The sequence below is a fragment of the Talpa europaea genome (assembly GCF_964194135.1).
Source record: "Talpa europaea genome assembly, chromosome: 8".
Taxonomy (NCBI): Eukaryota; Metazoa; Chordata; class Mammalia; order Eulipotyphla; family Talpidae; genus Talpa; species Talpa europaea.
In genome coordinates this window covers 101,503,528-101,625,423 of record NC_140075.1, presented here as the reverse complement: position 1 = coordinate 101,625,423, position 121,896 = coordinate 101,503,528, and the positions used below count along the sequence as shown (strand labels likewise).

At 40.4% G+C, this 121,896-nt stretch overlaps 1 protein-coding gene across 1 annotated transcript; it reads left to right on the top strand.

Moving 5' to 3' along the window:
- Positions 1–8,835: 8,835 nt before the first annotated feature.
- On the top strand, positions 8,836–68,706 carry TTC8 (tetratricopeptide repeat domain 8; the record flags this gene model as incomplete). The annotated part of the gene is made up of 15 exons (XM_084240302.1): positions 8,836–8,991; positions 17,676–17,705; positions 29,625–29,745; positions 31,111–31,174; positions 31,282–31,441; positions 31,920–32,009; positions 33,917–33,961; positions 49,014–49,099; positions 52,404–52,491; positions 53,704–53,814; positions 61,144–61,283; positions 63,103–63,277; positions 63,604–63,726; positions 66,332–66,415; positions 68,590–68,706. The coding sequence occupies exons 1-15, from the start codon at positions 8,878–8,880 to the stop codon at positions 68,704–68,706; spliced, it is 1,548 nt and encodes a 515-aa protein (XP_084096428.1). The 5' UTR covers positions 8,836–8,877.
- Positions 68,707–121,896: the final 53,190 nt, after the last annotated feature.

Here is a 121,896-nt window from a genome sequence, read left to right as displayed (position 1 = left end):
CAGGACAGCAGAATGAACAGATGTGCCATTTTCTGAGGTTAGAGAAAAATTTCCGAAAAACAGGTTGGATAGCTTAGGGAGGAAATCAAGGGCTCATCTAGAATTTTTCAAACTTAAAATGCCAATTTTTCTGACAGTGCAGATGTCCACTGACCATTATACCTGTATTCAGAGTACAGGAGAAATGTTTTGGGTGATGAGGACAGAATAAAATAAACAAATAGATAATATTTAAGCCAAGAGACTGGATCAGAGCCCCCCTATGGGTTAAACCTCTGTAGGTTAAATATTGATAGAGACCCAAGAACTGAGTCTCTGTACTGTAATTTTATACCCGAGTGATGGAGACAACCCAATGAGGGAACCTGAGAAATAGCCAGTGAATGAGTCTCAGAACAGAGTTTAAGTAACAGGGCATGTTCAACAGGGTCAAGTTCTACTGATAGATCAACTGTGATTCCTCGTTGGGTTTATAGCAAAGCGGAAGAGTACAGTCCTTTTTATTGAATAATTAGTGTGCTCATTGTTAACCTGCCACATTAAAATCATTTGAGAATGGTTAAAATTATGAAGGCCAAGGACTCATTTTCAGAGATTCAGACTTAATTGGGTTTGAGTGAGGTTTGAGCATCTGTATTTTGTGAAAGCTCCCCAGATGATTCTAATGGGTGACCAGGGATGAGAAACTCAGGTTGAGGTATATGCAGCTGTCTCTATTAATAGACAACTCTTGACCATTAAAAAGAAAAGATAATGCAAAATAATAAAATGAGAGTATTAATGTAGGGTAAAGAAAATATCAGGCTTTTCTGCCCTTCCGCCATCAGGATAGATGATGGATCCTTGTCCTGAATGCATGCCTGATGGCGGGCACCTGAAATAGGGTGTGGGCATAGGTAGATGGGATTCAGCTGAGCTAAGACTGTGCTTTTAAGGGCGGCATCATGGGGACGCCAGCTGCCGAAAGAGAAGCCGAAGAGAAGACGAGAGAAGGCCGGAGAAGGCCCAGATAGTGAAGACTTGCTGGGGGCTGGGAGGACTGCCAGCCTCCCAGCCTCCCAGCCCCCCAGCACCCCTGCCTGTCACGTACCCGTTGAACCCCAATAAAAACCTGCAAAATCACTGAGGACTCTGACTACTCCTTTACCCGGTCTGCATGGGATCAGAAAACCTGCACTGTGTCCATTCCTGCCCCTACAATTAAAAAATGCTGTATAAGGCAAGACCATAAGTGTATTTTGCATGAATAAGGATCAAAATAGAGTAGAAATAAATGGTTGAATTTTTCATCAATGGGTGCTGAATTAAATGCTTGCTCTGCAGTCTGATATAATTTTTCACATTTTTTTGTTGATGTAATTTATTACATGGATTGATTTCTGTATATTAAACCACCCTTGCACCTCTGGTATAAATCCTACTTCATCATGATATGTAATTGTATTGTTGAATTTGATTTGCTAAATATTTTGTTGAAGAAATTTGCATCAATACTCACCAGAGATATTGATCTATAATACTTTTTTCTGTATTCTCCATCTGGTCCTGTATGTTGGCATCATGAAATGTATTAAGGGGCATTCTCTCTTCTTGGATTTTTAGAAATAATTTCAGCAAGATGGGCTTAAGTTCTTATTTAAAGTTTGATAAAATTTGCTTGTAAAGCCAATTGGTTCTGGGCTTTGGTTTTGGGAAAGAATTTTTTTAAAGATTTATTTATTTATTTATGTATTTATGCATATAAGAACTGGGGTAGAGGCCAGAGGTGTGAGAGGATTCACCAGAGATAGAGAGGGATGGAGAACAGGGGGATCTACAGAAATACACTGCTGAGGGGAGCAGTGAGCAAGACAGGAGAGGTCTGCTGTGCCATGGGGGTCAGCTCCGTGGCCCAGGGATTGAACTCATGCTGCAGTGGCTTCTGATAGCTTCATAGTGCTGAGACTTCACCTCTTATGCCACCAGGGAGGCCCCCTTGGGGAAGAATTTTTATTACTGTTTCAATTCACATGATTGTTACTGGTTTACATTTTCAGTTTCTTCCTGGAAGCAGACCTCTTAAATGATCTTTCAGTGGGGACCTTTATGAAGTGATAAAGAGTAGCAAATAGTTAAGTGGGGGGAAAGATGTGGCTGTCAGTGAATAGCAAGTGGAAAATTACCGTGCTAAGCCCAGTCAAGTACCAGCAAGGAGGCCAGTGTCCCTTCAGTAGTGAGAACAAGTTCTAGGTGGTAGGAAATGGTCATAGAAGTCTCCAGGAGCTACAACCTTAGTACTCTTAGGCCTTGGTAGGGAGTTTGGATGGTGGTATTAAAATATTCTGGAACTTATTTTTTTTTAAAAGAGCAGTACTTTAGCCAAGTCAAAGACATTTCTTACTCATTGCTCTCTTCTTATACATATATGTATAAGTGTCCTTGTGGCAGATCAGAATACAAGGCAAGAATGGCAAATACAGTATATATTGCATTTTAAAAACCAGTACTTTATTATCGTGTTAAGTATTTATACTAAGAGTCCCTGTATGTAAATGCCATGTGATAGGTAGATTTTTAGTTTGTTCTTTGCCATTGGTTTAACTAAAAAATATTTGGCTTATTTTTATTTTTAAAAATCTTTAAAAGAAACTGAATGACTTTTTTTTTTTTTTACAAATAAACAGAAATAAGGTACTCTTTCATATCATATTCAATCACATGAAGATAAGCTGGAGCCAGAAGTGGTTGTCACATAAATGGAATTTATACCGAGTTCTAAGCTTCCTTCAATTGTTGAAAATAATTCATTTGAAGACTTCAGAACCTGATTGTTTTAGAATACAACAAACTTGATGGAAAAAGCAATTGAATGCCATCAGCCTCTCTTTATGGGCTTGGTTTAAAAGTGTTCAGTCTGTCCTAGGTGATATGAATCAGAGGGACTTGACAAATATTCCTAAGAACACTGAGATGGCTTACCTTAGTGAATGTGTAATTGCCTGTGAAATGCAGATGGAAACAAACAAATTTAGAATCAAAGGGCATGCTTAATAATTATATTTTCACTGTTTAAAGACCTTTGCCAAAATAACAGGTGATAACTTAATTGGACAGCCACAAGAGGAAAATGGAACTTGGCAGATGGTCAGCAATTTGAGGTTAATGGAGCGCTGCTGGTGTACAGAAACTGAGAAGCATTTTATTTTCAGGGAAGTGGCTACTTTTATTGTGTTTTTTTGATCTGGAGTTGATGATGGGAGCAGCAGAGATTAAAAGATGACTTCCCACTGGATTAGGAAAAAAATATTCAAGTGTTTAAAGTATTAGTAATAATGGATTATGACTAACTATAGTATGAAATCATTCTTCTCTGAATAAAGAGTTACATCAATTTGAAAACTTGAGAAAATGTGAAAAATTTTAAATAGAGCTACAGTAATTACAACTATGTTATTCTTCCAGATTTTTTTTTTAAACAATACATCCTTTTTATTGTTAAGTCATAAAGAGGTGTCAAAATTAAAAGCAAAAATTACAGGGTGAGACTTAACATAACTACTAGGAGCGTCAAAGGAAGTGAAAATGGGACTAGGTACAGGGCAATATGAATTCATGAACATGTGGAGGACAAGGGTGGAGAGAACAGTGAGCATGTGCTGAAGGTACTAGGGGAGAGGACCTGGGGAAATTTTGATTTTCGATAAGCACCTAGGAAAAGAAATTATGGGACAAGATTTCTAAACCTGATTGTGTGCTTAAGAGTCACCCTTGCTATTCTCACTGTCTTTTTCATCCTCTCCTTCCTTAGCCTCTTTTTAATCATTCTTCTTCAACTCCAGCTGGTCCTTCCCTGGACCTTCCATGTACCCAGTAGGTCCTCAGCAGAGCCAGTGCCTTTATAAACTGAACATATCCATCTGGCTGTCCTTGAGACACTTAAAGATCATTATGCCTCAAACTGAAATGAATCTCTTTTTTCCCAACTTATTCCTTCTCTCAGAATTCCTTCTCATTCTGACCTTGGTGACTTCCTCCACCATTCCCCTCCTTATCCCCATATTGTCACTACCTGGAATCCTGGGCATTCTCCTAGCTTCCCTTCTCTCCTTAGTCAAACGGTACCTTCTCTCCTCCCACCCACCATGAACAGCCAAGTCCTATTGATTACATTCCTTTCACTTTTTGGGGGGGAGAGGGCTCTTCTGTTCATTCCCATTACCCCCAGCATCTTGCACCTTGACTACCATAATAGAATCTTAAATGGTCTCTTTGTTTCACTCTAAGTCAATCAACTTATTTTTATCCCCTGGTAAAACTTCTTTGGTAGATTTTCATTAAATATGAAAACTTCACTGCATGATATTCCACATTCTAGATGATCTGGCTTTAGTTCACCTGTGTGTCTCTGTCCACACCTCCTTTCCTGGTCACATGATTTCATGCTTGTGAAGCTCCACCTGAGCAAAAGATAGAACTACCTGGCCCTGTGTCTTAACTGCCCAGGTACCCTCATAGGTTTCCATCATGGCCTCCATCTGCTTCTATCGAATTCATTTTTTCACAAGCTTTACTCACTCCTGTCAACCTGAGAGAAATAATCAGTCTGTATGATAATCAGGAAGGCAATTATTTGAGAATAGCAATCACGATTTGGGTGCGTGACCAAGAGGTCATCCCAAAGTGCATACCATCAGAGTCGGGACATAGGGGAGTTTTAAATCAAGGGTCAGGCAGGAAAATGGTCTGATTTTAAGCCATTTTGATGAAACTTAGTGCATTGGTTCTTGAGTTCAAATGTCTGTACCTTATTGGTGGGCAAAAGCCTCCAAACACACCTGCGATGTGAGGCAGATGTCTCTTGTGTCTCTGCAGTCACCAAGTTGCGGAGTCAAGTGGTTTAATTTTCACTAGAAGTCTCAACATGGCAGTTTGAGACAAGTTGTTCCTGGTAAAGGGGTTGCTAAGGGGGTCTGTTTGACTGAAAACAGGTTCTATACTTGGTGTCTGTGGCATCTCATAATATGTATTTAAAAATATGTTCGCATCAATATCAGTGGATAATTATCACGCATTTCCTCAAGGAACTGGGAAAAGAGAACAACCTCTGATTTCTTTGGTTTGTCTCAAAGAGCTCTATTTCTAGCAGGCAATGAATGTCATCTGAGTAGGAATTGAGGCAATCCCTGGTTGCATGCATTGTTAGTTTCCACCCCAATGTGTTTCTATGTTCTTTGAAAAGACACTTATGTCTTATTTGAATCAAATTGAATTGATCCCCACAAACATTTGATAATATAGTCACAATCACCATCACCACCATCATCATGAAATCATCTCCATTTTATATGCAGTGAGGAAATGCTATAGTGACCTCTAAGCATAGCACTGGAAGGCTTTCGCAAAGGTCCTGAGACTGAAAGTTTCATAGACCAAATCAGCTAGTTTTTAAATCCACTTAAGACTTGCAGTAATAAACAAGAGGAAAGAGACTGGGTAGGTTATGTCATTTAGTGGAAGGACCACAGCATCTGTGGGTTGCTCCATGTTCCTCTGTCCTGTGGTCTCTTAGCCTCATCTCCCTTTATTGCAGATAGATTTTAATTACAAGGACTAGAGTTGAGCGCAGTCAAGAAAGTTCTGAGATGGAAATTCCATGGTGCTTGTTCTATTGGAGAGGTGAAGAGGCAGGTCTACATGGTCACAGTGGTAGCTTAATGATGATCTGATGAGCAGCAGTATATGTTTTAGGCATAAGTAGTATAGAATGAGTGCTACCAACGGGTGGCCAATTTAAGGTAGACAAAGCTAATCCATGTGTTAGGAATATTTTAGGTTCATTTTCTTTTCCATTTCCTTCTCAATAAAACTTGTCTTATGCTTCCAATCTATGTTTAACACATAAATACCTTCTTATCCTATGTTTAACATATTCTGTAGGTTAATGATGTATTTACTATCCATTCTTAACATTGTTTCATCGATACCCATGCCCTTTAAAGTAGAATAAAAAAATTCTTATATAATAGAGTAAACACACATTACTTTATGGATGCACTACATATCTGAGGCATAGGGCCATTAAACCATTTGCTCAAGGTCCCCACCTTTAGTGCATGACACAGTCAAAGTTTCAGATATAGAAATCTGGCTCCAGAACCCACTTTGAAATCACCATCCCATATTGATTCCTAATTTGCCTGAGAAAACACAGTCATAAGCTTGACCTCTGGTCCAATGCTCTTTCCACTAACTACTCTTTATGTACCTGTGCCCTCTGGGCAGGACATCTGTCTTGATACCTCCATGTTCTTATCAGCAAGCACATGGACTGTACAAATGCTTGCCCAAGAGATTATCTCCTTTTATACTTTGCTTTTTTAGGGGGTTAAGTTTAAATGGTCTGAAAACGTGCGATTTCACATTTAAGAAAATTTAACCTTTGCTATTCAAAGTTACATTATGTTTGGTATTTGATTTTAAACCCAATTAACCTAAAGAGCTATCTAGTTGCTAGAGAGCAAAAGATAAGGATTCAGCAACTGATATCAAGCTCTGATTGTGAAATTGACCCTTTCAAAGGGATTAAGTTGTTTCTCTATGCTTCATTTCTCCAGAAGTAACTCGTATCTATCCCCTTCACCAGGAATTATTATATTTATGATTTTTCCTATTACTACCTTGCTGTAAAAAAATAATGGTTTGTGTATGATGCATAAGAAATTATAAAAATGTTACAAAGTTTATCTATGCATTCATAAATATGTCTGTATGTAAGTATCTCTTTTATGAAACTCTTGTTTCTTTCTAGGAAATTTGCAAATATCTCAATATAAATAGGGCTATTTAGCACCAAACACAATGGTTGTTCAACCTTAGCTGCCCATTGGAATTACCTGGAAAACTTAAAATTACTAATGCTCCAGTCCTACCTCAAGACATTTAAGTCCAAATCTCTAGGGATGAAATATGGGCATCTATTTTTAAAAGATCCCTAGACATTCTACAAAATGCTTGATGAGCACTCTTCAAAATTGTCAAGATTATCAACATGGAAATTATGAGAAACTGTCATAGACCAGAGAAGGCAAAGGAAACAAGATGACTGAATCTAACATGATAGTCAAAGTGGGATCTTGGTATAGAAAAACTACTGAAATCCCAATAAACTGTGGGGCTAAAGCAATAGTTCTTGAGTTGTGACATATATATACCATGATAATATAAGATGTTAAAAATAGGGGGTATTGATAAGGAGAGTATGGGAATGCTCTGGACAACTTTTGTAATGTTTCATAAATTTGAATCTATTTTAAAATAAAATAATAACTTAAAAATATGTCAAATATGGCCCCAAACTTAGACTTAGAATCTGCTTACATTGTACCAGAAGACAAATGGACCCTGTGAAATATTGAGCCAATTGCCAATCGCGAGCATGTGTAGTATTAAAAATCTCATTTCTAGAACAATGAGCTGCTGTATTAGAGCAGATTACATTTCTAGAGGCACTTCCAGGAAACACAAATGGACCAACTGCAATACACATAACTGTAATAACCATAATTATGATAATTACTGGTTTCCAAGATGCAAAAGTTCAAGAAAGGTTGCTTAGCAAAGGAGAAAAAACTACTCACAAATCATTTCTTAGTTCAGAAATGTAAATTTCATTTTGCTATCTATGAAACACAGAAATTTCTGGATTAAAACATGGTATCCTAGTGGTTTTAAAAAATTATCTTTGCTAGGGGCTATTGTCAGTTTATTTCTTATCTATATAGGAAGTTTGGATCTGATCAAAAAGTTCTTCAGTATTCCTTTTCCCCCTCTTCTTTCTTCAGTATTAATTTTTCTCTCTCCTCTCTTCCTTAGTAGAAGGAAACAAGGAAAAAAAGATATCCTAGTCTTCCATAATGAATAAACCCTGACTAGCTGGAATTAGCCTAGTTACAATTCTCTTTACACAACCATTAAAGTTATTTGTCCTCTGTATAAGCCTCTAGAGGAATGTCAGAATCATGCCTGAAGAAATCACTCTGTACAAGTAAACATTTGACAAAGAGCAAGGGCTTGGAGATGCTGTTTCACAAAGGTCCTTTAAAATTTTTTTTTGCATAAAATAATCGTGTTTGGTGAAAATGTCAACTATTTGTGAACTAGGATCCCGGTGTATGGTCGAATTAACAAACAGTATTGGTCTGCAGTCAGATTGCAATACAGTTGCCTGACTCCATGAGACCTTAAATAAACAATTTTTCCTCTTTGAGCCTATCCGTTTCTTGTCTGTGAAATGAACGGATTGGACTAAGCAATCTCCAGTGTTCATTTCAATCAGGTCATTGAGATTCCGTGAGAAAGATGTCAAGAAACAGAATGGGGAGTTCTAGGCCTTAGGGTCTTGACGCGTGGGATGGCATTGAAGGAACTGTTCTCATGTTTGTGTTTCTAGAGTCAGAAGGGTAAGTGAAGGGGGTAAGGACGCGTGAAGGGGAAGAGAAATACCAGTGACCTGCTGGAGGGTCAACTCCGGGGACTGATCTCCCATTTGCGGAGTAAGCTGAGCGTTCGGCTGCTAGGCAACCGTACCTCCTGGGGGGGGTGCAAGTCCCCAGTTGGAGGTGTCTAAGTTATTGCCTGTAAATTTAGCCACAGTGCCTTCTCAAAGTTAACAAAATAGGTAGCCTCTAAAAGTGTAATTTTTTTTTGTACCAAGTCTTGGTAAGCCCTGAAGTTGGCCTCTTCCTCGGTGGGTTTCTTCTTCCTGTTCTCAGGCACGACGCGGCCACCTCTCAGGAAAGGCCCCCGCCGCCGCGCGTTGCCGGGCAGACCTGGACGCCTCTGCGCCCCGCTCCCCGCCCTGTCTGGGCCCGGGCCCTTCGCGGGCCGCCTGGGGCAGCCATGGGCTCGGAGATGGAGCCGCTGCTCCTGGCCTGGAGCTATTTTAGGCGCAGGAAGTTCCAGCTCTGCGCCGATCTGTGCACGCAGATGCTGGAGAAGTCCCCTTACGACCAGGTACCGGCCGCACCCCGTCAGCCCCGGGGGTCCCGGCGACGAGGCTCAGGGCCTCGAGGGGACCCCAGGCTCCGGGTGGGGGCCCTGGGACGGAATTTCAGGCCCAAGTGGGCCGCACGGCCCACACAGGCACCTGCAGCGAGACCCTTTGGAGCCGGGCCCGGCGGACGGCTGCCTTGGGCGGCCCCGAGGGCCGCGTCCTCCGCCCGAGCCCTGCCTTGACCGCCCCTCCGCGAGCTTCGGTAGCCCCTTTCCTGCGAGGGCCCCTTAAACGAACGCTCAAAGCCCTTAATGTTACGTTGGTGAGAACTTTGGTGATTCGCTTACACCTGCGTATGTGTGGGCTCTCGAGCTCGTTCGTTTTCTGGGCGTTCTTAAATTACAAAACAATTATGTATAAATGTAAAGCTCTGTAGCTTCGCATCCTTTGAAACAGCTGCCTTTCCCCTCTGGATGGGTTGATCCTTACACTTCATCTTTAGACTGTTAACCAAGAATGAGGAGCCTTTGATTCCGGCGCTTGAGTGCAACTTGAGGCAAATAATGCAAGTTGGAGGAATGAGAATCTAGGAGGGGAAAAGATACATTATACGTTAGGAGGGTGTCCCTAAAAGAAGGAACGGTGACATTCAAAGCCGACGTAAACTACATCAATAGTTTAAATTCTCTCAAAGGATGAAATTATGTAACAGAAAAAGATGATGTACTTTGTGTGTAAGAAGTGCAACTCTGGTGGGCAGGTAACTGCTGCAAGAGACAAAATGAGAAAAAGGGTGATAGGGGTAGAGCTGTGGCAGTTTGTCAGTGCTTCTAGTAAACATAGAAGGTGCCTATATAAGTCTCGTTTCCCAGCTTTTCTGCTAGTGGTGTTGCCTTGGAGATGCTAGGGGAGGAAAGGAAAATTGAGAGGAGTTACATAAGCCCAGCTGAGTGTGAACGCTTCCTCACTTCCTAGGCTTTGCTTTAGCTCCCAGCAAATGGGTGGAGGGTAGTCAACCAGGTGAGGTTAACATTATGACCTTCAGGTCAACAGTAAGTACCTCTGGCTAGAACATTGCTTGGGAATGGTAGTGCTTTGTTAGATTCTGTTCCTGTTTAGTTCATGTTAGTTAGTGAGGATGACATTTCTGTAAGCATGCATTTCTCCAAGTGTGTTTCTTGGCATAGTAACCCCACAGACACTGCTTAACAACTGAATGGTGTTCCACGATTAAATGTTTGGGGGCTATGATAAAATATTGCCCCCTTTTGTACAGTAAAAGTTTGTTGCAAACCTGTTCTGTACCCCATTGTAAGACACAATGGTTTGCAAGAACTTTACATGCTTTTTCCATTGAGTTAGGAAAGTTTCCATTCTGTGTTCCAAGAACACTAGTCCCAAGAGCTGCTTAGTGAAAAAGTTTCCTAATTAAACACATTTGGGAAATGTTTATTCCCTTCTTAGACATTAAAGATTTATCCTACATGCTCTGAAAAATTCCGAAGGAAGAAAACTAATTTTGCTCAATCTAATAGTTTTGAAACTTATCTGGCCCCTGTAATCTTTTCTTGACCAACTGAGCAAGGGTCAGATATCATTATAGTTACCATCCCAGGAAATGTCATTGTGAATTGTTGTAGGCAGAACCACAGTGTTATAATGAAATGTTAAGATGCTGTAAACTTCCGTACATATAATCATTGTGGCATTTTGTATTGCTTTTCTGAATTCAGGTTGAGTTTGTGCTAGGCCCTGTGATTAGGACTTTATACATACTCGATTCAATGATCTCTGTCAAGTGTTTAGTACTTGCCAGGCAAAAGTTCTATAACTTATATATATATCGATGCTTAAAATAACCTTGCAGAGTGGGTAACAAAAAATAAAAGCTAACATTTATTATTTACTCTGTGTCAGGTTTGCATGTTATCTTATATAATTAACTATCTCAGGAAGTTGGTATATTTCCTCCATTTTATAGCTTGAGCACAAGGTCGCAAAGGTGAAGTATTGGTCCACAGTTATCAACACAAAGCTGGCGACCCTGTTTCCTTTTCGGGCCTCTTTGGCACTTCTGTGGCAGTGTCAGTGCTGTGTGTTTCTGGACTTTTCCCCCTATATTTTCCGATCTACTGTGCCTTTTTCAAGATTTCATCAAAGTGGTAAAGAATTTTGACATGTTTGTGTATTTGCTTTTTTTTTTTTTTTTTTTTAAAGATTTATTTATTTATGCATACAAGAACTGTGGTACAGGGGTTCAGGGGGTGAGAGGATTCACCAGAGACAGGGAGGGGAACAGAACAGGCAGATGGATTGAAATACACTGCTGAGGGGAGCAGTGGGTGAGCCCGGAGAGGTCTGCCGCACCATGTGGGTTTCTCCTTGGCCAGGGATTGAACTTGTGCTGCAGTGGCTGCGGATTGCTTCATAGGTTGCATCTCAACCCCTTGCGCTACCAGGGAGGCCCTGTTTGTGTATTTGGATGAAAGGCTCTGAGAAGTCCTGACTAAGGAAGCATGCCCAGTTTTAAGCCTTATTCTGAAACTTACTTGACCACTGCTTCCTTTTTTGGGGAACAGAGGGACAGACACCTCCCTTGCTATCCTGGGGGGAATGTTATCACTCTGGGAATTACATAGACAATGCAACAATGTTTTTATCACCCTTTAAAAAGGGGCTTAAAGGAGATCTTATTGACTCCTTTCATTTTACCTAGAAGAACAGGAAAAACACATTCAGTATTTTGTTTAAAATCTCCCAAATTAACAGGTAAACATGATAAGAGCTTAGGTATTTTTTCCTTTCCTTTTTTACATTTCCCATTAGGCCTTACTGGTGCTCTTGGAAGATTAAGACTTGTTGAAAGTTATGTTTAGTGGAACTATGATTTTGATAATCATCGTGAAAAACACACATAGGACACTACTAGGAAATACTTGGGTGACCAGTTGACATGGTAAAGATCTTTATGGCCACAGGTCTTGTTAGGTCCTGGCCTCTTCCATTGTATTCTGTGTTTTGGAGTTGATATAGTACTTCACAATGTGATACAGAATTTCTAATTGCAAGAAATATTTTTAAAGAGGTTATTTTATTTTGTGTTTAGATTTGGGCTTGATTTGTTCTGTTCTTATGAATGTCAGAGTTGGTAGGAGAATCAGTATCAGAAATTTATATCTTTTCTTTTCCCATCCTTTTGAAATGTTTTGCTGGGGTAGTTTACTGAAGGAGAAGCTGTATATATTGCCAGAACAGTAAGTAGCATAGAAGTTTAAGGTGATGTTACCTTACCCTGCTGAGCTTTTGAGACCAGGAAAGGGTGCTGGAAAGTCGACAGCACTCCCTCAGCTTTGTTTTTCTTTCTTTCTTCTTATTTTTTTTTTAAGATTTATTTATTTATTTATACAAGCACTGGGTACAGTCAGAAGTGCGGGAGGGTGAGAGAATTCACCAGAGCCAGAGCAGGAACAGAACAGGCAGAAGGACCGAAGTACACTGCTGAGGGGAGCAGCGGGCTGCAGGAGAGGTCTGCGCGCCATGCGGGGCCCTCCTCTGGTGGCCGGGGATCGAACCGGCGCTGCAGAGGCTGGGGGCAGCTTCGCAACCCAGCGTTCAACCGCTGTGCCACTGGGGAGGCCCTCTTTCTTATTTTTTTTTAAAGATTTTTATTTATGCATACAAGAAATGGTGTGTAGGCCAGAGACACGGGGGAGGGAGGGTGAGATTTACCAGAGACAGGGTGAGGAGCAGAACAGGTGGATCTACTGAAATACATTGCTGAGGGGAGCAGCGGGCGAGACAGGAAAAGTCTGCTGCACCATGTGGGTAGCTCCCTGGCTGGGGGTCGAACACATACCTTAGTGGCTGGCACAGTGGTTGGTGCAGTGGCTGGAGATCGTGCAGAGACTTTAACCTTTGTGCCACCAGGGAGGCCCTGCTTCTGCATTTTAAAGTGAAAGACTTCTCTGCAGCACTTTGCATTACATTCCTGAGCCACCAAGCTGAGTCACTTTGAAGCAGTGCCTCCACACATGGGAGAGAGCAAGAAAACTAAGATATTTCTTTGAGTACCAAATGAATTCATTTTCTCTTGTTTATTTTTTCCAAAACAAAAATAGTGTTTGCTTTTCTTTATGTTATTTTTTCACTTTTGGTTTTGCTCCAAGATTAAGGAGAATCTCTCTAAAGTGATTCTTTTTTTCTTTTTGATCCTTTTTTTTTTTTTTTTTTTTTATAAACTGGTCCAGGGGACTTAAAAAGATAGTATTTTGGTTGTAATGCATCAGTGATTTGGGATGAAGCCCACCTTTAAGACTTTCCTTCTACATTTTCACGTTAAGGAGTACCATGTTGGTATCGTATTATCAAAATATTTGAGTAGTGCCTTGTACCTTCCAATAGGAGGAGTAGATTTTATTTACTTCTGAGTCCTACATCAGCCTGGCCAGAGTTCATGATACAGTGTGGAATGGCATGTTTCCTTGGAGTCATACATATTTTATTGGCTGCAAAGGGCTGAAGGGTAAGTCGACTGATGACATGGTGTGTGCCTCGGGGAAGGATTCTTGAAGAAGTTGGATATCTTTTCCCAGATGCAGGATGGGGAGAAGCAGAGAGGCAAGGATTTATAAGCATAAAGGATATTAAGGTTCTGACCTGTTAAGAGTTCATTTATCATACTCTCCTTGTTTGATAAAAATACAATAAGAAAAGCAATTCACAGAAAGCAGTTTCCCTCTTATTCTCCCAAAGTATTCTTTCAGTCATGGCTGGAAAAGTGGTTCAAAGTTAGTAGATAGGGAAGGGAGACGTGTGAACTGGTGGCACACTCAGCAGCCTGATCTAGAGAAGATCTTCTGTCCTTGTGTGGGTCATCCTGATTAGTCGCTTAATCTGATTACTATTCTTCATGTTCCATATGTCAGACCCATGGTTTTAAAAGCATCCCTGATTTTTAGCTCCATTATAATTAAATGCTTCGTAAAATATGGAGGTTTTACAGGCAGTGGGGATTTTAAAAGACAGTATGCTTGTATTAATGGGGTGGATTTCTGATAGATTTTCCAGTGATTTAAATCAGTGATTCCGGGGTGGGAGTGCTGTTTACTAGGGGGTGAGAGCTTTTTCTAATTCACATTCTCCTCTCTGACTCCCAATCTCTGATTATAATAAGAGATGTTCAGGAGAGGAGGAAATTATTATTGTAAAGGGTTGGAAGTGAGAGAGAAGCCTGAAAACCACTGGTTTGAGTGAAAGACATGGAGCCAGTGTTGCCCAGTCAGTTGCTGTGTTAATGGCTGCTTGAGACAAATATCTGGTGATCCAAGCCAAAAAACATATAATTTATTTCCTCTCTGGGGCCATGGAGATTCAGCTGGGTTTAATCTTTTGATTTTACACTCTGTGGAACAGTTCTTTTATGAATTTGTACACCTGCTGATATGTGGATTCCACATCCACCTGGCCACTTGGTCCCTGGATCATCCTCACCTTCTGAAACACCCATTTCTCTGTTCCCTTACAGTCATCTTCCTTTCTGTTATTCAAAATTCTAAATAATGACATGGTAGTTTAAGGGTGGAGCTGGGTAAACTCATTAGCCAGAATAAGTACTGGTGGTAATTATGAAGTCACATTCTGAAATGCATTCTGAATTATCAGGAGAGCTAATTCCCTAAAGCAACAGCAACAACCTAAGAGAAAGCCTGACTCCAGGGAGGAAGGAGGCGACAAACCCATGTGAACTGATGTTGATGCTAATGAGAATCAGCTTGTTCTAGGCAGGGCCCCTCGACTTTCTACATCCTCAGACTCGCTCACTTGGAAGGAGACTGAAAGGGAAGTTTCAGTCTGATGGGCTCCTACTGGGAGTCAGTTTTGAGTTCTGAAAGTGGAAGTAGAAGAGGATTTGGTGCTTTTCTGTTCATTGTTTAAATGTTTTCCCAGAGAAATTCTGAGTGTGTGATATTCCTCATTGAAGGTGCTGCCACCTTATGTGTTATTAGTGATAAGCACATCTGTGAAAGGCCTCTGATGATTATCAAATAGTCTTAAAAATGCAATTTTATAAATCAAAAGACGCCTTCCCTATAAAGTAGGCACTATAGCTACAATCCAAGAGGGCTGGCTAATGGCGGTTGCATGCCTTGTTCAAGGTCACACAGCTAAGTGGCTCCCGGAGGTTCAAGCGCAGGTCTCCTGACTTGGCGGAGGCCTGGTGCCATGTCCTCATGGATATTCATGGATAAATTTGGTAGATGGAGTGAACCTAGTTTGTGGTTCATTATGTGGGTGGAATCGTTTAAAGCACAGACATGTAACTGAGACTCCTAAAGATGAAGGTCTCAGTCATTTTTTAAAAAAAGTTTTGCCCTTTCTCTAAATTAACACATCTTGTCTCTTTCCCTTCATACTCCTGCTGTTCCTGCAGGCTCTCCAGATCAGCCCACTCTGGCCTTCCCCACTCTGTGTAGTAGCCACTTCCCAACCTTGCTCTGATCTCACATACTCAGCAGGGTGCATGCTCTTGACCCAGAGTGTCCAGGTTCAACTCTGGCCTCTATACCTTGACCTCAGAGTTTTCTCATCTGTAAAATAGGGCTAAGAGTATACGTACGTTAAAGGGCTCTTGTGAAGGTTTAGTTTATTAATACATGGTAAGTGATCAGAAATGTTAGCTGCCATTGCTTCTCCACGACTAGGAAGATGTGCGTGGAGGATTCTAGTGCTTCTGCTCTTCTGACAGGATTGCTGGTGACCTGGAAGCATCTGTGAGGAAAGTGTCCAGTGTTTGATGACAAAATGCTGTTGACTATAGATCATAGATTGTTGGCTCTCAATAATTCTCAGAAGAATCTCCCTCCCTTTGACTCCCTTCTCACAGTTCTCGTGTTCTGCTTTTCTGCACGCCATCTAAGTGATCTATAATTTGTCCATAGCTTGACCAGAGCATTTAGTACATTGGACTGTAATTTATCCAGTTATGTGCTTCCCCCATGCAATGTATTCAGGGCTACCAGGGTGCCAGGAGAATGTCGAAGAATGAATGTGGCTTCTGCCTCCCACTATTTAGGCCTGTCTCTATTTTCCATTCCCACAACCACACCTGTCTCTACACCTCTGATTTTCTTCTCTGACCTTTTCATTTCCCGGGCGCTCGCTGCCTGCATGGTAAGTCCTAACTGTGTGCTGCAAGGGCAGGAGAAGGAGACAGAGAGCATGAAGGCTTACTTCAGCGAACAGAGGTCTCCACGGCTGAATTTTGCCATTTCAGTTTGGGCCACTGGCGGAATCTTTCTGCCTTTGGCAGCATAACAATCATCCAGAAATCTGTGATTTCTGCCTCCTTACAGCACTCTTATCCTTTTTTAAGCACTGTTACATCCCCTCTGCTAAACTTATTTTCCCCCTTCTGTGGGGAACTTATCTTGTATCTCTCCTGTACTTTACCCTTCAATCCTGTCTTATTTCTTGCTCATTTATTTATTTTTTTTAATCTCTAAGATGCACTGGCAAGAAAGAGCTCTGTTTTCTCTCAACCATTTATGTGACCTTGAGCAAATTACTTGACATCTCTGAGTTTGTTTCCTTATCTGCAAAATGGGTAATAATACCTGCCTGGTCCCTCAGATGGTTGATAGCAGACTCAAATGAAATAATGGGTCATATAGACCCATGTACACAGAAGTGAAAGAATAGAAGATACTTCTGTTGTCTTATTCCCTGAATCAGTGTCTTTCTCTAAATGTAGACTATGGGATCTGGGCTAACTGTACTTTTTCCAGAATTTTCTTATGCATAGTGGACTTTAAAACCCCTGATTGCTATGTGCTGATTACTGTCTACTCTAAATCTCACCCTGAGGATTCTTACGGTCTAGCCTAGTATATTCTTTCCTCTCTGTTGCTGCCATGTGTCATGCTAAAGAAATTGCTTCCCCTTGCACGTGCCCAGATGGTCTGCACATTGCTTGCCCACATACACTTAGAAAAAATAGTTAGAATTTTTGGATTTTAGACCTGTAGAAAGCAAGGATTTCCTTTTTCTGTTTCCTAGTAGCTTCCCCAATAAAACAGGTTGCAGAGTAAGTATTCAATAGAGCCTGCTAGCTGTGGACATCTAACTGTAGATGTTTTTATAAATAAATGTGTTATAAGCCTGATTTTTTCCCAATGGATTTCTATGTAATTTGGCAAAACAAAAGAAAAAACATTGAGTTTATCACCACCCGGCAGAATTTATATTGCATAGTCTTTATAAAAATTTCTCAGAGGACATTATAGGCAGAATTAACTTATCTTTAGCCACTAATGCCATAATATTTATGTGGAATAGTGGAGTTTACATTTTTCTCCTCCCCAATTATATTTGAATATAAAGAAATGCTTCCTTGGTATAGTTGTAAAATTGTTTTTAATTTAGAGATATTGTGTCTTCATTAAACAGGTAGTTAAGATATATTTTCTGTGCTCTCAATGAGGTTAGAGCAATCAGATTGTCTGATCATAGGTAATTTTGCACTATTCAATATAAGTTGTGCAGAACTCTTGAGAACACTTGTGAAGAAAAGTTAAAGTTGATATTTGGATTTTTTAGTGAATGAGTTTGCATCTGCCTACACATACTTGGTTAGTCATTAAGACTTTTATTGTCTTAAGAAACTGCATTTCTTAAAAATATTTACTACCTTCTTAATGCTTTCCAGGAGCCAGATCCTGAATTGCCAGTGTCACAGGTAAACATTTAGCTGCAACCTTTAGTTTTAGAGACTCCTTTAGTTACTGCTGTTGCTTAGTTGTTGCTGTAGTTTAGGAGATCTGCTGCTTATCGACCTGCGGAATTATAAAGGTAGCCATATCTTCCGGACATCCTGTACTTTTTTTTTTTTTTAATATTAAATTTTATTTTTATATTCCCCCATACAATTGCAAACGCCCCATTCTGACCCCAATCCTTCCCCTCCCGCCCCTCACCCCCCAAAAAGTGTCTCTGGTTCATAGTTTTTTGTTGATTTTGATTTTCACTTTCTTATATTCATTTTCCTGGTCCCTTATTTAAGTTTTCTAGATTCCTGCTATGAGTGAGACCATCCGGTATTTTTCTTTTTCTTTTTGGCTTATTTCGCTGAGCATGATCCCTTCCAGCGCCATCCATGTTGCAGCAAATTGCATGTGTTTATCTTTTTTGAATGCTGAGTAATATTCCATGGTATATATGTACCACATCTTCTTGATCCAGTCATCTATTTTTGGGCATTTGGGTTGTTTCCAAAGCTTAGCTATTGTAAACAGTGCTGCTATAAACATAGGGGTGCAGGTGCTCTTTGGAATTGATGTTTCTGTGTCCTTTGGGTAAATACCTAGGAGTGGAATTGCTGGATCATATGGAAGCTCTATGTTTAGTAGGTCCAGAAATCTCCACACAGCTCTCCATAGTGGTTGGACCAGTTTGCACTCCCACCAACAGTGCAGAAGAGTTCCTTTTTCTCCACACCCTCGCCAACATTTGTTGTTGCTAGTTTTTTTAATATGTGCCATTCTCACTGGTGTGAGATGGTATCTCATGGTAGTTTTGATTTGCATTTCCCTGATGACAAGTGATATTGAACATTTTTTCATATGTCTGTTGGCCATTTGCATTTCCTCTTCAGAGAAGTTTCTTTTTAGCTCTTCTGCCCATTTTTTGACTGGATTATTTTCTTTGTTGTTGCTGAGTCTCATCAGCTCTTTGCAGATTTTTGTGATCAGTCCTTTATCATTAGTGTTGGGTGCAAAAATGTTCTCCCAGTTGGTGGGGTTTCTCTTTGTTTTTGTTATTGTCTCTTTTGCTGTGCAGAAGCTCTTTAATTTGATGTAGTCCCAGCTGCTTATCTTTGTCTTCACTATCACTGCTTTGGGTAATGTGTCTGTAAAGATGTCTTTGATGTGCAAATCCCGTAGTGTTTCGCCTATATTTCCTTCTATGTATTTTATGGTTTCAGGTCTTATGTCTAGTTCTTTAATCCATTTTGAGTTGATTTTTGTGTATGGTGTGAGGTAGTGGTCAAGCTTCATTCTTTTGCATGTAGCGACCCAGTTTTCCCAGCACCATTTATTGAACAAACTTTCTTTGCTCCAATGCATAGTCTTTGCTCCTTTGTCAAAGATTAGTTGACCATAAATCTGTGGGTTTATTTCTGGATTTTCTATTCGATTCCATTGGTCTGTATGTCTGTTCTTGTTCCAATACCATGCAGTTTTGATGATTATGGCTTTGTAGTATAGTTTGAAGTCTGGGAGTCTGATGCCTCCATTTCCTTCTTTTTTTTTTTCAGTAGAGCTTTGGCTATTCGGGGTTTTTGGTGATTCCATATGAATTTCATCAATAATTGTTCTATTTCTTTGAAGAATGCCATTGAGATTTTGATTGGAATAGCATTGAATCTGTATATTGCTTTTGGTAGGATGGCCATTTTAATAATGTTTATTTTTCCAATCCATGAGCAGGGGATGTCTTTCCATTTCTTTGTGTCTTCTTCTATTTCTTTTAACAGTGTTTTATAGTTTTCTTTGTATAGGTCCTTTACCTCTTTTGTTAGATTTATTCCCAAATATTTGATTTTTTTTTTGTTTCGATAATAAAAGGGGTGGTTTTTTTGATTTCTTCTTCTTCAGATTTATTGTTTGTGTATAGGAAGGCTACTGACTTTTGCGTGTTGATTTTGTATCCTGCCACTTTACTGAATTGATTGATGAGTTGAATTAGTTTTTCTGTGGAGATTTTGGGGTTCTCTATGTATATTATCATATCATCTGCAAATAGTGATAGTTTGACTTCTTCTTTTCCTATTTGGATTCCTTGGATGTCTTTCTCTTGTCTTATTGCTCTGGCTAGGACTTCCAGTATTATATTGAAAAGCAGCGGTGAGAGTGGACATCCTTGTCTTGTTCCAGATCTTAATGGAATTGCTTTCAGCTTTTCACCATTGAGAATGATACTGGCTGTTGGCTTGTCATAGATGGCCTTTATGATGTTGAGGTATGTTCCTTGTATCCCAAGAATTTCAAGGGCTTTTATCATGAATGGGTGTTGCACTTTGTCGAAAGCTTTCTCAGCATCTATTGATATTATCATATGGTTTTTATATTTCTTTTTGTTGATGTGTTGGATAACGTTGATTGATTTTCGGATGTTAAACCATCCTTGTGCCCCTGGAATGAATCCAACTTGGTCGTGGTGAATTATCTTATGGATACATTGTTGGATTCTGATAGCTAAAATTTTATTGAGGATTTTTGCATCAGTGTTCATTAGGGAGATTGGCCTATAGTTTTCCTTTTTTGTGTTGTCCTTATTCGGTTTTGGTATTAGTGTAATATTGGCTTCATAGAACATGTTTGGTATTGTCCCTTCCTTCTCAATTTTTTGGAAGAGTTTGTGAAGGATAGGCACTAATTCGTCTCTGAATGTTTGGTAGAATTCATTTGTAAATCCATCAGGTCCTGGGCTTTTGTTTTTGGGGAGGTTTTTGATTACCATTTCAATTTCGCTGCTTGTAATTGGTCTGTTTAGGTGTTCTATTTCTTCTTTATCTAGCTTTGGGTGATTGTAGAATTGTAGGAATTTGTCCATCTCCTCTAGATTGTTGAACTTGTTTCCATATAACTGTTCATAGTAGTTACTGATTATTCTTTTGATTTCTGCTGTGTCCGTTGTGATTTCTCCTCTTTCATTGATGATCCTGTGTATTTGTGCTTTCTCCCTTTTTTCCTTTGTGAGCCTGGCTCGGGGTTTGTCTATTTTATTGATTTTTTCAAAGAACCAGCTCTTGGTTTCATTGATCTTTTGGATTGTTTTTTTAGTTTCAATTTCATTTATTTCTGCTTTGGTTTTTATTATTTCTTTTCTTCTACTGGTTTTGGGGTTTTTTTGTTGTTCTTTTTCTAGATCTTTGAGCTTCGAGATTAGGTTGTTTCTTTGAGTTCTTTCTTGTTTTTTGATGTGAGCTTCTATTGCTATATATTTTCCTCTTATTACTGCTTTTGCTGCATCCCATACATTTAGGATATTGGTGTCCTCCTTGTCATTCAATTCAAAGAATTTTTTAATTTCTTCTTTGATCTCCTCGTTAGTCCAGTGGTCTTCCAGTAGTGTGGCTTTTAATCTCCATGAGGTAGGATAGTTCCTTGCCTTCTTTTTATGATTTATTTCTAGTTTGATGCCTCCGTGGTCAAAAAAGATGGTTGGTATGATTTCAATCTTGGTGTATCTGTTGATGTTTGTCTTGTGCCCCAGTATGTGATCGATCCTGGAGAATGATCCGTGTGCGCTTGAGAAAAATGTGTACTCCGTTTTTTTTGGGTTTAGTGTTCTATAGATATCTGTTAAGCCCAAATGCTCTAGGTCCTTATTTAGAGCTTTAGTTTCTTTACTTATTTTTTGTCTTGTTGCTCTATCCATTGTTGATAGTGGTGTGTTGAAGTCTCCTACTACGTATGTGTTTTCTCTGATGTCTGTTTTCAGAGAGGACAACAGTTGTCTGATATATTTTGGTGCTCTTTCGTTGGGTGAGTATATGTTAATGAGTGTTATTTCTTCTTGAAGTATTGTCCCCTTGATCATAATGTAGTGACCATTGGGGTCTCTTTTTATTTTTTTGAGTTTGAAGTCTGTTTTATCTGATATAAGTATAGCTGTTCCTGCTTTCTTTTTTGGCCCATTTGCTTGTAGGATTGTTTTCCATCCTTTGACTTTGAGCCTATTTTTATCTTTTGTAGCTAAATGTGTTTCCTGGAGACAGCAAAAGGTTGGGTTTTGTTTCTTAATCCAGGCTGCAACTCTGTGTCTTTTTATTGAAGAGTTTAGTCCATTTACATTTAGAGTTAATATTGATATGTTAGCATCTGTATTTGCCATTGTGTTTGTCTTTCCTTTGATTTTATTTATTTATTCTTTTAATAACTTTTTTTTTTTTTTTTTTTGGTCTTCTTTCGTTGTTATTCGTCCCTCTGAGGTTCTGGCTTTAGGATTCCTTGTAGTATTTTTTGGAGTGGGGGTTTATTCGTAATGAAATTCCGGAGTTTCTCTTTGTCTGGGAAGGTCCATATTCTTTCTTCATGGAGGAAAGAGAGCTTTGCGGGATAGAGTATTCTTGGTTGGCATCTGTTTTCTTGGAGTCTGTTGACTATGTCCCTCCACTCTCTCCTTGCCCGTAGTGTTTCTTCAGAGAAGTCTGATGTCAGCCTGATTGGTTTTCCTTTGAATGTTATCTGTTTCTTCCCTCTTGTCAGCTTCATTATTTTTTCCTTGTCCTGGATTCTTGGGAGCTTTACTATTATGTGTCTTGCTGTGTTTTTCCTTTCGTTGTGGAAGTTTGGTGTTCTTCTTGCTTCTTGTATATCAATTTTCAGCTCCTTCTTCGCATTTGGGAAGTTCTCTTCAATTATCTCCTGGAATATTTTCTCTGTTCCTACATCTCTCTCCTCTCCTTCTGGAATTCCTATAACTCTTATATTTCCTTTCCTCATGGAGTCAGATAGTTCCCGAAGTCTTTCTTCATTCTTTTTCCTTTGTACTTGTCTTTCCTTTTCTGTTTTGGTTCTTTTTATTTCTGTGTCTTCAAGAGAACTTATTCGTTCTTCCATTTCATCTATTCTGCTTTCCTTGCTTTTCCCGGAGTTCTTTAGTTCCTCCATTAATTCTTTGATCTCCTGCATTTCTTTTACTTCCCTCTTTAGGGACTCAATTTCCTTCTTCTGATCTATCACTTTTTTAATCATGGCAATTTTAAATTCTCTTTCTGGAAGGCTCAGAAGTTCTTCCAAGTTGCTGTCGTTGCAATCTGGGGAGTGGTTTTCTTTTTGTGGTGTGCTTCTTTCCTGAGGAGTTGTTAGGTTGCGTGTGGTTCTTCTACTCCCTACTGTCTGTTTTCTAATTTGTCGTATGCGTTGGGACACTGTGTTGCTCGGACTGACTGACATCTTGGGTGAACTTCTCCGCTCCCCTCTGGCTCTTCCAGGAGCCATCTCTGTCTTCTGGGGGAGCTTTCTGCTGGTTTTAGGCAGTTTTTACTGAAGAAATGTCCCTGTTCTCAAATGGCGAAGCGGGATGCAGTCCCTGCGCCTCCGGTTTCAGGCACACTCTTCTGCGCACCCGGTCTGCCCCGGACGTGGGTGCCTGCTCCCTCTGTGGGCTCAGACTGCTGGTCGGAAGGGGCCTGGCGTGGAATAACTTCCCGGCTGGCCACTGGGTCCTCCAGAAGCCTTCTGCCCTTTTCAAGCAGTCTTAAGAAATTTCCTGTTCTATGGGGTGTTAGTGACTTTTTTTTCCTGGTCGCTAGGTGGCGCCAGAGATCTCTCCTATTGTCCTTGGGGGGCTGTTTTTCGCCTTCCCCCACCCCGTGGGACAGGGAACAGAGCGGGAATGGTAGGGTACACCTCAACAGCTTTGGGGTGCTGTGTCTGCCTTGTGCCCCACCGTCGTGGAGAACCCACGCCCCGAATTTTCGTGCCCTGGGTCTCAGTTCAAAGCCCTCAGTTCCAGGACGCGGGCTGTAGCCCAGTTCAGTGGCGCGGGAATGGCGCCTTTTGCACCGCTCCCGTGCCTGGGCGCCTGGTTCCTGCTTACTCAGGGAGGGACCTTCACGTCAGTGAGGACCTCCGCGAGTCTCCCCGCAAGCCTAGGTCGTCTCCCCGCAAGCCTAGGTTCAGGCGTGGGGACCTGGGCAGCCGAGATCCCGGTCTGCACTTGCTTTTCAAGCGCGCCGAGTGCGCCACTTTTCGGCGCAAGCTTACCGGCAGCCCGGGCTGTGTGAGCGTCTCCCGGGGTCTTTGTTCCTCTAATGGCGCCCTGAGCCATTCGCTCACCGCCGCGGCGAATCCTGCAGGGTTCGCCTCAGCTCCCGTTCACGGGGTGTGGTGGCTGCAATAGTTCCTTTCCACTCACAGTCCCGCTTGCTGCGTCCTTTGTTCTTGTTGGCCGTTTAGGTTTGTTGTTTCCCTCCTCTCTGCCGGTCGGAGAGTGCCGCCTCTGTGGGCGGGGGAGGGGAGCAGGGTTCTGCGCTTCCCTCCCTTCTAGTCCTCTTTTATGGCCACTTTCTTCTTCGGGTAGTTTGCTGGAGTCACCCGTTTATCTTCCGTGTCCCAGTTCTCACTGGGACCTGCCGCTTTTCCTCCCTATTAACTTTTTTTAATGGGAGATCTTACTCGCAGAGTCTCCTGGCCGCCATGTTGCTCCGCCCCCCCATCCTGTACTTTCTTATTAAATGATTATATTTCTAGTACTTTTGTGTCTTTGGATGGGTGGAGAGCTAGCACATTCTACTTATTAAGACTTGGAGTTTAAATGGAAATGACCTAAATCGACCAGCAACATAAGAAAAATAAAGAAGGTAGCAACAGGAGCTAGGGGCTTAGAAAGGAAGCCGAAGATTCAGGAGGCTCATGTGTCTAAAAAGATTGTGATGGATAGGACAGCGTGTTACTAGTTGGCCACCTCTGCTTGGGAAGGTTTTGTTTTTACAAAGGGGAGTCTGCCAGGGTAAGGAAGAAAGGAAGGGGCGCTGGCCAGACAGCCAGGACCACTAAATCAACTAAGAGGTGGGAGGCAGCCACAGGGACTTGCTAACTGCATAAGACACAAGCAGATGAATCCAGATGGTGCTTGAAAGAGAGAAGTTCTGATGAGGGCCTGGAGGGGATGTCCTCTCTGGCCAGGAAGCTTTCAGTCTATAAAGTTTCCCGGTAAGTCTCGGAAGAAGGAAAAGAGATGGCAGAGCTGTAGACCAGAGACCTTAAATATTGCCAGGTGTTCCCTCCCAAGCAGAGAGAATTTTGAGAGTGTTTTTTAGGCAAATAAACGATTTCAGCCATGTATGAATTCGTCATGTATGATCATCAAATCTTTAGAAGAAAACAAAATTCAAATACCCTTATAGAGCCCTGTGTGGTAGTAAACAAACACTATGCATGGGTTAAAATGTGTAGGGATACAGTTGAATAAAGTAAAAAAAAAAAAAAAAAAGCCCCACTCCTGACCCAGCAGGCAGGTTTGGGAGGCTGGACTATATAGGGGAATGGATAAGGCTGCCTTGGGAACAAGGCCATATTACTGACCCCCAGGACCAAAAAACCAGTCCCGCTTCAGGACTGCAGAAGCAGAGGCCAGGACATGTTTCTGGGTTAAACACCAGTCCAGAGACCAGATGTCCCAGCAGGTAACTGGTGCAAACTGGCGCCCCAAGTTAGGAAGCCCGCTAAAACAGAGTATAAAAGAGCCTCAAATCCTTCTTCGTGGGCAGACCTCTCCTGTTTAACCTGCTCTTCTCTTAGCTGTGTGTTTCTATAAATCTGCCTGTTCTGTTCTCCACTCTGTCTCTGGTGAGTTCTTTCACCCCTGTGCCTCCAGCCTCACCCTGATCTCCCCACAACAAAATGTGTCACTCTGTTCTTTAAAAGAATGCCATTTGCTTTTGGAATGTTCCTAATTGTGATTTCCAAATTGATAGATGATACAAAACTCTTGTTTGCATAATACATGTCCTAGTCATCTAAGAAGGACCTAAATTATAAAAAGAAAATAATGTACTTTTAGTTTACAGTGATTAGGGAAGATTTGATTAAAATTAAAATTCAATTGAAACAGCAGAAATTTGAATTGTTGGTAGATTTTAAAACTGTAAGTGGCATTTGAAAATTCCTGTCTAGCACAGGTCTTTATGAGAGACCTATTTTTCTTATTACTTTTTGTTCTGTTACTGTAGACTTAATTATCCACTGAATAAATACAAGAGAATAAAAAGGGAACAAGGCTAATTGGATCCTTCTGAGTTCACTATTCACACTTTTTGCCTTTCTTCTTGTGCGCATTTTTACAACTTCACAGTAGTTAAGGCTTTATAATAACAATTGAATGTTTTGTGCCCATTTTCATCAATGAGGCAGAGATGTTAAATGTTTCTTACAACTTTTCAATCAGGTTTGATGGCGTTATTCTAGTAATAACCTTGCCAAATTGTTAAATGCCTTAAATTTCTGGCCTTGCTTTCTGTATTAAAAAGAGAACAATTTAAACATGTTATGCTCAGTCAGTAGAGTTTTTACCTTTATATGTGCTTATTTTCATAACAAAAGTTGGATTAACCTCACAGAAGGGAGAACAAATTAGTCAATATTTTCCTGATGTTAACTGTCAGATATTTGCCTCAAGAGTAATGTCTTATAGATTTACTCAGTAGGCAGATGAGATGGGATTATGTCTCATAGATTAAAAGGGAAGTAACTGATATAATGATTACTCATTTTCATTGGAAAAATCTATGCTTTTCCCTAAGAAAGAGTTACTAAACATCTGTTATTACTTTTATCAATTTTATAGCAATTCCAGTCCATAGGCATTCATGTGTGTTTATATAAACAACAGCTTTGAAAAACTAGAATGCTGTCATTTATTAACAAGTTAAATATATCTGATAAAGGCAATTTATGTTTTTATTCAAAGGCAGTTTGGAATTGCCAGAGGTGCTGTTACACATTTTATTTTAACCATTGGTTTTGATTTTTTAAAAAAAAAAAACACATAGAGGATTTTAGGATTGTAGAGCATAACTTGACTTGTTTCCAAAATAAATTTAAATATTTTTTTAAAAGCCAAAGCCCCATCTGCTGTTTTCATTAAAATCTCTAGAATTGTTCACATTGCCAAGAGTGGTTCTCTGAATATAATCGGATGTTTAATCAAGCAATGGTGTGTGATTTTCAAGGTCAGTTTTTGCTAGGACAGAAGAAAAGTCAATAAAATTAATATTCTTAAATACTGATGAAATTTAAATGATAGTTTCAGTAGATTTTATTACAGATATGTAAATATCAGAAGTTCACATCACTGTTTTTACTTAAGAATTAGGATTAAGAAACTGAAAAATGTAGCTATATTTATCTTTTTGAAAAAGTAAATTCTTATAGAATAAAATTGAAAAAAAGCTGTTTCTATTTGACTTCTGAAACATTTATTCATTTAGTGAGAATAGTGGATTTATTTTCCTGTGTTTTGCTTAGCCTAATATAAAAAAAAATTGCATCTCAGTATTTGGGAGGTTAGTAGGAAAAGCATGATGAGTTGGTTTGTGAGGTAGATTGGGCTATAACAGTGTTGACTTGAAAATGCTTGAAAAAATGTGTGTGGATAATTAATTGCCAATTAAATTTTACTATAATAACAAAAACTTGACTTTTAGAAGGTCAGTTTAACTAGATCTCCAAATGCAGTCCTGAAGCTTCATTAGCTCCTCCTCCTCAGAATAAAAATCCAGATACCTCACTCTGGCATAACAGGACTGGTCACCTGTCCTGTCCTTTTTCTCCAGGATCTTCTTTTACTGTTTCCTCAACTAATGTCAACTCCTTTGTTTCCAAACATGCCACACACCCTTTAGTTAACCTGCCATGTCCCCCGTATTCCCCTTGCTGGGCACACACTCTCCTGTCTGGGCCACTAGATTAAATTCTTCTCTTCTACCCTCTCTTCACCCCCAGGCAGCTGAGTACCTTTCTTGTCCTACCATGACACATTCCAGAATTTTTAGTTATTACACTTTCCCCATAACTGTGAAATTCTTAAGAGATAGAACTAGTCTGATGAGCTAGGGCTGGGAAATTCTTGTGGGCCAGAGCTGTGGCTTATTCAGGCCTCTTCGCAGGCCCTGGCCTTGAGTAGGGCACTCCATAGGAATGTGGGACTCATCCAGCACAGCCTGCATCCTGCTTTACTGTTCAACAGAAGATGCTGCTGTTGTCCTCGCTGTCCACCAGATGTGCTGAGCAAAGAATGCCCTTTTTGAAAAATTAGAGCTATCAGATACTTTAAGGGGAGTATATGATCTGTGGGTATGTAAGTTAAATCAGGATTAGTTTTTTCCACCTTTGTGGTTAAACCATTAGTCCATCCAGTGATGAACTTTCCTGACCCTTGAAAATAGCTATATAGTTTTGGCAACTTTCCTGATCTTTTATGAGTGAAAACCTTAAATTGTTTCTACACTTTGGTGGTTTCCTCAGTTGGATGCAGTTCCAATTGGAATTGATTTTTTTGCTGTTTTTACAAACAAATTAGTTCTTTGAGTTCATACTCTGCTCATTCAGTTGTGTTAAATTTACACGACATTTGAAATATTTTATTCTAAATAAACTGATAAGAATCCAATAAACCTCAACCAGAAATGTAGAAGCCAAAAAACCCGATCATTTAACCAAATGGAATTTCTCTTTAGGAACCTAAATCTTTTGTGAAGAAAGCCTTCTTCATTCCCACTAAAATGAAAGCTGGAAGATATTATTTTTCTTTTCTTTTAAAACAGATTTTTATCTATGCATTTTGGTTACTTCAGCCCACAAATACATCTCTACCTCCTAATTCCCATACAGTTGTTTTCTGCACCACACACTTGTCACCTGTCAGGCACGCCTTTGCCTTGTCATTTACTCCAGTAGGTGATGTGTTCAGGGAATTTAGGGTTTGATCCTCTCATGTGTCCTCAGAAGCTAGTACAATGCTGCATAATTAGAAGGCGCTCAATAAATGGACTGACAGAGTGAATGCACCCCAGGTTAATTTATGTGAGAACTTGGACCTCTGGCCTCTCCTGTTCCTGTTTTAGTCCCTTTGCCTTCATTCAGCTGCTTCATATCCAGACCCCAGGATGGTGAATCCAACCCTCTCTATGTTTCCCTGGCTGCTGCTTCCTCTCTACCATGAGTCAGTGCTATGTTTCTGCTTTAGGAGTTGCCTTTTCTCCAAATTGTCCACAGGACACCAAGCTTTATTGTTTTCTGTGTCTGTTCTTTTGTGAATCATAGAAAGATAAACTTTCTAATAAAGTAGGTTTAAATGTTTAACAAGATACTTAAATGTGTACACATTTCCACTTAATTTCTCAAGGTAAAGCATATTAAATATGTTTACCAGATGTTTATAAGATGTTTTCCAGATTCCTTATTATCCTTTCCAATTTTCCCCCAGTTTCTAGCAGGCTTTCAACTGGCTAGATCACAAAGCAACCGAGATTATGTTGATTACTTATTGGGACAAATTGTTCATATTTCAGTTCAACATTTTTGGAATATCTGTTGGGTACTAACTCCATAAGTATTATGGAAAATTCAAAAAATGAGCCAGGTAAAAACTGCATTTTCTGGAGTAGAGTGGGCTAATGTTAAAATGTTTGTCAAATATGTGAGTACATGGTAATGGAAACGTGAAGTCAGCGCTCTTTGAGAAATGCTCTGTGAAAAAGACAAGGGCGAAGGAGGTTTAGAGTTAAGTTATCAGGAAAATCTTCATGAAGGATTTGGCTCTGAAGAAGGAAGGCAGGGAGAGGCTGTTGTAGCTTTGTTTGTTTTCCAATGGTTATTCTAGTAAAATTTTCTCTCTAAAGATCTTTTACTTATAAAACACATGTTAAAAATCTACCAGGTAATCACTACACTTGTATTTGCTAGATAATTGATATACTGGTTGTTTCAGGATTAGTAACTTTCCTGTATCATTTTCATGACATAGCTCTTAAAGTTAGTATAATGCATTAAGTGGTAAACATTTAATATACAATCAGATAATAAAAGATGATTATGCAGTACTTCTAATGCTCTTTAATGTGTTTTATTTTATCCTTGCTTTTTAGGCAGTTTGGATCTTAAAAGCACGAGCCCTAACTGAAATGGTATATGTAGATGAAATTGATGTCCATCAGGAAGGGATTGCAGAAATGATGCTGGATGAAAATGCTATTGCTCAAGTACCACGTAAGCACTGGGTTTTCAGTTAACTAATAAAATGCCATTAGAAAGAGGAATAGTTTATTGAAGATATTAGATATGTACACCTACACATTTGTATATTATATATATGATTCAAGATTTATACATTATACATGTCTCCCTGGTGACGTAAGGGGCTAAGACGCAACCTGTGAAGCTATCTGCAGCCACTGCAGCACGAGTTCAATACCCACATGGTGCAGCAGACCTCTCCTGACTCACCTGCTGCTCCCCTCAGCAGTGTATTTCAGTCCATCTGCCTGTTCTGTTCCCCACTCTGTCTCTGTTGAAACTTCTCACCTCCGACATCTCTGGCCTGTACCCCAGTTCTTGTGTGCATAAATAAATAAATCTTATTAAAAAAAGCTATATACATGAAGCAAGAAAAAACATTAATTGAAGCAAATGGGCTCTATTCTGCTTTACAGTACAGAGTCTCCATGATTCAATTATATTCAGTTATGTTAGATTTGTGGGATTGATGTATTGAAAAACTTTTCCCATAAAAGTTGTATTATGCATTTTTAAATATTTTATAAAAATGCATTCTTTCTAAACCATTTGTCTAATATATCAGAAGATTGTTTATCTGGGAGGTTAGACATAGGAGACAGCCAAAGAACAGACATGTTCTAACGGGGACTGAAAAAAATAGTAATGCCAAACTTTCACTTCATGGACATAATTGAAGATGATTGGCTCTGGTGCATGAGGTGAGATGATGGTGTGCTATTCTGGGCTGTGAATGCATGTCATTATTGTCACAGAAGCCCTGTCCCAGCTTGCAGGTGTGTTGGTGCAAATGGCATAGGATGATTACTGTGACATAGGTCTTGCTTGAAATAATGAGTTGTGACACCCACCATTTGTATATATTAAAGCTTCAGTAGAAATGGAGGGAAAAATACACATGTTCTATGTTAAAATGTCTTGTTTTGTTCCTTTGAATTTAAAATATCTAAATTCTAAATATTGTGGGCAAATGACCTTATTATGGGAAAAGTTTGTATGAGAAACGAAGTGTATAGAACCCATCATTTTGATGCTTTGGGGCTTTAGAGCTTGCTAGTCTTGTGTTCAAATCTCAGCCTATTAACAGGTTGACCTGTTTACTTAATTCTCTCAGCCTATGCTAAACGTGTTAATGCTACCTTAGTGTGAATATTAAATGTGATATTTTAAGTAACATGGTAGGTTCTCAACATCAGTCTCAACACATTTCCCTTAAAATATTTCCTGTTGCTAATGTCTGTTTTACCAGGCCAGCATATTTCAGAAAATTACATTAGCTGACAGTTTTTACAGATTAATAAGTGATACATAGATTGAATTTGCCATTTGACCTCATAGGCCCTGGAACCTCTTTGAAGCTCCCTGGAACTAATCAGACGGGAGGGCCCAGTCCAGCTGTCAGGTGTGTACTTCTATTTCATACCTTCTGTCCCTAAGTACTGACCAGAGTGCAGGAGAATATTCCCTTATTGATCTTCCCTGTGTTTGAACAATTTATACTCTTCATAGACCAATCACTCAAGCCGGAAGACCCATAACAGGTTTCCTTAGACCCAGCACGCAGAGTGGAAGGCCAGGCACCATGGAGCAGGCCATCAGGACCCCCAGAACTGCCTATACAGCTCGCCCTATCACCAATTCTTCTGGAAGATTTGTCAGGCTGGGAACAGTAAGTTGAGTCAACTTTACTGTAGCCCTGTGTTACCAATGTAGGTTTATGTTATGTTACATTGTTGTTCACTATTGTTATAGTGGAGAGCTGTATGGAAGGTTTTTTTTTTTCCCCAAAGATTTATTCATTTGTACAAGAAGTAGGGTACACACCAGAGGTGCGGGAGGGTAAGACGATTCACCAGAGACAGAGCAGGGAGCAGAATAGGCAGACAGACCAAAAATACTGCTGAGGGGAGCAGCAGGTGAGACAGGAGAGGTCTGCCGCGCCATGTGGGTATCTCCCTGGCCTGCCGGGAATTGAACCCGTGCTGCAGAGGCCTGGACAGCTTCACAGCGCTGCTGTGCCACCAGGGAGGCCCATGGAAGGCTTTTTGAAATTGATTCTTTTTATGTTGTCTTTATTATATTTATGCACTTGATTTATATTTCAAGAGAAAGTTTGAGATTTCTTCTTTTATCATTTTTACCCATAGGCTTCCATGCTTACCAGTCCTGATGGACCTTTTATAAATTTATCGAGACTGAATTTAACAAAATATGCCCAGAAACCTAAATTGGCAAAGGTAGGTGCTTAACATTATTTTACATCATGAATTAATGTTAGAAGTGTGCAGGGAGGGTCTTGTCTTGATTGAAACGTACATGCTTATTTCCTCTAATATGCAAATGTCTCAGTCTTGAGTTAAGGAAAATCAATCAGAAAAAGTGTATATACCATTATTATGGGAAATTCTTTTTCTTTTGACAATGAACAGTGATTTTTAGTAGAGAAAGCAGATATGTAGCATTATTTTGGTGAAGCTTGGTAGGTCGTCTATGTGTGTGTATTTTTTTTTTCTTTTTCATTTTGGACTATTCTCAGAAATTAATTTTCTATCCTTGTAGGATTTTAGGACTGTCAATAAAAAAATTGTGCTCCTGCTAATTAGTGATTAATCAGGCATCTCAATAAGAACTACTCAAGGCAGATAGTGGCAAGCCAACTACATTAGTAATTCTAGCTACTCAAAAATTAAATGCTTTTTAAAATTGAAGAGAGAGAGAGAGATTGAGAATGAATACCTTGGAATTATTCAGAGCCAGGAGCATGTATCTTCTGAAAATTCGTTGTGCTTAGTTCAGCCTTTAACTGTAATCTCTGAATTGTGTGCATGAGTGCCTAGTTCATTCCTAATCTCTGTTTTGTTGGCACTTGACATATTTATTAAATATCAAACACCCAGGGAAAATAAAAATGGACACTAACCATAGTAGACTAACTGTAGATCAGAAAAAGAAATGCTAGTTGGTAGATAGGAAATCAGCTTATAAAGATGCTGTTGGAAGTTTTTCTTTGACAGCAGTCCTGTCAACTTCTTTTAGCAGGATTTTAAAGCTTATTAAAAGCAATGCATATGGAACAGCTGGTGCCCTCCCTCTTTAGGCCATTTACTCGAGGTGACTGGACGACTGGTTGGTACCATTGCTGCCAGTGGTAACTGGGAGTGCAGTTAATGGAAGCATTTCCCTCAATTAGATGCTCGGGAACAGACCTGTTGTATGTTACAAGATTTAGACTGAACTAGATTTTGTATATTGTTATGTTGTAGAAATAATACCAGGGTTTCTATCTTTGGTCCCCATTTTGCCTTGACTTATTAGACTCATATTGCTGAGAGTGTCCGTGGTGATTCCCTGACACTGTCTCAGGTGTTGTAACATCCTCTTCATGGCGATGGTAGCACCAACTGCACGCTTAACAGAGGGAGAGTTAGGCCCCTCTTCTCATCAAAGGGCCTTGTCTTGACTACCTTTTCTTTTTTTGGTTGCTTCCAAGCCTTCTCTGTTAATAGCCTTGATAGCTTCCAGGGGTTTGCCTCTTTGCAAGTGTAAAATAATGGTATTGTGGATAAACATAGTACCACCAAGAGGTAATCCAGTACTTGCTTGTTTATTCCGAAGTGTTGGGTGACTGCATCACAGTGACAATTCTCAGCTCAGCTGTACATAGCAGCCTCTGCTCATTAAGCAGAAAGCACCCCATTTTACACTGAAATTATGCTTTGTTTCTAAAGGAACTTCCACATTTCCCAATGTCTAAATTGTCATCAGAATCTTCATTACTGTATAACATATGTAATATGTAGAAAATTGGCTCAGTCTCCTATGGCAACCCTTTAGTTGGTCTTTTCATTTGTTTCTTTCTAATTAAATAGTATATAATATGAAAAAATTATTCAATTATTTGATGTTTTTTCAGTTTATATTCTGCAAAAACAGGAATCAATTGTGAATAGCCATATTTTAAAATAGCTGGTTATAACAAATAATGGTTAGAACTGTTCCCTATAAATCTGAGGCACTTTTGAGTGAGTACCTATTATTTTGATTTCAGCTGCTGTCAAAATGACCTTTGAGTTTTGATATAACAATAGAGTGCTTTTGTTAAAATAAAATCTAATGTATTTTTGGCATTCTTTTTCCTTCATAGGCCTTGTTTGAATATATTTTTCATCATGAAAATGATGTGAAGACTGTAAGTTCTAAATTCATAATACTTTCTTTTACCATAACTTTTTGACTTTGGGAATTTAGATTCTGAAATGTTCTATCCTTTATCTTATAAACAGATGGAATTATAGAGTTTGGAAAGTTACCAACACTTGTAAATCCACTGTCAATTTCAGTAGGAAAAATTGTATAAATAAAGAAGTGAGAAGACCTGTGCCTGGGCCACAGAATACACAGATCTTTATTAAAGAACAAGATATTAAAATGGCATCTTAGGTTAAATGGTCTTTTGAGTCTAATAAATCCACATTAAAAATTACTTCACTTCCGGTGCCAGCTGTCCATCAGTATACACTCCATGGCAGTGTTTCTTAACCTTTTAGGGACTCAGAAAAAAACCCTGAAAACTAGGAGAGAATATTTGTAATATAATATGTCCCAGATAATAGGTTTATATCCGTAATGCATGAAATATTCTTACAATTGAAAAGCAAAGCAATCATACATCCAAAAGAAAAGTGGGACTGAAACTACGGCTAGACAATTCTGGCAAAAAGAATTCATAAACTGTCCTTTTAAAAAAGGATAAAATGTAGAGACTTGAGCATACTGGAGAATATGCTTATGTTAAAATTTATTTTTTATACTTACAGTTATCATTATTGATCCATTTTTTTCCCTTTAGTCTACACATGTGTGTCTGATTTCTTTGTAATGAACCTCCTCTTGGCCCTTTAATATTTTATGACAGAAAATTTCAGATAAACAAAATAGAAAGAATAGTATAGTAACCTCCTGTTACCCATCACACAGCTCTGACAATAGTTATCATCTAGGTAGCTTCTTAACAGATAATTTTACAATTATAGGCATATAACCATAAAACCATTTGTTTCATTTTTTACATGCTAATATACAAATGAACAGTAATCTGACAAATTTTGTCAAATTGAATGTAGTTAATTCACAGTATCTATATTATTTTTCCTTATTTTCAATTAGGTTAGGGAAAAGCTTTATATCCATATATTAAGTTTCAAAAAAATAAAAGATTTTTCACAATTATGTTTTCTGTGTCTCAACCACTATGCTATGTACTAGAAAAAAACTAATAAAAATATGATATATTTTCCTGCCTCTCCAAGCCAATCTATCTGAGGAAATAAAGTTGACAATGAAATAACTAAAGAGGTTAATTGTCAAACTTTGAATTTATTACTGAGTAACAAAGAGAAAAAAAGTCAGAAGGGGTAATATTAGTACAGATTCACAAAGTAAGTAGAATTTTTGGGGAAGAGGGAAAATAATGTAAAGAAAGGGCAAAATATGAGCAGAATATGGAATGAGAAATAAATAGGCCATAGAGTCAAAAATGAGAATTGAAGAGATGTTTCAAAGAAAGGTGTCAGAACTTGGTGACTGATTTGATATGGAAGAAAGACAGACAGGACAAATCTGCTTCTTACAGGTGTCATGAGATGAGGGGTGGTTTTACTAACACTAATAAGGTAGTTGGGGAAGGAAGTCATTTGTAAAGAAGCTGAATAATTCACTTGAATGTGTTTTGAGTTTGAAATTATGAAATATTCACACTTGAAATAGTCAAGTGGAGATACTACTGCATGCACTGGAAGCTGTGGCAGTGAAAGGAGTGTCTCATGTAAATGTGCAGACGTGGGCATGAGTGAAGTGAGAGCCAGGGCAGATCAGCGGAATATAAGAATGAACTATAGTGATCCATAGTGTTGCTGGGTGTGATGTTTAGGAAAAAGAGGAAACTAAGATTGGGGCTCTTGAGAAACATGCACATTTCTGTAAATAAAAGTCAGTGCAGGCCATTTTCATTAATACTAAGCTGGCTCACGCTTCATTGAGTCACACTGTCATTAAAGGAACTACCCAAGTACCATTCCATTCCATAAATGAGCAAATCTCTATAATTAGCCTATCATAAAGCTACATAAATCTACATAAATCATAAATCTCTAGCCTATCATAAAGCTACATCTTGACTCCTTGGAGATTAATTCTTTGACTGAAGAGATTTATTCTTTCATTCACTGTTTTTTGAGTTGCTGCAGAATGTCAGCACTGTTCTAGGCCCTGAAGTTGTAGAGCGAAGCAAGCAGACAGAAGTTCTGTCTTTGGGAGAGTCTGTTCTGGTTGGGAAAGGACTACAGACATTTAGCAAATTCAAAAATATGTGCACTGTCATGGGTTAACATGTACTATAAAAACAAAAAGGTTTTCATGGGAAGCAGGTGTGGGAATAAATAATGACATGAGAGATGGTGCTACTTTGGATGGGGTAGGTGATGGCCAGTGAAGTCTACTCGGGAAATGGATGCGAATGAAGGGGACGAGCTGTGCAGTCATGGAGAGTGAGTCGGGGACCCTTAGCCACACAGCCCTGCCTAGGAGCCTGTGTGCATCGTTTGAGGGACAGTGGGGAGGCCAGCAGGACTGCAGTGCGCTTGGAGAGGGGAAGAGTTGTAGTGAAGGCTTCAGAAAGTAGCTCTGTCTGCTGTTTGTAGGTCATGGTGACACCTTTATTAATAGACTCACCTTGAGAATGTTGTTCTACATCTTGGCATTTACAGAAGGTTGAGGGATAGCAGCTACATTGAAAACAAACAGGATTTATGCTCTGCACTAACGGAGCTTATATTTGAAAGATTTGAAGGAGAGCAGACTTTAACCTTTACGTAATATGTATTATAAATGCTTTTGGAGTTTTTCACGTACCTTGATTTTACAGAGTTTGATCTTAAACAAACAGTACAGTGAGTTTCAATGTTTTTGTTTAAGCAGCAAAGCTATTTTCTTCAAATGAAACACCTTACCTCCATCCTAATACATAAGACAGTCCAAAATGGAGCTGCTTGATGAAGCAGAAGTGGCAGAGTAAAAACACACACCACTGTGCCTTCTCCTTGCTCTCTGCACCTCCACCTCCTGCATGCCTGTCTCCCAAATTCCAGGACTGCTGTGTACCTCCTAAATCAGAATGATGTGAATTACTAGGAGAATTTTAAAGTAATGAATTACTGAATCTATGCTAACTTCCTGAATCAGAATCCCCAAAAGTATATCCAGTAAATCTATTGTTAATAAAAGTTCCGCAGAATATTTTCAGCCAGGATTGGGAACTACTATATAGAATATAATTTGAAGACCAATGGTTCACAGCAGACTTTAGTGCTAGGTGTTCTAATGTAGGAAAATACAACTGGGAGTATTAATAGGGCTTAAGAGATAGAACTCTACTTAAACTAACAAGAAGGGTTGGGGGTGTGTGTCCTCTGGCTTGATGAAGGAAATCAACAAATTGAGAGAAAAGAGACGATAAAAATAATTCAAATATATCAGGAATAGGAAAGCAATACAAAATACTGTTGAGAACCGTTTATAAATTTTATGTTTTTATTTATAGAAACAGTGAAAAACTCAATATACTAGAAACAATCAACTTTGGGCACAATTTTCACTCTTTTTGAAACATCTTTGCTTCAAGTCATTCTTTTGAATTTTTGACCAGTGAACAATAAAACAAATTTAAGTTAGCTAACAATAGGATATTTTATAGATTTGGTTGGACTTATGAAGCAGTCACAAAGGAAAAGAATTACTGTTTTAAATATGACTCTATAGAGTGAAGAGAAACAAAACCTATATAGGGCAAAAGAAGGGTGACATAGATACATTAAGTGTGCTTTTAAAGTTAGTGTTTACAGCAAAAGTGACTCTTAGACTCTGAAAAATATGGTGGTTATCAGAGGGAAGGGGGAGAAGGATGGGAGGAAAGGGCAGAGGGCATCAGTTGGCTGGTGGGAATGGCAGTAGAACTTTGGTGGTAGTTGTGGTGAGACTTATACACATATTGGGGGTGTGAAGCTTTAATCCTAAAAATTAAATAGTTTTGTAAACCAATGGTAAATCAATACAATTTTATTGATTGTATAAATTCAATAAATTAAAATGTGAAGATAAACACTGCCTTTATAAAGCCCCCCCCCAAAAAAATAGCATTTGTCAAATATAAAGAAAACTCTGTCTGAATTTGTTAGAAAAATTCTTGTGGAAATGATCAAAAGAAAGTTTACATTAGAGGGCCTCCCCGGTGGCGCAGCGGTTGAGTGCTGGGTTGCCAAGCTCCCTGCGGCCTCTGCGGCGCCGGTTCTATCCCCGGCTGCTCCCCAGCCACCGGAGGAGGGTCCCACATGGCGCGCAGACCTCTCCTGCTGCCCGCTGCTCCCCTCAGCAGTGTACCTCGGTCCTTCTGCCTGCTCTGCTCCCCGCTCTGGCTCTGGTGAATTCTCTCACCCTCCCGCACTTCTGATTGTACCCAGTGCTTGTATAAACAAAACAAACAAACAAATAAATAAATAAAACATGCCTCTATTAAAAAAAAAAAAAAGAAAGTTTACATTAGGGAAAATGCTAGTTAAACATATTGGAGATACATTTTTTTTTACTAATAACAAAAATGTAAAATAAAGAAACTTTGGACCTACAATTTTACATACATGAAATTTGAAAAAAATAATGGAATAGATTTTGAATGGTACAGTAATAGGAAAACACTACTATATGATAGGTAGCTATAAAGATACTTATTCATTTTGTTTCTGTAATTTTACTTCTCAAGAAATCATGAAAAAGTAAAGTGCTATATTGGCAAAAATATTTATTGTAGCATTAGTTGATATAACAAAACAACCTGAAAAGTAACCTAAGTGATAGAAGATGAGTTTGTAAGTTATAATAAAATTGCACGCTGGAATTTTATATAACCTTTAAAAATCATCATTATAAAAATAAGGTAGAAACAGGAGGGGCGGAGCAACATGGCGGCGAGGAGACGCTGCGAGTAAGATCTCCCATTAAAAAAAGTTAATAGGGAGGAAAAGCGGCAGGTCCCAGTGAGAACTGGGACACGGAAGATAAACGGACGACTCCAGCAAACTGCCCGAAGAAGAAAGTTGCCATAAAAGAGGACGAGAAGGGAGGGAAGCGCAGAACCCTGCTCCCCTCCCCCGCCCACAGAGGCGGCACTCTCCGACCGGCAGAGACAAGGGAAACAACAAACCAAAACGCCCAACAAGAAAAACGGATGCAGCAAGCGGGACTGTGAGTGGAAAGGAACTATTTCTGCCACCACACCCCGTGAACGGGAGCTGAGGCGAACCCTGCAGGATCCACCGCGGAGGTGAGCTCCACGCGCCATTAAAGAGAGCCCCGCCCCCAGGAGGAGACCAGCACCAGCACACAGCCCCGGCCGCCCGGTAAGCTTGCGCGAAAGCGGCGCTCGGATTGCAGCTGCCCAGGTCCCCGCGCCTGCGACCTAGGCTTGCGGGGAGACGGCGGAGGCCCTCCCTGAGTGAGCAGGAACAAGGTGCCCAGGCAGGGGAGCGGGATTCAAAAGGCGCCATTCCCGCGCCACTGATCTGGGCTACAGCCCGCGTCCTGGAACTGAGGGCTTTGGAACTGAGACCCGGGGCACGAAATTAGGGTCGTGGGTTCCCCACGACGGTGGGGCACAAGGCAGACACAGCACCCCAAAGCCGTTGAGGTGTACCCTACCATCCCCGCTCTGCTCCCTGTCCCACGGGGTGGAAAATCAGCTCCCCAAGGGCTCTAGGAGAGATCTCTGGTGCCACCTAGCGACTTGACCCCAGCACAGGCTACTGAAGGAGCTAGTGGCCAGCTGGGGAGTTAGCCCACACCGGGCCCCTTCTGAACAAGTAGTCTGAGCCCACAGGGAGAGCGAGCACCCACAGCCGGGGCAGACCAGGCGCGCAGAAGAGTGTGCCTGAGACCAGAAGCGCAGGGAGTGTGTCCCACATCACCATTTTAGAACAGGGACATTTCTTCAGTAAAGACTACCTGCAGAAGGCTTCCTCAGGAGCCAGAGGTGAGCGGGGGAAGTTCGCCCACGCCAGACCCCCTCTGGCCTGCAGTCCAAGCCCAGAGGGGAGCAGGAACCCACCGCTGGGGCAGACCAGGCGCACAGGGGAGTGTGTCCCCACATCGGCATTTTAGAACAGGGACCTTTCTCCAGTAAAGGCTGCTTGAAACTGACAGATGACTCCTGGAAGAACCAGAGGGGAACAGAGAAGCCCACCCAAGATGCCGGCAAGTCCCAACAACACAGTGTCCCAACGCATACGGCAAATTAGAAAACAGACAGTAGGGAGGAGAAGAACCACACGCAACCTAGCAACTCTCCAGAGAAAAAGCACACCACAAAAAGAAAGCCAGCCCCCAGATTGCAACGACAATAACTTGGAAGAATTTCTGAGCCTTCCAGAAAGAGAATTTAAAATTGCCGTGATTAAAAAACTGACAGAAGTCATAAAGGAAAACAATGATAAGGGAAAAATAATCAACGATCAGAAGAATGCAATTGAGTCCCTAGAGAGGGAAAACAATGGTCAGAAGAAAGAAATTGAGTCCCTAAAGAGGGAAGTAAAAGAAATGCAGGAGATCAAAGAATTAATGGAAGAACTAAAGAATTCTGGGAAAAGCAATGAAAGCAGAATAGATGAAATGGAAGAACGAATAAGTAATCTTGAAGACACAGAAATAAAAAGAACCAAAACAGAAAAGGAAAGAGAAGTACGAAGGAAAAAGAACGAAGAAAGACTTCGGGAACTATCTGACTCCATGAGGAAAGGAAATATAAGAGTTATAGGAATACCAGAAGGAGAGGAGAGAGATGTAGGAACAGAGAAAATATTCAAAGAGATAATTGAAGAGAACTTCCCAAATGTGAAGAAGGAGCTGAAAATTGATATACAAGAAGCAAGAAGAACACCAAACTTCCACGACGAAAGGAAAAATACAGCAAGACACATAATAGTAAAGCTCCCAAGAATCCAGGACAAGGAAAAAATAATGAAGCTGGCAAGAGGGAAGAAACAGATAACATTCAAAGGAAAACCAATCAGGCTGACATCAGACTTCTCCGAAGAAACACTACGGGCAAGGAGAGAGTGGAGGGACATAGTCAACAGACTCCAAGAAAACAGATGCCAACCAAGAATACTCTATCCCGCAAAGCTCTCCTTCCTCTTTGAAGAAAGAATATGGACCTTCCCAGACAAACAGAAACTCCGGAATTTCATTGCAACTAAACCTCCACTCCAAAAAATACTACAAGGAGTCCTAAAGCCAGAACCTCAGAGCAACGAATAACAATGAAAGAAGGCCAAAAAAAAAAAAAAAGTTATTAAAAGAATAAATAAATAAAATCAAAGGAAAGACAAACACAATGGCAAATACAGATGTTAACATATCAATATTAACTCTAAATGTAAATGGACTAAACTCTTCAATAAAAAGACACAGAGTTGCAGCCTGGATTAAGAAACAAAACCCAACCTTTTGCTGTCTCCAGGAAACACATTTAGCTACAAAAGATAAAAATAGGCTCAAAGTTAAAGGATGGAAAACAATCCTACAAGCAAATGGACCAAAAAAGAAAGCAGGAACAGCTATACTTATATCAGATAAAACAGATTTCAAACTCAAAAAGATAAAAAGAGACCCCAATGGTCACTACATTATGATCAAGGGGACAATACTTCAAGAAGAAATAACACTCATTAACATATACTCACCAAACGAAGGAGCACCAAAATATATCAGACAACTGTTGTCCTCTCTGAAAACAGACATCAGAGAAAACACATACGTAGTGGGAGACTTCAACACACCACTATCAACAATGGATAGATCAACAAGACAAAAAATAAGTAAAGAAACCAAAGCTCTAAATAAAGACCTAGAGCAATTGGGCTTAACAGACATCTATAGAACACTAAACCCCAAAAAAATGGAGTACACATTTTTCTCAAGCGCACACGGATCATTCTGCAGGATCGATCACATACTGGGGCACAAGACAAACATCAACAGATACACCAAGATTGAAATCATATCAACCATCTTTTCTGACCATGAAGGCATCAAACTAGAAATAAACCATAAAAAGAAGGCAAGGAACTTTCCTACCTCATGGAGATTAAAAACCACACTACTGGAAGACCATTGGACTAATGAGGAGATCAAAGAAGAAATTAAAAAATTTTTTGAATTGAACGACAAGGAGGACACCAATATCCTAAATGTATGGGATGCAGCAAAAGCAGTAATAAGAGGAAAATATATAGCAATAGAAGCTCACATCAAGAAACAAGAAAGAACGCAAAGAAACAACCTAATCTCGAAGCTCAAAGATCTAGAAAAAGAACAACAAAAAAACCCCAAAACAAGTAGAAGAAAAGAAATAATAAAAACCAAAGCAGAAATAAATGAAATTGAAACTAAAAAAACAATCCAAAAGATCAATGAAACCAAGAGCTGGTTCTTTGAAAAAATCAATAAAATAGACAAACCCCTAGCCAGGCTCACAAAGGAAAAAAGGGAGAAAGCACAAATAAACAGGATCATCAATGAAAGAGGAGAAATCACAACGGACACAGCAGAAATCAAAAGAATAATCAGTAACTACTATGAACAGTTATATGGAAACAAGTTTAACAATCTAGAGGAGATGGACAAATTCCTACAACTCTACAATCACCCAAAGCTAGATAAAGAAGAAATAGAACACCTAAACAGACCAATTACAATTAGCGAAATTGAAATGGTAATCAAAAACCTCCCCAAAAACAAAAGCCCAGGACCTGATGGATTTACAAATGAATTCTACCAAACATTCAGAGACGAATTAGTGCCTATCCTTCACAAACTATTCCAAAAAATTGAGAAGGAAGGGACAATACCAAACACGTTTTATGAAGCCAACATTACACTAATACCAAAACCGAACAAGGACAACACAAAAAAGGAAAACTACAGGCCAATCTCCCTAATGAACACTGATGCAAAAATCCTCAATAAAATTTTAGCTATCAGAATCCAACAATGTATCCATAAGATAATTCACCACGACCAAGTTGGATTCATTCCAGGGGCACAAGGATGGTTTAACATCCGAAAATCAATCAACGTTATCCAACACATCAACAAAAAGAAATATAAAAACCATATGATAATATCAATAGATGCTGAGAAAGCTTTTGACAAAGTGCAACACCCATTCATGATAAAAGCCCTTGAAATTCTTGGGATACAAGGAACATACCTCAACATCATAAAGGCCATCTATGACAAGCCAACAGCCAGTATCATTCTCAATGGTGAAAAGCTGAAAGCAATTCCATTAAGATCTGGAACAAGACAAGGATGTCCACTCTCACCGCTGCTTTTCAATATAATACTGGAAGTCCTAGCCAGAGCAATAAGACAAGAGAAAGACATCCAAGGAATCCAAATAGGAAAAGAAGAAGTCAAACTATCACTATTTGCAGACGATATGATATTATACATAGAGAACCCCAAAAACTCCACAGAAAAGCTAATTCAACTCATCAATCAGTTCAGTAAAGTGGCAGGATACAAAATCAACACGCAAAAGTCAGTAGCCTTCCTATACACAAACAATAAATCTGAAGAAGAAGAAATCAAAAAGACCATCCCTTTTGTTATTGAAACAAAAAAAATCAAATATTTGGGAATAAATCTAACAAAAGAGGTAAAGGACCTATACAAAGAAAACTATAAAACACTGTTAAAAGAAATAGAAGAAGACACAAAGAAATGGAGAGACATCCCCTGCTCATGGATTGGAAGAATAAACATTATTAAAATGGCCATCCTTCCAAAAGCAATATACAGATTCAATGCTATTCCAATCAAAATTTCAATGTCATTCTTCAAAGAAATAGAACAATTATTGATGAAATTCATATGGAATCACAAAAAACCCCGAATAGCCAAAGCTCTCCTGAAAAAAAAAGAAGGGAATGGAGGCATCAGACTCCCAGACTTCAAACTATACTACAAAGCCATAATCATCAAAACCGCATGGTATTGGAACAAGAACAGACATACAGACCAATGGAATCGAATAGAAAATCCAGAAATAAACCCACAGGTTTATGGTCAACTAATCTTTGACAAAGGAGCAAAGACTATGCATTGGAGCAAAGAAAGTTTGTTCAATAAATGGTGCTGGGAAAACTGGGTCGCTACATGCAAAAGAATGAAGCTTGACCACCACCTCACACCATACACAAAAATCAACTCAAAATGGATTAAAGAACTAGACATAAGACCTGAAACCATAAAATATATAGAAGGAAATATAGGCGAAACACTACGTGATTTGCACATCAAAGACATCTTTACAGACACATCACCCAAAGCAGTGATAGTGAAGGCAAAGATAAACAGCTGGGACTATATCAAATTAAAGAGCTTTTGCACAGCAAAAGAGACAATAACAAAAACAAAGAGAAACCCCACCAACTGGGAGAACATTTTTGCACCCAACACTAATGATAAAGGACTGATCACAAAAATCTGCAAAGAGCTGATGAGTCTCAACAACAACAAAGAAAATAATCCAGTCAAAAAATGGGCAGAAGAGCTTAAAAGAAACTTCTCTGAAGTGGAAATGCAAATGGCCAACAGGCATATGAAAAAATGTTCAACATCACTTGTCATCAGGGAAATGCAAATCAAAACTACCATGAGATACCATCTTACACCAGTGAGAATGGCACATATTAAAAAAACTAGCAACAACAAATGTTGGCGAGGGTGTGGAGAAAAAGGAACTCTTCTGCACTGTTGGTGGGAGTGCAAACTGGTCCAACCACTGTGGAAAGCTGTGTGGAGATTTCTGGACCTACTAAACATAGAGCTTCCATATGACCCAGCAATTCCACTCCTAGGTATTTACCCAAAGGACACAGAAACATCAATTCCAAAGAACACCTGCACCCCTATGTTTATAGCAGCACTGTTTACAATAGCTAAGCTTTGGAAACAACCCAAATGCCCAAAAATAGATGACTGGATCAAGAAGATGTGGTACATATATACCATGGAATATTACTCAGCATTCAAAAAAGATAAACACATGCAATTTGCAGCAACATGGATGGCGCTGGAAGGGATCATGCTCAGCGAAATAAGCCAAAAAGTAAAAGAAAAATACCGGATGGTCTCACTCATAGCAGGAATCTAGAAAACTTAAATAAGGGACCAGGAAAATGAATAACTATAAGAAAGTGAAAATCAAAATCAACAAAAAACTATGAACCAGAGACACTTTTAGGGGGGCGGGGGCGGGAGGGGAGGGATTGGGGTCAGAATGGGGGGCTGCAATTGTATGGGGAATATAACAATAAAATTTATAAAAAAAAAAATAAGGTAGAAACATAAATAGAATGTTGAGTCAACAATATTATTCAGTATGTAAGTAGAATTCTAACTTAAAAAAATATACTTATGACATGTTAAAAGATACTACTTAACAATGAAAATAATATGAGGTTCAATGTATTAATTCTACAAATATTTGTTGAATGTGCTCGTTGTGCCACTAGCATGGATTGCAACAGAAAATAAAATAGCTACACCTCCTAGCACTAATGGAGATTAATTCTAACTTTGCTGTTTTTCCCCCAAAATTTTAATAATGTTTTAACAACTTTTCATTTATTAATTTAGTTATAAATCAGGATCAAAAATGTATTAAAATGCTTATAATTCTATCTCTTGCTATTTTCGTGTTTGTTACTAATACATAGACATTTTTGTATAGAACACAAAATTAAGCAATTTGTTTTTATTTAGTGAAATGTGCTAACTGTTAGTTCATGGTTTTCTTCTCATTCATTAATTTATTGATTGGGTTATTTTTTATTTTATTTATTTTTTATAAGGGTACAGAAGCTATTCAATGGAGAAAGGAGAGTTTTTAACAAATATTTGTTTTTATTAGAATAACTGGGTTATAGGCCAGAGGTACAGGGGGATGAGAGGATTCACCAGAGACAGAGTGGGGAGCAGAACAGGCAGACCTACTGAAATACACAAATAAGGGGAGCAGCGGGAGAGGCAGGAAAGGTCTGCTGTGCCATATGTGGATTAGCTCCCTGGCTGGGTTAGAACTCAGGCTGTCCAGGTGATAGTGCTGAGACTTAACCCCTACACTACCAGGGAGACTCCAATTGGGTTATTTTTTTAAAATAACTACTGAGTGCTGACATATTGGCACTGTGGTGGGTGCTGGGACTACTGAGTAGACAGATGTGCCTGTTTTCTTGCTCTGTTTTGGGCTTGCCACATTATAGTTCTCTGATAGATCATATTATTCCATTAAAATGTCATTTAGAATTTACCACAGATGTTATTTTCTGAACGGAAAGAGGATTTATATTATGAACACAAGCATGCATTTTTATGCCTTTTGTATATTTTTTAGCTTTAGCTGAAAAAAGAGAAAAGCAAGTCATTTTTAGCATGTTTAGGAGATCAGAGGTACATTTATACTAGTTATTTTGGGCTTCCTCCAAATTTCTTTGTAAGTAACTTTCACACGAAGATGGAGAATACTGTAGAGAAGTGTAGAGAATACTGTGAGTGGTATTTAAATGTTAAGAAAGAATTGCTTTTCCATGAAAAACTATAGTTCTGCCTTTGAGTTAACACTTTTCCCATTTCTGGGGGTCAATATTGATAAAACTAAAGTGGCATATGGGCTGGTGATTCTATATTTGTCTAAAGATAAATACTGTAGATAAACATAGAGGGTATTATAAAGAAGTATTTAAATGTTAGGAAAAAGTAAATTTGCTCTATGGAAAACTGAACTTCTGCATTTGTGTTCTTAATAACTCCTCTTCCACCCTCCCATTTTTGGGGTGACATTGGCAGTATTGACAAAATGAGAGTGGCATGTGGGTTGGTGATTCTGGAATCTTTATTTCCATATGCTCTTTAATTTCATCATCCTGAATTTGTTGCAACTGTACCAATAGTGAAAGGATGACTTATTTGTTTTAAATATTACTGGTTGGAGTACTAATACACATGAAATTCACTGGGACACCCAGTTGGTCATATTTATAAACATTATATTGTCTAAATGTCAAGCTCCCCTCTACTTATGAACTTTTATAAACTTATATCTTTTATTTATGAAATTCTAGACGTTTATTAATATTTAGATACTGGGTTAATTAAATTATTCAAAGATCCTTAAATTTAAGTAGATGGTCTTTTATTTTAAAAAAGTGGGAAAGACTTTGAAGAACTTTTATCACCATTTAAAAATGTTAATAGTGTTTACTAAGGAATCTTACTACTGTGATAGTTTTGTTTGGTTCTTATTTTCAATGTAAATCAGAAACAATGAAAAGAATTATTTCAACCAATAAATAATTCTTGAGTGCATCTTTGGAGTGTAGTAACATGCCATACAAATGGGTAAGAGGGATTCCCGTCCTCAGGGAACTTAAGGTTCATTTGAAATTGTTACCAATGGTTTTGTCTAATGCAGCCTCAGTTCTCACGTGAGAATGTTCATAAAATGTAATTTCTTTACCATTTTTATTCTATATCAAAATTCATATTTGTTTAATGGGCTTAGCACAAATATGGTTCCTACATAGAAGACTTGTTTTCAATACCATATCTAATAGCAAAATCAGCAAGATTGTGCTGTACTAAAAAGTACTAAGTCCAACTTTCAGAAATTAGTATATGTAAAAAAAGGCATATTTTTCCAAAAAATATAAGGTCAGTTATATGGAATGAATATGATCTATTTGCTGGAAAAGGTCTTTATAAAAATAAAGTTAGAAATTAACATATTCAGATATTTACCATGTACTGAATTGAATTGACTGAAAATACATTTTCAGGTGTTTCCAGAGATAATAATAATTGAAATTATACTCTTTTCCTTATTTTTTGCATCCATTTTTATTTTTGGCTTGGGGAAAAAATGAAAAATAAGCATATGAAAATAGTATGTGGCTTGTTTTTAATTTCCATAGTTTGCAAGTAGATGTGTTGATTTTTCAAGTCCATTAGAACCCCAGCATGGTGACACCATTCCTTTGTAAGTAGTATGCATATTTAGAAATCTCCCCTGGAGCAAGAGAAGATGAGCAACACGAGAGAAGTTATGAATTTTACAGTAAAGATGCAAAGAACTCTTCTGGGATTCATTTCAGAAAAGCATTAATATTAAGAAATGGACAATAATGGCATGCAGTCTGAGATAACTGAAAACATAATACTTATTGTAACTGAGCTTTGGATATCATGGTCATACTGATACTGAAGAAAGAATAAACGCTTTTAAACCTTGAGAGAAAGAATAAATATTATAAAGAATCAGAAGTCTCTTCTAATAACTAAATTTTAATTCACCAAATCTTTACATGAGCTTCAATTTGTGTAAGATTGACTTACACTTTGCTCTTTGTCCAGATGTTTCCCACTTCCTCTGTGCAAAACCCTAGTTCCTATTTAGTCATCTCTTGTCTGATCCTGAATGACCACTGGGAGGAACAAACTAGAAGACATTAGAAAGGGATCAATCACTGATGGAAAATATGAAAGCAATGAAGATCTTTTTCAACTTGCAGCTGAGGAAAGCCTGACCCTTAGATTTTTTTAAATGTAAGGTGATGTCTGAATAATGCAACAATGGTGACCAAGAAGGGCCGCTACTCAGCGACCTTGGCTCCTGTCACTCTTTGTGATCCTGTTAAACCTTTGTCTGTCTGCTTGCTTATCTTTTTCTATTTCCCTACATCTGTCTTTAAAGTGTGGCCTGCAATGAACCTGGATAACCCACCAAAGGCTTGCCCACCTCTGTTCGGAGGCATTTTGGTGGGGAGAAGGTGAAAACTTAATGGATTTTTTAAATAGGAAATTTTTATTTGATGATTAAAATTGTATTAAAATATATTGTACATTTGCTTCCCTTGATCAGTGTTTACTTCTCATCTGCTGTCAGCCCTCTGGTCTGGAACTGATTATTTAGGGAAAATTGGTGGGGCCATCTGGAAACACGAGCAACCCTGAGCTTCTGATTTCTAGTGCATGTTTTGATCGATGCTAATTACATGGCTTATTTCATTATTTATGGTTTCTGTTTATTGTTAGAAAAGAAAATCCTAATCGAAAATGAATTGTTTTCAAAGGCTTTGGATTTGGCTGCCCTTTCTACAGAGCATTCTCAGTACAAGGACTGGTGGTGGAAAGTGCAGATTGGAAAATGTTACTACAGGTAAAATTTTGATTACTTGAAGGTTTAGAAGTGGCAGCATATTTTAGAATCTCAAATCTGTTAACTTTTGTCTGTGTATGATAGTTTTTCTCAAGAAAAATGAATTGTGTCTTTGGCTTGAGAAAGCATTTATTTAATAATCACTTGGTAGCCTTAAGAACACCTTGAGAATAGTGAAATTTTTGAGGTAGAAGGAGAAACACTGAGATGATTGGGTCCAATAGACCTTTTCAGATGAAGGAGCTGAGGCCAGATAGTGGCTGTAATTTGCATCAGGAATTAGTAACAGACCTGGGCCTAGAATAGGGTTTGTTGATTTCCAGTCAGCTCCTCTTGGCTCTCAAGTCTTTTTTTTTTTTTTTTTTATTTCCAAGGATGCCTTATTCCATAAAGAATGTTGTAGTTAAAACATACCCTGTCCATGCATTGCATTATCTCACTTGGATCTCACAGCACCTTGGAGGTAGTTGCTATTTTAGCCCTTTCTCTGGTGAGAAAAATTGAGCCTCAGAAGGTTCCTTTCTTCAAATATTTACAGTCAAATATAGGTAAGAGGACAGAAAACACTTCTAAGCATGACTCCTGTTATGGCAGAGCAAGTGAAGGATACACTGGGGACACAGAGATAGTGCTCTAGTTTCAACTGGAGAGGTCAAGGATAAATCGCCAGAGATGTAGCCCCAGATTGACTCTGCCTCTTTGTTCCAGATCATTAGGGCTCAGTTCTTCCTCTGCAATAGCTCTTACCGTTTTTCTGTTACTATCCATTCCTACTCCAGTACCTTAACTTTGGCTTCTCGTGTCATTTGTTAGAATTGTTCCATTAGTTTCTTATCTGGTGTTTTTGCTGCTGTGTTTTTGCTGCCGTATTCTTGCCTGTCAATGCTTCCTGCACACTACTGTTAGAGTTCCTGTTGCAAACAAACAACCTTTTGTTGGATTCTTTAGTTAATCTCCATTACCTTAAGAATGAAGTTCAGTTTTAAGTGTGGCATTCATGGTCTTGTCCCATCTACAGGTTTGCCTATATCTCTTACTTCTCTCATCCCTTACTATGACCTCTTTTTCAGTTAGACCTAACAGCTCAGCATTGCCCTCACATGCTCTGAACATTGTTTTCTTCGTGCTTATGCTCATAGATTGCTTCTATCTAAAATGGCTCCGGGCCTCCCCTGGTGGCGCAGCAGTTGAGCTCTGGACTGCGAAGCTGCCCGCAGCCTCTGCAGCGCTGGGTCGATCCCCAGCCACAGGCAAGGGTCCCACATGGCGCGACACACCTCTCCTGTCTCACCCACTGCTCCCCTCAGCAGTGTGTTTCTTCAGTCTGCCTGTTCTGTTCCCCGCTCTGACTCTGGTGAATTCTCTCACCCTCCCGCGCTTCTGACTGTACCCAGTGCTTATGTAAATAAATAGACAAATCTTAAAAAAATAAAATAAAATAAAATGGCTCCTATTCCCACACCATCCTATCTAGCTGTCAAAATCTTGGCTGTCCCTTCCTCCTTGAAACTATCTTGATTTGCTTCTTCTCTTTCTGTGCTCTCAAGGCAATTTTTCCTCCTCCTTTAGCCATAATGCAATTAAATTTATTTGTGAACATGTTTTGTCTCCATCTTTATTAGTGCCTTCAGGATATGGTTTTTATTTTCACTTTTGCATCTCCTTACCATCATGAAATGTGCATCATGAAATGAAGCATAAAGTTTATTGAATTAAATTGGAAAGAAAAAGTTGGCAGTTGCTGGCCTTTCTCTCTGGACTCTGACTCTGTTGACATGTTATGAATTTGGCTGCTATTCTCATTACTCCTAGACTTTCTTCACATGTGGCCTACCCCATTTCCTTGCACAAGAACCTTTGTGGTAAATTCCATTTCTGATAGTACTGGAAATTATAACTTGACAATTCAGTAATACAAAGCATATGACCGGTCTTTCTTCCTTTGGTTTCCAGTTAGCGCAGTAGCTCTGATTGGTTTTTTCTTATCCTTTAAAATTTCTTATACTTCCATCTCCATTGGTTTTCTAAAAAAAAAAACTATTCTATTTTTGTTTTCTTAGAGGTGTCTTTATTATAATCTCTTAAATCATTGAAGAGACAACTTAGTAGGTAAAATTATACAGACTGTCATGGATAATTAGGTGTTCATGGGCTTCAGTGACTAAACTTCAGCCTGTGCTTAAGACTTGCATGCTCAGTGGAAGTAATGTATACAAGTTTGCTGTTTTCCAGAACATTTTAGCATTCTTTGATAAAATTTTATGAGTACTCCTTGTGAAAGTTATATTCCTTGTGAAAGTTATATGGCTTTTTGAAGAGGTAGAGGCTTCTGCCATATCACTTATCATCTAACTTAAGCCAGTTTTTGTGTTTGTGTCAAGTTTAACCCCTTTCATGCCTAGTGTTCCAACAGCTGTTTGGGCATATCCACACCAGTGCTTGAGACTTAGGTCAGAAAAGGTCAAAGTTATTCTTTCAGGTCTTTATGAAGGTAGCAAAATAAACATAATGTGTATTTTTCTGACTTTAGGTCACAAAATAAAGGCATGATCATAAAGTACCTAAATAGCTCTTAGATGGCAAGGGATGAGTAGGTATGAGTAAGCCTGACAGGCTGCAGTGTGCTCTTGTGATTGATTTAGTACTGACAGCATGTTCCCCCAGCAAAGGAGATGGTTGCTGACATTAGGACAGTTATAGTTAATCTAGGAACAAGTCTCAAATTCATAGACCAGAACAATCAGTATCTAGAACAAAAAAAGGAAAGGAAAATATTTCTAAATTGTAAAATGGTATAACTCCATTACTCGAGTAGCAATTACTACTTACATCAAAATTGTTTAAATATTGCTTTTAAAAATAGGCTTTTGTCTCAGAGCAGAAGATGTTTTCAAAGGAATGTCATCCTTCAGTTCTTCAGATGAAAATGGAGACTAAGCATTTATTCAGGTCCCTTGTCCTATGTCCAGCTGCTCAGAGCTCTTTGGGTGTGAACTGGTCTTACCTGACTGACTGACAGCTCTTAGTCCTGCTGTGACTGGGCTTCCAACAGACTCCCTGTACAGCATTTGAGCATTATATAGACAGTGGATATGGGAAATAGGCAACTTTTGCTAAACTGTATAAACATACGTGTTAATATGTGTGTGTGTGTGTGTGTGTGTGTGTGTGTGTGAGATAGCACCTTCTTTGGTACATGCTTGCTTTTATAGATGTAATTTGTTTCTATTCATATTCCTACTAATTAATACTGCAGTATTTATTTTTAAGTTGAATGTCTAATTTTTCAAATGGCTCATCTTAGGTTAGGAATGTATCGTGAAGCAGAAAAACAATTCAAATCAGCCCTGAAACAGCAGGAAATGATAGATACATTTCTCTACTTGGCAAAAGTAAGTAAGGATTCTTAATTTGAGTGAAATCCCTCTTCTTAGAATAAATGTTTAAATTCTGCATGGGGAGAGTTGCCAGTTTCTTCAGGAATATTTGGCAAGTTAATATGTTCCAACTTACTTTTCTTTGTAGCAAGGGAAAAATGAGAACATATGGAGAGGAACCATCTCAGGAGAAACTGATTGCCATGAAAATAAGAACACCCATTTGAAGAATTGCACATTAGGAAAATGTCTCAGGCTAACTTTGCATCCCCAAGGGTGACAGGCCCCAGAGAGAACCTCTTGTCTGCGACACACTTGTCTCTCACCAAGGCAGATGCAGAGATTCTTTTCATGCATTGCTAAGCACTGCCATGCCAACAAAACAACATGTCTCCTGCATCAAGGACCCATTTAGTGTAAGGTATATCAGGTTCATTCCAAATGCAGTTTAATTTAACCTTCACGGTGACCCTGCTAGGTAGGTTTTACCATTTCATTTGTAGTCTTAAGGAAAAGGAGATTTATAGAGGATAAATTTTTTTCAGGGTCACTTGGATGTTAAAAGCCAGTATTCCAACCTAGGTCTTTCTGATTCTAGAACTTATCATTGCCCCATAGTGCTACCCACAATCTTAGTACAAGTGAAAGGCCACCTTGAATTTTCATTTTGGGATGAAGTTACTACCTGTCTCCTCCACCACTGCTTTAAAAGTTGTTCTTGATGACATGGTAGTTATGACATCTGATTGTATCTTTAGATTATTTTTAAATAAAAAAGTGTGGTAAAGGAGGTTCAAAAGAAGACAAGATATAAAAGCAAGCGCCCCTGTTGGCTAAATGTGGTATAAAATTAAAAATTAGTATGTTACAGAGGAATAAAATGAAAGTTACACAGTATAAATTTACTGTGCTAGTTTTAGTATATTGTCTTAAAAAGATGATTTTTCTCTTGATTCTTGTCTAGTTACTGTTTCTTCTTGGTGACACAAGTAAGCCCACAATAAGCATTTGATGAAGGGATGAATGAATGTATGTTTCATATAAAACATGTGGAAATAAAACTATAGCATAATTATTAGAAATTATACACATTTCTGAAAAATGTTTACAATATTTTACTAAGCAATAATTTATAAATAACCTTTTACTAAGCAATAATTTATAAATTCTTTATAGCAAATACTATCATTTTAGGAACCAGTAATTTTATTGAAATGTTGATTTTAGGTATACATCTCACTGGATCAACCTGTGACTGCTTTAAGTCTTTTCAAACAAGGTTTAGAAAAATTTCCAGGAGAAGTAACTCTACTTTGTGGAATTGCCAGAATCTATGAGGTAAGACTCATCTTACTTAAGAAGTTCACGTAAAATTGAAACCTCAATTTTATAGAAATAAAATTGTATTTTCAAAGTATGTAAGGTAAAAATTGAAAAGTTATCATGCATACTTGCCCTGTGATCTCATACTTCAGTAACAAACAAAGCAAAACAATTCTTTTTTAAGTAATATGTTTATAGTCCCTTGGGGTCCTTGAAAATGAAATTATGATGACTTGTGATTTACCAACAGAGTAAGAGATTTTAATGTATATACTTAGTCAAATAAAGTTTGTGTTATGAAGTATGTTTTATTTTTAATCTAGTATGTTTTATTTTTTATATTTTATTTTATTTTATATTTATTATGACGTATTTCAAATACACAGAAGAGTATAGAGAATGGCAGGTGATCAAGATAAAGCTAGTTTCCATTAATATATAGCTAGTTGTCCCACCATATTTATTGATCCTTATCTCAACATCTAGGATGTCAAATATCATTTTTTCCCCTATATATGGTAGATATATTTTGGGGTTGTTTTCTGTTCTGTTTTATTGGGATGTCTATCCTTGTACCAATATTATACTGCATATTAGAGATTTATAAAATTTTTTGGTAAGTCATTTTGATCATCTGTATCAGAAATGTCTTGGCAAAATTCCACAAAAAGCCCCATTGAGATATTTTCCCTGCTGCCTAATTACTATAGCTTTACAGTAATTTCTGATACTGGGTTGGGCACATTTTACCACCTGTTGACCTTCACAGTTGGTTATTCTTAACCCTTTGCTTTTTCATATTGATTATCGGATTGACTTATGAAAAACTATTAAAAAGATAACCACGTGGGTATATTGGTTGGAGTTGCATTGAATCTGAATGATGAGGTGTGGAATAGACAATCTTTCTTCTCATTCTCTCATGATACAACTCTCCATTTACTTAGGCCTTCTTTCCTTTCCTTGGACAAATATTATCTCCATAAAGATGTTTCAGTGGGGGTCCCTAAAGCTACCTTGAAGTTTGATGATTTACTAGAAGAATCCAATGGATATAGGCAAAATTAAGAAGAAACCAGATGTAAGTTTCCAAGAGTCCTCTTTCAGTGGAATCACACAGAGCACATTTAATTCTTCCAGCAAAGAGTTATGACAACATGTATACAGTGTTGTCTATCAGGGAAGCTCACTAGAATCTTGATATACAAAGTTATCACTGGCATTCTGCCTATCAGGTGCCAAATCCCAGACTCTGCCTATCAGGTACCAAATCCCAGACTCTTAAAAAGTAAAGCAGTGTTCAGCATAAGCCACATTATACTAATAGTTTGAATATAGTGCATCACCCATTTGGGGAAAGTTTTATATTAATGTAGGGAAGTTCTCAGATGTCACCCAAGGGCCAACCTTGTAAACTGGCCTTTCAAAGAATAACATCTCAGACCTGCTGTGTTAATTCTTTTTTGCATAGATGTATTCCTAGGTATAACTATGGATAAAATATTTCTTATTTTTCTATGTGATTCTTTCTTTAAAGTTGGTTTGATACTTGCAACCTGGGTAAATATTCCTTTTAAATTTTAGTACCTTATCCATAGGTTCTCTTAAATGTTTAAGTGATAAAATAATCACAATCTGTATGGTTTTACCTCTTCATTTAAATTATTTTACTTTTTTCATATCCTATTGTTTCGAACTTATAGTATAATATTGAACAGAAGCATCTCTGTTCTCTTTTAAATTTCTTGAAATGCTAGGATGATTTTTTAAAATTTTGTTAGAAATAGAATGGGAAGGTATTTATTATTATAGTTGGGTAGTAGACTATGAATGCTTTTATTTTCTTTTTTTAACTATATTTTCCACATTTTCTATAATGAACATGTTATTACTTTTAAAATGAAACACATACACACATACAAAAATAAAATGAAAACCAAAAATATTTTGAATTGGCTTGAAATACTGTTTCCCCTTTTGAAATATAATTTTGGTAAACATGTAAATGGAATACTTGATCATTCAATGGAAATACTACATCAATTTCTCTGTAGCTTTATTTGTGTTGCTAAATGTGGTTGTGCTGCCTGATGTACTCAGAATCCAATAACTATGCCACTGGCTTTTTGAGAAAAGAAAGTTTATTGCAAAGTCCACCAGCAAGGATATTAGAGGCAAGGTTCAAATTATTTCCTTGATGGTGAGGGCTTGGGCAATCTTTATAGGGCTGGGGAACAAAGAGAGATATAGAGAAAAACAAGTTGGCAGGTCTGATGGTCATTTTTTTATGTGTCCATATATGGTCAGTTGCATGACAGGCCACCAGAACTTGCTTATTAGTGGACCTCCCCTTTGAATCAGCTCCTGGCAGTTCTTCCAGCAGTGATGAACTTCTTGCTTTGAAATGCTGTCCCCTAGATTATGAGCTGAGTGTTATGGTCCTGCTTTCAGCAACAGTTTTCATCCTGGACATGAAAGAGAGAACTTGAGTTCAGTTTACACTCCTCTGTGCTTGTGTGCTCTGGAACACAACTTGGTAAAAGACCTGTTAATTTTGTTCCAACTGTTTTTTCTCTGGTTAAGCTCTGCTGCTTTTGCAAACTAATCAGAAGATTAAAATAAACAGGAGATGGGAGGAGTTGTGAGAAACAAGAAATGAGGCATTATGAGACATGTATTTTATAGAACAAATTTTGACCACCTTTTGCGAAAACAAGCCCTGACCCTGATTTCAGTGTGACCCTATATTGGGCTGTTATATAATAAAAAGAGCACTTATTTGAGAATAGATATCATGATCTGGTCTATGACCAAGGGGCAGTCTCGCAAGGTGTGTTCCAGCAGGGCCCAGGCACAGGGGAGACTTAAGGCAGTGAAGTGGTCTGAGCTTAAGTGATTTGTTTTGAAACTTTTTGGATTGGTGGTTAAGTCCATTTGCCTGTCCATGCTTGGCTTAGAAGAGTCTTCAGACAAAAAAAAACTGCTGTGTGTTGCCACTGTGGTCTCTTGTTTTTTCATGGTCATTAAATTGCTGAGTCAGGCTGTTAAATTTTCACCTAGAAGTCTCAACATGGCAGAGTCTCGATTGACACAACAGGCTTGAGTCAAAATAGATTCCACAACATGAACAAAATTTTGACCAAGCAGTTTAGAAAGGAAGAAAAATAGAGTCAGTTTTTGAAAGCAGTGGAATTTATGCATAGTGATGAGTATCCTATTGTTATTGGAGCTCTTTAAGCTTTAAGCTCCACCTTTGGTACAGTTAGTCCTTCTTTTCTCTTCTTAGGTAGAAAGTGCTGGCAGAAAAAGCTAGAGTGTCTTTTCTTTAATGTGTGGTTGCTTGTTGGAAGAATTACTTTCAACCTTCTGTTCTAGTCACTGTTGCTATGACTGGGACAGGAAGTGCCTCTGGAGTGGATTCCATGGTCAGCTGCCTTCCTCCCTTCCGGGCTTTGGATTTGGCCAGGAGTTGGAGGAACCTGGCAATTTATAAAGGTGCAGGGGAGAAAATGAGAATCTGAGTTTGCTTGGAAGAAATAAATGGAGACGAAAATATCCAAGTTGTGAGGAGAATTTGACATGTACAAATAGGGTGGTCAAGAATAAGCGTAGACTTGAAATAGTAATATACTGTGTTCCCTCTTGAATTTACATGGTTCATTTCCCCGTTGACCATGTTTACTGTGCAAAGAGAGATTTCCAGTGTGCTTTTTTTCTTTTTATGTGGCAGAGAATTTAGCGTTAATTAGTAAACTTTATTCTTTAGTTTTATAGCTTACACTATACATACCTTTAGGGGTGCTTGTGTACCCATCATGCTTTTCTCTGGAAGGATCGCTTTCTTTATGTGCTTTTCTTTTTATAACTTTCATTTTGGTCTTGTATCTTTTAAATGTTTTCTATTTTATTTATTTATTTATTTCTAAAGGTTTATTTATTTATACAAGCACTAGGGTATAGTCAGAAGCGCGGGAGGGTGAGAGGATTCACCAGAGACAGAGCGGGGAGCAGAACAGGCAGACTGACAAAGTACACTGCTGAGGGGAGCAGCGGGCACGGCAGGGGAGGTCTGCGTGCCATGTGGGACCCTAGCTGGCGGCCGGGGATCGAACTAGTGCTGCAGAGGCTGCAGGCAGTTTTCGCAGCCCAGCGCTCAACCGCTGCGCCACCAGGGAGGCCCATGTTTTCTATTTTAAAGTGAATAAATAAAGTGAATACTTTGGGTGTTACCTATTGTTTGTTTCTTGTTTTGTACAGAAATGATTTCTCCTTGCTAAATTTATTTGATGGTTGTTTTAGTTTTTCTTGAGGCATTTTATTTATCCATTCAAAAGACAAGTCATTATTTGAAATTTTCTTTGTTACAAGGTGTTTGACATTAGAAACATTATCCTAGAAAACATTATTCTAGTGGTTCTTGAATTTTACAGTGTATAAAAATGACTTTGAGAGTGTCTGAGAAGTGAAGCCCATTTTCCACTGAATGAAGTGTCCTGTGGGGCATTTGTATGTTTAGCAGGCTAATGAGGTGATTCTGATGTATTGTGGGCTTTGAGAAGCATACTACAACATTTATTTTCTTAAGATATTTTCAATTACATATTAATAATTGAAAGCATAATTATAGTTAGTGTTTTGTAAATTGGTTCAAAAATAACCATCATAAAGATCACTTAAGTGATGCCACAGTTTATATATTTGGCATTTATCCAATTGAAAATATTATATTAAATTTTCTTAATGAAATTTATTTTAGTGCTACTATAATTTCAACAGTTCTGATACAGGAATAGATTAAAAGACCAAAATAGAGTCCACATAGATTCATGAAAATTTGTGATGTTATAAAGATGCCTATTAATCCAGTTAGATGATTGGATTATTTATGAATATTTAGATAAAAATAAACTTGGATGAGTAATGACTCCTTTAACTGAAAGAACTCATTACTATCAGGTGACTAGAAGATTTATGAACTATGAAGTTCCAGAAGAAAACACAAATGAATTTTTTGTATAAAACTTGGGATGGTAAAGACCTGTATAAGGTTGATACAGTCTGAAAACTATAATAGAAAATATTGATACATTTTCTATATAGTAAAAACAAAAATACAAGTAAGAGCAAATGAAAACAAAGCAACAGAAGGTAAAAATATCAAATGAGGAAAATGCTTGCCAATACCTGGGATAGACAAAAGGTTGCTTTTAATTTCCTAGGTCTGCATGTAGTTTAAAAATTGCTGGATTTTAGAAGGTTTACATATTGGTGGTAAAATTACCCCCCCCAAAAAAAAAAATACACTTGCACATCCATTTATGAATGTGGAGAAACTAGGTGTTTCCTCAGAGCACTTGTGGATCAATATATCGTGGTGTGGCTTTTATGTAGGCCCTTGTTTTCTTACCAGCCAACACAGTGGCCATTGACCCCTCTCCATGCAAGTAAAATCACAAATGAATTTTTTGTGAGTCTCAGAAATGAGACAACAGCCAAATGCTAGCAGCATTTTGGTCACACCGGCACCCCTTCTGAAGAGCTAACCAAGCTCTCTTGCTTTTCCTTTGAAGGGAATGTTTACAACACTGGGCCATGCTGGTTTTTGAACTGAAGTTAGCACAGGTTCATTTCATCTGGAAGGAGAAAGCAGTAAGTGCCTGGGTATCCCTGAACCATACCTCTGCCTCCAGCTCTCCTCTGTCCAGGAGGACAGTTTCCCACCAAGCCCCTGCATACACACAAATCAATAATAAAATGACAAAAGATAGGATAGAAAAATGGGCAAAGGTCATGAGTTGGAAATTCACAGAAAAAGAAATAAAAGTATGTAATGTGTTGAATGTTTAACCTAAGTCACAGTTAAAGCAGTAATAACTAAGACAGTAATGACTTCATCAGGTTGATAAAGATGAATGAGCTCCACAGCATCTAGGGTTGTGCATGGCATGAAGGACAAACACCACATGTGGACATTGTTGCGGGGAGTACATACTGATACAGCCCATTTGGAGGCTCTTTGCAGTTGCTGATGAGACCTTTAAATGTGCATGTACTTCAGTTCAAAATATTACTTCTAGAAATTTTCCTTAAGGATATTTTCATATAGTATACAAAGATATATATAAGGATAATCTTGTAGTATTTTTACATGGTAAACAAAATGGAAAGAAATGCTTCATTAAAAAGAGTCTGGTTAATATGGTCATTGGGAATTAGAACTTGAATATGAATTTTGGGGTACACAAACATTTCCATCCTAGCCAGGAAGGATTTGATGAATGAGTATAGATGAGGTGATAGGGGCTGAGTTAAGATGCTTCTTTGTTCTTCCTTGTAAATTTCTCAAGGCTTTTGTACCATCAAAATATTGAAAGTACATTTCTATTGAAATTCACAATTTTTATATACTTTTAAGTGGGTTTTTATGTTAAAATATTAATATTTGGAGCAGTTGCAAATAAAAACAGTGTAAAATTCAGAAGGATATGAACTCACAATTCACCAACAATTGTGTCATCAGTCTTATGTTTTGAAAAATCTTTAAAATATTTTTCAGCTATAAGCAATGAATGTTACTGTGCATGGACAAGTGAGACTTAACCTTCATTAATAACAAATGCATAGTTCATGATGATGAAGGAGACTCTGGTCTCCCTGCTACCAGTCTTCCCCACTGGCATGCTCTGTGTGTGATTACCATGACCCTGTGTGTGGTCATTCTTTAAAATGTAAACACAAGCCACATTATTCCTCTGCTTCTGACTCTAATGGCTTTCCTTCAACCTAAAAATAAATCTGAAGTTCCTACCAGGCCACCAAGGCCGCCTAAAAATAAATCTGAAGTTCCTACCAGGCCATCTGTGCCACTCACCTGCTCTGCAGCCTCACTGCCCTATGTGTGGCTCTTTGCACGTGGCAAGGGTGTTCCCACCTTGGGCTCCAGCAGCTGCTCTTTCCCCTGCCAGTGTCATCAGGTCATGACTTCTTGATTCATTCAGGCTGCGGTTCATGCAGTGCCTCCTCCCCATGACTCCTTGGGCAACCCTTGTTGAAGCAGCCTCTCCATACTCCCTCTCCTCACCCTGTCCTGCGTCTCTTCATGTGATGCCACCAAGCTGACAGTGTGTCTCATATTTGTTCACGTGTTTATCTTTCCTATCTGAAGGAAACTCCTTGTTATAGTAATTTTATATTTTAGTTTGTATTGTGTTTCCAGGGCCTAGAACAGAATCTAGCACATCATACTCTCTCAATAATTGTTGAATGAATGAACATAAACCCATCAAAAAATAACTTCTTGGAAATATTAATCAAGGATTGTCCTTTTGTCTTGCCGGGGAATAGGAAATGAACAATATTTCATCAGCAGCCGAATACTACAAAGAAGTTTTGAAGCAAGACAATACTCACGTGGAAGCCATCGCATGCATTGGAAGCAACCACTTTTATTCGGACCAACCAGAAATAGCTCTCCGGTTTTACAGGTGCGCTTCATCTTCAACTTGGAGAATTGCTTTCCTGTGAAAATTAATAACAATAATAGCAATAATAGAGATGGGATGAGAAAGTAGAGAAATAAAGGATAGGCCGTGTCTATGTGAGAAACACTTAAAATACTCTGTATTGGTGTTAAAGTGACATCAATCATTTAGAAATGTGTAGATCTTTGGCATCTGACGGGAGCACCTGGATAGCAGAGTTTTAAACACCACATCGCTTTTTGAGTTAGTCACTTTGTCATCAACCCTTAACAGTTTGTTACTGGAAATTCTTACCATCACTGCCTCCATTAACACCACTAAACATAATCTGAAAACCTTCAAACTGAAATAGTGTCCAGATTTGCAAGGAACAGTGCACCCCAGATTCTGACCCTGGTGAGGACCTGAAACAATCACCTGTTTTGTGAAGTATTGTCAAGTCTTGCCCAAACGTAGTTTTCTTTTTTTTTTTTAAATAAATTTTATTTTTATATTCCCCATACAATTGCAACCCCCTTATTTTGACCCCAATCCCTTCCCTCCCCACCCACCACCCCCTATAAAGTGTCTCTGGTTCATAGTTTTTTGTTGATTTTGATTTTCACTTTCTTATAGTTATTCATTTTCCTGGTCCCTTATTTAAGTTTTCTAGATTCCTGCTATGAGTGAGACCATCCGGTATTTTTCTTTTTCTTTTTGGCTTATTTCGCTGAGCATGATCCCTTCCAGCACCATCCATGTTGCTGCAAATTGCATGTGTTTATCTTTTTTGAATGCTGAGTAATATTCCATGGTATATATGTACCACATCTTCTTGATCCAGTCATCTATTTTTGGGCATTTGGGTTGTTTCCAAAGCTTAGCTATTGTAAACAGTGCTGCTATAAACATAGGGGTGCAAGTGCTCTTTGGAATTGATGCCAAACGTAGTTTTCAAAGTCAAAATAAATTCTGTTCACTGGCTCTCTTTTGAGTGCATGCTTATTTTATACTTAGGTTTTCAAATTTAATTTTTAAATTATGAGTTCCTCCTCAGCCCATGGGTAATATGCCAGGAGATAACTGACGACTGACAAGATTTCTTTCCAAATAGACGTTAAAGCATAAAACACAATAGTATGACCAGTCCTGTGCATATACAGCTGATTCTACTCCCCAACTCTCAGAGTGGGTCTCGGGGTGCTCAGCCGACCTGGGCTGCATTTTCATTTGCTTATTTCAACTCTCTCATCTGTGGTCCTTTGAAATGAATGATGCCTAGAAGAAAAATAGGGTTCTTGAGCTGCACCTGAAAGCTAAGTGGATAACGTAGTAATTACCGGTAGGCTTGTCTTCCTTAGTAGAAGCTCATGGGAGGTCAGTAGACACAGCTGAATCATGCAATACAGGTAAACCAAAATATGGGTTCCAAATCAGCTGAGAGCTCGGAGGTGATATGTGAATAAACACAGTCCTCAAATTAGGTTAAGTTAGGAATTTGCCTATGGGCACCAAAGCTTTAATGAAGCAGAAATATGTGGGTCTTACTGTATGCGACTCTTTCTTATTTTGGTTTTCTATCAAAGCTTTTGTGGAAAGAACTTACATAATTGGTTTCTGACCTTGCCTCTGGACACTTTTCCCATGACTAGTACCATCATAGAAGACATGCCTTTGCATTTGCTTTAAAATATTTTCATGTAACGTTACTTTCTTGTCTTAGGGAATATTAAAAATTATAAAATGAGTTTATTCCTAGCGGTTAACATATCTATGTATATAAGATGTTTTAATGTTTATAAAGTTGGTCTGACATCAGAATTTGTGTGCTCTTTTCAAAAAGGCGACTCCTGCAGATGGGTGTTTATAACTGCCAGCTTTTTAACAATCTGGGGCTCTGCTGCTTCTATGCCCAGCAGTATGATATGACTCTGACCTCGTTTGAACGTGCCCTTTCTCTGGCCGAAAACGAGGAAGAGGCAGCTGACGTCTGGTACAACTTGGGCCATGTTGCTGTGGTATGTTGTTTCCCTAATTTAATTTCTGTTGTAGAAAAGGCAGCACAATGTAGTTAATATGACGAAAACCTTGAGTATTAGTGAAGATAGTCTTAGGTATTATGAATATAGGTTTGGTTAATGTCTTATATAGCAATTTAGAGATTTCTAGGAGTCCCATTAAGCCATTGTATCTTCCCAGGTGAAGGCCCCTTGCCTTCACACTTGACTCCTCTGAACAGGACTTATTCCTTTCTCTGTGCTAGCCAGAAGGATTTATATGTAAAAAGAAAGGAGGAGGAAGTGTATGGGCTTGTGTGTGTGAGAACACGTGCTTTCTTTTGCAGGGAATAGGGGACATGGCTTTGGCACACCAGTGCTTCAGGCTGGCGCTGGTGAACAACAACAGCCACGCTGAGGCCTACAACAACCTGGCAGTGCTGGAGATGCGCAAGGGCCACGTTGAGCAGGTTGGTGAACTACCGGGGGCATGGTGGACCACCCGCTTTACTCAAGAAAAGCTGTCATCATGCCTGTTGTCATTTGTTAGCTTAAAAATAAGCTCTAGAGCCTGACAGGCCTGGGTGTGAATCCCAGCTCTGTACCTGTTACTGAAGTGACCCTGGACAAGTTACTGAGCTTCTCTGAGTCCAAACTAGAAGACGTGGCTCTATGAGGACACATTGGGGCTGCCTCTTGTGAACTGTTCCCCCTCTCACACTCCCCCATCTCCCATCCAGGTGCTCAGGTCAGAGTCTTAGGAGCCATCTGAGGGAGAGGAAAACATTCCTGGCCTTTTTAGGTCCCCAGCTAGGTCTGAAAATCAACCTGACAAAGATTAACAGAGGAAAAGCTCACAGTGTGAGTTGAATGTTTACATGAACACAAGAGAATGAAAATTTGAGAAGAGACCAGAACAGGATGCTCATATTCCTTTAGACAAAGAAACAAGTTTGTGAAGAATTGACAAGACAAAGGGTTTTGGGTGACAGGTAGCTTAAAAAGAAGGAACTAGGACCAAGGGTTACTTTAACAAGTTTCCTTTAACCTCCTCAGCACCAAATTCTCAGTCTTGGAGGGGACCTTTCTCAAGGGCGTTTTATGACCTGTTTTAGGGCAGAAGGATGAGGAGGAAATCAGAGCGGCCTTCCTGCTTCTGCTGTTTTTTTTCTTTTCCTCCAGCTTTTGATGTTGAATAGGCCACGGTTTCATTTTTTGGTGTATCATGTCCTGAACACATCACGCCCTTAAAGCCTCTTTTCTCACCTTTCTCTGCCACCCTATGCCCCCAAAATGCACAGCAAGTCCTGTCAGTTGTACCTCCAAGCCACATCCTTCACCTGGACACTCCACTCCTGTCCACCCTCCTCCCTCTCCAAACTGTTCCCACCTCTTGCCAGGACTCCTCCAGGTCTCCTTGCTGGTCTTTTTATTTTCATTTTCATCAGCAAGAGCTATCATTTTCAAAGCACTCTGCTTTACATCCTCAGAATAGCCAAAGGGATTTTTAAAAAACAAGATTGTTTTAGTACTGCTTCTCCTTTCACTTGGGATACAATCTGGACTTGCAACCTTGGCCTGCAGGCTGCACATAATCTGGCCTCTGGCTCTGTCCCAGACCACATTTGCCACCCTTGCTCCTTCCTTTCCGTCTGACTTCTGGACACTTGAACTGCCTTTTGGCTCTGCAGAAGCACAGTGCTGCTCGTACTTCAGGGCCTCTAGCATGTTCTTTCAGATCCTGCAGAGCCTCTTTTCTTTTTGTCATTCAGATCTTAGCTTAATTGCTACCTCCTTAGAAAGGCCTTCTCAAACTCCATTCTTCAGTTGCTCTGAGGACTATCACATCTACTTTTATCATTTTATCAGCTATTTTCATATTAAAGTACAGAATGTGGAATCCTAGCTCCATGAAAGCAGGCGCTTTCTCTGTCTTCTAACTGCCATATTTTCAGCAGCAAAACCAGCGCCAGGTCCATGGTCAGTGCTCAGTCAATATTTGTGGAATAAATGGGCAATATATGAAGTAGGGAAACAGCGATACTGACCTGCAGGTATTTTTGTGAGGATTAACAGAAGATACATATTATGCTACCTTTAGCCCCCCCATAGAAATGTAATATTGAGCCATGGTGGATGTATTATTGTTGTTGTTATTTGTATACAAAAGGTTTAAAATGCCAAATATGCTCATATAGTCTTACTAACAATCAAGGGTTGACACTATTATATTCTTACTTTAGAGATAAAGAAATAGAATCCAGTGGGGTGAGTAACTGTCCAAGGTCACAGACACAGTGAGCTGCATGCCAGGACTTTGACCTCCAGCCTGCTCTCTTAGGCACAGTGATTAACTTTTCACAAAACAAGACACTTCATTGTGGATGTTGCTTTTACTTAATCAATTCTCCCAAAGTAAATAAGATGAATTTGCATTTTACAAACAAGAACTACTCTAAGACTGGACCTTGTTCTGCCATGGAATTTTGCAATTTATGATCATTTGAGCCTATAGCAGACAAGAAATGATGTGGATTTTTTTTTCCTTGAGTGCTTTAGAGAACAGAAAGCTTGTCATTTTCAGGTGAGCAGTATAACGAGAAATGCTGGCTCCTTCTCATCCAAGCACAGAATTTGGGGCTTTGAAGTTTATTTACTATGGTTTTTTGGTTGTTTCATTACAGAACAGTTAATTGGAAGCCTACTAAGTCAATCAATCAACAGACTAACCCTAGACTAAAGAGACTTTTTTTGTTTTGTTTTGTATTCTAACTATGTCATGAAATACTAACTACAAGCACAGTGGTTCTCAAATGACTTTAAGTTTTTGTTCTCTTATTTTCTCTGTATTTTGAGACATTTTATTATTCATATCATTTGGTAAGAGAGAAGTAGTTAATTGTATATCAATAAGTCATTGTATATCACTAGAAATATAATCTGTGTTTGTTACAGGATCATGTTTAAGGATACATGTTTAAGTATCCTAAAAGGATACTTTTACAAAAAAAAAATCACAGAGGTTATGCTGCTCATGCTCAGATATCTTTTGTTTCCCCCCTTTTTCCCACACAGGCAAGGGCACTTTTGCAGACTGCATCATCTTTAGCTCCCCATATGTATGAGCCACACTTCAACTTTGCAACAGTCTCTGATAAGGTATTCTCTTTATCAACTTATCGTCTGAACTATTTCTTTCCCTTTCTTCTTCTTTTTTTTTAAAGTACAGATCGATAAGGAAATTCTAACCTTACCTGATTGATAGAAATGATTTTTAAACACTGCTACATAATATGCCTTTACTTCAAGTCTAATAAACGAAAGAAATTTGTCACTGAGGATTGGCAAAACTTAACACCATTGTAGATTGCAGAAGAATTATTTTTTATTTTAAAAGATGAAATTTAGTCACTGGAAAAATACTAAGTGACTCCTGGTTTGGGATGGATTTAGTCACTGGCTTTTACAGTAAGGAAATCTTGTAGATCATATTGTTACCAAGTCTCTGGCATGATTACTATAAAATTAGGTATATTAGTGAAACCTATTTTAACTATGAACAATATGAGGAAAATGCAGCAGTTCTTACTATATAGCAAGTTAGTTACTCTCCCAAAGCTAAAGGAGTGGTGCTGAGTGGGGAGCAGAACAGGCGGATCTACTGAAATACACTGCTAAGGGGAGCATCAGGCAAGACTGGAGAGGTCTGCTGTGCCATGTGGCCTAGCTCCCTGGCCAGGGATGGAACTCAGGCCCTAGCAGTGATACTGCTGAGACTTAAGCCCTACGCCACTAGGGAGGCCCCCGTAAGTCTTTATAGACCAAAAGACATAAAAATAGCATTTGTCATATCATGAACATGAAGCCCTCCACACTCAATTCTGTTTTGAAATAAAAGAGGTTATAATTTGTGGGTGCTAGGTGGTAGCTACTGTTCCAGAAACTCTATACCCCTTCTCTAACTCTCCCAGTGACCCTACTACAGAGGTACCTTCCTCTCTCTCTCTCTCTCTTTTTTTTTTTTTGCAGCTGCTGTTTCATTTACTGAGCCTCTGCTATGTATCAGGCACTGTTGTAGGCACAGAGGTGTTAGCAATGAGTAAAGCAAACAAGCCTTTACCTCTTGCAGTTCACCTTCTACTGAAACCCACAGTTTACAGAGCTTAAAGACTCCCTAGAGTTCACGAGGTGCAGCAGGTCCAGAACTCACACCCCGCTCCCAACAATGCCCATATGCAGGTCCAGAACTCACACCCCGCATCCAATAATGCCCATATTCATTCCACTTAGACCACAAAGGAGGCTTGATTACTTCCAGGAATGTCATCTCATTTTATGAGTTATAACTCAAATGAGATATTTCTTTATACAGAAGGCTACACTTCCAAAAGAGATAGTAGTGTGTTAAAAAGAAATGCTGACTCAGAACAGGGCACATACATACCCATCTTATATTTTATATATATTTGTGAGTTGACTTTATTTGCCAGGGGGAAATGCAGAGTAAGCCTAATATTTTAGATTATATTAGTAATAGGTTATCTCACTACCTGCAAACCAATATCACTCACATATGATGCCCTATAATTTAATTGAAAATTAAAATTATACCTTTCAGCTAAAAAAAAGTAACTTATGTTTTTGATATTTATACATTACAAAATAATTACCAGGATTATCTAGTTTCTTCGTGTGTGCACACACTAAAAAGCTTTCTTTTTGAAGAAATGTATACACCAATCAAGGTACATTCAGGTAGATGCAGATAATGTGAGTGTTTTTCTTTGGACACAAAATTTGTTGAAAATCAGAGGCACCCTTTATAAACTTTTAAACCCAGATATCTTCCTAACATTACTGTGACAGCACCATTTAAAACCACCCGGAGCATGTTATTGTATTTTAAATACAATAGTTTCTGCTTGAATTTTCTGTCCAAAAGATAACATTCTAATCAAAATATGTCTTTGTCTATGGTACATTGCAAATAGTTTCCCTAAAATTGCACTTTTATGCAGAGAGCTGTCTGCTTTAGCATGCAAATGTCATTTTATTTTTATAATACTATCAGTGACAGGAAAAGAAAACCCAGGTTTATGAATTCATAACTAGACAGCTGTAATGGAGCAGAAATTATTTATATAATTGGCTATTTTATTTTTCAAGAGTGAATTATAATCTACGTGAAAGGATTCTAAAATCAAAGTAGCAGAACCAAGCAATTTATCCTTAAGAACTCTTTGAGTCCCTACTGCATGCAGATAGTATATCTTCTTTTGACTTCCTTACTCATCTTTTCTCATTCCATGACCTTATCCTGGCATTTCCTCCAGATTGGAGATCTTCAGAGAAGCTACGTTGCTGCCCAGAAATCTGAAGCAGCGTTTCCAGATCACGTGGATACCCAGCACTTAATCAAGCAGTTAAAGCAGCATTTTGCTATGATCTGATTGTTCTTTGGACCATATATGTTTCTCTGAAGGAGTATTAAGGGGAAAAGTTATGTGTGTGTATATATATATATATATATATATAATAATACGAACCTGTGATTGGTAGTAAAGGAGATGTGTGGGAGTGTAAATAAGAATGTATAGTGAAAACTTTGTAATAATTATTTTATGATATTGTAAAAAACAAGATTTAAGTTTTTAAGGTAAATCATGAAACCTTTCACATGACATGGTAGATGTTTATAATGTCTATAACCATTCATGGATTTCCTCAAATTTTTATAAGTGTACATTTTTAATGTTCTTAAGCTGGCCATTAGCTATTGTGTAGCTTAAGAGGTCTGAAATCCACTTTAAAATTGCACTTTTATGGCCAGAAGTATGTATATTTATCCTAAATAGAGACTTTAGAGTTTGAAAATTGTCTTTACAACTTTTTTTAAATCAAATGCTTTGTGAGAAACTCTGCATTTTCTTATATATTGTGCTTTAAAATAAATCAGTATGTAAAACACCGTCATTCTGTTATTTTTCATAAGTTTCTGGTCATCTCAGATAAGACAGGTGTTTTAGAAGTCTAATAACTTTAGAAATCAAGTCATGGTTTTAATATTATTTGTAATGATGTACTCCTAAGAGTACAACTTTTGTTTTCTCCTAAGAAGCTATTAATAGGCTACCCACCTGTTAACAGAAGAAAATGAGGGTGGTACTGGAGTCACAGGCTAGGGGTCCACACTGTGGTCAGCCGGGAAGGCTAGGTAGATCCTCACACCTGGCCTGCCAGGTCAGGAGAAGCCGCAGTCTCCTGCTTTCAGTGGGGCTCTCATTAATGTGCTCATACAAGGAGCGTGTTGTTGGAGCAGCCCTTCAGACTCCTGTTTGGGACTTTGTGGACCTGTGTTCTTTTTCATTTTTTAACTTCATGGAAACTATTTTATAGATACTTGTTTGTTTCTGCTTAGAGGCCGTAAATAGTACCACTTAGCGGACAGATCCCGAAAATGTGAATTCAGGAATTACAGGTTGTTAGAACCTGGGAGTCCCTCCCGAGCGTGGATGGTGTCTGCAGCACACTGTGGAGAGATTGGCTCAGAGTCCCCGGTGGGCATAACCAGAGCCCAAGCTCTTCTCCAGGCCCTTTAGGCTTTGCCTTTGTTGGTTCTCCTGCCTGTGCTCATGCTTGTTAAATTCATGAGAATTTCCTGAAGCACTATCAAATTTCCTAATACTGTATTCAATATTTAGATTCAGATCTTACAATGTAAACCATTTTCCTATTTAAGAGCTAAGGCAGCTCTCCTGCCCACCTGTGACTATGCAGGTGCTTCTCTGTCTCCTTTTCCTAATAAACCTGTCCTTTTAAAATGTCAAGAAAATAAAAGCTACTAGCAGTGCCAACAGAGGACATTATATGTACCCAGCACTGTTCTAAGCACTTGATGTGGATTAATTCACTTAATTTCCACTGCAAGTCCTATGTGATCTTGCTATTATGGGATCCTGTTACTTATGAGAAAAATGAAGCACAGAGAGGTTAAGTGATTTGTCCAAGGTTATAAAGCTAATAAGTGCCCAAGTGGGGGTTCAAATACAGGCAATGTGACCCTGAGTATGTGCTCTTAACCACCACATTAAATCATCTTTCAGTGTTCCCCTATAAATAAAGTTATTATCATTTAAAATGAATGTTATATGCCTGAGTAAAATTGAATAAGGGAATGTTGACAGCAAAAGTAAATGAGTCAGTATTCCTAAGATGATACCAGAGATTTTTTTGTCTTGAATTTATGTTAATTCAATGTGAATACCAATGCAGAGAATGAGTCAGGGTGGCTAAGGGCAGGAGAATGACATAACACTGGCATCGGGAACGACATATATCTTTGTAACCGAATTATTTTTGGGTTGCATAACTTCTGCTCCAGCATCCTTATAGAAGAAAGGTTAATTGTCTTCGACCATGGCTAAAAGATGTTCAATTCATATACAAATTGTCCAACCAAAATTAATGTCAAAACTTGCAACTGATAAACATAAGATCTGGCAAGAAGGCTGTCTCTACTGAGTAATTGTTGAGGCTGGACATTCTTCCTGATTTAAAGAGGAATGTGTCTCGCCTGAACCAGTCCTCTGTGGTATTGATTGTTCTGTGTTATTTCTGAGTGGCATTTCCCAAGATCAGAGCACCTGCCAAAATATCATATAAAGTCAAGAGATGGGAGAATTGATAAGGTTAACATTACGCTTTCAATGTAGTTCCTAACACCAACTCTATTAATGTGAGGGATCTCTCTTAAGAACGTTCAAGGTATTGAGCTTAAGCACTGAGAAAAACAAGGATTGTAGAAATACTATATAATAGGACTCAACCTTGGAAAATAACTCAGAAATTGAGTTTAGGTAAAAGGCCATTACTGTATAGTTTTATAATGTATAAACGAGGTAAGTTGGGATTATCCGTGGATTTGTGCCAGAGTTCCTGAATGATTATCTAGATTTAGAAATTGGGTTGGGGGGATACTTAGCAATTTGAAAAATGACTGTTCTTTTATATCCTTTTATACAAATGGTATTAATCTTATTTCTGCTGACTAAAAACTTAGCTTTTTGAGAGATGCTGTCAGTTGTCTCAATATTAAAGTCAATTACTTGAGCTATGGAAGAGGATTAAAAACATTAAATTATAATCATTGGGGACTATAATATTTCTTGCAATGTGATCCTTTTCCTATCTGAGTCCTGACGACTCAGATAATTGGCAAAATGTAAATGATGGGAACTCTTGGAGAATGCAATCTGGTTATCTTAGGGAAGAAAAGGCCTGACCTAGCCAGAGTTCAGGAAGAAAGATTTTTTTTCCTCTTTAAATCAGAGAAAAATTAAGACTTTCAGTGTCTGAAACACAAGTTCCTATGTGCTCTAACACTTTACAGTGGTCACTGACCCCAGCTCCGGGTTCCTATTAGCTTCAATTTCTTTCTCAACTGGACTGTTTATCTCTTGAAAAAAAAATCACCCCCTTTTTGTTACTACCCAGTCTCCTTTGTCACAACATCTTGAAAGTGCAGATGATATTTGTTGCCTACTTCTTTATCTCTCATTCATTCCTCCACCCTCTTCAATCTGGCTTCAACTCCCACCACTAGTGAAACTGCTCCTATTAAGGTCATCAATAGCTCCCAAGTAGCAAATGAAGTGGTTTCTTTTATAAAAACATAATAATGTTAAGATAGCATTTACATACCATGTAAATGCTGTTAAAGTGTATCACACAATTGTTTTCAGTATGTTTGCATTTGAGCAATCATCACTCAATTTAAAAACATTTTCACTGTCCCCCAAAGAACCATTATGTCCATTAACAGATTATGTTGAATCAGTGGATTGCTTTAGGGGAATGTTGCCATTTTAATATACTAAGTGATCTATGAGCATGGAATGACTCAGTGACTAACTTTGGGGGCTTCCTATCACTTGACCTTTCTGAGCGTTCATGCTGATCACTCTCTCAAAACTGCTCCTTTGATTTCTTCAGTGCCTTTACTGTGGTTTCTCTTCATACTCTTTAGAGCACTCCTTCTCGGTATCATGGAAGACTCCAAATTACTCAATAGTTTACTTCTCTTTCTTGCCCTTTAAATCTCATTGCTGTTCAGGGTTCCCTTCTGAGTTCTTACTCTCTTTGTTCTTCTTCAGTGTTCTCTTCTCAGAGAACATTCAACCACAGCCCCAAGCCAGTGGTCCCCAATCTGTCCCAGGGTCCATTCTCTCCTGACTCAGGTGCTGATTCTCAACTTTGCGCTGAACTCTCCATTTAGGTATCTCAGTCAGCTCAAGTTCAAAATGAAAAAGTACTTGTCAGTAGCCTCTCCAAGTCGGTTCTATTTCTTTATTTCTCATCTCCAGGTAAGGATTTTTTGGTCCCTGAGGAGCTCAGAGTCTAGATGAGATATAAAATATAGAAACTCTTCAAAACAAAACACAGAAGACAGTTAAAGAAATGAAAAAATGCATAAATAAAAAAAATGAAAAATGCATCAGCGAATGGTGGGACAACTTTGGGCAACCGACTGTCCATGCAATTGTCCGCAAGCAGAGAGGATGGGGAAAATATTTCAAGAAATAATGAGTAAAATGTTTCCAAATTTAATGAAAACTGAAACCCATAGATCCAAGAAATGGAATGAACCCTCCACACAAGAAACATGAAGAGAAGGACACTGAGGCATATGATAAGGCATCTCAACATCAAATTGTTCAATGCAGGTGATCAAGAATATGTCTTAAAGGCTATTGTAACAGACTAGGTCCCTGAAACAGCAGAAATTTTTTTTCTCACAATTCTGGAGGGTGAAAGTCTAAGATCAAGGTGCCAGCCAATTCAATTTTTGATGCAAAATCTCTCTTCCTGAGCAGCAGATGGCTGCCTTCTCACTGTGTCCTCACATGGCAGAGAGGGAGGGAAGGAGAGAAAGAGAATTGTCATTCTGGGTAAGTCTTCCTGTTATAAAGACACCAGTCTTATTAAGGCCCCACCCTTATGACCTCACTTAACCTTATTTATATCTTCAAATACTGAGGTTGAAATTGAGAGTTAGGGCTTCGCACATGAACTTTGGGGGGTACACAATTCAGTCCATAACCAGGTCTCTATGACATGCAAGTATCCCCAGTTGAAAAGTAGAGATTTTGAAATTGAGTGAAAAGGAAAGACCCAGGTACATGCTACCTACAAAAATGCACGTGAAATATTAAGACATGAATAGGTTAAAAGAATAGGAAATGATACTCCTGCTAACACAAATGAATGTGGAAATGCTAAGTTAATACCAGGTAAGATAGATTTGAAGGCAAAGAGCATTACCAGGGCTAGGAAAAGGCTGTTTTCTAATGATCAGGACATTCAGTTCATTAAGAGGACATAACTGGAAATGCAAAGAGAAATAGATACAGTGAAAAATTTGAATAGCTCTCTTTCTATTAATCGATAGATCAAAGTAGACAGAACATCAGTAAGGATATAGAAAGCTTGACAACAGTATCAAACTGACATTTCTAGAACCCACCACCAAGCTATAAATGTTTAAAAAAATCTTACAGGCATTATTTACTTACTGAACTGAAGTGCCATTGTTTTTGCATCCTTGTTAATATTTTGACAGTATAGGATTTCTCCCCTCGGGTGTCAGAAGCTCTCCCATTACCAAAGTACCCTTAGTCCTCCACCACAGTCCCTTGTGCTCTCCCGACCCACCCCATTCACCCGCACCGCCCTCCCCTTGCCCCCGCCCCCTGGATCCCTCAGACCTGTGGTCAGCTTTCAAGGGTTGGTTTAAATGCAAAACAACTTAAAAGTGCATGGCAGACGTTGATCAAATTTGACTGAATCTGAGCCATCAAGTCAAAATCAACAAACTTAAAAAGATTTGTCATGTGAAGTATGCTCTATGACCAAATTAGAATTAAATTAGAAATCAATAACAGAAAGATACCTGAAAACGCCCCCCAAATATCTGGAAACTAAATAAAGCTTTAAAAAAAAAATACAGGTTCAAAAAAAGAATTGAGTGGGAAATGAGAAATGATTTTGTTCTGAATGAAAATGAAAACAACAACAAAAAAATTTGTGGGAATCTGTTTAAGTAATATTTAGGGAAAAACTTATAGCACTGAGCTGTATTAGAAAGGCAAGCTAGTTGAAATATTCAAGTCAGTCAATATAATTCATATTAACAAACAAACAAAATATATGGTCATTTCAATAGACCAGGAAAAAACATTTGACAAACCCTTATTTTTTATTTAAAAAAGAAAGCAGGGCCTCCTCTGGTGGCTCAGGCTGTTGAGCGCCGTGCTGTGAAGCTGTTTGCAGCCTCTGCAGCCCCAGTTTGATCCTGGCCAGCTGGTGAGGGTCCCACATGGTGTGGTAGACCTCTCCTGTCTTGCCCGCTACTTCCCTCAGGAGTATATTTTGTCAGGCTGCCTGTTCTGCTCCCCACTCTGTCTCTGGTGAATCCTCTCACCCTCCCGTGCATCTGGACTGTACCCCGGTTCTTGTATAAATAAATAAATAAACCTTTAAAAAAAATAAAGCACTGTTCAATTTGATAACAACACCTATAAAAAGCCCGTAGTTAACATCATACTCAACGATGAAAGACTAATAATACAGCTTATGCTTTTTCCAATCATCATGAACAAAGCAAACTTGCCGGCTTTCCACACTCCTATTCACATTGTGTTGGATTTTCTAACTAGTGTGACAAAGCAAGAACACTCAATAAAGGGCATTCAGATGGGAAAGGAAGAAGTAAAGCAATATTTATTAACAGATGAAATGATTATATCTATATCGAAAACCCCATGTAATCTGCAAAAAACTACTGGGGTTAAAAAGTGAGTTTCTCAACATAGCAGGATAGAAATAACAATATACAAAGTCACTTGTATTTCCAAATATTTGCACTTAACAGTTGGAACTGAAATTACAAGGCAATTTCACTTATAATGGCATCAAAAACATGATATGTACTTTGGGGATAAATTTGATAAAATATATTCAAGACTTCCACAAAATATTGCCAACAGAAATTAAAGAAACCCTAAATAAATGGAGACAGACATTATGTTTTTGAGTTGTTAGACTCAATATTGCTAAGATACTATTTCTTCCCTAACTGATGTATAGATTAGACATATTCCCAATCAAAATCCCAGAATTTTTTTTTTTTTGGCAGAAATTGACAGGCTGCTTCTAAAATTAATATGGAATTGCAAAGAACCAAGAAGTGTTAAAACTATTGAAAAAGAACAAATTTGGGAATAATGCTACCTAATTTCAGTGCTTATTTTAAAGCTACCATAATAAATACAGTGTGATTTTAGTATCTAAACTGATGTGGTTTAGATCAATGGGATAGAATATAGAGAAAGACAGCCACAGGCATATGGAAAATTATTTATTTTATTTTTTTTTTAAAGAATTATTTATTTATTTATTTATACAAGCACGGGTACAGTCATAATTCAATGGTGAAAATATAGCTTCAGTATGAGGAAATTGATGTCAAAAAGAACTTTGATTATATTTCAAACTATATAAAAAATTGAAATGGATGATAAGTCTAAAAGTATAACCTATATGTAGAAAATGTTTGGAAGAAACATAAGAGAAGATCTTTATGAATTTGGATTATATAAAGGTTTCACAGATACAGCACCAAAAGCACATGCCAAGAAAGAAAAAAAAAGTTGATAATAGGACTTTTTGAAAATTAAAAACTTGCACTTCGAAGACATTGTTAAGAGAGTGGAAGACAAGTCATAGGCTGAGGAAAATATTTGCAAATCCTATAGCTAATAAAAGATTTGCATCCAGAGTATCCAGAATATGCAAAGAACTCTCAAAGCTCAATACTAAGAAAATAACACAATTAAAATATAGGAAAAATTCCGATAGACACTTCACTGAAGAAGATATATGGATGGCAATAAAAGCACATGAAAAGTTATGTTTAACATAACTCCTCATTAAGGAAATGCAAATTGAAATCAAATTAGAATGACTAAAATTGAAAAGCTAGACCAAACCAGTGTCGGTTAGCACGTGGAGCAACTGGAACTATTACAGGTGGTGGTGATGTAAATTGGCACAACCAGATGGGAAAACAATTTGACAGCTTCTTAAAAAGTTAAACGTATTCCTCCCAAAGGATGCAGTCATTCCAATTTCTTGGCATTTACAAGAGAGAAATGAAAGTGTACATTCAAGAGAAGACGTGGACATGAATGTTTATAGTAACTTTATTTGTAATAACCACAAACTGGAACCAACACAACTGTCCATCAGCAAGTGCATGGATAACTGCACATGGAATACTAGTCAGCAACCCAAGGGCATGAGCAAGGGCATGAACTATTGCTATACACACAGCACGGATAACGAGCAGATTAGTTCCCTGAGTAGAAGTCAAACAAAAAGAAGTACGCAATTGTATTATTCCATTTATTTTACTTTTTATTTTTATTTTTTTAAAGATTTATTCATTGGGCCTCCCCGGTGGCGCAGCGATTGAGCGCTGTGTTGCGAAGCTGCCCACAGCCTTTGCAGCACCAGTTCGATCCTCGGCTGCTCCCCAGCCACTGGAGGAGGGTCCCACATGGTGCACAGACCTCTCCTGCCGCCCGCTGCTCCCCTCAGCAGTGTACTTCGGTCCTTCTGCCTGCTCTGCTCCCCGCTCTGGCTCTGGTGAATTCTCTCACCTTCCCGTGCTTCTGACTGTACCCAGTGCTTGCATAAATAAATAAATAAATAGATAGATAAATAAATAAATAAATCTTAAAAAAAAAGATTTATTCATTTATGCATACAAGAACTGGGGAACAGGTCAGAGATGCAGGGAGTGAGAGGATTCACCAGAGACAGAGTGGGGAGCAGAACAGGTGGATCTACTGAAATATACTACTGAGGAGAGCAGCAGGTGAGTCAGGAGAGTTCTGCTGCGCCATGTGAGTCAGCTCCCCGACCAGGGATTGAACTTGGAACTTGTGCTGCAGTGGCTGCTGATAGCATCATAGTACTGAGACTCAACCCCTTGTGCCACCAGGGAGGCCCCCTGTATTACTCCATTTATATAAAATCCTAGAAAATGCAAGTTAATCTACGTTGACAGAAAGCAGATCATTGGTTATACAGGAACAGGAGTGGGGTGGGCGTGCGGTGGGGGGGAGGTAGAAAATGAAGCAGGCAGGAAGGGTTTACAAAGATCTATGAAGACACTTTGGGGGTGACTGATATATTCATTATCTTAATGGTGGTAACAGTCTCATCACTGCATGCATATGTCAGTCATCACAAATTTACAGCTTATTAAATGTCAGTTATATCTCAGTGATAATGTTTGCTTTAAAAAAACTCATAGAACTTGACACCCTTACAAAAGGTCAATTTTACTGTAGGTAGATTATACTGTTAAAAAAATAACCAATATCATAGTTAACTGAAGTGCCTGCTATTTTAATAGACACTGTAAGTTCTATGAGATTTTAGGAGTCCTGGAAACATGTTTCGAAGAACACACATTGAAAGTGGGAGAAATCACTGGGTGAAGTGTCTTGCCTTGAAAGACCAGGAAGATTTGGACAACCCGAGGAGAGGATTGGCCATGTCAGACTTTCCAGGCATGGCTAGTGGGTGACATGTTTGTGACCTGAGCTGGGTGGGGTTGAGCAGTAGCAACGCTAGTGCCTGGGTCCTAAGAGCTAAGATTGGAAGCTCGGAAAGACGGGAACATAGAAGATTTTGAATCCCAAGTAAAGGAGTTTACATTTTACCTGAGGGTTGAAGAGGAAGCAAGTATTTTGCAAGACTCAATCTAGCGGTCAAGTTTCAAATCAGTCAGACAATGAAACATTGAATATAGATTTTAAATCAAGGTTTCTATGAACAGTGTGAAAGTGAATATATTTATATTGGAGATCGTAAGGGACATTTGCTGAACAGCACAGCAGAGGCTGCTGATCAGATAGTTGACATGCACTTCTGCTTGGTGACACCCTTATCTCTTCCCCATCTGTGCTAAAAAGCACAGAAATGTGCCTAGATAGTCATAGCTCATGCAAAGAACACAAAATGTCACAGATGGTGCTTCATTAGCAACAAATCGATTTGCAACAAATAGATTTCTTAACAAGATTGCTGTCTTTTTACAAATGCAGGGCTTCTAGTTGTATGATAATTTTGTATTTCATGAAATAGGAATTTGAGGGAAAGAGAAACAGGCTGCAGTTTCCTCCATTATAATATTTGCTACAACACGAGAATGAATGTCGAGGGGAAGGTTGTGGTGATTCTGTTGTGCTCTGAAGTTTGAGAACCACTTTACTAGCTGATTTATGAGAGTACTTTCTCCTCAAAATTCCTGAAAAGACACCAATTATCAAAGCTCCTTCAAGGTGAATTAAATAACCTAAACAGCCCTGTATCTATGAAAGAATCCCCCTATCAATACAATAGGAATAAAGGATGTCCCAGCCTCCTGAGACAGTTCTAACTTGACAGCTAGGTTGAGTCTTTTTATTTTAAAAAATTAATTGGGCCTCCCTAGTGGCACAGAAATTGAGAGTCTCAGCGCTATCAAGCTATTGGCAGCCGCTGCAGCATGAGTCCGATCCCTGGCCAGGGAGATACCCACATGGTGCAGCAGACCTCTCCTGTCTCACCCGCTGCTCCCCTCAGCAGTGTATTTCGTCAGTCTGCCTGTTCTGTTCCCCACTCTGTCTCTGGTGAATCCTCTCATCCTCCACACTTCTGGCCTACACTCCAGTTCTTATATGCTTAAGTAAATAAAAATAAATCTTTTTAAAAATATATTAAAAATTAATTGATTAGTTTTTAATTGAGATAATATTTGTAGACCCCCATCAGATATTTCCACCATAGTGCACCCACCACCAAATCACCCAGAGTCCATTTTTCTTCCTTCCCTCCTCCTCCCCTCGTGGATGCTTCAATGTGAGGGAGGACTTTAAATTGAACAATCCAGAAAACACTTTGAGACCCTCATGAAATACTTGTGAACAGATGTGGGAAGAGAGAACATCATATTGACAAATAATTATAGTGTATTATGTGGCTACTCCTTGTAACCTTTCAAATGTACCAGTTAACTTTTTTTTTTTTTTTTTTGTGGGACCCTCGCCGGTGGCCGGGGATGGAACTGGCACTGTAGAGGCCGCGCGCGGGCAGCCTCGTAGCCCAGCGCTCAACCTCTGCACCACCAGGGGAGGCCCTGTACCAGTTAACTATCATGATTCATTGTTCTTCCTGGTGATGCCCTTGGAATGATTCCAGAACTCGCCCCAGGTTACCTGGAGAGCAGAAGGCATAGCTGGGAATCAGCCTCTCGATGGCATTTCTTTTAGTCAAGAACAGATATACTGGCAAAAGTAGAAAATGAGGTGGTAGCTGCCGACAAATTTAAAAACCGTGGAGATGTGACAGAGGACAAATGGTTCACAGGCTTTGAGATGTCTCCTATCACAGGGACTCCTGATCTTTCCATGAATTCTACAGTCACAAAGTGCTTTCATCTTCTTGGCTGGGCCTCTCAGCAAATCCATGGGGCTGAGTAAGTATCTCCACCTTACAGATGAGAACAACAAAATTCAGAGAGATTAAATGATCCACCCTCGCTCACACGGCTGTAAAGAAACAGATTGGGGACTTAAATACAGGTCTTCTATTCCCCCACTATGTCCACCCCCCACCACGCAGCCAGTTAATGACATAGAGACAAACTGAAACGCGAAGCTAAATGTTTAAACTTTCCAAACAAGGGAAACCAGATTGGACCCACGGGCACCTCAAATAGCATTGAGCTAGTCTTGGGTACATTGTGCTGAGTTAGCCAGAGGCTGAGTTGCATTCCTTGCCCGCTGGCCTTAACTTTCAGTGGCTTTTCAGTTTGGCTTTATACTCCCTTTTCAACCAGAATTTTTTTTTTCTTAAGAGCTTTGAAAAGAACATATGTTCTTAGTCCCAAACTCTTCTTGCTACTGATTTCTCAGAACAGGGCTATTTAGTTTCCTAGCCTTGAAACGCATCAGCCAGCAGCTTTTACAGGTGTAAAGTGAAATAGGTGAGAAGACTGAACTGAGGAAATCTGAGTTCTGGTCGCTGTCCAAGAGGTCCATGCTACGCATCCCCTTTGAAATGGCGCCTCCTGTTTTTTTCTCTTTAAAATAGGAGGATCTTGCAATAGAAAACAAATATTTGTTTTAACATAAAACTAATATATTCCTTATATCTTTATTAAGTCCTGTCTTAGGACAAGTTCTGTATTTCAGCCTGTGCTTTCCCTACTGTGCCCACCTTCTATCCTGTCTCCTTAGTTCTGGGAAGGCAAATTAGGAGGGTACCGCTTGCCTTGTTAAGTGCCTTCCTCTCTTCACCTCCCCTTCTGGGGAGACTCACCAGTCTCCTTTCTGGGTTCTCTGTGCTCAGGTCTGGCCATACTCTGATTAGCAATGTCTCCTATTCTGAGCTCCAAGTCTCCTTCACTGAAATTTGCTGGTTCAGTGTCTTCTCCCTCAAGAGGATGCCAGATGCTTGTGGACAGCTTCTCCCTTCCAAGCAGAATACTTGTGTGTTCACATGGGATTTCAGGCATCATGGCAGACCTATGCAGGAACTATTTGGGGGTGAGAGGCACTCCAGGGCATCTCTCAGTGCATGCCTGAAGACACCTACCCTGGCAGGACACCTCCCTTGCCAACCCTAAAGCCAAGAGAGCAGCTGGTGAAGTTCTCATTCCAGAAAGCCAGAAAGTTTTAGGTCCTGTCTATTCAAAGTGCTTTCTGGGCTTTTACCATGGTGCTGCTTAAGTTGTACTTGGTCAGGCTTAATTTTCCAATCGGATGGAAGGATACACAACAGTGACATTGGGATTTAAAGAAAGGTTGGTCTAAATCCATGTTGGTCTCCAGGTTTCTAGAAGGTGAGAAAATAATGGCTATACTTGGTTTATCCTCTGTAAACCATTGCTCACTGAGATGTGAATCCGTTTCTAGTATGTCCTGTTAAAATTCTCGGGACCTACTCTCCCATGAGTAAAAGTGTTAATTACATTTTCAAAGCTGTAAGTGCAACACAATGTTTTTGGAAAGTGGTGGGAGGATGAATAAGTGTTTGGAGACACTTTCTGTGCTGGCTCTGCTCACATATCCATTTCTGCCCACATGGTGCCACACAGATTGCACCTTTGGCATTCTGTGGGGTGTTCCCTTTGTGCATCCATGTGTGTGTGTGTGTGTGTGTGTGTGTGTCCCTGTGTAGGTGTGTATGTGGTAGAGAGGATCATATTCTTTTTTTCTTCTATTTTTTTGGTTGCAAGTTGACTTGGAGATGCTGAAAGTTCCTATGTAGATACAATTTGGGAGATAAAAACACTTCCATTTGCTTTTAATACAGAGACTATCTTTTATAGTCCTGGGACTCATATGAATTACATCAATTGACTAAGGGGAATAGATGTATTTTTATGGCAACAAAAGAGCCCACAATATCTTTTGAAAGACTCTCCAAGCCACAGATATTATTTAAACATGTCCCTGCCCCTAACCCACCCACCAGAGTTAATGGGACCAGGAACATGAAATTCATTGACTGGGCACAATCAGTGTGGTTTATGTCATATGGCAGTGGGCATTGTTGCCCTGGAAAGGGTTGGGAAATATTCTTTTAAGTTTCTCTCTAGTGATTTGGAAGTTGTACTCTCTCCTGTCTTTTTGATAGCTGTTCTCAAGATGAAGAGGCATAGTCAACTTAAGTCTCTATTTAACTTAATATTTCCACCCTTTCCTGAAACTCAGGAGTCTTACATGTTAACTTGTACTTCAATTTTACCTTGTTTCTCTTAAAATAGTCATGTGTTATTTTTATTGCTAATGTATGGTTAGATTTATCTATGTGATTATCAATTTCTTTGTTCACTGTCTTTTTTTTGAGAATTGTAGCATCTGCTTATAAATCTCAGGGTGACTTACCTTGCATTTTGTATATGTTCCCTGGACATAAAAATGTACATTTTGTATGAAAGATATTAGATTTTTATGACTCTAATATACGTATCTCTTTATCTACTTTATTATCCAACATATCTACCTTGCTGCCTTTCTTTATTAAATTGGACAGACTAGGAAAGCATACTAACTGATATACTGTTTCACAGGACTTTGATTTGAGTATTAATTAAAATAATGGATGTGTCAACAAAAAACTATGAACCAGAGACACTCTATGGGGGGTAGAGGGTGAGAGGGGAGGGATTGGGGTCAAAATAAGGGGGTTGCAATTGTATGGGGAATATAAAAATAAAATTTATTATAAAATAATAAAATAATAAAATAAAATAATGGATGTGTACATGTCAGACATCTTGCTCAGTGCTTGACTTTTTTTTCCACAGCCCCTAAAGATTATTTTATTATTTATCAATTTCAAAGGAATTATTATTCCAAAAAATACCTGATATAAGACCAAAAATTTAAATTAAAGAAATCTTTTAGAAAATAATTTTTTCCCCATAGGACCTGTGTTTTTATTTTTTAATTTTTTAAAATATTTTATTTTATATAATTCTTACATCATTTTTCATTTTTGCACAATGTATGCATTTTCATTTTGGTTATATTCCCTACACAATTGCTCGGTGCTTGACTATTGAGCCAGCGTGTGTGTGTGTGTGTGTTCTGTCTCCTCTTTCCTTCTTTTCCCTCTCCTCCATAAAGCCCCAAGCTTTGGTTGACCTTTGACCTCACAGTACAAAATCCAAACCAATGTTGTCTTACCATAATATAATTTTATTTGGGGACTTTTATGTGCTGTAAGCTAAAAGTACAAAATCAAGGTACTGGCAGGGTTATGCCCTTTCTAAGAGCTCTTCTTAGATGGCCAGCAACCCTTGACTTGTTTCCTTGACTTGTTTCTGCAAACAAGTCTTCCCTTCGCTATCTCTGACCTCCTTCCCTGTAGGTCTGTATGTGTCTTCTCTTCTTATAAGGAAACTAACTGGTCATTGGACTTAGGATCCACACTAATATAATATGACCTCACCTTAACTAATGACATCTGTGAAGGCCCTATTTTCTAAACATAAATATTTGGAGAACGATATTCAATTGGATGATGTCGATACGGTACAAGAGATGATGTTCATGGGGTGAGATGGTTTAGTTCTCTGAATGAAATCTGTCACATCCCATCACCTTTACTGGGGTCAACCCTTCTTGAAAGAGGATTTTAAAGTTGTTTTGGGAGCAAAGGTATATTGTGTTGGGTAGAATGCTGCTCTTCCATGATAGTGAACTGGGTGGTAGGTAGGGCAGGAGGAGCATGGGATACCAGGAAAGGCCGGAGTGAGCTATCCACCTGCCTAGGCTCTGAGAGAAGAGAGCCACCAATAAGCCCCAAGAGGCCAAAAAGCCAAAAGCCAAAATGAAGGGCTATAGCAATACAATACCCATAGGAACCTGTGGCCTAGAGCTCAACAAAGGACAGTGCCTGATAAGAGGACAGGTGGGTTCTCACCACAGGCACAACTGCAAGAGACCTCAGGCTCCAGGAACCATGCTGCTTCTTTTACAAACAGGGGAAACAAAAACTTACCCTAGCCACAAGTGGCTGACTATCTCACCCAGATAGTGTCAGTGGTTGCTGCCAATGGTCACCGGGAGTGCTGGATAGCACTGGCCAGTAGTGATGGTCACTACTGGTACCCCAGAAGTGGTGTCAGAGACACCAAGTGTTAAAAACCCTTTGTGAGTTGTTGGGCTATACCAATAACAAACAGCACTTTGAGACACTAGGCCCAGGGCCTTTGGTGCTCCTTTCATGCAACGTCAGAGATAGGACTGGAGGCCCAGTCTGTGACAGAGGTCTTCGGCTTGTCTTCCCTCCTTGAGGCTGGCTGCTGGGTTCTTCTTGTCTTCTTTCTTTGGAGGCCAGGAACAGAGTCTTCCTCTTCTTTCTTCAGAGGCTGGAACTATCTTTCTCTTTCTTTGGAGGCTGGAATCGGTTGTTTTCTTTCTTTGGAGACTGGAACCCTCTGTTCCTTAGCTCTCACTGACCCTGGCTTCTATCCTCTTTCAGGGTGCCACACCCACAAGTCTGATTGGATCATATTTTAATCCTGTGGCCAATTGGACCATTTAGCACCAATCAGCTCATAGCTTGCACCTGATTGGCCCATTCCATGATCTAGGAAGTATGCAGTTGCATAAAAGGGCTCTGAGAAGAAACTACCACAACTGACTTGTGGTGGAGCAGCAGGGTGAAAGAATACCACGGGTGCTGCCTGCTCCCGCCACAGAGGCAGCTGGGTTCCTGTAAAAATAGGAAGGTATTCTAATAAAAGAGCGACTGAAATTCCCTTTTGAAAATTGGAAAAGCCTGGGGTGCATGCAGATGCATGCGGGTGCCTGCAGAGCTGGAGAAAAACGAACCTTCCCCTCACCTTCTTTTTTTGGTATTTTGATAAAGAGCGCTGACTCAAAGGAAGAAGAAGCCCACCAGCCAGGGGCCGTTTTACATTGCTGTCCACGTGAGAGTGAGAAAAGCCTACTGGGAGGAATAGAGCTACTGTATGCAGGGTACAATTAGTGGGGAAGTGAGACCTATATTTTTTGTCTGCAGTGAGCACGTGGAACAGGAGGAAGGGACATCCGTCAAAGATGCTTGTTAAAAACACAAAGTCCTAGGCCCTATCCCATCCCTGTTGAATCAGATCCTGGGGAAGGGATCCAGGAATAGACATGCTAGACATGCTCTGGAGTTGATTCTTAGGCTCCCTAAGGTGGGAGAACTGTTTTTAGAAGGGACCTTGACTCATAACTGAGTAGTCACCATAGCAACCAAAGAACCCATCCCTGAACCGTATCCCACATGACTTCATGTCTATTGTCTTCTGCTTTAAATGATTGACCAGAGAGGGAAAAAACCATGAAGATGAGTTCATGGTGGCCAGTAAGTCATCATTTATTCATTAACACAACTCCAAGGCCAGAAACAGCCTGACATGACAACATTCTTGTCTCAGCCATGGTTCCCTCCAGACAACTGAGTGACAGGGTCACAGTCTTCCTTGGTCCAGAGTGGCTTCTGCAGGGACACACTGTCATTTTGCCAGCCTTGGCATCAGGCAACACGGGGGGAGGAGTGACCCCAAAGGAACTGCCTTGTGCTAAATCTAATCCAGCCCCTTGCCTCATCAAGCACAAAAATCCAGGGTCAGATGGCAAATCAGAGGAAGAAATAAAAAGACATCCAGAATAAATTTGGGAGAAGGGATAGACCACGTGTAGGATTCTAACATCAAAACACGAGAAAGGAAGAGAAAGAGAGAATAGGAATTTCCCATTTTCCATCTGCTGAAATTGTGTGCAACTCACTCTTGATAAAGCAGTTTGGAATAACGCTGAGGTGATGAGCCTTTGGTTGCCATGGCAATTACTCAGCCTTGTGCAGCAGCCTGAAGCTTCTCTAGTTACGAGACTGAAGTGCACACAGGTCAGCAGAGGACACAGAATCTCTGTTCCAGACTTCTGGAGACAAAGTTGGACTTTGCCTGCCACATGACAAAAATGTCTTTAAAATTCATTCCTTTTCTTTAAATATTAGTGATTGTTTTGACATAATATAAAATGAGACAGGTGAGAACTTTGGCATGCAGAAAATATAATTTTATTTTTGCATAATTCAATTTTGTTATGATCTCCACCTTTATCCCAAGGGGAGAGTGGGACAATCGATGCTGTTTCTAGGGAGCACTCCACTTTCTCAAGGTTGTGTGAAGGTTGTGGGGTGGGGGGTTGACCACACACTGCCAGGTATAGAGAGGAGGTGTCTGGGTACAAAGGTTGCCACTGAGACCTCCCTATTTTGTCCACACGGCCATCTTTGGCCCTATGCCCCTCTACTGCTCTTCTCCCTCTTGGTACTTGTACCTCTGAGATGCTGTTTGGGGTCCTCTGTGTGCAGATAGTGCCGGCAACCCCTTCAGTAGTCTTGAGGCTTCCCTGGGGCTCTGTCCTCGAGCAAGGTGTAGATTTCACTTTCCAGAACTCACCAAACTCTGCTTTCATCACTTTTCTGCAACCCTCTCAAATATTTTCCTAGTCTGCCGACTGGGAGGAATCCTTCTCTCTTTCAAGTTTCCCCTGAGCACTTTGTCCATACCCTGTCCTTCCTAGTGCCCGGAGACTTAGAATTTTGGAGAGTCAGAAGACTTTCTCTGATTTCTACATGGCTGTATTTCTCCCCTGAGATGTTCACTCATTTTTTTCACATATGTATTGAGCATCTACTTAATGCTAAGCACTGTTCTGGGCTCTGGTGATATAATAGTGGGAAAGTAATACAAAAGTCCTTGTAATTATAGGGTATATTCTGGCAGGGGTGACAGCTAATAATCAATTAATATACCAAAAGGGGCCTCCCTGGTGGCGCCGCAGGTTGAGTGCAGCTCTGTGAAGCTGTTTGCAGCTTCTGCAGCACTGGTTCGATCCCTGGCTGGCCAGGGAACTACCCACATGGCACAGCAGACCTCTCCTGTCTTGCCTGCTGCTCCCCTCTGCAGAGTATTTCAGCCAATCTCCCTGTTCTGCTCCCCACTCTGTCTCTGGTAAATCCTCTCACCCCCCACACCTCTGGCCTGTACCCCAGGACTTACCTAAATAAATAAATCTTTAAAAAATAAATAAATATACCAATAAAGAAGACAGTATATACTAGGGAAAAATGAAACATGAACGGGGAGGGCCAGGGCAGGCAGGGCAAGCAGAAGTTGTCATTTTCCTCAAATTTTATTGGTTTGCTGACTGTTTCCATAACTATTTATTTTGGGGGGTCCAACTGTCACCAACCCAATAATCATAAGTTCCTTGTCCTTATGCTGTTGAACCTTGTTCTGTTTATCTATTTGTAGACAAAATGAGAAAGTCAGGCAAATGGGCTGAGACAGGAGTAAGACAAGGACTAAGTGGCATCTACATTACACACCCACTAGCACCATGGCAGATACGGTCAAGACCAAGCTTGAGAAAAAAAGGGGTGTGAATGCGATACCTGGACCCCGCCCCTGCTCGTTTTCCTGAAATCCTTACTTTAGCCTTACTGTCTCCTTAGTTCACCCCCACCCAATACGTCTCTGCATCTCCCCCATTCTGCAAAGTGGTGTTTGGGACCAAGACCATCATCACCTTAAGATCCTGCCTCCTGATTAGACCTGATTCCCTCCAGGCAAACTCTTGTGTCTTCCCTAGCTCTGTAAAATAATTTCACACCCCCAGGGAGAGGTGCACATAAGCCTTCTGGAGCCGGTACCCTTTCCACGCAGACCTAAGAGAAGTTGAGGGAGCATACTTGCTGGGGTACGCAGGGAAGAGCTTTCAGATGAGGGGCATCTCAAGCCAAGCCCTAAGGCAGAAGCAGGGCTGGGGCTGTTCCAGGAACAGTGAGCCGTGCAGCGAAGTTGGAGTTTAGGGAGGAGAGTAACACAAAGTGAGGTCAGAGAGGTGTGTGTGCGTGGCTGTGCGTGACTGTGTGTATGGTTGTGTGTGGGGGGTATCTGACTAATGAGACAGGCAGGAGCCAGAGAAGGACAAGGAGGGTCAAGGCCACTGCAAGGACAGAATGTCTGTGTCACTCCAACTGCGTATAATAAAACCCTCTTGGTTTTATTAAACACCACTCTTGGTGGTGAGTGTGTGAGTGTCGATGTGTGTCTACAGTGTGTGTGAGTATGCGTCTATGGGGGTATGTGTGTGTCTATTGTTGTGAATGTGTGTGCATGTATTTAGGTGGGGGGTGAGGCGGATACTGACCGCTCATTAGGGCCTATGAGCCATTGCACGGACTTTGCTTTTTTCTGAGTGAGGTGAGGAATCTCTGGAGGCAAGTCAGGAGGGGTCTGCTGTGTCATGTGGGTAGCTCCCTAGCTGGGGATCGAACTCCTGTTGCAGAGGCTGCGGATAGCTTCACAGGTTGTGTCTTAACCCCTTGCGCCACCAGGGAGACTCTCCCTGGAGGGTTTTGTTTAGATACATGACCTGACTTAGGTTCTAAAAGGATCCCTCTGCCTGCTGTGATGAGAATGGCCCACAAGGGCTAAGATGGAAATAAGGAGGCAATTGAGACACCACTGCAGAGGTGATGAGAAGGGGTCATTCTGGGACCAACGATTACGGCTCTCCTCCACCTCCACCTGCTTTTTCTTTCTGTTCACCGAGTTTCTCCTTTTCCCCTAGATTTTATAACCTGGTAGGATCTCCAGAGCTTTGTTTCCTGACAAGTGGAACCTTCAGGGATAAGGCAGACAATTGTTTATGCTGCGGCTCTTCCTGGTAACACGAGTCATGGTAACATGCTCCTTGGTAACTTGATTTTACAAATGGCCTCATAATTTGATTCAGATCATCTATACTTCATTAAATTATGGAGGACATATCCCATCACATGCTGCACCAATTAAGCACTTTTTTTTTTAAACAAAGCATTTTCCTTCTGTCTCTCTTCTGTTATATAACAGCACAGTCTTTATCTCTTAGGGAGGCTTCCTAAGAGTTTTGAGTTAAACCTCAGATATTTCCTGGGGATACATTGGTATCTACTCTCCACAGTGGTTTAGGTATCATTGCTCTGGTTTAAGCAACAAGATTCCTGGGCGCTTTGGAGCAGAGTGGGCTGACATCTTCCTATGACGCAGCTGTTTTGTTGACATTCATTCTGTAAACAGGGTGTCTGCTTAGGAGCCACTGACAGTGCACTTGCAATTACTACTTAAACTTGGAAGAAAGCTTATCTGTTTCCTTCTACTCCTTCAAATTCTTCAAGTAAGAGAACAGAAATCGAGTCTGGCTAATGCGACAGGCAGGAGCTAGGGGAGGAGAGGGATGGTCCAGGCCACTGCAATGGACAGAAAGTTTGTGTCGCTCTAAATTCATATAATGAGACCCAAGTCCCAAAGTAGTGGTAATTGGAGGTGGGGAGTCTATGAGAGGTGATTGGGTCATGAAGATGGAACCCTCATGGGTGGGGTTTGTGCCCCATTAAAAGAGGGAGCTCTCTTGCTCTCTTTCTGCCAGGGGAGGACAGAATCAGAAGTGGCTATCTGCCACCCAAAAGAGGCTTCTCCCTAGAATTTGACCATTTTCTTTGACCCAACAGCCGATATGTCACCAAATTCCATTAACTCTTTTTTTTTTTAAAAAAAAGATTTATTTATTTTTATATAAGAACCAGGGTACAGGCCAGATGCATGGGCGGGTGAGAGGACCAATCAGAGACAGTGGGGAACAGAACAGGCAGACTGATGAAATACACTGCTGAGGGGAGCAGCGGGCAAGAAAGGAGAGGTCTGCTCACCATGTGGGTTGCTCTGAGGCTGGCGGGGATTGAATCGGCACTGCAGAGGCTGAGGACAGCTTCACAGCGCTGCGCTCAACCGCCTGCACCACCAGGGAGGCCCAAATCCCACTAATTCTTGAGGATGTCTCTTGGGCCCTTACTCCTCATTGTTAATTATTCCATCTTTGTTTTAGTCCATAGTGACATAGCTTTTGGGATGTTCGTGCCCCTCTGCCCCCATTCATCTTACCCAATGCTTGCAAACCCTTATAATGATCTGATGTTTTAAAAGTGCCAATCCAATTCAAGGCCTTCAGGTTGATGTTACCACCTCCTTTATCTCTGCAGGTCAATCTACCCATCATGCACCCATCTCAATATATTTCCTTTAGTTGTTGGTTTGAACCTTTCGATTGCTCCTCACTCCCTGGAGGAATAAGTTCCACTCTTTCCTGACCAGTTCCTCTATCTGCCCACATCTGGCTTCTTCTGCAAAGGGTCAAGCTGTTTAATTCCTCAGTGTTGATACATACACTCTATCCTCAAGATAGAATGTTTATTCCTATTTTCTTCTTTACAAACTCTTGTTTATCCTTTAAGATTTAAATCATTCATTAAAGCCATAACTTTTGAGTGCCTAATTATGCATACACTGTCTTGGATGCAGAGAGCAGGTCAAACATGATTCCTGCTCATGGATCTTAGGTTCCAGAAGACCAACAATTAGTTGGAAACAAATAAATGAGGCAATCACAGATAATGGTTAAGTACTCTTAAAGAAACAAAGCAGAGAGCAGAGAGTAGAGTGGATGGGGATGGCATTTACCTTGGTGCTCAGAGATGCCTCTCTAGGAGAAGGTACCATTTGATCTAAGTCCTGAATGAGAGAAGGAGCTAGCTAGACAAAGATCATTCTTGGAAGAGGGATCAGCAAGTAATAAGACCTTGAGGCAAGGAACAGAGAACAGAGGAACAGAGAGAGGCAGCCAGGGTGACTGGAGGATAGTGAAGGAAGGGCAGAATAATGTGGATGAGGTCAAAGAATTGATAAGGGCTGTGGATAATCCATGGAGAAAAGCTTGAAGTTTTGAAGTTCCCCTGATATTTCTCCCATGATCATGAATAACTATGTTTTTTGAACATAGTTATTTGATCTGGAGTTGCTCTACTGCTGGGTGTGCATAGCTGGCCACCAGCATTCTCATCTCAACTCACTATTATGGATCTCTAGGCATTGCTTCCTATATTCTTAGAAAAATGAAACTAATTCTTTTTGTTTGTTTGTTTAAAAAAGGGCAGCAGCTTAAAGAGAAAATATAAATGCAATGGTAATGAAACTATGCACAAGAAACTCATGATTCCCAGTGAACACATTATCCATTTTGCACATGTAGGGACCCCAATGATCTCCAGATAGTGTCCTCCTGAATGTCAAAGTTCTGCTTCACTGTGACTTTACATACTTAGTCCTCCAGTTGCCTTTTTTTCCATATAAATTTTGAGCCCCTTCAAAGATCAACTCTGTGTATGAAACTGCTTTTTCCATCATGTAAACTTCCACAAAGCACCTCACACTTATCTACTGTCATGACAGGAGCAAATTTAATCGCTAGTTAATTCTACTTTGAAGACCTTTGCTTACACAGACAGAAGGGTTGTGTAAACATGGTTTGTAGGAAACAATGGTCGTGGTTAATGACCATCCAGTGTTTTGGGAGGTTATTTCCCAAGATATAAGTCCCTCCCCTCACTCACTGACTGATATGGGCGCTGCCTTCTGTTTCCATCCTCCCTTGCAGCTAGGTTGCAGACATGTGATCTTGACATCTCCATTTATTTATTTATTTATTTATTTATTTATTTATTTATTTATTTATTTTGGTAGTGATTTTATTTTTTTAAATTTTTTTTAATAATAAATTTTATTTTTATATTCCCCATACAATTGCAACCCCCCCATTCTGACCCCAATCCCTCCCCTCCCACCCCCCACCCCCCAAAGAGTGTCTCTGGTTCATAGTTTTTTGTTGATTTTGATTTTCACTTTCTTATAGTTATTCATTTTCCTGGTCCCTTATTGAAGTTTTCTAGATTCCTGCTATGAGTGAGACCATCCGGTATTTTTCTTTTTCTTTCTGGCTTATTTCGCTGAGCATGATCCCTTCCAGCGCCATCCATGTTGCTGCAAATTGCATGTGTTTATCTTTTTTGAATGCTGAGTAATATTCCATGGTATATATGTACCACATCTTCTTGATCCAGTCATCTATTTTTGGGCATTTGAGCTGTTTCCAAAGCTTAGCTATTGTAAATAGTGCTGCTATAAACATAGGGGTGCAGGTGCTTTTTGGAATTGATTGACATCTCCATTTAGATAAACCCATGTGACACTAGAATTTGGAAGAGAGCAATATGAGGAAACAACTGTTTCCCAGATCCCAAATTTCAGACAGGACCAACAAGGCATCCTTCTAATAACAAGGAGGGAGGTCTGACGTCCAGAACTGGGGGTCACAGTGGGAATCACTGTGTCAACATCTCCAACATCTCCAGCCTTTGCTGGAGCTTCCCTGCTGTGGAGCTCACATGTTCATGGACTCTCAGCCTGACTCTAGCCCTCTAGGAGTATGTGACCTCACGTCCTCTATCAAGTTCCTCTTTCTGTGTAAACTGCTGGAATGCCTTCTCAGCTAAGAGCTCTGACTGATGCAGGCAGAGTAGAGGAAGCAGGGACTCTTTCAATTAAATGTTGAGGTTGAAAACGAATCCAGAATTAAAAACAAAACCTCTGCAAGTTATAATTTAAGCCAGTGGGGGCATGAGAGCTGATTTATAAAAATCCAATTTGCTCATCACCTCTTGGAGAGCAAAGCTTTTGAAACAACATTGCTTTAAGATGGGAGGTAGCTATTTGGCAACTAGGAGCTTGTATAGTCATTTTGACTATAAAGTACCCCAGTGGGGTGGAGCATAGGCATAGAAAATAAAGTTGCTTTCTCACTTTCACTTGTACTGGCACACTGCTGGATGGTATTGCATTCTTTCTCATTCCCCCTCAGACCCACAAGTGTGTATAATACCACATGAATGTTTCTACAATGACCTCCTGGCAACTAAAGGAGAGATTTTGAAATAATTGGCGGAGCTGGTATTCTTGTAAACAATTTTGGTTTTCCCCTCCCCCTGCCCTGGGTAGTTTCTACACCCTGTTCTTTATTTTTAATAGAATCACAGTACTAGGTCTGATCTAGTTCTGCCATTTGGGTCCTGGGATAAAAACTAGCATCAACTCTGGGCTAAACCTGAGCTAGAATTAATCTTTACTCAAGTCCATCAACAACTCTAAAATTGAGGTATTATTGTTCTTATTTTACAGACGAAACTGAGTCTGAAGATACTGTGCTATTTCATTAAGTCCTCAGGTTGTAAAATCAATGCAACAGATCGCTGTCTTAGACCATTTCAGGCTGCTATAACAGAACTTCACAGACAGGGTTGCTTATTAGCAACAGAAATGTACTTCTTCCAGTTTTGGAGGCTGGGAGTTGGAATTAGGGTGCTAGACCAGTTGGGATCTGGTGAGATCCTTTTTATAGATTGCAGACTACTTATGGTCTTGTGGTTGTAACCTCCTATGGTGGAAAGAGAGCCAGCGAGCTCTCTGGGGTCTTTTATTTATAATTTATATTTTTTCTTTTTTAAATATATGTATTTATTACATCATCCTAAAATTTATATTTTTATCGAGGCAACATTGCTTTGCAGCACAGTGTATGTTTTAGGAGTACAGGTTCACACCTCTTCAAATGCATGTTATCACACACCAACCAGCGAAGCACCAATAATCATCACTGTAGTACATTGGATCCCCTCTGTCCTATGTTCCCATTCTATAAGGGCATAATCTGACTCATGACTCATAATCATCCTCATGATCTAATTGTCTCCCAATATCACCACACCACCAAATATCTTGCTGGGGCTCAGGATTTCAGTATTTGAGTTTTGGGGAAACACACACATTCAGTCCATAACAACTACCCAGATGGTTAAAAAAATAGAATAAACAAAAAATATGAGTACACTGTGCTTCTCAGGGATCCTATTTCATGAATCTATAGTTTTACTTTTTTATATACATGTACTGAGGGAGGGGTGGTCTCAAATGTATTTCTTATGCAGTAAAAACTGTTTGAAAGCTAATTATTTTTTGGCCTCCCTGGTGGTGCAGGGGTTAAAGTCCCCACGCTATCAAGCTATCACCAGCCACTGCAGCATTAATTCGATCTCTGGCCAGGGAGCTGATCCACAAGGCACAACAGACCTCTCCTGTCTCACCCACTGCTCCCCTCAGCAGTACATTTCAGGGTTCTGCCTGTTCTGCTCCCCACTCTTTCTCAGGTGCATCCTCTCACCACCACCCCCCACACCTCTGGCCTACACCCCAGCTCTTGTATTCATAAATAAATAAAAATAAATCTTAAAAAAAGGAAAGCTAATTATTTTAGTCCAATTCCTTCATGGAACAGGAGAGAAAACCGAGGCATAGAAAGATTCAGGAAGTCAGCCAAAAGGGCTCACCTGTTCAGAAGGAAAACAGGACCACTGCTAGTCTCCGTGTTTTCAACCCCCCATCAAAATGCTCACAATGACGCCTATCTTGTCAACCTTACAGAATTGTTACAGAATTTAAATAAGATAATTCAAAAGATTTTTAAAAAGCATAAGCCATTATACAAATGGAAGATGCATATTCCTATCAGTCAGAATTATCAGTCAGAAGACAGAAACTGCTTTAGGTCCTTAATGGAGAGGAATGGACATCAGAACTAGGACACAGCATTCCTGGAAGAGCTGGGGGAGCAGAGTTATCCCGAGTCCAGAAAGGCAGAAAGTGCCACTACTCGGGCCTGCGTTCTCTGCTGCTTAGCCAGTGACACAGGTGGAGAAGGGGCTCCATTTCTCCCCACTTTCTAACCTTGGTGAGAGCTTCTTGTCAGCAGAAACTAAGGGACTCTGGGGGCTTGGCTTCCTCCACTGCTTTGCTGGGCAGACACACATGGGGGCTAAGGACAGCAGACGGTGTCTGGCAGGGTGTGAACAGTCTACACTGGGCTCCTATTCACAGAAACGATGTTTCTTTGGCTTTTGCTCCCTCTGCAGTTATGGGGTCTTCAGCTCTATTGCAGATACCCTCCCATCATTGCCTTGGGTCTTTGGGAGTCTCTGCAGACTGGTAAGCACACCCTCTTGGAGACCACATGTCAACTGATGGGGTCTTCTTTTCTGGGGTCCTGGTTGGTTGTTTCTGTTACTGGGGAATTTTAAAGCTAGTGTTACCCTGGGTACTGGGCCAATTCAGCTGCTGGAGTTTCTGGCACCCTCTAGAGTTGTGTCTGCTGCCATCTAGGGTGCTGCTGACATCATCCACAGAAGCTATCGGCTCCATTGTGATCTGCCAGCTGGAGGTGACAGCATCGGCCACCAAGGCTGTCTGAGCCACGGCTTTGCCCCCGCAAGGCACCATCACCGCCATCTGCCAAGTCTGTGTGCTCTTGTGGTGCCAGTCGCCGTGGGCACTGCACTGGTGTCGACTCCATCACCAGCTCCGTGCATGGTCCCCAAGCCCTTAGTACCAATTCACCCTCCACTGGCTTGTTTTGGAGACGAGCTGTGCTCATCACCCCAAACTTGGGTGTGCGACCCTGCTTCCTGTGTCAGAGTTTTACTGAAAGAGTGCTCTTTCGGTATTGCTTTTTCCTTTTCATTAGTTCACTATTCCTCTTTCCATAAAAACTGGGTGTCTGGGCTCAGAATAGCACAGCTCTCACCCCTTCCTTCCATCCACAACTATTTATTGAGGCCCGGTCTTGCCAGTCCATTCTGAAATACTGGAGAGAAATCAGCAGACAACATTCTGCATGGCTGTGGAGCTATAGTGGGGTGGGAGGGCTGGTGGGGAAGAAGACTGTAAACAGGGGAGCTCAACATCAGGGGTGGGGGTGTCTCAGAGTGGGGTCACAGCGCTGTGTGTGTGATATCACAGCAGTTAGCAAGAGCCCATGATGATGTGATAGTCCAGCTCTGCCTTGGCTGCTGAAATCTTCACCCCAGGTGATGGGCCAGGGCCGGGGCCTCGGGAGGGGATTAGTTCCTGAGGGTGGGCTGGAATTAGTGGCCTTCTAAGAAGAGACACCTGGGCACCACCTCTCAGCCATGTGGACATCAACCTCCCTCAAGGCCCTGGCCTGAGAAAGGTTGTCAGAGCAGCCCGGCTGCCTAAGAGGGCTTCCTGCCCCTGGGCTGTTGTCTCCTGTGTTGCTACTGCCTAGTCCAACCCTCTTGGGACCCTCCGGTGGCCAGGTCTCTGACACTGCCGCAGACATCCTACTGGTCAGAAGCAATGTCGGACAGCCACAGCCGCCGCAGTCACAACTCCAGCCTCTTCTGTGCACCAGACATCCTTCCCAAAGAAAGCGTCCAAGGAGGTGGGGGCGGCATTCGGTTTTAGATGAGGTGCAGACAGCAGAGCCTGCAGTGACAGGAGGCAGGCCGGACCCTGCCCTCTGGAGAGACGTGTGGGTGGGGTGAGAGACCTTTTCCTCTAAGTGCTCCTATTGCCGCAGGGAAGCAAACGAGGCCCTCAGCTGAGAGTGAGGAGAAGGAAGAGGAAGGTTTGAGGAAGCTGGGAAATGTGTGGTTACTCAGGAGGGTGGGTCCTAAGAGCCTCCTTGACAACTGAGGAGGATTGAACAGGTGAACTGCCAGCGCAGGTCCAGACTTTCCTGCAGGAGCAGAACAGGTGGCGGATGGGGTTTTGTGAAGAGTGCAATGGAGAGGGAATGACGATGGTGAGGGGATGTAGGTGTGTGTGTGGGGGAAGAGGGGTGACGATGATGATGCACTTTGGAGCTAAGCCTTCCTGGAAGGGACGAAGTAGGAATGTGAGGTGGGGAGGGACCATGGAAGAGGCAGGACTGGAGGGCTAGGGGTGACTGTCAGGCTCAAGTCTGGGAATGAGGACATTTAAGTCACCCTCCCCCGTCAGTGGTGTCCGGTTATTGGACCAGGATTTTCTGTTCTCACAGAATAGGTTGGGGATCCCTCAGGCAAGCGTAATCCTGAAACCTCCTCCCCGACCAGGCACAGGGTGCATCTAGGGTCCCAGCCCTGTATTTTGAATCTTGGTCTATCCAACACGAAATTTCAGGTTGCTAGGCTATGTCTACCTTTACCTTTAAGGGATAAAAGAGCCCTCCCTCCCCTCTGTAGCCCTAAATACCTCCTTCCCAGCAAGGTGATTCACCTGAGCTGGCTGTCTTACTTAATCAAGCTATTAAAAACAAACTGCAGTGTGGAAAAAGTACAAGCTCAATTTAAGTGCCAACTCATTGAAAAATTGGCCCTTATAGACTGTAATTAGGAGAGAAAAGCTCACGATGGATCCAAATGGAATACGGGAGCGGGAAGAGGGCATTGGGGGCCAAGGGGCCTGGGAAGCCGTGCCCGTGGGTGCTTCTGCTCTTGCAGAGCGTCTTTCCCTCCTTCCATCGTCGTCTTGGCCAGTATCAGCTTCCACTCTCCTGGAGCTGCCCCCACTTTGTGGCCTCTCTACTGAAGCCTCAGGGCCGGGGTGTGTGTGGGGGGTGGTGTTAGGGCAGAACTTAACAGCCGGTGCTGTGAGTGGGCTGAGCCTGGAGCCTTCTTGAAACCAGATGATAGATCACGGTGGGTGCCTCGCCTGTCATCTCTCTCCTCTCCACTTCTGGAACTTTGATCCAAAGGAAAAAAGGCTTCAATGAACGTCAAGGTCAGACTTTAGAAGAAATAGAAAAGAGACATGTGAAATCAACAGGGCTGGGGGGCATCTCTCATGGGGCCCTGCCCCCCTGCAGTCCTGAGGAGCTGGCTCCCCAGCAGCCCCCACCGTGGAAAGAGAAGACAGCGCTGAAGGAAGCTTGCCTGGGGACACTGCCCTACCCAGAGCTGCTTTAAAATGACTTTCATTCTATAACCATAAGAAAGAAAAAAATCAAAATCAACAAACAACTATGAACCAGAGACACACTTTGGGGGGGGGGGGTCAAAATCAGGGGGTTGCAATTGTATGGGGAATATAAAAAAAAATTTTTTAAAAATGTAACTAAAAAAATAAATAAATAAAATGACTTTCTTACCCCTGCCTGTCTTCACACCCCCTGCCCCCCGGCTCTGAGCAGAGGTGACTATTCCTCAGTTCCTGGGGTTTCATACTTGCAGGGCGTTCTGGTGTCATGGCTGACCCACTAAGGATGGTTGTGAGATATGACAGAGAAGTCCATTTTCCCACACGTCTTTGGTTTTCAATGTAATTTTCACAGGAAAATGAATCCAGCAGGCGTGAAGCACACCTGTAGGCATGAGCGTCAGGTGCTTCTCATTTCTAGGGCTGAGGAGTATGGGGATACTGGTGTGTCTCACTTTCTCCTGGCACAGATCACGCTGTCTCACGCGATGAAATGATGATGAATTGGGGTTTCATAGCATGCCCGAAATCCAAGGATCCCAGGCGGCCTCTTTCTCAGTTCTTACCTTGGATGAGGGAAGAATTCAATGTTGAGACCAAAGATATAGGAAAACGAGAGATGTATTGATAGGTAGGAAGAAGAATAGGAAAGCTCTCTGAGCAGAGAGAAGTCCTGAGTGGGTGGCCACTGGGTGGCCAGAAGTGGGTGTCTATCTGGGTATTGTGGGCAAGGAGTGGGGATTTGGTTGGTGGGTGCGTCTGTGTTGTGTCTCTTGCTGATTGACTGGGCCTGCAGAGTTCTCCCAGGCTAGTGAGGTCCCCTGAGTTTGTCCCTGTTGCCTGGCCTGCCTTTCCAAAACTAACCAGGGCTGTTGCTTTAGCATTGTGTTATTGTTTTGGTGTTCTGGATAAAGTTAGAGTTTACTTTACTGGATTGGGGGGCCACCTTCCTGGCCCATGATTGTTCTCCAATCAGACTTGGGTCCTTGGGGCACCCTATTCCTAACTGACTGCCTGTACCCACTTCCTCACTTCCTCCTTCGGTGTCTTTGAGTTTCTCAAGTGGCTGCTTCTCCTGTATCTCGCCAAGGAGGGTCCCCCTCAGAGAAGTGAGGTAGGTGTCTCAGGTCAGACCCCACAGTAGAAAATAAAGTATGTGGGGCTGTAAAGTAAGAGTCCTCCAGATAATTTCTAAATTCCTTGGGTGCCATGTCACCTCCCCACCATCTCTACTCCCAAGGGTGTACTCGGAAATACTCACCAGCAGGCTCTCTGGGGGCAGGACAGGGCCCTGACTTGCAGCATGCCAATACCCTTGGGGTAAATACTTCTACCACCGTCAATTTCAAGTTCTTCAACGTGAGGTCCCTGGACTTGAAGTTGGAGTCCAGTGCTGGCACCTGTGAGTTGTGAGCTGGCCTGGGCTCACCATCAGCGTTTTGGGGTCAACAGGGCTGCGCTGAGCACTTCATGTCTCCTGCCAGTAAAGCCATGGTGGGATCCAGAGAAATGAAAGCCACAGACAAAAGCTCTGAGGAGTCGGGCAGAGATAACTCCTCTGCGTAATAAAAGAACGACATTGGGGGGAGCTGGCCACCAGGAAGAGAGAGGCTTAGGAAGAAGTAGCAGATGGGGTGTTTGGACAGCAAGCAGGTAAACTCCTATTTGCTCTTTATTGTTTGTGTTCTTAAAGAAGAAAATAAATATCAAAACGTGTTCTGCTATGCATTAAAACTTGTCGTTAGCGTCCTTTCAGATATCTTTGTAAAATCTTCAGATTAATTCTCCACGCAGGATTTTCTGGGTGGCCATGCTTTGGGGGCTGTCATGAAGTGTTCAGTTCTGCTGGGGGGCTGTCAGGATAAAGTTAGAGTTTACTTTTAAGAGAGCAGCCATGTCCACGTCCATCCAGTGGCGATCTCTTAGTGTATTCAAATCAGTCATCGCTAGAAGGTAAGTGCCATGAGGAGAAGAATTTTGTTAATTCTGCCCATTGCTATATCACAACTATCTAGAAAATAATTTGGCCTGTGGAAGGTCCTCAGTCAATAGTTTGAATGTTGTCCAATGGCTTCCCAACATGCCCGTGGTGTTCTAACAGCACCAAAGAACTTCCTGCAGTGATGGAAATGCTCTATATTTATACTGGCCAACAGGGGAGCCACCACCCTCTGGAAGTGACCCAATACCTGAAATGTGACTACTGCTATTACCCAGGTGGATTTAAAATCGTATTTCATTTAAATTCACTTCAATCTAAATGGCCACATGTGGCCGATGACTACCTTAACCAAGAGCCCAGCAAACAGTTTTGGGCTCAAGTTGTGGTCTCTGGACCAGAAGCATTGGCATCACCTAGGAACCTGTTAAAATGTAGCAGCCCAAGTTCCAGCCCTGCCCTGCCGAATCTGTATCTGTCCCATGTATTTGTACAGATCTCAAAGCCTGAGAAATCTGTTCTAACCAACTCGGGCACTGTCACATACTGGATTTCACTTGATCCTCATTAAAAATAAACCTGCATTGTGGCTATCGCTTTTCCCATTCTATAAACGGGGTGATTGAGCCACTGTGCTTTGTTTAAAACCACAGAATGGAGAGTACCTCGCAAGTCCAGCCTTTCTCCTGCTCTATTGTTGCTTCATACTTTGGGTACACAACGGCAGGCTCGTTCCAGGTAATTTCAGCACCACCATTCCTCCCAGGGCTGCTTTTACATGGAATAAGGCCACAGCACTTTACTACTGGGGACCTGAGCTCCATACTCAGTAAGGGTGGTGGAGAAGGGTTGTGGAATGAGTGGAACTGTAGGGAAAGAAAGGGAATTAGCTATTAGCTTCCAGCCTCTTCCTCAAGTCCAGTTGAGTGAGGAGGAATGGCTGACAGGCTAACTTTGCCATAAAATGTGGTCCTCTTATTACTGAGGACCCATTTATATAAACAAAACAAACTGCTGTCATCTGTTTTTCTTTTGTCTATTATTTCATGTAAAAGGATTGCATAGTTTTTTTTGAACAACTTGGAGATTAATATTGGTTGACTTGGTTAATAAACTCCTTTTGAAAGTCCAAGGACTAGGGGCTAGGGAGTTCCCTCAAGAATGATTGAAGTTGCAGTAAAATGACACAAAGAGATGAATGGCAGCCTCAGATTTAAACCCCCAATCCAAAGAAGGTCACCAGGACTGAGACTTTAAATAATAAGACTTGCTTTGCTGTCAAGCTTGCTCCCATGGAGATATCATGTAGGAAATGCAGGTTCATATTAAATAAATACATAAATATTTTTAAAGATGGTAAATAAGTCTCCCAAAGTTGAGAAGTCTGCAGTAAGTGTGTGCTGGTCAGTTGCTGTGTTTTCCCTGGGGTCACTTCTTTTCAGAGCAACCCATTTCCCGCCCAACCTACTCTACTTTGTTGATTCAATGTACGATTCACACCCTCAAGTGGAGGTCTTGCAACTAAAAAAATAACAGCTAAATCTAGGAGTCGATACCTCTGTTTTTCTCAAATCAGTAGTGAGAAAGAACAAGCAATGGAACAAACAAGTGAACAAATGAATAGGAAAAAGTAAAATAGTAAGATTCAGTGTTATCAACCAATCGCATAAAGACAGAGATCCCCTCCTCTGGCCCACACCTCCCCCCAGTCACCTCCCTGTTCTCTGGCGTGGACTATGGCTGCCCTTCCCCCCAGGCATCTGAGCCCATGGGGCTCTGCAACCACTGCAGGTTCATCTCTGTGTGTATTCCTGACTCTTCTCTTCACCCTCCACCTATCCTTGATGATCAAGTCTGGTCTACTCTACCTTATTAATAATTCCATGACATTATTTCTCTTCTTAGGATCATAGTTCAGGTCATTATCTTTTCACTTGGGATTCTGCCTCATAACCACCCCTCCCAACTCCAAATTTAATCTCACCGCCTCGTCAACACATCAGTTCTGCAAAATAGAAAACGAATTGCTGTGGATAATTAAACAGCATCTCTATCTCCATCATCCATACTTGCCATCTGCATTGTCTTTTATAACATTTGATTACAGTTCAAGATAGCATCCCCTTGAGCTCCAACTCCTTATCCCTTCCCGTTCCTCCAGAGGTAATCACCATTATAAATTTGGTATCTATGGTAGATTTTACCAATTGTTCATAATCATCTGTTGCCTCCACATCCTGTTGAACTCCCTAAAGGCAGGCCATAAACATAATATAGTCTGACAGAGCCTGGCTGAGTTGAGCAGAATCAGGCTCAAACAGTAGTCCTCTGGAATCCAAGTAAAAAGAAATTCTTGTTAAGTAACCCTCTAAGACACTGAGGTTATTTGTTACACAGCGAAAGCTGACTTAATCAAAATATTTATGTATGTGAAGTTTTACAAAATGAACACAAATGTATCTATCGGGTTCATCTTGAACATCTTGATATACATATATATCCACCAGCAGCATATGGTCCTGTTTGGTGTTGTGTTCCAAGTTTTACACAAAGGACTGCTTTCTGTGTGGAATTTTTTACATCTTGATTTTTACAGCCAAGTTTTATTTTGAATATCTCGCCATGTGCATACTTATAGCTCTAGATCATTTCCTCCAACAGCGGTCATAGAAATCTTTCAAAATCACATGTTTGGCCCTTTCGCTTCTTTGCCATGAATGACTGATGGGTGAAAGCAGTTGCCCTGGCACTCTCTGCAGTGGGGCGGCAAGCCCTCCCTGGAGGGGACGCAGATCACACGTCACCACAGCTGACCCTGTGCAACACTGCATCCTTCCTCCTAGGTATTTTGGAAGCAGCTCCTTCCGTACTCTTTCAGGCCTCTTTCCAGGGAGACATTTAGAAGACAGCAGGGTAGTCAGAAGATGAGCTCAAGCTCCTGTTGCTGCAGCTTCTTTAGAGCTATACCTGATATTCATCGTCTCTCTACTGTCTATCTGGTTTCCTTTCCTCCCTAACCAGCACCTTTGCTGATTGTGATGGTTCACCCCAAGGGGTCTGTGCCCCAGGTCACCGTGCCCTTCTCAGGTTGGACTTTCTGCACTTGTGCATTTGCCATCAAAATAGTGCCAGTAACAAGAGGTGCTCCAGTGGGTCACCTGGGTGTGGACATACTCCTCCTTCTTGTCTCCATTGCACAGCAGCAACCCAAGGTCATGTTGCATGAACAAAATGAAAACAAATGAAACTTTCATTGTTTCCTGGTCCCAGACTCACAGTTTGTCCATTAATTTGATTTCCTATTCATTTAAAAATTCTGACTATATAATATCTATATGTGTGTATGAAAAAATGTGTATGTGTATGTATATGTGACAGGCTATAGAAAAATATAAGACACCATGCAAATCATCTTCAAAACAACCATCCAGAGGATCCAGTTTTCCTTTTTCTGGCAGTCTCTTCCTCTATTTCTTTTCTAAAATGAAAAACTATACATATGCACATGTAAACTAGTAATCTGCCTCTTTTTTTTTTAGATTTATTTATTTATACAAGCACTGGGTACAGTCAGAAGCGCGGGAGGGTGAGAGAATTCACCAGAGCCAGAGTGGGGAACAGAACAGGCAGACTGACGAAATGCACTGCTGAGGGGAGCAGCGAGCACGGCAGGAGAGGTCTGTGCACCATGTGGGACCCTCGCCAGTGGCCGGGGATCAAACTGGTGCTGCAGAGGCTGCAGGCAGCTTCGGAGCCCAGCGCTCAACCACTGCGCCACCAGGGAGACCCTGCTCTTTTTCTTAAAAGTGACTTGTGAATATTTCCCAATCCTTCAGTCTTCACACTGTATTCAAAGAAGGGCTAAGAAATCAGACTGTGATTACATCTAGACAGTAATTCTCAAAGCAAATTTTTATATAGACTTTGAAGATGAAATAAAAGGTGGTTTCTCTTTAGAGGAAAATGTGGCATATAAAATACAGACCATATATAACAAATACTCTAATTATTTCATTTGACATAACAGTCATACTGAGTTTGATGTATATTAGATTAGGGCTGTTACTACAGTTGAGGAAATTGAGATTCAGAAGATCAAATTGTTACAGAGCAACCCAATATAAAATGGGTTGCCTGACTGTGGGTTCTTACCCGCATGCTTAAAAGAGACTTACACTACCCACATGGTGCAGCAGACCTCTCCTGACTCACCCGCTGCTCCCCTAAGCAGTGTATTTCAGTAGATCTGCCTGTTCTGTTCCCAGCTCTGTCTCTGGTGAATCCTCTCACCCCCACACCTCTGGTCTGTACCACAGATCTTATATGTATAAATAAATAAATCTTTAAAAAAAAAATAAGGGACTTACACTGCAGGCACACACAAAAGGTTAACAAAGGTTTATTTACAAGGGAAAGGGAAATGAGGAATGTACAACTCAGGGAGAAAAGAGGGAGATAAATTCTTTTTTTTTTAAAGATTTATTTATTTATTTATACAAGCACTGGGTACAGTCAGAAACACGGGAGGGTGAGAATTCACCAGAGCCAGAGCAGGGAACAGAACAGGCAGACTGATGAAATACACTGCTGAGGGGAGCAGTGGGCGCGGCAGGAGAGGTCTGTGCGCCATGTGGGACCCTCGCCCGGCAGCCGGGGATCAACCGGCACTGCAGAGGCTGTGGGCAACCGCTGCGCCACCAGGGGAGGCCCAAGAGGGAGATAAATTCTTAAATGCGTCCCACCCTTTCCGCCCACCTGGAATCCCAAATGATCCTCAGAGACTAAACCTGCCTGGCCAAGAGCATGAGCCAAGTGTCTGAGACCCCATTAACATGGCTGGTTTTATTTACAAACAGAGAAAATGGCTGCTTAACTCCGCCTTTAGGTCCTCGCATCTTCCCTTTGGGGATCATGGGATTTATAGTTCCTGGTGTCTTGATGGAGTGGGGGTGGCATCCACAAAGCCTGTATGGAGTTTGCTCAGGACATCCTTTCCCCCTAACAAAAATCACTCCCCAGGACCACACAGACAGAACCTACAACTGAAGTGCAAATCTGGATTTCCTCATTTCAGATCCCACACTCAGGACTAATGAAAAGGTAGTTAATACAAGTTTGCTGGGTGATGAAAGTCCAGGAGACACACAACTGAAGTCTTCATGGTGTCCAGTGCAGGCAGGGGCAGATCAGAGCAGGCAGTTGAAGCTTGGAGTTGCATCCAGAGGGCTCACCTGCAGTCCTGGGAACTCTGACTGAAGGTAGGGGGAGGAGGACTGGACAGCCCCTCAGGACAAGGCAAATCACAGGGAAGCACATCAGCAGGAAGACAGTCCCAGTGGCACAGGCCAGAACCTCAGGTATGAGGAAGGGGGCAGAGGAAGATAGTTGGGCAGGAAGGAAGGTAGAAACAGGAAGTCAGGCAGATACTATTCCCCTCCCTTCCCCTCTTGGACCCATCAGCCACTCTTGGTGACCCAATCTCATTGTGACAAGGGGAGAGACTCATCAGAAAAGGGGGAGAAGAAACAGCTGTACAATCCAAGGCAGATCACAAAGTTTCAGACCTTTGCCAGAGGGCTCCTAGCAGCATGGTTCAAAATAGCCCCAAACTGAAAACAATCCAGATGTGTATAAATACATGGTGGCATGGTCACACAGTGGCATTCTATTCAGCAATGACAGTGACCAAAAACAATTATGGAGTAATAGTGAACCAACCTTGCGAGCCTAGTGTTGTGTGTGAGAACAGGTACAGAACTCTACATTCCCTACAATTCAAAACAGTCAAAACAATTCTGTGCCCTTAGAAATAAGATCATCCTTGGGGCGGGGAAGTAGTGACCAGAATTCATAGCAGGACTTTTGGAGGGTTTGTGATGGCTTTTTATTTTATTTATTTATTCATTCATTCATTCATTCATTCATTTATTTATTTTTAAAGATCCATTTATTTATTTATACAAGCACTGGGTACAGTCAGAAACATGGGAGGGTGAGAGAATTCACCAGAGCCAGAGCGGGGAACAGAACAGGCAGACTGATGAAATACACTGCTGAGGGGAGCAGTGGGCATGACAGGAGAGGTCTGTGCGCCATGTGGGACCCTTGCCTGGCAGCCGGGGATCGAACCGGCGCTGCAGAGGCTGAAGGCAGCTTCGCAACCCAGCGCTCAACCGCTGTGCCAACGGGGAGGCCCTGTGATGGCTTTTTAAAGAAAAAAGTGTGGGTGCAGGGTGCATTTGTACATTCTAATTCTCTTATCTAAAACTCAAACAGGTATTGATTAAATTAAAAGACAAGAAGAGAAGATAAGAAATTGACAAGAGACAAATCATTTTGATGAAGACATTTAATTTCACTCACCTTCCATGAATGGGTTGAAAACAACATTTTTAGGGGTCATTTGTGTCTATGCAGTTACCCTCCCAAAGTGTCCTAGCCCAGAAATCCTAAGAGAATTGCAAGGGACTTGTTTCATGCTGTCAAACAATTTGTCATTGTTCCAACCCACTTTTTTTTTTAAAGATTTATTTATGCGTACAAGAGCTGGGGCACAGGCCAGGGGTGGGGTGGGGGGGTGGTGAGAGGATTCACCAGAGACAGAGTGGGGAACAGAAGAGGCAGATTGACCAAAGTACACTGCTGAGGGGAACAGCAGGCGAGACAGAAGTCTGCTGTGCCATGTGGGTCACCTCCCTGGCTGGGGATCGAACGTATGCTGCAGAGGCTGCAGATTGCTTCATAGGTTGTGTCTTAACCCCTTGCACCACCAGGGAGGTCCTGTTCCAACCCACTTTGGAAGGTTCAGCTCATGGGCTGCGGGGCACAGTTCCAAGTGGCTTTGAAGTAGTGTTGCATTATTTCCATTTCATAAAAATGGACAAGGTCTCTATATGAGGGAACTCACTAGAAAATGAAGTCTGAAAGTCAGCCTTATTAGCAGCCTGAAAGACCTATCTGTGGCCAGGGCATGAGCAAGGAGCACATTTTCCTTGCAGGGAATCAAGATGATGGGAGGGATGGAGAGGGAAAGATCAGATGGAGAAACTAGGCAACAAATCTGAGGATTGAGAATCTTTTTGGATTACCTCTAGCAAATATTTATAGAGTGCATTCTATGTGCCAAATCCTCTCTAGGCCCTCACCCTCTGAATAAAGACTTGTTTAATCCTTATGACAAATCTTTGAGATGGGTGCTATTATCATCATCTTCATTTTAAATTTAAGGAAACAGCAGTTCAGAGAGGTTAAGTGACAAGAGTAAGGTCACACTGCTAAGAGGTAGAGCCAGAATCCAAGTGCAGCTAGCTAGCTCCGTGTGTCGTTATTAACACTGCTCAGCACCAAAATAGCAGGACCTTGGTTTTTCCCCATCAGCATCCTGATTGGCAGACTCTGGGGATGCCCCTGGCATTGCCTGCAAGCTGAGACCCTCCTGCCCCTGCCCCAGCACATCGTCCATACCGTGCTATTACCAATGCCTCAACTTCCATCAGTGATATTTCTTCCTGTGGGGTAAGCGCTCTGTTCTTCCCAGCATGGTTTATAAAAATGCTGACAAACCTACACGATGCCTATATAGCAGCATCTGAATGTCAAACTTCACCCAATTTTGTGGGAAGGGGTGATGAAAGCACTGAGGGTCTAGGTGGGTACGTAGATACCCAAATGGGTGATGGGAGCTGAAGGTCAATTTTCCTGATGTTGCTGTTCTGTCTCGGTGGGTCAGCTCTGGCTAGGACACATTACTTCATGCGTCCATTCATTCCCTACATTTGAGTCCTTAATAGATGGAAGACCTTGCAGCCAGCAAGGAGAATGCCAGGAAGGGGATGTGTGACTCTGGGTCCAAGGGGTGACAACCCATCAGAGCATCTGGGCTTTGGGCTCCCAGCCCATTTCTGACCCTCCCACTGTTCTTTTATGTGGGGAAATACAGTCTGCGGAAGCAGCGGATGAAAACATGGGGGCTGGAGAAGCTGTTCCAAGAGGCATCTGTGTTACAGGAACTTGGCCCTGACACCCTTCTGTGAAATCCCTGGGGTCCCTTCATAGCCCCTGCGTCTGGGCTCCGCTGAGCCTAATTTAAGACTTGGCGACGGCTGACACTCAGGTCCAGAAATGTGTGTTATCGCCGCCTCTTCTCAGGCAAAACAAAAGGCACATTCAGGTCACAGGGAGCCAGCGCTTCTGGGGAAAGTGAGATTTAAATACAAGCTCGGAAATAGATACTTTGAGAAAGGGCACTTTATTTTTAGAAAGGAAAAGGAATTACGAGAAGATAATGGTTGCCATGGCAACAGCAGAAACCGCATAGATTCTATAGGCTCGACTTCAAACACGATGCAAGGAACAAAATGGGTTCCCCGGCGACTTTTTGAGAAAATACAGACAGAAATAAAAAGGCTGCCCAGAAACAATATCTCACATGTCACAGGCTCGGTACTCTGGAGTCCTGTGTTAACTGAAAACCCATTTTGATGTTTGGTTCTAAATCCATGATGATGAGTCTCCATTTCTTTTTCTTCTCCATTCCCAAGTGTGCTTTACAAGTCAAACAGGGAGCCGCAGACCCAGGAGCATGGCCTTGGAAACCTGTGAGTCTCCCGTTCAGTAGGGAGAGGCTGTAGACACCCTGGAGGAGGCTTTGGATTTACCTAGTGGGACACAATGAATTGGTGGCTAACATTTGCACATCTGGAGATTGCACATAAAAATACAAATTTTTGCCTTCTCTTGAAAAGTTAGAAAAGGTGACCATTCTGAATCTTCCTTTTCCTGTGGCAAAATCAGCCCCATTTCACTGATGTCTCATGGCATTCCCTGCTGCCCACACCTCCTCCAATACGGCCTGGTCTCGATGGGCTTCTGGGTCTGGAAACCCATTGAGTTATAGTCCACATCCTCTTTCTAGGCCAATGCCTCTCAGACTTTAGACCACATCAAAATTACTGAAGGGCTTGTTAAAACACAGATTGCTTGGGTACCACCTCCAGAGTTTCTGCTTCAGAGAATTTGCATTTCTAACAAGTTCCCAGTGGATGCCCTTACTCCAGGAGAGACCACACTTTGAGAACTTCTGCTCTAGAGTAATGGTTTCTATTCTTTTCCTAGCAAAGACCCCCCTTTCTTTTACTTTTTTGATTACATTGCTTTTATATTGAATTAGCACTGCACTATAACATCATATAATTCTCAGGCGTGTCACTGCAAATCAACGTGAGTACTAGTTTAAATTCACTGCTAAATGTCTAAGTCTACCCTTCTTATCCTTGTTCTCATTGTCTCTATTTATCTGCCCTGCTGCCTTTCTTTGTGGTCACCACCAACTGGTCCTAGAGTACAGAAGTTTACTTTTGTTTTGAAAATCCCCTTTCTTGATGATTTTCCTTAAACATGTAAAACTTAAGGTGTGAGCAATTTGCATTTGTTGCCATCATCAGAGGAAATGAGACATGTAGGGAGGTAGGGAGGGGGAAATGATGCTCCAGCTACAACAGATGTTGGTTAGACTGCTGTGCTGACAAGACAAGACAGGAAGGAGGAAGGGGTGGGAGATGAGGGATACATGAGAAAAGAGTTTAGTGTGAAATCAGTAAGAGGTGGTCCTGTTATAGGACAGGGAGAGGGGCAGCCCAAACCCCACAAACCTGCCTATTCTACATGGGTTCTGCCATCCGCCGCATCAACACAAAACATAGGAGACTTTAATGGGAAGGAACTTTAATAAAACTAGGAAACAATACAGGTAAGGCAAACAGTCTAGTTTCTAAATGAAGCATCCAGAGTTACCCGTCCCCTCGTGGGTAAAAGTCCATCCGAATGGGATTGGCCCAGAACAAGGCCCCAAAGCCTGCCACAAGTCTAAAGCATCTTCCAGTGGGGACCCACAGAAAAGGGCCAGAAACAACCGGACAAGCCCGGAAGGAAAAGAGCAAAATCAACATCAAGATAAAAGCTGCCATTGTCACCTCCCCACGGGTCTCACCCACATCTGTGTCACCCAGTCCAAGACCAAAAGACAAGCGCAGTTTCTTCACGTGTCTCTAGGCTCCATGCGCCTCCTCCAGGTCTCCTTGCTCCATCCTGCTTCCTTCCTCAGTCTCTTCTGCAGCTTCTCCTCTTCCTGCTCAGCTCCACCCTCCCTTGGGTGGGGCAGGGAACCTCCCCCTTTCCTGGGACCACCCTGTTACAGTCCTTGCCTGGGACTCCATCCTTTCGACCTTCAAACCTCAGTGAATTCAACCAGACCCGCAAAATGCATGGCATCAGGGACTGTGTGTGTGGTGCGTATATGTGTGTATCGTATATGTGGTGTGTGCTGTGTGTGTGGTACATGGGGGGTGTGTGTGTGTGCTCGTATGTGAGATGTGTGGTATGTGTATGTGTGGTGTGTGTGTTTCTGTGTTGTGTACATGGTGTGTGCAGTGTGCATGTGGTGTGTGTACGTGGTATGTGGTGTATGTGTATTTGGTGTGTGTGGTATTGAAGCCGGTGTGTGCTGTTACCATGATTACAGCTGCCACTGTTCACCCCCATAACCTTAAACTATCATGAGTTCTTATCCCATGAAACCGTAAAAAGGAATTTGTAGACAAGCCCTCAGATAAATAAGAGGAAAGACACAATCTTTATTTAGAGAGTAAAGAATAGTTTATTTGGAGGAGAAAGAACAAAAGCAAAGACTCCGATGCACTGATGCCAAGGAGGAGAAAAAGATGCCGAATGGGCCTGTCTAGAGGATACTTAAAACTTTTTCTCTGTTCTAAAATATCATCATCCTACTTTGTGATTGGCTCTTTCTCCTAGAGGCCATACTCCTCCGGGCAGATGTGCCCATTTCCCAGCTTTTGTCTTAGAGTTTCCCTTTACCTCCCTCTCCAAGTTCTCTTAAACTTTGCTGCCCCCATTAGCCTTAAAGTTTAGCCTTAAAATTTACTGCCCCCATTAGCTCTGCTGGATTTCTGACCTCTGGAGTCTGTTTGGTTAGCACATCTTAGAATTCACTGTTCTTATCTCAGAAGTCTCTGTCTGCCTAATTGGCCTGAAGCTGCCGAATTAGCCCTAACTTGCCCTAGGACTCAGTATGGGGTGTGTGTGTGTGTGTGTGTGTGGTGTGTGTTTATGTGTGGCATGTGTATGTGTGTGCATGCTATGTGGTATGTGTGTTTCTGTGGTGTGTGTGTATGTGGGATGTAGGGATGATGTGTATGCGTTTCTGTGTATATGTTGTGTAAATGGCAACAACGCCTGGATGGAAGTGGAGTCAAAGAAGAGGAAGCAGGGTTGCCAGAGGGCAAGGTCACCACAGTAACCAGATCCCAGGGGTCCCACAGATGCCTCAGTGAAGGCGCTGGACCTTCTCCAACAAGAGACCTGAGCCAGGTTTCCTCAGTTCTTGGAGGGGCAGGGAGACCCCAGCCTACTTCTCGGTTCCATCAGGAAAATATCTGTGCTGTGACCTGAATGTGGCCCCAGCTCCCAAATCCATACATTGACATCCCACCTCCAAGGTGATGGTATTAGGAGGTGGAAACCTTGGGAGGTGATTACATCAGGAAGATTAGTGGGGTTCGTGGCCTTGTGGAAGTCCCTCAAGAGCACCCTTGTTCCTTTGTGAGATTGGAGCCAAGAGTAGGCTGCTGGAAAGTGGCTTCCCCAGACACCAAATGGCGCCTGGTCTTCATCCTGGACTCCCCAGGTCCCAGAAATGTGAGACATGAATGTTTGTTGTCTTAAGCCACCCAGGCTATGTATTTTGTTCTAATAGCCTGAACATATAAAAAAAATGTGGGGAGTAATGTTAATTCATTTTGTACATTTTTGATCATCAAAGAGGTACATAGAGCAAAGACTCCAAGTTGCTGCTCAACATGATTTAACACCTGGACTAATTCCAGACAAAAGCAAGAGCACTTGACCTTTAGATAGTCTGTCAAAGAGGTAAAACACTTAGTTGTCTATTTTTTTTAAATGCCAACGATAGCTCTTGGGATTTCCATGATTTCCTTAGAAGATCTTTGGGAATCTCTGGTGCCTGGAATGCCTTCTGGGGTAGAGGAGGGTCCTGTGACAATGGACCTTTGGAGGGTCATGGCAAATGAATGTTCAAAATGACCATTTTAACTTGATGTTTCCAATATGTTTTGTTATTAATGAGTAAATACAATGATGTATCTAAAAGCATTCTTTGGATGGTAACATATTTAGCAAAAATCTTTTCTTTATGGGCCTTGAAAGGTAAGCTTTTTATCTTTATTTTACAGAAAGAAAACTTTACATGAGTGGAAATTCTTTTTTTTTCTTTTGTATATTTTTTACATCATTTTTCATTTTTGTACAATGTATGCACTTTCATCTTGGTTAAGTCCCTGTGAAATTCCCACCACCTATTCATCCATGAGCTATCACCATGGTCCCTTGTGCTCTTCCCACCCTTGTTTTGATCCTACCCCCTTCTCCCCCTATAGTATGTCTCTGGTTTATAGTTGCCTGATGATTTTGATTTTTACTTTATTATAATTAGTTTTTTTCCCCTGATCCCTTATTTGGATCCTCTACGTTCCTGCTATGAGTAAGACCATCCTGTATTTTTCTTTTTCTTTCTGGCTTATTTAACTGAGCATGATCCCTTCCAGCTCCATCCGTGTTGCTGCAAGTGGCATGAGTTTATTTTTTTGATTGCTGCGTAATATTCCATTTACATGGGTGGAAATTCTATTGGGGCTGCACCTGAGAAAAGAAAGCAAACATTGTAAAAAAAATGGAAAAGAATGTAAAATGTATATTAATTAATTAATTTTTTAAAAAAGAAAACTTTGCTCAGGGAGATTTAATAAACTTTCAGAGGTCATTCAGCTGATGACTGGTGGAACTGGGATCTGCTCCCAAATGTGTCCACTCCAATTCTCTGTTGAGCTCCCTGCTTCTCAAAGGAAAGTGGTTGCCTTTCTTATTATTTTTACAGCTTTTGAGAATGACAAATGATATTCTGGTTCTCTTGCAATTGTTCAAAGGTATCCCTTAGCCCCAGAGAAATATCAAAATTTGTTGCACACTCATTCCTGTGTACAAGCCCCAAAGGGGTCTATGAAAATGGCTGTGTCCCCTGCCCTTTGTGATTTTTTTTTCAGTGAACAGTTACAGCAGAACATAGATGTGTTTTGCAAGTAGGAAAGTTCCACTTGCCTTCCAACGAATTGAATCTCAATTTTCCTCAGTGTTAGGAAATGCCAGAATGAAATTCAAATGAGATGGTATGATAATGACTGATTTTGCCTGCTCCCCCTTTTCCATGAGCCTCTTTCACAGCTGGGCTCCATTTATGTGCCCATAAACCAGCTCCTCTTTGCGACATGGGAGTGACTATGAACTGGGAAACAGAACAAAACCAAAAATAGCAGCCAAACCCTCTCAGCTCTGCTGTGCTCTGCACTGGCTGCCATTTTGTTTGAAGGGAGGTGATAAATCTGAGTAGAGGGCAGCTGTTCATTTCTCCTCAGTGGGATGCTCTGGAAGAAGGAATGGAGGAGAATGCTGTCATTTTGCTGTGAGGTTTGTGTGGATGAAGCTCTTTGGCATTGGCATTCTGTTAACAAAAATTCTAGCTGATCCACATTTGTGCCCTAGAATAAACTAATAGACACTTAGACTGTTGATCCTGAGGAAAACTTTGAGGTACACTAATAGTTGCTCACCTGGCTTATTTGCCAGCAGTCTCCCCTTTTCCCAGATCTCCACGTCAAGGTCATTCTCCACATCTGCCAAAGTGACATTTCTAGAATAGAAATCTGAGCAAGTCACATCCTGGTTCAGCTGTTCTTCTAGAAGGTCTTTTATGGCCATACTCCTGTTGACTTCTCTAGTCATGTTCCCCATGTCTTCCTGCTTCCATAGGCTGCGGAGAACCTTGACTAGATCATGCTGTTTCATGTCAGGATAGAATATATGTGTGTGCATGCAAATATTTGCACACTTCATTCGAAGTTACTACATTTAAAATACATTTTTTAAAGCCCAGAGGTGAGAAATTGCCTGACAGGTTTGGAGATTGCTCTGCTTAGACTCCTACCCATCCCCATGACACCCCATTGCATGCAGAATGAATCCCAGATGCTTACAAGGTCCAGCAGAGCCTTTACAATTACCCCCTTGCTGCTTCTCTGATACCATCTCTTTTCTCTTTCCCCTCCATCATGATGGCTTCTGCACTTTTCCAAGCCTACCTCAGGACCTTTGTACATCCTACTTCCTGGACCTAACATTCTTCTCCCAGATAACTACATGCTTGTTCAGTGTTTCTTGAAGCTACATGCTTCAGCTCCTTCAAATTTTGAAACAAAATCAGAGTGGCCTTCCTAGACCTCTCTTTATGAACATAGCAATTCTTATCACTATTATTCTTTTACCTTGCTGTAGTGATTTTTCTCATCACACCTGAAATTTTGTTTGTTGCATACTTTCTTAATTTCTGTCTCCTGCATGATAATGCAGTCTCTGTGAAGGCAGTATTCCTTAAGTGGAGACAACTATGTGCCCCATATTAGGTACCACACTTAATAGTTCTAAAGTCAATCTTCTCCCATATCAGCCTCAATCTCACTCATCCTAATGAGGCCAGAGCATTTATAATCCCCAAACTTATCCGATGATTTGACACCTCTGGGTCAAATGCATTAAAAATGCATTTTAAATTGAGGAATAACTCAAGTAAAGTGCGTAAATATTAACTGCACATCTTGATAAATAATTACATATATGTATATATCCCCTCCCAGTCAAGTTATAGAGCTTTTCTAGCATTTCCCAAGCCCTCATTTAGTGATACCCCCTACCCTCTAAAGATAACCTCTGTTCTGACCTCTATCATCATAGATTAGTTTTGCTTATTTTTGACCTTGATACAAATGCAAATACAGCACACATTCTTTTATGTCTTAATTCTTTATTTCAACATTGATGCAGTGTCAATAGTTTGTTCTTTTTCATTAGTAAGTAGTATTCCATTCTAGGACTGCACTATAATATATTTACTTATACTTCTGTTGATTGCTATTTGGGCTGATTTCAGCTACTAATTACCATGAACACCTTGTCACCTTTTTTGGCCATTTTAGGTATTTTTTTTGTAAAGTACCAGTTCTATTCTCATGTCCATTTTCTCTATTTCTTATTGTTTTTAGGCATTCTTAATAATCTGGATACAAGTCCTTTGTGGGATATATATTTCTTTTCCAATCAATCAGTTGCTTGCTTTTTCACACTTTCAATGTTTTGTTTGTTTGTGGTTTGCTTTCAGTACAGTTTTAAATTTTACTGAAGTTCAAGTAATCAATTTTTTAAAGTTAGTGGGTTTTTTGTTTTGTTTTGTTTAAAGTATCTTTGCTTACCCCAAGATCATGAAGATATCTTCCTACTTTTTTCAACATACTTTATTGATTTTCTTCAGTGATTCAGGAGTATTTTGATCTGAGAGTTTCACTCTGAAAAAATCAGTATTCCACGTTCCAGTATGTGTATAAATATAACTTGTAAACCATTCAAGGAGATGACAAAAGGAAAGCTTAGTCATGAACAGGGGAAGGAAGGAGAGGGGGGAAAGCAGTGTTTAAGCCAGAATATGCCCAAGAACTCAAAATGAGAGTACTTAAGAGTTATATATGTGTCAGTTCTTCAAAATTCCTCTATGAGTCATAATTCTATGAGCAGTAACATAGTATACCCATTAAAAGTATGCAATTTGGGACAGATCTGAGTTCTAGTCTGTCATATGCCAGTTATGTGAACTAACAAAATCTTAATTTCTCTTGGTCTCAGTTTCATCATCTGTAAAATGGATTATAAGGTTTGAATGAGAGCATGCATGCAAAGTACATGACACAGTGCCTGACATAGTAAACTCTCTGTAGATGAGTTCTCCTTCCCTAGGGATTCATTCATGATCTGCAAAGATGAGGCAAGGCCATCTCCAGGAAGCTTAAAAAATTATGAAATGATATTTATGTTGCAGTCATTTCAATTGAACCAAGGGTAAGAGCTAACATTCACCTATTGTCGTTAGTTCAGTCACAATATGATCATGTGCTGGGATTGTTTTCTTCATGGCAAAGGCCACCATTTCCCAATGGCCAATTCTTTCCTTTCCTTTAGTGTAGAGCTTGTTCTCACTCCCAAAGAAGCCTTGTGAGAGGGCATGACCTTCTCGCCTCCATTGCCATTGGCTCTGTCTCTGCAGCTTCCCTCCAATGGTGCTTGTTAGCCACTTTTCCCCACCCTGACCTTGGGTTAAATCACTGATATGATCTTTGTGGTGAGCCAGCTTGAATTATGTGAATGATTAAAAACACCCTGGGGTTCTAAGGGGGTGACTGAGTCAGCATGGAAGGAACCGGGTCTCTGAATGTCTTAATGGAGCAGAGTTGCTTATTCATCCCAGATGCTAATTACAGAAAGAAATAAAATAATTGTCATCATTTGAGTAGTGTTGGGGGGTGGTTGTCATTAGCAACTTAGCATCACCCTTAGCCACAAACATCATATATCTTTCTGGTTTGTGTGTGTGTGTTCTCCTCCACCTCCTCCAGAACCTTCTCTCTCTCCCCTCTCACCTAATTAGCTCTTTCTCTTCCTTCAGTCTCAGCTCAATGTCTCTTCCTCATGGAAACTTCTCTGACCTCCTAAGAAAGGTTAAATTTTCTTACTATTTGCTTTCCTTATACTGTTATCCTCTTTTGAAAGAGAGGCCTTATTATATTTGGAAGTTTACATTTAATTGTGGTTTCTGCTGTCTGGAGGTTCCTCAGTCTACTAAAAATGGAGCTACCATATGACCCAGCAATTCCACTCCTAGGGATCTACCCAAAGGACACAAAAACATTGATTCAAAAGAACACCTGTACACCTATGTTTATTGCAGCACTATTTACAATAGGCAAAACCTGGAAACAACCCAAATGCCCAAAAATAGATGACTGGATCAAGAAGATATGGTCTATATACACAGTGGAATATTCAGCAATCAAAAAAATAAACTCATGCCATTCACAGCAACAGGGATGGAACTAGAAGGAATTATGCTCAGTGAAATAAGCCAGAAGGAAAAAGAAAAATATCGGATGGCTTCACTTATGGCAGGAATATAGGAGAACCAAATAAGACAACAATGTAAAAAAAAATAATAACAGTACAATACACAACAAAGTAAAAACAGACAATTATAAATCAGAGACATACTGTAGAGGAGGAGGAGGGAGAGGGATCAGAAGGAGGCAGGGAGGAGCACATGGGACTGTAGTGATGGAGCACAGGTGTATTGGGGAAGGAAATTCTATGGGAATACACCTGAGGGGGTGGTGGGGAAGCAAATATTGTTTAAAAATGAACAATGATGTAAAAAAAATTCTGTATCCAAAAATAAGCATAAGTTTCAACTTGTTTTTGTATAAAATCTAATTATATTACATGGACAGAATGTTTTTAATTTTCCTAATTTTAGAGTATTTTCATTTGAATAAGAATCAAAATGATATGAGAATTACATGCATTTGTTAGATGCTGAGAGGTTATGTATTCTGTAATGCAAGAAATGAAATATGCCAAATGATAATACTTTATACCCTATAAATCTCACTGTCTCTCTCTTTGAAGGAGGAATTTTTATATGTATAAAAATAATATTTTCAGAATATTACTTAGAGTGCTTAGTTATACTCTCGCAGATCATCAGAGTATTTGAATGAAAAACAGTTATTGTTTTCTCTGAAAGGTTATAAAGAAATCATGATAATTTATAAAATAATGAAAATGTTAACAATCAGAAAAAAAAATTGTGGTTTCTTTGATGAATGTTCATCTCCCCCACTATACCATAAGCCCTATCAGCGGAGGAACCATGTTTTCTTTTACCTACCATAGTATCCAGAAGAACTCATATACACATAAATCAGAAACTTAATATGTCAATGTACTTCCTACACCCATGCTAATATGTTATTTTCTTTATCATTGTTCTTCATTACTCTTTCGAACACTGAGTGGGTTAAGTGACCAAGAACCAAAGGTCAAGCAAGGCCATTGACCTATTACACCATGGGAGGAGATTCTCTTTTGTATCCTGATTCCTAATTTTAAATGCCAAGTGCATCAGTGTGAGGCCAATAATGGGGCTGCTAATTATATCTATTAACATGTGAGAGGGCTAATAAAAGTCAGAGGATTGAATCAATACTCACTCTGGTCATCCAAGAGAGCCCTTACTCACTGGATGGAATTTGATAATTTACTCCCTTGGTGTCATTCTGCATCCAAGTTACTGGTTGCTAAATATGTGGCTGTTTCAGCCTTTAATCACTTTCTTTCCTGGCCTTAATATCATTAGAACACACCTCATGGTATTAACTAAATCATATAGCTGCCAATTTTGTAGTGATTGTGATAGGAATCGTAATCACAAAATCTGCAAAATATTTCCCTCGTGGTAAAATGTTGTTCATTGTTTCTGTTAAATCAGATGGTATTTTATTCTAGAAGAAAATTGTCTCTTTTCAAGTCTAGATCATCCAAGCAGTGATAGCAACTGATGTGGAAGGTCTCATCTCCCTCCTGGGAAGAAGCGGCAAATGTTAGGCGCTCTGATGCAGTTTCACTCAGTTCATGCCTGCATGTATCATTTTTAGATGTCTGGAGCTCTGTCTTCCCTACTGTCTTCTTGAATAACCTACCACATCTCTGAAGAACACATATAAATCAATTACCTTCCAGGCAGCCTACCTCTGCAGAGATGGGTCATATTTATGAAAACAGTTTTCATAGACTAAAAGGCTTTCTCTATGACATGCCAGCAAATAATGCCACTATATCACCAGGAGACGCTTCCAGAAACCAACAGCATCTGAGTCATATTAAAAACCTTTGAATCTAAGTATTAGGTTTGTGCTTGCACCTGGCCCCTGTTTCAAGCCCTTTTCCTGTGGTTTTGCTCAAGGGGAAATATTTTGGTAATCAGAAACGCCTTAAAACTTCCTCCTTTATCAAGATTCTCAGATTCCTTTGGAAGTATGTGAAGGTTATGAAAACCAAAATTTCATTTACATGCATATCTGTGCATTGAGACTTTTCCTATTGAAATTCCATAATTCCCAGAGAAAGTCCATGACAATTACAGTCCATGTGTAACCCAGAGTGTAGAATTGCTTGAAGGATCTCACGAAGAGACACCGCTGACTGTCTATTCAAGGGTCCTCTTCTTCCCATGCTTTGTCTGTTTAAGCCAGCTCTGCAGATACAGTGGGTGGGTCTCAGCTAGGTTAAGCCCATCATAAATTTTTTTTTCCTAATTGTATCATTTTCAATTGAGGTAATATTGGCTTTTATTGAGGTAGCATGGTATAAGATTTAGAGGTGTAGGGTCACACCTCTTCAGATCTATGTTACCACACCAAAAACGCCCCCCAAATCCTCCACCATCCACTGGGCCCTCTGTCCCCTATGATCTTCACCCCTCCTCTCTGCTTCTATAGCCTCAAATGTGCAGTCAGATTTCTAGGGTTTGTTTTAGTTTGTCTGTTCCTTTGTTTTGTTTCTTAATCTTCTGCACATGAGTGAAATAATCAGATATTTATCTTTTTCTTTCTGACTTGTTTTGCTTAGCATAATCCCCTGTAGTTCCCTCCATGTTGTCACAAATGGAAATATTTCATCCTTTTTTTTTAATAGCTGAATGGTATTCCATGGTGTAAAAATACGTCTTCTTTATCCACCATAGGAGTCAATATAAATTTCTATCCCTTTTACCAGTACTTAGTTTAAGCACAAGTATGTGACCCAGTTGCAACTCTTAAAATAAAAGTTTTTTCTTGACAATAAAACAAGCTCCAGGAAGAGGCATTCCTTCCTATCCTTGGATATTCCTGTGTGAGATGCTACAGATATTTTTGTGAATGAAAGGAGACAAAGATGAGGATACACTAGACCCCCACTTATGGTTGGAAGACTATATGATCAAATCATTATATGCACAAATCAAATGGTGATGAGTTTTTCCTGTTAAAATATAGATAGCTTTATGGTTTAATATTGTTTCTTGGATTTTTTTATATTTTTAAAAATTTTTAAAAATTTTATTTTATATAGTTCTTACATCATTTTTCATCTTTGTACAATGTATGCATTTTCATTTTGGTTATATTCCCCATACAATTGTATCCCCCCCTTTATTTTGACTCCAGTTCTTCCTCTTCCTACCCCTCCCTAATCCCCCCCCCATGCCCGTAGTGTGTCTCTGGTTTATAGTTGCTTGTTGATTTTGATTATTATTTTGCATTGATTAGTCTTTTTCCTGGTCTCTTATTTAGGTTTTCTAAATTCCTGCTATGAGTGAGACCATCTGGTATTTTTCTTTTTCTTTCTGACTTATTTCGCTGAGCATGATCCCTTCTAGCTCCATCCATGTTGCTGCAAATTGCATGTGTTTATCTTTTTTGAATGCTGAGTAATATTCCATGGTGTGTATGTACCACATCTTCTTGATCCAGTCATCTATTTTTGGGCATTTGGGTTGTTTCCATATCTTAGCTATTGTGAATAGTGCTGCTATAAACACAGGGGTGCAGGTGCCCTGTGGAATTACTGTTTCTGTGTCCTTTGGGTAAATACCTAGGAGTGGAATTGCTGGATCATATGGAAGCTCTAAAAATATGGAACGCTTCACGAATTTGCGTGTCATCCTTGCGCAGGGGCCATGCTAATTGTCTCTGTAACGTTTCAATTTTAGTATATGTGCTGCCGAAGCGAGCACTCTGTTTATTATTTACATTGACTGCAGCCAACTAAACTAGCTGCAGGTCAAGTCCAAAGGCCGTTTGCTGGCAGAATTCCCTCTGCCTTGGGGAGGGAGGTCAATCTTTTTCTATTAAGGCTTTCAACCAATTGAATGAGGCCTACCCACATTATGGAGTACAGCAATCTGCTTTACTCAATTCTACAGATTTAAATGTTAATCTTAACTAAAAAATACCTTCACAGAAGCATGTGATATTTTACCAAGGATCTGGGTACTGTGGCCTAACCAGGTAGACACAAGAAATTAACCACCACATTTTCCTCTCCCTTCATGAATGATCCAGCCTGCACTGAAGTCTGATGACTTTCTCAGTCTCCAGTTGGATCCCACCCCACTGTCGCGCACAGTCTCTTGCACAGCTGATCCTACTTTGGCATCTAATTTTAAAAGACCCAGACTAACAATTACCATGTCTCCAGTGCCTAGAATATAGTACATGCTCAGGTAATTTTTGCTAAGAGAATTAATGAATCCCGTGGATGTGAGAGCAATTTGGCCATGACTCTGACACTTATGATTATTGGGGTGGGTTCATCTGCTACGGGTAGTGGGAGACTATCCCTCTCATTTCCTTGACTTTTTTAAAGTCTTACAATGAAAGAGAATCACCTACCCAAATAGAAGAGACCACACGTCAATCCAGAGTGATGAATGACTGCCTTTTTGCCTGAGATCTCTAAGCTTTCAAAGAATCTCTTTTTCTTTGAAATCTCAATAGAAGGTTATTGATCAGCTGATCACCTGGGCATAATGCTGCCCTGGTAGGGACAGACTGCTGCTAATTAGGTTTTGTTTATTGCTAACTGGATGCTAATTGCATCCCAGACCAGTGGGCTGAGAAGGGGGGATTACAAACAACAATGTCATTTATAGGCAGGGCTGTTCGGGGGTTGCAAGCCTCAAGAGAAAAAAATCACATTTCACAACTTCTGGGCACCTTTACCATTTACAGAGAAGAAAAGTGACATTTAAATGTACAGAAAGAAGAGCCCTGGAGGAGAAGTCAGGAGAGAAGCAAAAAGAAGTTTGAGGAGCAGGTGGACCCTCAGAGGAAGACTCCTCCTCTGTCTCCATCCAAGGTGAGGTTATAAAGCACTGGTGATGCTGTTGCCTGAGCTCCTGGCTCTTGTAGATTTTAATGTCAGCTGATCAAGCACAGCTCAGGGCCCTCTGGTTCTCAGCCCACCAGCTCCTGGCTTCTGCCTTCCAGGAGGGAGACGGACCGAGCAGGTCGGGGGCAGCCGCTGTGATTTCCTGGTCCACCCTTTTGTCTTCCTCCCCCATCTGACCTTTTCTACCAACCAGATTCTGACCTTGGGTGATTTCTCAGTCTCCGCAGGTGAGATGCCATCTGCCCACTAAGGCAGCCGCTCTCCACCCGAGAGCCCCTCGTCTTTAGAAAACTAACGGGTTCCCCCTCCAGCCCCACGACTCAAATTAATTCTGAGTGACCCCTTTGAAGTCACTGCCACTGGTGGAGACGAAGACAGCATCTTTCC